Source organism: Eleginops maclovinus, chromosome 8, assembly GCF_036324505.1.
Source record: "Eleginops maclovinus isolate JMC-PN-2008 ecotype Puerto Natales chromosome 8, JC_Emac_rtc_rv5, whole genome shotgun sequence".
Taxonomy (NCBI): domain Eukaryota; kingdom Metazoa; phylum Chordata; class Actinopteri; order Perciformes; family Eleginopidae; genus Eleginops; species Eleginops maclovinus.
The window spans coordinates 9,396,829-9,505,902 of NC_086356.1; the positions used below are offsets into that span (position 1 = coordinate 9,396,829).

The 109,074-nt window shown below is 41.7% G+C and overlaps 6 protein-coding genes and 1 long non-coding RNA gene across 8 annotated transcripts; 1 reads left to right on the forward strand and 6 right to left on the reverse strand.

Moving 5' to 3' along the window:
- Positions 1-7,577: 7,577 nt before the first annotated feature.
- Positions 7,578-11,699, reverse strand: nrarpa (NOTCH regulated ankyrin repeat protein a). Its single transcript, XM_063889841.1, has 2 exons — positions 11,524-11,699; positions 7,578-11,342 (listed from the first exon to the last, which is right to left on the reverse strand). Exon 2 carries the CDS (start codon positions 10,860-10,862, stop codon positions 10,524-10,526), a length of 339 nt encoding a protein of 112 aa, XP_063745911.1. The 5' UTR covers positions 10,863-11,342; positions 11,524-11,699; the 3' UTR covers positions 7,578-10,523.
- Positions 11,700-17,911: 6,212 nt separating this feature from the next.
- On the reverse strand, positions 17,912-66,655 carry exd3 (exonuclease 3'-5' domain containing 3). 2 transcript variants are annotated; one of them, XM_063890340.1, is made up of 22 exons: positions 66,446-66,655; positions 64,128-64,184; positions 60,252-60,316; positions 59,226-59,387; positions 58,060-58,245; positions 57,920-57,973; positions 57,642-57,781; positions 56,701-56,807; positions 56,546-56,619; positions 55,685-55,723; positions 55,422-55,588; positions 55,073-55,220; positions 49,789-49,987; positions 49,594-49,703; positions 48,555-48,738; positions 48,257-48,411; positions 47,018-47,236; positions 46,386-46,439; positions 46,161-46,292; positions 19,471-19,537; positions 18,968-19,061; positions 17,912-18,771 (listed from the first exon to the last, which is right to left on the reverse strand). In XM_063890340.1, exons 2-22 carry the CDS (start codon positions 64,150-64,152, stop codon positions 18,756-18,758), a joined length of 2,397 nt encoding a protein of 798 aa, XP_063746410.1. In that variant the 5' UTR covers positions 64,153-64,184; positions 66,446-66,655; the 3' UTR covers positions 17,912-18,755. The 2 variants fall into 2 exon arrangements, with proteins under 2 accessions (XP_063746410.1, XP_063746409.1); XM_063890339.1 differs by having other exon boundaries at positions 17,912-19,061.
- A 4,751-nt stretch (positions 66,656-71,406) lies between these two features.
- LOC134868689 (uncharacterized) lies at positions 71,407-72,228 on the forward strand. The gene is made up of 3 exons (XR_010166307.1): positions 71,407-71,657; positions 71,857-71,959; positions 72,092-72,228. It is a non-coding gene; the product is annotated as an uncharacterized LOC134868689 (long non-coding RNA).
- Positions 72,229-73,980: 1,752 nt separating this feature from the next.
- Positions 73,981-79,107, reverse strand: LOC134868686 (protein AMBP-like). The gene is made up of 10 exons (XM_063889967.1): positions 78,882-79,107; positions 78,087-78,229; positions 77,151-77,227; positions 76,940-77,056; positions 76,676-76,777; positions 76,411-76,466; positions 75,674-75,758; positions 75,365-75,532; positions 74,586-74,759; positions 73,981-74,497 (listed from the first exon to the last, which is right to left on the reverse strand). The coding sequence occupies exons 1-10, from the start codon at positions 78,999-79,001 to the stop codon at positions 74,472-74,474; spliced, it is 1,068 nt and encodes a 355-aa protein (XP_063746037.1). The 5' UTR covers positions 79,002-79,107; the 3' UTR covers positions 73,981-74,471.
- Positions 79,108-81,487: 2,380 nt separating this feature from the next.
- Positions 81,488-83,841, reverse strand: LOC134868688 (protein AMBP-like). Its single transcript, XM_063889970.1, has 8 exons — positions 83,647-83,841; positions 83,371-83,516; positions 83,193-83,269; positions 82,429-82,548; positions 82,249-82,350; positions 82,099-82,148; positions 81,930-81,997; positions 81,488-81,766 (listed from the first exon to the last, which is right to left on the reverse strand). Exons 1-7 carry the CDS (start codon positions 83,764-83,766, stop codon positions 81,983-81,985), a joined length of 630 nt encoding a protein of 209 aa, XP_063746040.1. The 5' UTR covers positions 83,767-83,841; the 3' UTR covers positions 81,488-81,766; positions 81,930-81,982.
- Positions 83,842-84,885: 1,044 nt separating this feature from the next.
- Positions 84,886-88,321, reverse strand: ptgdsa (prostaglandin D2 synthase a). Its single transcript, XM_063889968.1, has 7 exons — positions 88,076-88,321; positions 87,412-87,551; positions 87,230-87,306; positions 85,824-85,934; positions 85,638-85,739; positions 85,382-85,410; positions 84,886-85,265 (listed from the first exon to the last, which is right to left on the reverse strand). The coding sequence occupies exons 1-6, from the start codon at positions 88,169-88,171 to the stop codon at positions 85,382-85,384; spliced, it is 555 nt and encodes a 184-aa protein (XP_063746038.1). The 5' UTR covers positions 88,172-88,321; the 3' UTR covers positions 84,886-85,265.
- Positions 88,322-89,879: 1,558 nt separating this feature from the next.
- slc27a4 (solute carrier family 27 member 4) lies at positions 89,880-108,796 on the reverse strand. Its single transcript, XM_063889966.1, has 14 exons — positions 108,420-108,796; positions 106,827-106,988; positions 104,146-104,356; positions 103,459-103,642; positions 101,763-101,921; positions 100,190-100,259; positions 99,924-100,015; positions 99,627-99,736; positions 99,168-99,377; positions 98,791-98,917; positions 98,438-98,575; positions 98,177-98,341; positions 94,746-94,892; positions 89,880-94,144 (listed from the first exon to the last, which is right to left on the reverse strand). The coding sequence occupies exons 2-14, from the start codon at positions 106,985-106,987 to the stop codon at positions 93,987-93,989; spliced, it is 1,932 nt and encodes a 643-aa protein (XP_063746036.1). The 5' UTR covers position 106,988; positions 108,420-108,796; the 3' UTR covers positions 89,880-93,986.
- Between the last annotated feature and the right edge of the window lie 278 nt (positions 108,797-109,074).

Here is a 109,074-nt window from a genome sequence, read left to right on the forward strand (position 1 = left end):
TAGTATTTTGGGTGAACTGTCCCTTTAAGACTCAGAAGCAACATCTTTCTGCCATGATTTGGGATGCTGTGCCTCCCCAGCCTCTAGCTGCACCACAGAAAGTCTTTGAAAAAGCCACTAGGATGCTATAACAGGTTTTGATTGTCATTTCTAACAGAGTCTGGATGTTCTGATGCCAGTGCATACTTTCTCTGTCCCCCTCCACTTGCTGTTTACCTACACCTGACCTAAATATAGAATGGGATATGCTCTTAATCACCCAGCTATAAAGAAACAATTCAGCCAATGCATATGGGGATTAATTTCCAAAGCCATTTAAGCCTCATTTTCTTCACTGTAATAGAAAAAATAGCTGTGCCAGCTGTGTCACAATATGTAACAACCTAATTCACTATAAGCCCTTTAACAAGAGGTATAATCGTAAACAGGCTGTCAGACAAAGGCAGCGGCTCTGATGGAGAACGTGCTGTCACAGAGTGCAGTATCACCAACAGTTTGTTGTCAGTGTTACACTGGGCCAGTTAAACTCCACCAAGCTCGTTAGCCTAGATCCAGCCCTGCGGCCAGCCTGCTCTTTGTGCATGCAGCACAGTGAATCATTGTGTAGGAGGATAAGCCATACAAGGTAATTGGTACACCCTATCATGCAACACATAGAGACAGCAGGAGTTAGGTGTGGGTTGATCTATCCATCCAAATGACACATGGCTAAAAGTACTTTGAGCATATAGTAAATAGGACAGTAATTAACAATGATTTCCTTTATGTATTTAAGCAAAGGTAGTTAATCTGTCCATCCAATCATTTTAATCGTGCCAACAAGTCTACCTGCTCACACAATCTTCCCTTGTTCGTCACTGGAGACTTCCACTAGCTGCTAACTAGACAGCTGTGAGTTTTAACAATAGACATGTTATCCGTTAACATTCGTGATGATATTATTTTGTTGGCGGAGTGGCTTTAGAGGGAGGCCTGAAGTGATGCACTGTAAGAGTTGCCAATTTGGGGATCAGATTATCATCTTTTGAAGCTCTCAGTGCTAGCTAAGTCTAGAGCTAAGACTAGCTCCATCTATGGATTTGTGTAGTACGAATGTCGGCCGTGGTGTTTGTGCAATAGGTCGCCAGTGTTAGTATGTTGTCTGAGTATGCATGTAGATGCAAACTGTGTACATGTACATCAGAGTAAGGAGAAGTACTCAGATCTTGTACTTAAGTAAAAGTAGAAGTACCAGAGTGTGGTAATACTCTGTTACAAGTAAAAGTCCTGCAATCAAAATGTTACTCAATTAAAAGTACCAAGGTATCAGCATCAAAATATACTTAAAGTATCAAAATAAAAGTACTCATTCTGCAGACAGTATAAAAAGGGTTGATTGTATTTCACATCATTAATCCAAATATGCAAAGTAAGTAAAGGTATTAAATAAACGTAGTAGAGTCAAAGTATACAATTTACCTCTGAATTGTAGTGGAAGTACAAAGTAGCATAACATGGAAATACTCAAGTAAAGTAAAAGTATCTCAAAATCGTACTTAAGTACAATAATTGAGTAAATGTTAAATGCAGCTAGTTTCTTTACACCACTGATGTACATGAGTGTGTGTGAATGTCTTTTATTGTGTGCTATGTATTATTTCTGATCGTTTTTATCCTTTGTGGAACTGCAGGACCAAGTTTATTTATCATTGTACTTTCATTGGAAAATAGTTTTTAACCTTGGTCATTTGGTTTGATTTGAAAACTTGCTGGTTTTGCAAATGCAACATATCCAGGCTTTATCTGGCCATTATGTTCTCCATTAATAATAAACATTCTGTCCATAACATTGCAGAATAGTCAGAAATGTCTATCTGTATATCAGCTTTTTTCTGACTGGATTGCAGCAGGCCAGTGTGTTGGAATGGCACGACATCACACACACACACACACACACACACACACACACACACACACACACACACACACACACACACACACACACACACACACACACACACACACACACACACACACACACACACACACACACACACACAAACAGAGGAACAAAGGGTGCATGCAGCAGGAGATAGAAGATGTGGTGTTGGTGTTGGTGTTGGTGTGTGTGTGTGTGTGTGTGTGTGTGTGTGTGTGTGTGTGTGTGTGTGTGTGTGTGTGTGTGTGTGTGTGTGTGTGTGTGTGTGTGTGTGTGTGTGTGTGTGTGCGTTTTACGGATGGGGGAAGGCCTGGTCTGGTGAGGGTGGGGTGGATGTAGAAGCTCCATATGGGCACCCCACCCCTTGTATCCCCTCCCTCCCCCTGCAAACAGGCAGATGTCAAATGGGACGTGCCTCCCTGATGGGGCAAAGGGTCACACTGCACAGGGGTAAATAACAGAACAGGAGGGACCGAGAGAGAAATGTCTTCCTGCCAACACAAACCCCACCCCCTCAACCCCTCCCAAAACACAGCGAAAGATGTGTACACACGCTACCAGAAAAAAGCTGCTGACACAAACATGCCAACACACAGCCATATGCATTGAATTATAACCAGTCAAATAAATGTATAAAAGAGATTATAAAGTCAGAACATTGTTCAAGTTGAGACACTTTCAAGTTTATGTTCATGCAGAATAGAAATAAAAATGTAAAAATAATATATGTGGATAACATGTATTTGACACCCATCTGAGCCTCAATATCACTATTAAAAACAAACAACCGTAACAAGTTAAATGCTCATTTTATTTTTATTGTATTATATGTTTTTTTTTGCACTGCCTATCTCATTGATATAGAGTGCATCTTTGGACAAGCATTAAAATAAGTTTGAGCCCTAAACGCACAGTATGTGGCGTTAATTCATATATAAAATACAAATGAATAAACATATCTCTCATTATAAAATGCACTGAAAGCAAAACAACATTTTTCAAAATCTTTCTTAAACAGTTGAAATGAACGTTAGAACTTTCATTATGTCAGCTTCTATTGCAGGGCCGTTGTAGTGTTAGACCTATTAATGGGTGAACCCAATAAAATGGTATTATAAGTATAAATAATTCTGTAGGTATTTAACCATTCTCTTTATCAAATTGGAGAAAATTTTTTAAGTAAAAACAATGGGTACAAAAAATGCAAAACAATGCTTTTGTTTCCTTTGTTTTAAAGTGAAACAGACAATATTTTAAGTGTAGTTAAACTTTTACAAAACACATTTAATATCTGTAGAGTTCATCACCGTTGCACAATGTTTTGTCTTATCTGTTCATTTTCCGACTACATTTCACCATTTCTGTCACAATTGCTGTCCTACAAAGTATCCTGTCATTGATTGGTGTGTGTGTGTGTGTGTGTGTGTGTGTGTGTGTGTGTGTGTGTGTGTGTGTGTGTGTGTGTGTGTGTGTGTGTGTGTGTGTGTGTGTGTGTGTGTGTGTGTGTGTGTGTGAGAATGATCAGTGTCTCTAATGTGTTTGTAGAAAGAAGGGAGATGCAACTCGACTCAAGGACAGGTGTCAGTTGTGTGTGTGTGTGTGTGTGTGTGTGTGTGTGTGTGTGTGGAGGTATGGTCTGCAGTTCTAAACAAAGCAGGGGAATGGTCACACACACACACACAAACACACACACACACACACACACACACACACACACACACACACACACACACACACACACACACACACACACACACACACACACACACACACACACACACACACACACACACACACACACACACACACACACACAGGCTGCTCTCTGTGTATTGAACCCTGAATGGTTACGCCCGCAGGGCAGGAGTAAGGTTACTTTACATACTGCACTTACAGCTCCCTTTACCACTGGGGTATAAAATGGATTTGAATGAGAAAGAGGGGAACAGAGGGGTGGAAGGAGGGGGGAGAGGGGTGAGGAGGGCCGGGGGACTCCCTTTGTGTAACAGGAGGCGAGCTGCTGCTCTGGCATGGCTATGGAGATGGAGGAGCGGGGTCACTCTCCCTGCTCTCCCTCCCTCTGTCCCTTCACTATAGGCTGGCTGCTCTGTCTCTCCTCCTCATCCCTCCCTCCCTCACCCCCTATCCATCCCTTCCTCCCTATTAGCATAGCAGCTGCCTGATACAGGGCATAGGGTGGGGAATGACCAGGTTGCTGTGTGCATATGTGTGTGTGAGGGTGTTTGTCGGAGGGAGGGATGTCAGGGGGGGATGAGGGGTGAGGGGGGTCCAGTCAATGGCGGTCCGTCTGGCTGGTGAATAGCAGCTAAAGCAGGCCCCCGCAAGCTAGACAAAGGAGCCGGGAGGGAGGAGGATGGGGTCGGGGTGTGTGAGGGAGATGGAAGGGGGAGGGAAGGGAGGAAGAATGAGCCAGTGAATGGAGCGCCTTGTCACCAGCGCTATGGAAAGAAGCACAGAATGAACTGGAAGAATGAAAGAAAAGTTCAAAAAGGAGCGGAGGGCAAGGAAAAGACCGGCCTGACCACCTGTCTCTCTCTCCCTGTGTCACTTTATTCCTTTTACTCCCCTTCTTACTCACAGGCAGACTTTAGGGGAGGGGGTGTTCACGGGGCGTGTTTAGCGACAGACATGTTTTTGGAGAGAAAGTGTTGTATCAGCAGGATTTCAAGCTCACTGTCATCCAGCAGCATCACTGACTGGTTTCACTGCACACATGGGACGGTACACATACCCTTTATTGGGGTTTAAATTGTGGTTGTGGGCCATTCTCTGAAATTAGTAGTGAGGACATGACTTGATACATTAGGCTTGAACTGCACAAGTTGTTTAAATGTGGCCCACATTTACCTCAGTTCATTATAAATGTACTGTTTTTGGATAACCCGTAGAGGTACGTTATAAACAAAGAGGTTTTCTTCAAAAATTCAAAGACCAAAGTGTGTCACAAATAAAGATTTCAATCATTTTGTATCACCTCTATTCAACAATAAAGAGAAAAACACATAACCTCTTAAGACGTATGCTTTTTCTACCTTCTCTCAGTCAGGTCACCTAGAGATGATGTTGTCAGAGCAAGAGACACCAAAGAGTTTTGGGTAAAGTACGAAAATTCCAATCGACCATACCAAGGCTGCTTTGTTTACATAGATATTTTCTGAGGAGTTGGTGGAGACCAAAACAGAGATTAAAGGAAAGAGGATTTAGGATTTGCATTATTTTGTACACAAACACCCGCATGTGAATGTTACCGTTGCTGGATCTGCAAATGGGCAAACTGTTTGCCAACAGGTTCACATTATCAATTTATCAGGTGAAAAATATGAAAGTGGTGTATTTTTTCCCTTTTGATTGCGCAACATATTCAATTAATGTAGGTATAATTTGGTTCTATTACCAGCAGTGGAGGATGACCCATATTTTGGTCAAAGTGATAATAATAATAATGATAAGAGCACACATTTTCCCGCCCTAATAGGTGCAACCAAACGTAGGTATGGGAAAAACTGTTCAACACTTGTACTAGTTCCTCTTTATTTAGCCGCAAGTTCCTGCAGCAAGTTCCTCATGCAGTATGTGTTCTCGTCCTAAATAAAAAACAAATTCAGAAGGGTCGTTTGTATTACATTATTACCCAATGAGACAGCTTTCATGTCAATGCGAAGGCCGTTTGAGGAAGTCAGGCACAGTCTCACAATTAGAGCTCGCCCCATTGTACAGGAGCCGTTAGAGAATGAGGAATCTAGTGTTGCGAAACCAATTAAACTGCATTTTACACATCACAAGATGGTCAGTTAAACTCACAGATCAAGTGTAACCCTTTAAATGAGGGGTGTAAGCATGGATATGAATATTTTATGAGACGCAGAACAATGGCCTTTTTAATGGAGATAGAAGATTATCACACAGACGCACTTGATTGCAGCTGCTGTAACATCGATGCAACAACAATATTTGATGCCATTTATGTATAAAATACAAAGACAGACAACATGAACAGGACTGTAACTGGATGCATATGCCTGTTCACTGTTTTAATAAAGTCATTTTAAAGCTGCTCTGTTAAGTCATCTGGATATTTCTCCATCTGATTTCTCTCACAGTCATGTCTGCAGAATTCCTCCCAAAATGCCTTGTGTTGTCTGGCTCACTAAAGCAGTCTGCTCCAGAGCAAGACGAGCAAGGAAAGCCAAAGCACATGAAGAACCTATTAGGGGGCCTAGCAGCCAGCAGCAGCCCTGGGAGGCCAGCCAACTCAGTGTGTGAACAATAGGGAACCCAGCTCAACAAAAACATCCTGCAGAAGTGAGAGACCGGGAGGGGAGAGAGGAAAGGACAAGCGGGTGAGCAGCAAGCCCCTTCGGACTGCCATGGCTGTGTCTGACTCTGATAAATCGAATGCATCAGAATATTTGAGGACAGTGATGGTTCAGCAGCAGCTCAGACAGCTGCTGCAATACTAAGAATACATGTTTTTGAATTCAAATTCAGCATCACACTGAAGTGAAACTCCCAAACCACAAATTGTTATTCAAAGAACATTGCTCAAACGTTTGCAGCTAACTGTAGGTCGACACCCTGCAAAGGTTTCAACATCAACAGGTTCGACATACAGCAAGATGTACTGTAGTGCCTCGTTTCCCACGACCCTCCCACAGTCGCGCAATTTCAGTCGCAAAGCAGCATTTCAATGGGGAAAACATGACTCAATAAGAGCTTTAAACTCAAATAGATAAGTGTTGAGACTCATAACCAATAGTGTCTTCTGCCTTTATAAGTGTCACATGTAGAGTATGGACTGAAGATGTTAATTAAAGGCTTCAGTTAAAAATCTTTTGTTTGTCATCGTGAGAATGCAAACACTAACACAGTGTTACTTGGCTCAGAATGAATCATTGTGTTCAACTTTTTTGACTCATGGCCAGTCAGATAAAGTGTGAGCGGTTTAACAGTTTAACCAAGGGTCATTTCACCATCACAAGTATATATTTTACAAGAAAAATCACAGAAATAGACATGAATGTTCATCTTTTACAGTTCAGAAAGTCTTTTTTAAGTAGAGGTACACTGCTTATGGGAAAGTTAGTGGTGTGAAAGATTATTTGAGGGAATGATTATAAACTGATGATTGAAAGACACATTCAAGTGTGTGCAAAAAGCAGGTTGTTAGCAGCGAGCTGAATTGCAGCGTAGAGCTTGGAAAGAGAGCACAAGAGAGGAGTGTGTGTTGGAAAGATTTTGAGTGTGTGGGGGTAACATAAAACCAGCTCTCCCACAACACACACAGGGGAGGGGACCCTTCTTTAAACTGAGCCTACCCACAATGCACCGGGCTCTTTTATCCTGGCAGTGAAAGGATGAGGCCAGATGAATGACAAAGGGAGAGAATGGGGATCTGGGTTGGGCCCGGCTTGGAAGACAGGGAGGGAGTAGAGGGAGTAGAACGAGAGAGAGAGAGAGAGAGAGAGAGAGAGAGAGAGAGAGAGAGAGAGAGAGAGAGAGAGAGAGAGGAGGATAGGGGTGTGTTTCCCAAACCAACCTTTTCTATGAAAAATGCAGGAGGGGGGAGGCGAGAGAAGGAAGGGCGGGGGGGAGCTTTTTACTTGGGAGATGAGGAAGAAATGTATGCATACACAGAGAGTTTGAGTTTAATGATTTCTTTACTGGCTTGTACACAAACGTACAAAAATAATACAGCACTCATCTCCACATGACGTCACGTCATCATCACAGTGTTACAAACGCTCAAAAAATAAAGAATACAAACAAAATCAAACATGATGGAACATCTGCATCACTCATGAAAAAAATCAGCCGTTCCCTCTCGCTTGAAATGAAGCAAGACCAGGAAACACAACTTGGTCCAAAGAAGTCATTACTTTTTTTTTCTGTTTAAAAAAAAAAGAATCATCTCACTCATGTACACCAACGGCGGCTGGCTCCTTACGTCATAAATGTTATGACCCTGGTAAGCCAAACAACCACACAACCGTGCAATTTTTAATCATGTTACAATGATCTTACCATCAAATGTATTATTCCCCTTTCAAAAAAAACAGGAAGACGGCACTTCAGAAAAGAAAGTGCCCCAAGATATCATCATCAGCGTCGATATATATATATCCATATGTATATATACATACACCCAATCAGAGATACACGCATCTTTGTTAAAAAAAACATCATGTTCTTTCCACAAAGTAACACATACATTAGGACATTATCACCTGGAGCATATATTTATACAATAGTATTTTGTTGTGTTTGTTTTTTTTCTATTCAGAAAAAAATTAAATGTTGACTAAAAAAAGCCAACTTTTTCAACAACAGTCATCAGTGCAATATTCAAAAAACAAAACAAAAAAACAAAAAGGAAAATAAAACATCAAGTTTAAGACAAGCGATGCATATTTAATTTGTTGCCTGATACCAATCTATACCATGATGAAGTGGATCTAGAATCGCTTCAGTTTACTTGTGGTTATTCCAGGTTTAAAATGGGAAGTTTGAACAACAGGAGAGCCCCTCATGAGAAGCACACAATCACACAAACACACTTAAAAAAAACACACTCTCTTTCAAAAGCTTCTCATGTGGTGAGCCGGTGCTGCTGTGACTTGAGCAGTAAAAAAAAGAAACAACACACATCAACATTTAAAAACAAAAAAAGAAACATACAAGCAGCATTGATACAAATGTTAGGGTGCCATGACTTTTAAAATGCAGCAGGCAAGTTGATGAAACCAATTTCCTTTTCTGTGACTTCCTGCAATAGTCATGTGGTGTTGTGTTTTTAAAGTCTTCATCTTCCAACAGTATTAGGGTCCTGCTCAGTAGTAGTAACTATTCCAAAGCCTTGGCTCCTGCAGTTACCCCGTACAAACACTGGGGGCGCACAAGGCTCCGCATATTTGTGCAATAAAACTCCCTGCATTTATAAGTCATGCGATACAATTCCATTTTTTTGTATGACTGGAAAAAAATAAAAACAGGCTGATGAAGACAGAAAGAGAGGAAAAAGTGGATGTTTATAGGGAAAACAATGGCAGTGTGTGAGAGACAGAGACTCCCTTGCAGAAACGATGCATTGCTTGACTAGAATTGGTTTGGTTGTAGTGTAAAATAAACTGTCCCGACTGAGGATGCAGGAATGGGGTCTTTGCATCTTCTGTTATGAAGTCCATATGTCTGTTAAAGGCTTAAAAAAAACATACTGGCAAGTGGATGATCACAGACAAATTGTGAATGTCTCCTCAGACTCCAAACAACGTGGCGAGAACAACTTGAGAATACTTTATAGTCGAGGTAGCTGGCAAAAGGCAACCAAACAAAGTCCTTTTAATGGGAGGAGGGGGGGAGAAAGTCCTCTTGAGGGTCAACAGGCTTTAACAGAGGGGGTTTCTGGGTGGGGGTGAGGGTTTGGGAGGGGGGGGGGGTGGCAGGTCTAACTCCACACGGGACAGTTTATACTACAAGTCTGAAGCAGCTTGAGTCACCCTAGATATTCTGACACTTTTTTTTAAAAGAAGAACCACAACATATTAAAAAAAAAAAAATGCATCTTCTTAATGTACCTTCATAAATAAAAAAAACCCAGCCTGCTTTCACAGTGATGACTAGGATGTTAATAAAATACTGAAAGGAGATTATAAAGTGATTTCCAAATGCGACTTTTTTTGATACAAAGCGAAAGCAGCGGTTTTTCTCTCTCTTAATAACACAATGACCAAAGGGTCGCAACTGGCCTGAAAAGTTGGACGCCAGCAAGATCTGCATGAAGAGCGCATTCAGCTACTGTCTCTTTTTTCTCTTAAAAAACAAACAAAAGTAAAGCTATTGTGTACAGTACTTCACAACAATGATGGAGTCCCTTGTTGTTACATGATTACACATCTGAAAGCGTGTTGGATAGCCATAATGCCGCTCTTTGAGTAAAAAAAATGTTACAGAAAACAGACCTCTGATAGCCAACAGAGGGCAACCCCTCTTCTCTTGTTCCTGTGTCTTCCCTTTCAGATATTCCAGCATGCAGCCATAGAGCATCAAGTGCCGTGTTTCATATAAAATAACTTAAAAGGGTTTTTACAAGTGAACAATGAGGAGCAACAGCCCCCCCACTCCCCACAAAGAAACTATTCAACTGTATAACCGGGGATGGGAGGTCATGGGTAGAAAAGAAACTGGGCCATCTGCACTCTGGAGTCCAAACACACACATGTGATACACACACTGGCTTCGTTTATAGTGGACGACAAGATCTAATATACACATTCAAGAGGAAAGCTTTAGTACCAACAAACTCACCGAAAACGGCGTTTTTTTTCTTTTGTTAAAAGATTCGTGTTGTAGCGCTGTGTGTGAAGCATGAGGTGCCACACTCAGGAGTGCAGAGAGGACCCCGTTTGGTTTACAATGAGGGAAGATTATTGTGCAGGTCTTTTTATTTCCTTTTTTAAATATAATTTGGCACAACTATGAAGATATTGGCAGTTCTTTTTTGCTTTTACAAGAGCCTGGCTTTCCCGTGTGTTGCAGTTTTATTTTCCACTTGTTGTTTTTTCTTGTTTTACCTGACAGCAGAGACATATCACCGGGCGCCAGAGGAGTACTTGGCCTTGGTGATGAGGTATAGCACAATGTCTTGGTGGCCCCCGAAGGCGGCGATGTGTAAAGCGCTCCACCCTTCCCTGTTGGCCAGCCGGATGTCTGCACCAAACTTCACCAGCAGTTTTACCAGCTCCAGGTTGCCGTCAATGACAGACTGGTGCAGGGCCGTCTGTCCTTCAGGCCCGAAGGAGTTGACGTTGAACTCGCAGTTTGTCATGTTCTGCAGTAAAGAGTGCAGCTCCTTGGTGTTGCCCTTCTTCACCGCCTCCTGGAAAACCCTCTGCGGCGCGGAGCAAGTCGAAACATCCGCCTGGCTCATGGTTGCAGATCGCTGGAGGGTGGGGAAACAGTAATCCTGCCCGGGCTCTAAAACTGATAATAATCGTCTTCTCCCTGTTGAGCGTCTCTGGTCTGGTGACAATGCCACAGCTAAACTGGATTACAACCAGTTATTAAGGCACTTGACTAAAGTACTAAAACGGGGGAAAAAGATCACCGTGTATATCCCAAAAAGGACAAGAAAGGAAATAACACACTTGGTGTGCAAAAATGTTAATATTGAGAAATCCTGAAATCCCTAAAACATAAGACGGGTGCGATCCAGGGCTCTAGACGTAGTTCCCCCTCCGTAGCAGCAGCAGGTAGCGTATAGCAGGGGATGGAGAAGAGACACCTCCGACTTCACTTTGGGAAATTGGAAGTATGGCCACTATCTCCACCGGCAAGTTTTCCTTGAACGCTCCGACCTGATTCCCGTCTGCACGTCCCGGCTGTGTCGCTGCTCATGTGGCCAGGGGGTCTGCGGAAGACAAGAAAAAAACATCCGAATGAGTCTCGATTGCAAGAGAGACCCCACATTCCGCCACATCCAAGAGTGCGAGGGGATACCTCCGTACGCACACGTTTACGCACAGTTATACTGCTTGATTGTTGCCACTAAATGACCAGTAGATGTGATCCGTTGCATATTTGTGACTTACCTCTGACTGATGGACGGGTCCGATTCGACGAAAATGATACAAATCCACCGTGGGGCCCGGTCTGTGTCCTCCGCGCGGTCCGTGTGAGTCTCTGCCCTGCGCTGTGCTCTGGGGGAATATTTTACGCGTCCTCTATTTGCATGACAATGCCATCCCGAAGAATCAACTGTGGAGGAATGGGCGGAAACGCAGGGAGGTTATAGGCTGCCGGCTCAGTAGGGGGAGGGATCGGGCCCCTGTGAATCTGCGGGGAGGAGGCGGAGTCTTCCGAGGAGGGAGCCAAACGTTGCTGCTGCAGAAATATTAAACAAGCCGCCCGCAGCAATGGTGAGCTCTATATCCGATCTCCTGTAGCAGACCCCAGGAAGCACTGAAAGCCAGAGGCATGAAACTGCCGGGGCTGTAAAATGCTGAGAGAGCGGGCACGTTGTAAAGGATCATCCGCTGGATTAACATCAACAGGAACTCCGCACAAAAAGTCAATCAAGCCTCTTCACGTCTCACTGACAGGGAGAACATGGGACATCATTTCATTCATGTGAAACAAAAGTCTGCTGACAATAAATAAAATAGCACATTTTGTTTAAATGAAAACGATTTTACTCAGTATTTGGTCACAGGTGAAAATGTAAGAACATGTCAGAATTAGAATTGGGATTATTATCAAGTATGTTTACACATACTTCATTCCCTTTTGAGACTGAGATAATATACAACTTCATAAAAGGAATAATTTATAGTTTCTGGACTACACATTGCATGAGTACGCATGGTTGATTAAGATGTTGTTGTTGTTGTTTTTTAAATAAGGGGTACTTGAACTCATTAACACCTTTTATGTTAAATTGGGCCAGAAAAGGGGCTGATAATGACATACTGTCCAGGGGTTTATGTCTTGCTATTACCTGGCCCAAACTTTCTGCAAGTTCACCGAGACAAATAACTCACTGTCAAAACATAACAGTATTTTTTTTGCACGAAATAAAAATGGGCACAACGCTGGACCCAGACTGTGCTCTTCTTCTGCGTAAATGCTATTTAAAACCCAGAGGCTATATGTGCAGTTAACGCTGAAATAAAGAGTTTTATTCTCCATATGGTTAAGGCTCAAGGGAGACATCAACAGTAGTATTTAACAGCGTATGTCTCAAGTGTGAAAGCATCTAAAACCTCAGAGAACCCCAAGACAGTGATTACCTCCGAACCAAATGGTAACGAGTATAATAGAAAGGGAAAAAAAACACTCCATCTTCAAACACACCCTGAGGAGGAGATTATATGTGGCTGTTTGAATCATAAACTGCGGATATATTCCAGTTGTTTTAGACTGTGGGACTTCGAATAACAAAAGCCCCTGCGCTACTTCCTTTTTGCAAGTGAAAGAGGTGACGCTGTGCGCAGATTGACACGCCGCTCAGCTTCCCCCACCACCGTGGGAACTGGGTGCCTGCCTGCCTGCGTGTGTGTGTGTGTGTGTGTGTGTGTGTGTGTGTGTGTGTGTGTGTGTGTGTGTGTGTGTGTGTGTGTGTGTGTGTGTGTGTGTGTGTGTTTGGGTGTGTGAAAGGCAGCCTGAAGGTGGTGATAGATATTGATAGATATACTCGGGGTTTGACAGAAAGTATACATGAGAAAGTCACAGTGCTGCATAAATGGGAGTAAAAGAATATGATGTAAAAAACCACAGCAGGTACATCTCAGCGTCCCCCGCGGCCGTTTGCTCCGTTGGGCGGCCCGTATAACTTATCTCATCTGTGCTAGAATTTATAAACCGCTCTGATGGTTTGGTGGCTTTCACACTGTCCTCGTTTTCCCACACTCTGAACTGTACATTTGGCGCACGTCTGTGGCCGCATCTGTCTACTAGTATATGCATATGTGCTTCAGCGTGAGAGACCTGCAACAGAGATCCCACGAATGAAGGTCACAGCCTGTTTTGTCAAATCTATAACACAAAAAGAAGGCTAAATATTAACGATAGCATTCGTACAGAAATATTTTAAATGTTGCCACTTTCATTTTTTCTAGAGCTGTCATGGGCTAAGGAAATTCTTAGTCCTGACACTCATACCATTTTGTTAACTAATCGATTAGTTGTCCATTAAGCATAATGAAAAAGCAGTTTACATATTGCGTTTTTAGCAGAGCAGACTTAAAGGTTGCAACCACTTATCAAATGTGTCTGTGATTTTCTCTTAATGACTAAAGGAGCACGTAAACAAACTGGATTGCTTGGGTCCATTAAAACAAGACCCCCTTGGGTGCATCATGGCCATGCACACAAACTGTTGACACGTTTGGTAAGGTGTAGTATACTGTACAATGAAAAAACAGAACAATTTACTTTAATTAAATGTATTGTGTCAAGAGATTTCACAGATCTGTATTAGGTTAGTTGAAAGCAATACAATTAAGTTTAAATAAAGAATATTTGGTTCAACTTAATATCATTGCTTTCAACTAACCTAATACAATTATCTGGAACCTGTTGAGATAATTAAAGTCAACGTTTCATTTTTTTCAGAGTACAAACTGTAAAGTCTTTTAAGGAAAATCTGTGACTTTAGGCTTTATAAATTAAATTAAATCAACTCGACTTTTACTAAGGTGATGCTAACATACCACATGCAGTACACTCGTCCAACTGTTGTTTTTCTGTTGGCCTGAGCTATCTTTAAACCAATGGAATTCAGTCAAACACCTGCCAGCAAACGGGACACGCATATTTTCTGTTTTATAATCCCAGTTGTTTATAGATTTGTTGAAATGTGGCCGTTGAGTTTAGCACATGACATGGACAATAGGCCAACAGTTTGTATGATTCATTTGTTTGAGATGCCTCTGCAGGTGACTGTATTTGAAGTTTTGTTCCACTGCAACAAGTGGCGCACAGCTGCAAATGCTCTAAAACAAAGACCGAGGCTCTGACTCATTGATAGAAATGTGGTGAATAACTAACTCAGACCCTTTACCGAAGGCTACACTAACAGATGTGTGTTTTCCTCTCTCCATGCTTCATATGACACATCATGGACCTACATGTGCACACCGGAGTTTAGTTCAAACATCTCAAAGTACATTAGGAAATGTTCAGAGGTTGTGGGTTATGGTTGTGTATTTAAATTTGGTATTTTAGCATCACTAAAAGTTTTTATTACATGTGTTGTATATACGTGTTTTTTTCTTCTTCGGGTTAGTGAATGGTGCAGAACATCTTCTGGAAAATTAGGAACATCTGTTGGCTATCAGAGCTTTGGCTGCACTGTGTCTGGACACTTGGAAAATATTTGCACAGACTGCAGGAGCCAAAAGTTTCTCTGACTGGATGAGTTTCTCCTCCAAACTCTGTGGCATTTGTTCTCCTCTCTTTGCCCCCCCACCGCTGCTCCTGAGTCTAATTTGTGCCTGGGAAGCAGCCAAGGACAGATACATTATGAGGCTGTTGTGCACTTTAAGCAGTGATGAAATACTTGTTTTACAATCTCAGATTTTTGTCTTTGACAGGTCTAATTATTACCAGAAATGTGTTAAGACTACTATTGAGTTTAAAGGGAGCAATGGAGCATTCCATGCGTGCGCAAAAGCGAAGTCATATTTTGCAATAAACGAAGTCCAAATAATCTTTTTTGTAACCTTTATCAAGGAGGTTTTGTGCAGTCAGAGCTGGTGGTGACACACGGATAATACAAGTCTATTCTGGTTCTATTATTGCAGCCGTATCTCTGTTCTATTGCTGTGTGTTGATAAACAAGTCGTGTTTTTTTTCCCATCGACATAGACGGAGCCCAGATTTGTGCAGTGTTCTAAACGGAGCGCCGGACAGACCGATCGGTGCGCTGCGCTGAGATTTGGCGCCGAGAGCCGGGGCAGCCGGGGCCAGACGAGACGGGAGGAGCCTGTTGAATGCAGGTCGCTGAAGAGGGGAGTCCGGATCGGAAAACTCACACACTGGGACGCACGGAGGAAAACCGTCAAGTAAAAATGTGGATTCTTGTTTTATCATTACGCCTTACATTCATGCCAGAACGCATGTTGAGAGAGAGAGAGAGGTGACGTTTTACCGGGAGAGGGAGGGCCTTCTGAATCCAATTCATTCCGGGCACCACGTGTCCTCAGAGCGTGGGAAAGAGGCGAGCTTTTCTTCCCAGCAAAGAAAGAGCAAGGATCAAATAACACGGTGCTGCAGCAGAAAGCTCGCGCTCTGCGCAGAGGCAGGGGCTGCGACCACCCGGACAAGGACGGGACAAGACACACAGAGAGTGGCTTATTTTGGGAGCTAGGGTGTCGACTTTACTTATTGAGCAATAAAAATACTTCAGGGTGGATTAATGTTACTGTCGTTATTATACAGTGTTCTTAAAAAAGAAAAAGAAAAGCGCAAGGCTACGTGCCAAGATTTTTGTATTCCTGGAAGCATGAAGAAATAGGTTATAAAACAAAATTAGGCGACTGGCTCAACCCCTATTTGCGGATGGAGACTTTTTTTGGTTTACCTTTAATAAACATTCAGGACAGTCTCCCCTCCAGATTTATCTCCGACGAATTATACTGGCAACGTCATGCATCCAGTTTATCAGCAAAATCTTCCACACCTGATTCATATATATAATAAAGTGCTGGAACTCTGTTCCCCCATCTAAATCTTTTTGGTATGGTAGCGCATTGTTACTACCAAAATTGTTGAAATGCCAAATATTACAAAAAAACAGGATTTTCTAAATGTGTTAAATATAACATTTAGGAATAACTTATAAACATATTATATTATGACTTGAGGTTACTAGGGTCAAAATTGGGTCGTTCTTTGTATTTGGTGTGAGAAAGTGATACCAAAGTTGCTGAAATGCCTTACAAACCTATAACTCACAGGAGGATAACCCTTTATATCTTTAAACAAAACATTTAAGATTAGCTCATAAACATGGCGTATCATTGCAGGATGGAATTGCTTGAGAACCTGAAGTCCTGTCTGAGACAGTAATCCACATGATCTCTTTTGTCCAGGACAGTTTCTGGTTAAGATATTAAATTTACCTCAACTTTGAGCAGTGAGTTCAGGCCCAGATCACCCAGCATGCACTGTAATACAGTATACTCACTTTTATAACATTACTTCTTGGAAACGACACTACTTATGTCCTTAAGAGATAACTGGATTATTTATGGTGTAACATCACTTACTGAATCAAAGGGTATGCAAGTGGAGGTCCTGACCTGCTGTTGAAACATGTGATGTTGAATAATGTCCTCTTCTTCCAAATAACTTTGGAAAGGAGGAACATTTGGTTATATAACACTTCATTCCAAAGCAATTTCTATTTCCACTGCTTGCTGGGACACAGATTGGGCTGCAGCTCAGCTCCGTGCAAACTGACAGCCTGTGAAGATACTGAAGATTTTTTATATTTCACAATTGTTGTTATTCAGATATGATAATCAGGTTACAGTGTGCGTGTATTCTGGAGAAATGCTTTCACCTTAAATGTCCCATGGAAATGTTATTCATTTCCCTGTGTTACTGTATCATCCTTAGGTCCAAATATCTGACCAGGCCTGTCACGATGTAGGACAATATATTCAATTGTACATTTAAGACCATTTTATGTAAAAATGTAATAAAAGCCTAAGAAATGCAACTAGATTCTTACCAAGAGCAATGACCTGTTCATTCTTAAGAATATTCAAACATTAAATATCCTGAATAAAGAGCCAAAACAATTCATATAATAAACTTGCAGATATGTAAAAAAAGTTATGCAGTGTCTAACAGTGAAGCAATGTTAAGCATGTACGCAAAAACAAAAGGTTATCAAGGTCATGTGTGTACACCAGCGATAAATGGTAGGTCGATAATGTAATTATTTTTGAACAGGGCTATCTGTGACTTCCTACTGCATCAAACACACTGAAAACACATTTGACTGACTCACAGTGTGACCTGTCTTTGGAAATCCCTGTGGCCTTTTTGATACGAGTTAAGCTATCAATTAAATAGAGTGCACATCTGGCTGTGGTTACATTTTATGAGTGTAAAAAGGTTTAACTCTCGACTAAACTCACACTATGCAGTTCAGCAGAAAACACCAGAACATCTTTAACTGCAGAATTTTCCACATTAGACCTGCAAAAAACTGTTTTGGGCAATCAGACTTTCTGCAATCTCACACAACGAACAGAGCAGAGGTAGAAAGGTATGAGAACACATGAAGGGATTGAGGCGGTGTGTGTGTGTTGGGTTACTCTGTGACCCGTGTGCTCTTCAGCCTGGGGGCAGGAAACCCCCACACTGTTAGTGTTACACCTGACAGACATCAGTGAAGCTCAGATGATCTCATCAATCTGTCTCCTGTTAGTCATTTACCATCTGTTCTCTCACAAAAACATCAAAAAATACCTTTATACCGTCTCCTCTCGGGTTAATAAGAGAAAAGAAAAGCTCTTTATTAACAAATAGTTAGCATCCAGCTAAATAAGTAAGAATGATACAGATGAATTTACAGGAAAATAAAAATGTACAGTATGACAATACTGCTAAAAAGGCCAGAGAACCGAGTCCTGTAATAACATATCTGCAGGTTTAAGAATCAGAAATAAAAAAAGGTTTAAAAAACAATCAAAACATAATATAGCGCTTTGTAGCTTTAAGATATCATTCCCAAATGAGGGAAAGCTCTAGAGGAACCAATAATCTCTATACTTCCTAAACCATAAATCACCATAAATAAACCCGAACAGTAAACAACTACAACAAAAGTCAGAACGCCAACGTAGCGTTACATGTCTTTGGTTCACTGAGTTTTAAACTCTTCCAAACGCAATAGGTTTAAAACCGTTGAAACTATACACATCATTTTTTGTTCGTATGACATACATTTTCATACCAGATGGTTTACAGTCGGCGGATTCAGGTGTAAAGAAAGAAATTAACCTACTTATCTTAGAGGAATAGTGGGTTTAGTGTTGACTAACTGTATCACCAAACTCTTATACAAATGGTTTGCTATTCAGCAGATTTTAGTGTCCCAGAGGACATTCAGTCTCTCTTATAAATGTACCAAGTCAATTCAAGTCAACAAATGGGAAAACTAATATATATGGGACAATGAAGTGGCATTTCATGGCAGCTAGGGTCTAAATGAGTCAAAATTGATTTGGATGTTTTTGAGGGTCCGTTGAAGTGCAGTAGCGCTACATCAGTCAGTGCTGCTGTGCCTCGGCACCAGTGTCCTCGTCCGTTATGTGCAAGATGTCCTGAAACATGGAGAGGACGCGGCCATAGTGAGTGCCTTCCCAGAACACCTTGCCACATCTGGTGCAGACATAGAAGAGCGGTATCCTCGGCACGAGGGCAGGGGGCACGGTGTGGAGCTGTACCGGTGCCCCCCCGGGAAAGGTCAGGGTGTCGGGGTCCAGCTCTGAGAGGGGCGCCCATTGACACTGAACATACCTGGGTATTTCAGGGGTCACACCGGGGGTCGGAAAGTCTTCCAGCTTCTCCTCTTCCTGCTGTTGTGTGTGGTCGGTGTCATCCTGCAGAAAGCCTAAAAACAGAATAAGGACTTTATTCTCAAAGAAGTCAGAAATAAGTTAGGGATACTGCTAGTGAGGTGAAAACTCATCCAATAGGCCGTTTTGGTTTCAGTCGCTAAGCAGATTTCTTGTAAAGTCGAAGACAGCCCTAAGGCATTAAGGGCTGCTTTTATCATTTGGAAATTAATCTGATGATTATTTTCTAGAATACTTTAATGGCTTGGGTCTATAAAATGTCAAAAAGCACTGAAAACTGAAGGAAAACAACAGATTTGAAAGCGTTTACCGCCATTTCTATATGCAAAAGTCTATTTATCCTTTATTTTCAAGCTTAACTTGAGGCAAAGTCTTAAGAAGTTATGTTCTGTAGATAGGTTATTTTTCTACTCAGTCTCCACCGGCCCGTGTGGTTGTACTGACCTTTCTCTTTCAGCATCCTGACCATGTCCCCCCTGGGCACCGCCGCGTACTGATCACTGTTACACGCCTGGACAAACAGATAAAAACAGTCCAGAGCAGCAAGGTTAAAAAAGGATTTTCAATCGTCAAAAGGTCTTGAAGATTTGAAGGAAAGAGAGAAAAATATGTTATACATCTTGCAGCCTGTTGACAGAGAGCAGTGATTTAAAATAAAGAAGAAAAGTAAAAGTGCAAACTCCGAACTTGGCCCTGGACAAGATTCTGACCCGGATGAAGGCCCTGGTACGAGTGGTGGTAAAAAGAAAGCAAATACAGTGAGCTCGAGGCAACACAACGAGAGCTATCTTTCGTTCGGATTTACTTTCACCGGGGATGAGACGACACCGAATCCATTATGCTTGGTGTGTGGAGAGAAGCTGTCCAACAGTGCCATGGTGCCAAGCAAGCTTAAACGCCATCTCCAAACTAAAAACCCGTCGCTTCTTAACAAGCCGATGGACTATTTTGTTCGCCTGCGTGAAAACACAGCAAAACAGGCAACTTTTAGGAGAAAAACCACAAAGGTAAATGAGAAAGCCCTCAAAGCTAATTACTTATTTGCTGAACTCGTAGCTAAATCAAAAAAGGCCCACACTGTGGCAGAGACATCAATAATACCTGCCTGCAAAGCCATAGTCAACAAGATGCTCGGCCCTGATGCGGTTAAAGACATAGCTAAAGTCCCGCTCTCAGATAACACAATTGCCAGACGTATTAATGACATGTCTACAGACATCGAAAGTCATGTTTTGGAAAAGATACGCATCAGTGAGAAATTTGCGTTGCAACTTGATGAGTCTACGGACATTAGTGGCCATGCTCAGCTGTTGGCTAATGTGCGTTTTGTGGAAGGAGATGCCATTAGAGAAAACTTCCTATTTTGCAAGACACTGCCAGAGAAAACGACAGGAGGACATTTTTCGGGTTCGCATCGGAATATCTTGACCAGGGAGGACTTACGTGGGAAAATTACACAAGTGTTTGCACTGATGGAGCTGCAGCCACGGTCGGGCGGACCAAAGGCTTCGTTAGCAGAGTGAAGGAAAGAAACCCTAATCTTATTACCTCGTTGCGAAGACTTTACCAGCAGAACTAGTTCCTGTGTTGGATGATGTTGTGCGCATAGTGAACTTTGTAAAGACACGACCTTTAAAAAGTTGTATATTTGCATCTTTGTGTGAGGAAATGGGAGTGGAGCATACAGCTCTATTGCAAGGTGCTGGCCCATGTGTATGAGCTGCGGGAGGAACTTAAGGTATTTCTGACAAACGAGAGGTCCGATTACTCCAATCTGTTTTCAAGTGATGAGTGGTGTGCAACGCTGGCAGATATATTTCATCATCTGAATAAACTAAACATCCAGATGCAAGGCCGAAATGAAAACCTGCTTACAAGCACAGGTAAAATAAAGGGATTCCCTTTAAAGATGCATCTCTGGCAACAACATGTGCAAAGTGCCAACCTTGAGATGTTCCCACTCACAGAGAAACGGCAAGATCACACTGCTGCACTGTGCGAGGTAATAGATAAACATTTGAAAACTCTTGAGGAGAAGTTGTCATTTTATTTCTCTTCAGCCTCCACTCAATGTCTCGACTGGGTTAGGGACCCATACAGCTCAGCATCAGTTGTTGGAAAGGACATGCCTTTACAGGAGCAGGAGGAACTAACTGAACTGAAACAAGATCGTGGGTTAAAGCTACGATTTGCTGATCTTCCTTTGGACAGTTTTTGGCTGACTGCTTCCAAGGAGTTCCCCATTCTGGCCAACAAAGCTGTTCTGCCATTGCTCCCATGTTCCACAACATATCTGTGTGAGCTGAGCTTTTCAAACCTGACTGCGATAAAAACAAAAACAGAAAGAGACTGAGAAATGTTGAGGAAGAGCTTCGTGTGTGTCCTGCCAGGATATCGGCTTTGTGTTCATCTAAACAGGCCCAGAGTGAGTGTAAATAAATTGAGAAACATTGTAATTGAATATACTGTATTAGGCTACAGAGTGTCATTTTGTAATATTTTTGGTTTGTGGTGTGCCACAAGATTTTTCCAATGTAAAAAGTGTTCCGTGGTTCAATAAAGGTTGAAAAACACTGACATAGAGAGTCAAATGAAATCTTGTTCACACAAACCCAGTGTTGGTCTGAAGGCCAAACTGTGTAAAAACTAAAAAGGCAAGTTGAAAATCCTGCTGACGGAGAAAGGCTGAAGTGATGATAAGATTACTCAAATAAGGAAAAACAGCGACCATCGTGAAACAATATTTCCTCATAAGCATTTAGAAAGACCAAAGTCAAAGAGCACATATTTATTCTCCTGTGTGATTTAAATACCAGACAAATGAAAAGTTGAACAGTATTTTCTCATTTAATTAAGCTCAAGCTGTAGACCGACTATGTTTACGTGCAGGCATACAAATACAGAGTAATCAGATTAAGTTTGAATTAACTGGAGTCTAGTTTGTTCAATTGCATTGACCAGTGGTAATGTGAGGTGTGATGTAACCAAAACATCAATCTTTAAATAATGTTCTCTTAAAGTAAATCAGATTTTCTGTCAGCATGTGCTTGTTGTTACCACTTTAGACAACATAATTGTGAATAATGATACAAATCAATTCAAAGACAATAACGTGGCTGTGCTCGGTTTTTGAAAATTCCAAAGATATTGACCACAGCACCTCCCTCTCCCAGATTTGGGTTCCTATTTACTGGAGTATATGGCGTCTTTTACGCTCCTCAGCCATATTGCAGCAATGTGTGTGAAGCTGTAAGTCTACTTTAGTAACGCTGTGTTAACTGTAGCCAGCAGGGTTCACCCGTCAGACCTTTGTTAGAAACCAGCTGTAGACGAGGGTCTTAAAACCATGTGTTGACCCATTCACACTGATGGTAAACAGACATGTTTCCTAAGTGGCAGCTTTTGGTGTGAAAGGGGCTAAGTGTTGGAGAAAGATCAGATCAGTGTGTGAGTGTGTGCGTTTACGCCTCAGTGGCGTTCACATGTCTGCGCTGTCCCGGCTCTGCGTGGTAAAGGGCTCTCTGGTGGTACATTAGTGACCTCTTGTTTGCCGGCCCCTAACGTGCACACACACACTCGTCTGTGAGCCGTCCTGACAGCACCTCGGTGCTAAAAGCCTTGTCAACACACCTGAGCTCCACCCAGCAAACAGCATTCCACTTAGAGGTGGGCTGTAAATCAAATGCCTCACAGAGTCAGATCCCAGAGCCAGTCTGTCTCTCTTTACCCAGAAAAAGTTTGACAAAAACTGCAAATCAGGAGCGCAGCACCCACTCAGCGCGACAGTGCGTCCTCTGCTGTGTGTGCAAACGCAGAGCGCTGTTTGCCTCTGTGGTGAGTGAGGTCAGCACGGGAGAAAGTGGCTAGACAGCGGAGGTGTGGGAAAAGCAGAGGTGTCATCTCCTGTCTTGTCTGTGGGAATGAAGCTCATCTCTCCCTGCGCACACTCTCTATTCTCCTCTTTGTATTCTGCCTTACACACACACACACACACACACACACACACAAATTCACCACACAGACAAAACACTTTACAATTCACACAGGCTATACCCCAGTGCGCAGAGACCTCATGCATACGAGCGCTCGCAGCGCATACACATGGCTCACACATAGGAAAACAGACCCAGCTATTTGCTCAGCTCAGAGTTTCCCAGAGTAGAGCAAGCCAGAACCTGCTCTGAACTCTCAAGGCTAAGCCACGGCCGGGCAGGCACACACGCACAGCCACTAACACACACGCAACTGGATGGAAGTCACTCTTTCTGTGATTATTCGAAACACAGCTAGTTATAGATGCAAAGATCCTACAGAGATCCACTAGACAAGGAAATAAAGATAATATGCATGAAAGAAATGACATTATTCAAATTCAGAAACTAATAATGACAACACACAACAAAGCGGGGGGGGAGAGGGCTTGAGTGACAAGTTTGATGATTTTAGACTTGAGTTGCCAAGATTACATGTGTTATACTTAAACTTGGACAGTATTGACTCGTGAATTTACGTGGATTCAAGCCTTTTGATTATAAAATCCTTGATCAGAGACAAAAGACTAAAATGTATGTCATTTGAAGAAGTGTGCCATAAATCCATTTATTTTCCTACATTTCGTTAATCAACTAAAGTTAGCACTTTTCATTCCTCACAAGTTTGCATCTTATTCCCAAGATCCACTTTGTTTGATGCAATCTGTCACCCACATGGCATGTCCTAGCGACAGAAAGCATTTGAGTGACAGCGTTGTCAAAGAGCATAGTTTTGCATGTTTGCACAGGCAAAATATCATGTTTATGATTATGAGAAAGCACGACATGTGGCTTCTGTCAGCTGGACGACTTGAAGTTCTGAATCATCCACAGTGCAGTTAAATGTGTTTCAAAACACAAGTCTTTCAGGTGCATTTCTTCCCCAACCACACATCACAAGCTCTCCCCTAGGGCAGTGAACGTACCAGTTGATGCTAATGTATTTTCCTCATAGTTTGACAGCAACTAATTCATTAATTTCAATACTGTCTTCATGTTAATGTTCTCACCAGGCTCTTCCTTGGAAGTCAAATAAAAACTTGTATTGCTATTTTTATTCTACACTAAAACATTTTAAGCCGTTGCTATATTGCCGCATTTCCGCATTTTTAAACTTTTTTTTTGCTTCTCTTTTGTTTTGTGTTTTTCAGGGAACCTCCTGCATTCTCACACTCGGTGTGGCTGTGCCGGAGAAAGAATGCTCCTTGCCGTGACAACAAAGGCTATCTAAGTGTGATACTGTGTTTCAAAGGATGGGAGGTGGTGGAAAAAACAAAGAAGAGAAAGGGGGATAGTGGAGAGGAGGTAGGAAAGAGAGAGAGAGGGGGGGGTGGGGTGGGGGAGTGGGACATTTTTCCCTAACGTTCTCAAACACACACACACTGGCTCTGTAGGCAGCTCCCATGGGAAAATCCGAGACCAATCTCACAAGGCGGTGCTTTTAGGGCAAATGTAGGTCACATGGTCACAGTAGCCAATTGGGCTCTAGTGATTTGTGAAATCACTAGTAAAATTGTGGTTAGTCAGGTAAGGGGCAGCGTGGGAACTGGAGAAGAACGAGAAGGGAGGAAGAACTGTCGTTTCCCTTTGAAAATGTTGTCTTTTCCTGTGTGAATTACAGGTCCAAGGGAAGGGTAAAAATACTTCTACTGTCCAAGGTTGCTCTGGTCTGAAACATATATACAGTATATAAAAAAACAGTTTCTTCTAGAAACTACAGACTCCTTTCCCGGGAAATAAAAACTACAGATATTCTTTGTTTTTTTCCGACCATCCCGTGTCTTGAAAAAAGATTCTGCCACATTTAGTTCCCTGACATTCTGTCAGGAAGACATTAATATTTATTGCCACTGTAAAATTATATAAGTCCATTTTAAGAGGGATGCCAAGCCTAACTGGAATAGGCAGCCTCATGCTACTGAAAAAGTGATGACTAAGGCTGTGGAAGCTTTGACATTATTCGTGCCTTTCCCACACAGTCCCAAGGTCGTGCTAGGTGACTTGGATTCCCTCCAACAGCGATCGACACTCTCACACATCTTTACTGACGGAGGCACACTGTGGAAAAGTGACCCGTTTTCATTTTATCTGGCTGAGCAGGAGGAAGGAGAAAGTGTGAAAAGAGTGGAAACATCTTGCCAGGTTTAGCACCCCTCCACTGAAAAAGCTGACATCAGTTCAGTGTTAATCATTAAATCAAGTTATCTTTGACGGAGAATAAAGCCGAGTACCAGTCGAACGTCTGCAATGTAATACTGCTGACCAAAGTAAAGACTTTATCTTGACTTATAAAACAGTTACTATAGTCATAAATATGTTGATTTCAAATCAGAAAATGCTTTCCTGCTAGGACACAAAAAAGAAGGTCTCTTACATTACATTTGCTACAAGTCACCAGAGTTTGAAATGCGCAAATATGGAAAAGTTTAACAACTGCTACCTCTCCAATAATGTTAGAAAAAACTTTACATGCAAATTGAAATGATAAAATGAGGATATACGGGTGAATTATTAATCAATTGTGATGGGCTGCATGTCCATATTATTTATCTGAATCAACTCAAAGTCTTTTGTGTAATAGACTTAAAGACAGGATTCCACAAAAACGTTTGTAATAAGTACACATTTTTACCACACAGTAGAATAAGATTTACACACATTTAAAGGAAGAACCAATCAGGACTCCAGCTGGGTTATTAACTGTAGATGAAAACTCTTCCAGTAAATACTGCATGCCAACACCTGGAGCAGGGGTCACTCTCCCGCTGCAGCAGGAGCGAGAGGGAAAACTGCGCTGACCTACTAAATGTACTTTCCCACAGTATCCTGAGGGTATCTGGCCAGTGTCTCTGTGCCGCGGTCTGAGGTAATTACCGGCTCTGTTAACTAACCATTACCACCTGACAGCAACCTGAACTTGGACCACAGTAGAGCCTGTCTGGGCTTGACATCACACACACCTTCCTGTGACTCACTTCACTCACACAACACACATACACACTCACACATACTTCGCATGCATGCAGAGGATGTAAAAACTCACCGGCGCACACCCTTCACTGACTCACGGTGCACCCACTCATTTCACCTGCAACCACATTATTTCCTTCCTGATTTTCCCAGGGATGCTTCTAGTTGATTTACATATGACTGATCGCCTGATGTTTGTTTTACTTTGTGCATACCTGCTCGGCTCCAGTGATAGTGTTCTGAAGACCGAGGTGCCTTGGTCACGCTGCTTTATTATTTCAACATTACTTAATTACACCTTGTGCTCCACTCACTCAATTGTCTGAGGGTTGAGGGGCTGTGACCCGACCTCCAACAGAAACTTATGTTTGATGATAATATCCATGAATACATTCCCTAACGTTTCTCTTTGAACAAGCAGGTTAAGAGCCAAATCTGCTTATTTCAATTTCTATTCAAGAATAACAATGTCTTTCTACCCAGCAGGAAGCTATTTATGCTATAATATCCTCTAACTCAAATAGTTACAACACGATATAAGGAACACTGTAGTTCAGAAAACTAAAACAGATTAAAAAGCTGGCTGAGGGGGGTCAAATTCTGAGAAAAAAATAATAAAAAGTTTCATATATGTGCAAGAACAAATCATCTTTAAAGCCAAAATCACTAAATAAGAAGAGAAAAGTGAATTAATTTTTTCCTTTTACTTATTTCTCATATCTATGTTCCAAAGACGCCAAAAAAACACACTACTTGTTTGGCTGTTGAATTATTTTTTTTTCACAGGATATTAGTTAACTCTGTAAACTGAGAACTGTTGTTGTCTTTATTTGAAAGTTGAAAACATGTAAAACAATATTCTAGTTGGCAGGTAATATTGTCCAATGTATTATATTGCTGTTTCATGCTTACCAGACCATTACCATTATACATTAAGAGCTGGAACATGTCATTAGAGGCAATACAAGATGACTTTATGTCCTCCAGAAAACAGAGAAACTATCTACTGTTACGCGTTGCTCCCTCAGTCTGATTAACTCTTGCTCAATCCCACTTCTCTCTCGTCAACCTTGTCTTCCACATTTTTTCTCACCCTCCACTTGGCCTCAACGTTTCTGCCTTTTATTCCTTCCCTCAGCCCCTCTTTATTGTAGCTCACTAAAAGGGGTAATGAAGAAGATCATAGTCCAGAGTCTAGCAGATAACAGCCTAGCCGTCACACAAATAGCACTAATGCTTTCCCTTGGCTTGGCAGTCAGTTCATTCTGTTTCTCACCCACTCAACCTTCAACCTCGACCTCTATCTCCCTCTCTCTCCCACTGAACCCATGTCTTCCCTCTTGTTCGGTGTCTTGCTTGAAGCTCCCTCTACCCCCTTCCAGTGTCCCCTTCAAATCTCTCTCTCTCTCTAGCTGTCTCTCACCTCTAACCTCCTTCTTTTCTCTCCATCTCCAAGTATTCTTTTTCTCTCTGTCTCCAGACGCCAGATAGCTGGGGCCGCTCTGAGCCAAACAGCGGAGGAAAGCAGTGCTCTGAAAAGGTCCGTTGACAAAGCTGCTCACCGGGCAGTGGGGTTTTGAAGAGGGATGAAAACAGCTAATCTCAAAAACAGAGAAAGATGGATTAAACCGCCAGCCAGCCTCTATTGATATGTAGCTTTTTGAGCATTATGGGTTAAAACAGCCAGACTAAACATTGAAGTCTGAGGGACAATGCGATAGGCGGCACATGACATTAAACACTTGCCCTACTGTGCTTTTCAATTGCACTAGTTCATTTCCATGTCAGTGTTGGGTTGGGTCCCAACTGAAAAATGGTCGGTGATTCAAAAGGTGGTGAAACAATTAGTCAAATATTGATTGGATAGAAACTCAACCCTAGGACTTGTAAAGTAGCTCCTAAATTGTGCGGATTATTGGTTAGCTACAGTCATTTCTGGCTCATAAATGGGGGAATGAGCTCCCCATTGACATCAGGACAGCAGAAACTCTGCATATGTTCTCTGTAAACTGAAAACGCATAAGTTTCGATGGCATTTCGGCAATTAAATTCTTGCAAAACAAAAACAAAAACCTTTAAAGAGTTAGCTTAGGCCTTGTAACAAATTCATGAGCACTTACAAGGGTATGACTTGCTTGAAGTGAATATATTTGCACTTTCTTTGTTGTTCGGAGTTTGATTCTCTGTGTTTATTGCACTTATTGTAAGTCACTTGGGATAAAAGCTTTCTGAAAAGTAGACATTTTCAGAAAGCAGCCAAAAGTATGTTTAAAAGTTTGGAGGGTTGGTACAAACAGTTTCATGACTTATGAATGTAACGCCTAAAATCTTTAATGGACACGGTAGTCTTTTTTGAAAACTACAAATCCATCATTGGTAGTATTTGTCAGGTTACGGATAGTAATTTACGTTTATAGATATTAAACGTCAGAATGAACGCCAATATAAAACAAACGTACTTTGTTGCAGACATTACACAAACAGCAGCCTGCGTGTCATCAGGACTTTCTCTTCATTCTGACAGAGTCTCCAGTAAGTGTTGCAACTGTAACAATAAACTTGAATTAAGCCCTCTGACCCAGAGGGATCAGATATAATCCTAGCTTATTTTCCTACAAGAAACAAAACAGTGCTATAAATTGTTCTCACAACCTAAAGAACAATGTTTAGCTGAGTATACCTCCCCATGCTCGTCTGCATAAGCTTGGGAAACTCTGGGATCCTTCTCCGGTGGGGTTTGTGAAGCTTTTACTGACAGCTGCGCCTCTCAAATATAAAACATTCATGCAGCTGATACGTTCATATTTGTCTTTTATAGCAGACATTGTCACCCGCGTATTTTGACCATGCAATGTGACGTTTAAACTCAACTGAATTATTATGCAAGTTCCAATTGGCTTCATTGAACCCATTTAACCCGACATGGTTACGACATGCTGATCTTTCCTCGACATGCGCTGACAGTTCTCAAACTGTCAGTCCACCCACACGCGGCAAACTGGAATTCCATCCAGTCAACCTGAATCCATCAACTTGAAATACATCTAGAACACACACACACACACACACACACACACACACACACACACACAGACAGACAGACAGACAGACAGACAGACAGACAGACAGACAGACAGACAGACAGACAGACAGACAGACAGACAGACAGACAGACAGACAGACACAACTGACTGACTGACTGACTGACTGACTGACTGACTGACTGACTGACTGACTGACAGATCCGTCATGGGAGAGCCAACGGCAGATTCCTTTGCTCAACGTTTATCGCTGTTGCCGCATATTTCACCCTGCAGCCCCCCCGGCTTTTTTTTTTCTCATGTCTTCCTGATGTAAAGGCATGCAGGGAATGTTATTGTAATGCAGAGTGATTCACCCAGGACTGTAAATATTGACAGTGGTGACCGTGGAGGCGGCCTCCAGCTCTGAGCGAATGAGAGGCTCTCACTTGGCGGTTTGACAGGAAAAGTGTCAGAAAATTCACTTTATATACCGGTGGACCTTCGAATGGGCTAATTCTGCAGCGAGAGGTATACACTGCTGGCCAGATTCCCTCGCGCCTAGGCTGGTTTCTTTTTTAATGTTTTTTATTTATACAGCTCCCAAGCAGGATCCAAATAAAGTGTATCGGGTGTCTGACTTTGTTGCAATGGGAAAGTGAGCAGACTAAGTGAAATCCTTTTCGGTGTGCAAAAAATGGGAACAACCCAAGCAGTATGGAGTTCATTTGAGTTTTTGCACCGGTCTTACTTAGAGCTGCCAGTTGTAATTCTCTCAGAATCACAAAAGCATTTACATGTGTTTCAGGTATTTATGACAGCAATGCTACGTCAGAGCTGTTAGACACGATAAGCAGACTGTTTTAATATGCTACTTTTTTCCAACTCTTCAACAAATCATTAAATTATAATGCTTCCTCATTAATTTACTAAATTGTTTCTCTCATTTTGCTTTTATCAAAACACCAAAAACTCTCTGAGAAAGTCTATTTAGCAACTGTACATTTATTTTTTCTAATTTTCTTTAGTTTCCATGTGGAAATTGAAATTACACAGGACTTTTAAACTGACATTGTAAAGTGTCTTTCATTGTTTTATTACGGGTCATTACGAATTTTAGGTACGCATGAAATTCCTAATAGGCGCCTATAACCGAGCACAACACATTAGTAACACTAAACCCAGTGCCTTCAATTTGGATCCATACCTCAGCTGAACAAAAATGGGTTCAAGAAGGAAACATAGGTCTTTGCACACAACAAAAAAGCTGGAGTAAATCTCTGAAGAAACGATTTTACAGGGACCGCAAATGACCAAATAGTCTGAGGGACAATGGGTGGAGATGCAGAGCGAGATAGCAACATCATTACTGCTCACACACACACACACACACACACACACACACACACACACACACACACACACACACACACACACACACACACACACACACACACACACACACACACACACACACACACACACACACACACACACACACACACACACACACACACACACACACACAGTGCAGTACGGGGGGGGGGGTGATAAAGGCAAAAAAAGAAAGAGAAAAGGGGCTTGGGGTTAAGTGGCAATAATGATGTAAAATAAGACATCAATGTGTGTGTGTGTGTGTGTGTATGGGTGTGTGTTCAACATCAAAGAGCCTGTGGAAGGCTTGTTCATGTCAACAGGAGACACGGGAGAGGAACCGGCATTAGAGGCACAGAGAGGTAGAGGGGGAGGTAAATGCAAAGAAGAGGGGGTGTGGGGGTAAAAAGGAAGCAGTACACGATGGGGAACAAAGGCTGAAGGGAGAGAGAGGACTGAGGTGGAGGAGGGTAAGGGGAGGGGTTAAGGAGAAGTGGGTCGGAGGTGAGAGGTTGGGGTAGTAGGGCAGCGGAGGGGAGGGGGCCCGCGGTAAAGGGGGTTCACCTCTAGTGTGAATGCAGTGAGGTAAATCCAAAAGAAAGAGGAGAGGGTTCCTGTCATACACCCACTTTAATCCCAACCTTCCATCCCCTCCCTCCGCTCCTCTGCCCGCTCCCCCCGCCTGCACCGCCGCTGCTCCCTCTCTGCGACCGGCCCCAGCAAATTCCCTAGGGCCAGGGGCAGTCCCCTTTCAGTCTCCAGTGACACAGTAATTAGAAGTGTGGGAACTGAATCCGTCCCTCTTTCTGAGCCCCGCACTCCCACCCGCACCCCTCCCTCCCTCCCTTGCTCCCTCCTTTCGCTGGCCCTCACCACCCCCCCTCCTTTCCAGGTCCCGACTCCTACCCATCTCCTCCACTTCCTTTGCCACCTCTTCTTTTTGCACCCCAACTTAGCTCTCAACCTGAGAAAGTATCATCCGCCCTCCGAAAGTAGTGTTGCATGAGGTTAGAAGGACATTGGGCGACTCATTTATAGTTATATTATGTTTGATATTTATAGTTTTCATTGTTGGTATATAGGTTGCTTATTTTTCTACATTAATCAATTAGTTGTTTGGTCAATAAAACGTCAGAAAATGTCGAGAATGTCAATCAGGGCACAACTAGACGTCCTTAAATGTCTTTTTTCTCCTCATAAAGGAGTGAAGAAACAGGAGAAAAATCACATTTAGGCAGCTGAATTCAACTTAAAATATATATAAATCTAACTGATTGATCAATAATAAAAATAGTAGCTGATTAACCTAATGCTTTATGACTAAATAATACATGAGTAATTGTAGCAGTCCTCCTTTAGATACAGTTGTGATTTTGAAGGACTGTATCACCTGCTGACTGATTCAATTAAATCTAATGAGAGCCCATATAATCCCCATGGGCCACCTGTGATGTCCATGGGAGCTAAACATCACACACACTCACACACATACACACACTCTCTACCCCATACCCTTCATTCACCCCCCACCTCACCCCGCCTCCTCTACAGCCACAGAGTCCCCTATCTCGTCGAACAGAGCAACGCTGTCCCCCCCGCTCTCTGTCAAGCCCACCACCACCCTGACCCCCACTCGCTATCTCCGCGGCGATAACCATGGGAACAGCAGCACTGTGGGAACGGGCCACCAGTTGACCAAAATAGACAGCAGGAAAATGGAGGGAAAGAAAGAAAGGGCTACATCCAAGGAGGCATGTGTGTGTTTGTGTGTGTGTGTGTGTATGTGTGTAGGAGGTCCATGGGATCATCCAGACAGACAGGTACCCAGCGCTCCAGTCACCTCTGGTTTCCCCAGGCAACCAAACGGACGCTGGGGAGCTTGAGTTGCTACATTAATTCATTTATGGATACGCAGCTTTGGTTTAAGGTGGTGGGACAAACCGAGCGCTTTCCTTCTCACACAAACACACACACACTCTTAACGTGCCTACAGTTACTAGATAGCAGTGTCCCACACAAAAACAGACTACACCCTAAACCACAAACACCCACACCCTAAAGCACACTAATACTACACCAACACACACCCAGTCACCCTCGCATCTCTCAAAGCACACGTGAAGCACAGGAAGTGTAAACGTTTACATCAGAAGGAGACAGATAACAGCAATGATGGGCGTTCAAACGCTATAAATAGTCGGGAAGGTTTGAACAAGATGACATTTGTAGACAATGAACATATTACAAATTAGGCACTAAAATACCCTTAATGGAAAATAAATCTCGACTGCGATAAGTCATAATGCTACATTAGCTTTTGCCTTTTACTTAAACACGGTCTCTCCACATTAACCATCATCTCGTTGCATTTTGTCTGCAATTGGTACTCTCATTTGAAAGCGCCACTTTCGTTCGGACTTAGGTTATTATAATTTCCTTATCTATATTTGAATAACAAGATTTTTTTAATGTTCATATACAAAAGCCGTGTTTGCTCTCCATGCATTCAAACAGCAGATAGGTATGTTTGGTGCAGAGCTGCCGGTCTCCAGAGACTACTCACAAGAATACATGCATGAACACACGCTTCTCAGACCTCCTGGCATGAGTTAAAAGTGGGCTGCAGTTCCTATGAGAAACATTAGACACTGGCTTTCCTTTGCCTGAATGAGGAGGAGGAGGAAATGGGGAAAAGACGCAAGTTGCGCATCATCATCATCTTTTTTCTTTTTAACCCTACTGCGGGTCGAATTTTCCATCCCATTTATATCCTGCATGTCTCTCAGAAGCCCAAGAAATGCTAACTTTTGCTTCTACTTTTATTTTTATCTCCCCCCAAAACGTTTATCTCCTGTTTTCTGAACCCTCTCTCTGGTCTTTTCTCTGATTTCTATCAATCCATTTACCCTATCTGTCCATCCACTGCCCCTCTATGCTCTTTCCGGCCTTTCCCAGGCCAAGCAGCTTGACATCCCCAGCCTTCTACCTCTTTCCTACCCGAGGGGGGAAGTTGGGGGTGTTGCCTGTGACCATTCCCACCCGCAAGGACTTTCACTTTAATCTGACTCTGGGTTACAGAGAAGAGAGAAGAAAGCCCAGAAAAAGTGTGTGTGTGTGTGTGTGTGTGTGTGTGTGTGTGTGTGTGTGTGTGTGTGTGTGTGTGTGTGTGTGTGTGTGTGTGTGTGTGTGTGTGTGTGTGTGTGTGTGTGTGTGTGTGTGTGTGTGTGTGTGCCTGCCAAGCCTGCAGCTCCCAAAGCAAACAGACGTCTAACCTCCCGATAGCATCACATCACGCAAACTACAGGCTTTGGGAAGAGCCACGGCGAGACTTAGTGCAAACTTTTTAGGGCCGAGTCGACCTCACATTCCCAAGACCTACACATGCACATACAGGCAGCACAACGCGAAGCAAACGCAGGTCAGAAATGTAAAGAATGTTCACAGAATGTACGGGCCTACACCCAGAACGTAAACTGTGAAAACACACGGTCGCAGTCGCACTGTTCAGACATCAGAGACGAGCGGGAAAACAGCGATATATCAGAGGCGCTTCAACTATGAAAAACAGCACATGCACAAGTACAGTGGATGAGTTTGCAAACCAGACTGTGTGGGGGGGTTACCATCTATCGTCTATGTCTCAATGAGGTTTAAGTTTAATTGCTGACAAAACCCATTCTCGGAAACTGCGCACACTAACACGCAGCGTGCACATACACAGTGGTGACGAAAAAAACAAACTCAGCCCATAATGGATGGAGTTATTGTTGTAAAGTGACGGAGGTAAGAGTTTCCCAGTTTTGTTGCTGGTTTTTAATGCATTAACATACATTTAAGGGACACCATCAGGCCGCTGGCTCATGTGGAGCAGGATCTAAGTTGCCTTTCAGAGTACAGGTCTTGCAAGAGGAACTGGAGGATCCTCCTTTTACTTCAACAGAATTCTTTACTTCAACAGAAATCTTTTTTTATCTTAATAGTTCCCTCGAAAAACAGCAGAGGGGAAGACACATACAACCAAATCATTACAATTCCCCCCCTACTGTGTGACTGTAAGAACACAGACAGCACACATTCTGCTTAGAGGTAGCAAAAAATGATGTCGTTAATAACCCAACATTAGAGAATCTCAGCAGGGAAGGATAACTGGCTTCCTAGATCTCCTTCAAGCCATACTGGATGTTGTTATTGTAAGCAAATACCTGCATGGAATGAGGTTTATTCAAGTTTTTTTAATACATTTTGATCAGAGCCGTCAACACGAGCCGACCGGTTTATAGATTGATCGAAAGATAACTGTCTATTTAGATAAATAATTATTATTAAATAAGCTTCCCGTGCAAAGAAATGACAGATAATGTTGTTTCAGCATCTCAGAGAGGACGATTTCCTGCTTTCTGTGAAACATTAAACTAAACATCTCTGGGTGTCTAATGTCTACCAGAGCTTATACTAGTGTCCTTAACTTGTGAAAAACATTGCCACCACACATCTAATCATAGACTTTCAGTTTTGCATTATAAAGCTGGGTGTTACAATGTATTGTGGTCATGTAGTTAAGCTAAAAGTGAAGCCTACGAACTACAAATTTGGTAAAATGACAACAGGGTAATAAGCAGTCTTGAATCCATCAGTAAACAGAACACTGGCTCCATGTTCGCTTGTTAAATTCTTTTTGCCTGCAGACAAACTGATGTAACCCTCTCGCTTTGCTAAAACCTACAATCAACTTATTCTCCCTCCTGGAAGTGGCAGTAATCAGCTCAGTGCAAAAGATAAATTGGATTTCTGCCAAAAAGACTTATCTGTAATATCACATGCGAGCCTTAGAAGCATGACTGCATGTGGAGGAGTTACCCAAGCTACTAAAGTGGGCCCATGTGCCACAGGGTTGCGGTAATAATGACCCCGAAACCTCTGTACCATTTCTCACCGGCAGGTATTAGCGCGGCTGACAAGAGTTCTCTATCATGGGAGTTGTGTGCAGCGCTGGCAGAATGAGTTCAGATGGTTTGCTGTGCAGCGCTGCACGTTGAGTGTGGGAGAATGATCTATGGTTCACTAAGCTGCAAAAGGCGAAGATCACATTTCACTATCGCAAGGGAAACCATTATACCATGACCACAGACACAAAGACAGTCATACCAGCAGTATCTGGGAGAGGAAAACACCATCGCTGGGGCTAGTTCTCACAACATGTTTCTTTCCTTTCACTGGTGGATCCAAACCAAATCGAATTTCTCCTAAACACAATTTTGACCTACTTTTGCAATTTATCTCATATAATCAAGGTCTCAGCATGCTCCAATTATGTTGTCAGCCTTACTTAGAAATGCACCCATTCTCAGGTTGTTCCCAGTGCACAACGATGCATATTTAACTGTTTCCTATCTGATTTCTGTGTGGTTCTGTTGTCATTCACTGACCCCAGCTCTGTTATTATACTGCAAAGAATTCTGCCTCCCTTAGGAGACCGTTTAGACGCAGAGGCCAATCACTCCCAGCAGCAGCGCAGTCTGGCTGTGCAGCTACTGAACTCTGCAAAACATGAGAAACTTCCTCTTTCCGTGTGCATGTTCGAGAGGAAGGCATCGGTAAGTGGTTCCCTCTCCCCGAGCGGCAGGGGAAAGTAGACCCTCTCGAGTGCCTCTCGGCTTCCCCACCTCCCCCATGAGCCAATAACGCAGTCAGACAGACACACACATTCATGCTCATGCTCACACGCGCGCCACACACACACACACACACACACAGTGTGGTTTCTCCTCTGGAGGGGAACATAAACAGGGCTGTCTGTCTGCGAGCGGAGAGCTAGTTCTCATGACATCACCACCCAGCAGGAATGCTCTGCCCCGTCAAAACCCCTCCACTGGCCAAGCAGCTCACACACACACACACACACACACACACACACATACACAAAAACACATGTTGAATGATTTATGCACGTCCACATTTTTCACAGGGAAATGTACCGCACATATAACATGCACGCAAATGGCATTTACAGCTATTTTTCTCTCCTCCGGATCTTTCTTACTTCCTTTCATACTTTGCAACTGTCTTTTAATTTGCTCGCTGCATGCAGGATACTTCGTCTTCTGCACGTCTTTCCTTATCTCTATGATCGCTTGTTTTGCTCGTTCTTCCCCATCATTTCTCAATTCTCATCCTCTCCATCTCTCTGATGTCCGCATTGTCAGACCACACACAGACCACAGAGACAGAGAACAGGCATGAGAGAGAACTGAGAAACACTAACCGCCTGAGCATGGAGAATAACACTACCTATGAGAAACTGTGTGTGTGTGTGTGTGTGTGTGTGTGTGTGTGTGTGTGTGTGTGTGTCTGTCTGTGTGGGTGTGGGTGACATGGGAAATTACGCACTACTTCATTGTATTGGTGTTTGGAGGAAAAGCCCTATTGAAGCTCTCCCTCCTTCCTTCTCACCTCTCTTCCTCCTCCCTTTTCCATCCCTCCATCACTTCCTGCCTTATCTTTCTCTTCCTAGCTAACCCCCCCCAGGTCTCACTTCTATTTTCTCCTTCTTATTCCACCTTCTTGCTTCTCTCTGCATCACAACCTGTCACTGCAATGTTTTCTTGCAATTTCTCTCCCCTCTCTTCCCTCCCCCCATCTCTGTTTCTCTCAGGCTTTTGGGGAAAGCAGGGGCAGGAAGCAGCTTGGCTCTCGGACAATGGAACACATCAAAAAGCAGCACCAGCCTCACCAACTTCTCACACACACACACACACACACACACACACACACACACACACACACACACACACACACACACACACACACACACACACACACACACACACACACACACACACACACACACACACACACACACACACACACACACACACACACACACACACACACACACACACACACACACACACACACACACACACACACACACACACAGCAAGACAAACAGGACATTCCAGCTGCCGGCTGCACCGGATTCCTCGCCTTGGCTAATCTGAAACGGAGGAGAGTGAGACTGCGAGTGGAACGGAGCAGGGAGGCAGGGTGAGAACACAGGGGTGAGGGAGAGCAGGGGAGATGGAGAGAGGGCCAGGCAAAGGGTGAGAGGTAGAAATAAATAAAGAGAGGGAGAGAGAGAAATGCCAGGGTGCAAAAAAGGGGGAAGGTGAAGCAGGCCTGAAAATGGATTGGTCCTCTTGTCCTCTAAGGTGTATGTTCATCATTTTATGAATTCAAATACTGATATACAAATTAGGGCAGCAACTACTAACTACCTTCATAATCAATTAATCTCACTAACATTTTTCCTCCAATAATCAATAATAGTTTAGTCTATGAAAAGGTAAAAGAATGGCAAATAATGGCTGTCGCTACTTCATAAGCCAAACTTCTTCATCAGATTTTGTTTGTTGACCAACATACACAAATATATTTATTCAATAAGGATGTACGACAAAAAAGTTGGACGTTTTCTCATTCGTGAGGCTGGAATCAGAGAAAAAGGTTTCACGATTTCTGCTTTCAAAACTGAAAACTAAAATCTATTATCATAACAGTTTAGCTTTAATGCATATCATATCATTCAGGTGAGCGGAAGATTGTATCTTTTGGAGTTCTTGGAGTGTATTTTTTCACCCTCTAATGCATTCAGCTGCTTAAAAGGATGTTGGACTTTGAGTCAAGAGATTCAAATGAGTGTTGAGTTTAAATGGTCATGCAAGCACATATGTTTTGACATGAATGCTGTGTATGTACTGAAAATAATCTACCTAATAGAAACCAAAGAGAGGAAAAACTGTGTTTAAATAAAGTGTGGAGAAAATGGGAGTGGAAGCCGAGTGAGAAATACTGTGGCCACATCTACAGTGCTGCAGTTACATTTAAAAAACAGCATACAAATTAATAAAAAGTGTAGGTTTCCGTACCATAAGGTTTGCATTACTCGTCTTTAAAGCAAACAAACAAGTAAAGGTTTTGTTAGAACATATGGGCCCGTTTTGACAAACATTTGATAAGCACCACGGCAACGGTTAGTTTCTCTGATCACATATTTTCTGTTTCAATACACGCACAGGTGCTCACCTATATCCAAGCCAATGTAAAAGCATGATTGAAGTCATACATGTTTCCTGCTCCTCTGATCAAATGATATTTAAACTAGGTGTTCCTAAATAACAAACACAAAAGAAAAGTATGTCAATGACAACACCTGTATTGTGTGAGCACTGAAAACACGCCGTCACAGGGAGAGCTGGAAGCCGCAGCGCTCTCGCTTCTTATCGACTTATCATCTTGTGAATGATTCCCAGATCTATAATTAAATGTCCTACAAAAACAACATACATACATTCACCTGCAACTCTAAGTGCTAAGTGAATCCTCAAGGTTCAGAGTAAAACCACACACAAATATGCACCCACACACACATGCAGATACGCATCATGCATGCACACGCAGATACAGGTGTCATTGCATTGCTATGCTTTCCTGGGGCCAAGTAGACTGTGGGAAAAAGAAGCAGGCATGATTTCTATTAAAGACCAGATACTCTGTGAGTGATGGCTCATCTTCTTCCGTACTTATCCGTGTGTGTGTGTGTGTGTGTGTGTGTGTGTGTGTGTGTGTGTGTGTGTGTGTGTGTGTGTGTGTGTGTGTGTGTGTGTGTGTGTGTGTGTGTGTGTGTGTGTGTGTGTGTGTGTGTGTGTGTAACTGCTATTGTGTCTGCTCAGACAGCCATGAGAATCAACTTGAAAAAGAGTCAGGGACACTAAAGAAGACACGTCTCACAGGTTACATGCAGCCCGTGGGAGTTTCACACCACTTAAAACTGCTTCTCACAATTGCAACATTTAACCACAGCAGCAGAGTAAGTGTATGTTGTAGCAATTTACTATAATTTATCTCAAAAGCAAGTTATCTTTACTTTGAGCTGAATAGGGATTTTAAATAGGCCTAATAGGCCTGTCACAATCATAACTTTATCGCCTGATGCTATTTTCTGAGCTAACTGCAATCATTTCGCATAATTATTGGCTTCCACAATCAAAATATTTAAAACCAATTTTTCAAATGTGGTAATAACTAGAATTTGAATTAGTTGCTTTTCCAAAAACATGGACACTGGCAATACACTTTTCTGCTGTTCTGCAAGTTCTTCCGTGTCAGCTCATAGGAGAACACATTTGTTGCATACGAAGCGAGACGGTGGCAGAGAGATGCCGAGAACATGTCCCTCTTGATTTATTGTCAGTAGTCTCCCGTGCGGGTGCTTCCCAAGCACTAGGGGAAGTTCTGCTAGTGTGGCTGCTTTCATCAAGCTTTTTTTATTTAGATAATTCAAATTAAAATGGAAACGCAGTGAATGCGAGTACAAGTGTAAGATGTGTGTGGTGGAGCGAGAGACAGTGATTGTTGATGTTCTCAGAGATAGGTAAAGTGCTGAGGATATAAAATCAAGCCTCCTACATTAATTTAGGGTCATTAAACACTTGTTATTACATTAGATTAGCCCAGAGCAGTTACAGAAAAAAGTAATTTAAAAAAAAGTCTGTGTGTAGCAAAGCAAACGGGTGAAACCTTGTTTATATGGTGCTTTTCCCAAGATCGCAATATTTGTACGACAATTAATGAACAGCTACAATTGACGAGTGTGACAGCACTAGATAAATGAGTTCTCCTGTGAGATGAACAGGTTAGAATTACTTTATTAGATCGATAAATAGAGAAGGTTAATGGATTTGCATTTATGTAGAGCTTTTCAACTCTTCCGATCTTTCCCAGCGCTTTGACACAACATGTCAGAATTTGTTCACAAACACATTCACTCTGAGGGAAAGCTAGTCATTTGGGGAAACTGTTAAATGGGGACTCGAGGAGCCAGGGTTACAATTGATGATCATTATGGTAATGACAGGTACAAACTGTGCAGTCATTGTTTTAATTATTTTTTGGTCAAGGATGATCATTATTCATCGCATTTCAGCTCAATTATATCCTGAGGAAATGATCTTACACCCTTGACTGCTTGTAACCTGACTTTAACTACATTATGATGATTAAATTGATTTTGCTGTATCATTACACTTTTATCAATACTGTGATACAGATTGCGATTTATTTAATATTAGTGCAAAACCAGTACACACTGCAATGTGTTTCACCGCAGTGACAGTCCCCCTTGCGAAGGACTTGTTTTCCAGATAATTGACTTGTTTATGAATTCCAGTGAAGCTCACAAGAAAGCTTTCATATTTTTGATGAGCTCGATGAGTTGACTTCTCATTCCTGTAAAGAAGTCATCTCCACAGAAATGTTACACCCCTGAGCAGCAAAGTAAAAGCTAAATATTTGTGGTCATGTCTCAAAGCGCGCTCATTCATGAACACACACGCTGCAGTGACACAACAATCACAATGGCCGTTTATGATTTGGCTCTCCTGCAGACAGACAGACAGATATACATGCTCATCTCTCACTCATAACTGCACCCACTAACCATCTCCATTCAGGGTGTGTGTGTGTGAGCAACACTTTATCCTGTGTGTGTGCATTCCCTTTTAGCACTTTCTCAAACCGTATGTGTGTAACAGGAGACACGAAGCCCCTCGCCACACACAGTGGGAAATATTTGGGATGGTTTCCCTCGGAATGTCTTGGCGTGCCGATGGAATGCCCCCCCTTCCCACTACTCCCTCCCCCCCCTCTCTTCTCCAGAGAGGGGAGAGAGAGTGGGAAAACGGCGGGCACATAAAACCTATTTTGTCACCACGACTAACAGTACAGACGGCACACAGATGCAGATGAGGCCACAGAGCTGTGTGTGAGCGAGGTGTGACTCCAAGCATATGTGTAGTTATCAACCAACGCTGTGAGCACTTAAAAATATAAGTATGAATTAAGTAAGGTGTGAAGATTCAAAATAATGTCTTCTGTTTTTCACTGCATTTTAACGCATACGTACATCCTGATACGGACTCAGACTTTATCAATCACACGCAGTTATGGAAGTATTGAGATGTTTTACTTTGGTAAAGTTAGTAATTCCACGACCCCGCATTTAAAGTGAAAGAACATTAAATATAGCATCAAAAAATGATCAAAGTATGAAAAGTTCTTGATATGGGAAAGGTATTTTCTATGACTGAATTAAATATCTATAACAGTTTATATGTTGTTTTTATTTAGTATAATGTTCAAAATCTGCCAAGTAACTTTTTACTCAAGTTATCAATTAAAACGTCATGATATAAATGTTTATATAAAATGATTAATATTTATTATATGCATTAAACTACAAAGGAAAGCAGCACATCCTTACACTTGAGAAGCGTATAGAATTAAATGAGATAAAAATAAATACCATTGAATTAAAACATTTGCTGTCAATTGAGCAATTTAATTGACTTTTTAAAAAAACGTATTCGTCACAAAACTAAAGCTGAAAGTAAGAATGTAAGCTGAAGTAAAATGTGCATTATTGCCTCTCTGAGATGTGAGGTTGAAGATGAACATGGCACACAATGGAAATAATCAGATGAAGATAAGACTTCACAGGTTCAAAATTCTACTAAAGTGACGTAAATGAGTACTTAGTTACTTTCCAACATGGCTCACATGCACAGATGTACACACTCGTACAGCTCTAGTGCAGGGTAACTTTAAACGTGTCTCAACCTCTCACATTCCTCCGTCTCTCAGCCCGCGGCCCTCTTTGTAGATCAAAGGACGGACAACAAGTCTTTCTATCGCCTCTCCCTTCTTCGACCCCTCCTCCTCCTTCAATGCCACCTTTCTCAGACACTCTCTCTTCCTCCCGCTCTTCCTCACTCAACAAACACTCATCTTGCTTGCACACACACACACACACACACACACACACACACACACACACACACACACACACACACACACACACACACACACACACACACACACACACACACACACACACACACACACACACACACACACACACACACACACACACACACACACACACACACACACACACACACGTCTGACTTCCTCACACAATCTCTCCGTAAATCTGTCTCAATGACTCCACGTTATTTTTGTCTTTCTTCTGAACTTCTTCTCATTTGCTTCCTTTTCTTAGTCTGCCCTTTACCATCACCTCTGTCCTCACTTCTCTTCCTCCCTCCCCCTTTTCCTCTCCCTAACCCCCCCCCCTCTCGTACCCCTCCCTCTCACGGTGTGGCGGTTCCTGTTGCTCTTGTTTTCACTTCCTCAGTAGTCTGGTGCGTGGGAACCAGCATTTCTGCTGCAATAGCGTCTAGGAGTGTGTGTGCATCTGTGAAAGAGTGTGTGTGTTTTAAGGTGCTGAGGTGACAGAGTGTGTATGATGGTGTGTGTGTGTGTGTGTGTGTGTGTGTGTGTGTGTGTGTGTGTGTGTGTGTGTGTGTGTGTGTGTGTGTGTGTGTGTGTGTGTGTGTGTTTTTGGCTGGCTAACTGTCTATCTCTCACGGATATCTCTGCTATCCCAACATGTCTATAAAAGGCCCGTAGGAGACATCTGATGGAACTGCACAGCTCAACGGAAGTGTGTGTGTGTGTGTGTGTGTGTGGGTTTTCAATGAAAGTATAGACGCAGCAGGCATTAGTGGTAGGGATAGGACAGAGCTGAATAAGGAAAGTGTAATGAACCAATAGCCAACTCCACCCTCATACCCAGCCCGGGGCAGGAATCCACACAGATGAAATGTAAGGAAGCTTAACACCGTGACACATGTCAACGTGACAGAGACATGTCAACGCTGTGAAACACATGACAGAATCCGGCTTTACTGAATGCAAAGGTGCCTTTAAAGTCAGCAAGATTCTTTCCTCGAAATACAGTGAATATGTTTTGCAAATAGGGATAATCTAAAAGGCAATCACAAATCCAAAGGGAGCAGAGCGTTGCTATGGTCATTGTTTGTTTTTTTAGGTATCTTTTATATCATTTAGGATTCTTTGACTGTTTCATTTACCTAAAGAGGAAGTTAAAAAAGCTGTTTGTCCTATTAAAATATATTTTTTTCTTTAAAAAATATAAGGTAACATGATGGTGTCAATTTCAGGCAAATTATTTTGGCCAGGGAACTCTGGGATTGGCTTTTTTTTTTTAAACTATCCCATGCATTCTTTTCAAGGTAGTTACAATTAATACTAATCAAATAAAACAAAGTAGAATAAGAACAGAAAAATACATTTTAAAATCTCAGCTGAGAGTCAGGTTCTCTAAGGGATTGAATCATTGTCCATTTTAACCGTTGCATCGTAAGCAAGTACAGGCAAGTATGCAGAGAGTGACACAGGAGGCCCATACTTGCCTGTACTTCCTTTCCTGTCTCTCTCTCCTTTTGGGGTCTCCTTAGTGGACACACATTCCTATGCCTCCAAAATCTGTGTTGGGTCTATTGATACACAGAAACAAACATTAACCCTTTCCCTGGACAGTCTTAACACACACAAGTCTGTGAGTTAATCTCCTCTGTCTTGTTTTTTTTTTTTACTTCTCCCTCCTCATGACATTGATCAGTGGTGTGTGTGCATGAGGGAGAAACACAGAGAGACAAAAGGGGGAGAAACTAACCCATCCATTGCTAATCAGAGAGCTTTACAATCAGATAACAAAGGGGTTAACTTCGCCTGGGTGGGCCACAGAGAGCAGCCCCCAGGGTGACACACACACACACACACACACACACACACACACACACACACACACACACACACAAATAGGAAGAGATAGCGCTGCTCGATTTTGCATAAATTTGAATCACAATTATTTTGGTCCTTCATTAATTGAAGTGGGCACGACCATCAACTCAGTAACTTGCTGACTTTGGAGACATTATCTTTTTAGGTCCAACATTTCAGAATCAATGGAGGCCCAAACTTTTTTTTACCCATCCCAAGGAAGGTGTAGAAGTTTACCCACCCACAAAACTTTTCTCTGAGTTGTTGTCTGAACTGGTGGGAACATCTGAGGCCCCGAGCTGTGACTGGAGCTGTTTAACACTCAAGTCACATTTGGCCTTCCTTTTGCCATAACATATCAAAGTGAGTCTGTCTTGAAGGGGCATCAGGAGCGACCAATAAATGGGAAAGGTAGGTGATGACCATTTGGCCACTGTGTGTGTGTGTGTGTGTGTGTGTGTGTGTGTGTGTGTGTGTGTGTGTGTGTGTGTGTGTGTGTGTGTGTGTGTGTGTCATCATCTTATTATCAAGACAGGAGGCAGCATCAAGGTGGTCCAGGTTTTTTTTACATCTTGGCCGTGAGACAAATGTACCCAGTGGTGTATCCTGACACATTTAAGGCCCCCTACCAGGAGCACGCCAGAACACCCAAGTTTAGAAACTGTCCTGCAGATAGCCCCCACCCCCTCAATCTCAACCTCCACTAGAGACACAAACACAAACACAGATTTCCCCTAACAGCCACCCATGGAGAAATCTACAGGTCAGGTACAACAATGATCGGTTGCCACAAACTAACTAACACACATCTTTACCCGGCGCCACAAACATGATCACATCGGATTACAATTATGCAGTGCACCTTTGTGTGTGTGTGTGTGTGTGTGTGTGTGTGTGTGTGTGTGTGTGTGTGTGTGTGTGTGTGTGTGTGTGTGTGTGTGTGTGTGTGTGGGGGGCAGTGTTTATGTTCTGTTTCTGAGGAAAGAAGATTATGACACTGAAAGGTTTTTATCCAGTTGAATTTGATCCAGTAAATATGTTTGTCAACAAACTTTTTTTCCATTAGCAAGACAAAGTGGTGATCGGACCGAGAGAATAAAATTTGACACATTCAATATTATTGATGGTTTAAAACCTAAATTAAGATGTTTTTCTTTGATTAAAATAAGTCTTAAATGCCCAGACTAGAAATATAGGTCTTCACACGGTCACCCAGACATCCTTCTCCTCTGACTCTCCCCCGGGACGCCTGAGGCATTTAAGGCCATATGGGACACGCTATCCCTTTCAGTTTCTCCTAGGTCAGCCCCGGGGTCTGAACATACCCAGAATACCTCAACGGCACACCTTCCACATGAAGGTGCAGCAGTTTAGCTTATTCTTTCAATAATGGTTGCCCTTAGTCACCATCACCGCAACAAAAATACAGCCTCATTAATACTCTCTTCTCCGAAATGTTACATTACTTCTATTTAATCTCCCACTTCTCCATTTCTTTTTATTATATGATTAAAGCTTCCCCTTTCTCTACTTCGGTTCTGTTTTATAACCACAGAAATATTGCCTGGGTTTTCATATTATTAGTTCTTCTTCCTGATATACAAACGCAAAAATGTTCCTCTTTCTCAAAGTAGAGCCGTGTAATGGCAGGAAGAAGTCCGTAGGATGCATGTTATGATAACTTGGTTACTTCCATATTTTAGGATGTATTCGATATGGTAAAAAAGGTCATACTTCTTGGGAATTTAAAATATAATTTTAGGAAAATAATTATGAATAGACCACTATATGCAATAAGTATATTAAAGGAACGTTTCGGTAACCCTCCCTGTAACATTCAAAATCATAGCACTGCGTTGGTGCAATCAGAATCTTCAGAGGTTAACCATCATTAAAATGTTCTAAACTATTTAAAATCAGTTGGGTTTTAAAGCATTTGCTAAATTCCTGAAACAGAAATGTAGTCCATGTTTTCCCTTTGTGCAAAACACTATCCACAGTTCATTTAGTGAATACCTTGAGAAACAGCGAAAGTTACCTGGCAGCGGCTGAAGATGTCGCTGGGCTTGAGCTGCACATTGAAGTGTCGGAGGACTCGGACGGCCTGGTCTCGGGCCTTTTCTGCACAGTCCAGGGACAGACAGCGACCCTCCCCTACCTGGGACCGCAGCTATGTGTGGAGGAAAAGAAAGTGTGTAAGCACACACACATACACAAGTTCATCCTGTAGATTTCAGATTTGTTGATATTAGAAAGAACTCACAGTTTGAAACGGTTGTCCACACGTGAGAATGAAACGGCCTTCAGCTTGTGCTAACTGACACACAACAAACACACATTAAAACATAAACAACAAATATGTACAGTCATTATATTCTTGGTTATCTTAAAGATGAAAAATGCTGGCTATAACAAATAATATTATAAATGTCTGTATTTATAATACCGTTTTTGTTGCAAACTATATGACATGGCAAAAACAATATGAAAAACGATATAAAATTGTCCAAAATGTACAAGGATTTATCCTCCCTTGCTTGCTGCGCATCAAGGGAGGAACGCACCTGTGTTTACAAGGCAGTCTAGAAGCAATTTAACAGCAACATAAATCCCATTTATACAAAAATATACTTATTTAATTTCACTAATCATTTTTTCAACTTTGATCTTGAGGTGGAAGATATCATAGAATATGAAAGCTTCATTTGAAAACCTCAAAATAATCTTTAAATTGACTAAAATAATAGTAGAAAAAATGTGGTACAGTTGTGTGTATGTGAAAGGTGTGTGTTAATGTGTGTGTGTGTGTGTGTGTGTGTGTGTGTGTGTGTGTGTGTGTGTGTGTGTGTGTGTGTGTGTGTGTTAATGTGTCTTCCACTGGGACGGCTGACTGACCTCTGCTGCCACTCTGTGATCATCAGTGTTCTCCAACATGATCACATCCACTCCCAGGCAGCGCAGGTACCTCCCGAGTCCCTGCAGCATGTTGTCACACACCACCCGCAAGTGCTGGGGGGGCAGAGGGGGGGTGTCTTCAGAGGGCTTCTCGCCACACATGAGGTCTTTCTCTGCGTCGGAGCGAGGGGGGCTGACCCTTTGAGCCCCCTGACATTCCTAAATGGACAGAGACAATAATGTGATACTTAGCTGATCCCCACGGGGGGATTTTCTTTTCACTTGCACGGCAGAGCAGGGAGGTCAAAGCACAGGGTGAGCTTTACAAATGCACCCCTGGAGCTGCGAGGAGCTGCTGAAGTGTCTCGGTCAAACACACATTGTCTCCCCATGCAGGTTAGATCCTCAAATCTAGGTTTTTCTCCAAGTGGGTTTGATCTAGTTCATGGCAGTTTGTGAAGTTAAACACACCTCAGAAATAACTCTGACTCTGGTGTGAGCTACTGTGTCTTTGAAGTATGGGCCTTAGAAGAGACTCCCTGCTCCGTTTGGGTTGCTCAAAGTGCAGAAACCACGACTCAGTTACTCAAGATGATCCACTTAAATTGGTGGAAATAATTTCATAAACAAACTTTATTTGAGTTTTTTAGTAAACTAGATCTGCCAACCACACAGAAGAAAGTGTGCATCTACTTAGGGTCCTGATTTATGGAAGGGGATGATGAGGTTTATAAACCCATTTTCTGAGCACCACAAGCCAAGTAACATCTAGTTCCATTACATTTCATGGAAAGCAGATTTCTCATATCTCAAATACTCTGCAACTCAGAAAAACACATCTAGAATAATAAATAGCTCTACTGTTAAATATTATTTTTTGATTGTGGGGTGACATGTCCCTTTATGTCGCATCTAAAATACTATTCTGATACAAGGCCCTTCTAAAGTTACTGTACCTGCTTGGTTGTTTATTCTGAACAAGTTGCACAGAACTGTGAAAGGACGACCATATTAGACTTATTCAGAGTCAAACATGAGCATGTCAGGGTCAGGAACATGTCAGGTAGCTAATGGATTCTTCCACAATCTCATTAATCAAATGTTCCTCTCTTGGTTTCAACCTTTTTTTAAGTCTAAATATTGAAGGATTCATTTGTGCTAACATCCAGGATCTCAAGGGATCTGGTATCAGTTGAAACATATCAAAAACAACTATTGCTGGTTGAAGTGACTCCTGACCTCTTTGCCATGGGACTGTTGCTCTTTCTTCTTCTTGTTACTGCTCTTCTCTGATTGGCTGGACACGATGCTGCACAGGTCAGGTGGAAGCCCAAAGTGATCCGGTTTGCTGGAGAGGATCGAGTACACCTCCAGCAAACAGTAGGCATCTGCCACTAAATGGAGGTTAAAAAAACACGGGAGAGGGGAGAGAGGTGGAGGGGGGAATTTATTGGTTTGCAGTTGGTCCGGGGATAATGGAACAATCAGCAGAGCTGCAACCATCTGTCTCATTGTCTCTGTGTGCATGATACCGTACCTGCATATCTAATTTGGCTGATGCGCAGTGGCCGTTTCTCCCAGTTGGACATCTGCTCTGTCTTGTCCAGGGGCTTTTTGAGGACCTGTTGTACCAGCAGACTGAGGCCTTTCTCTGCAGAGCCCTCTCCTACCAGCACCTCCTTGGGTCCATTCTGAATTCGGTTGATCTTTTGACGCTGGATCTGCGAAGTCATTCACAAATGCAGTTAGAGGTAAATGGTTAGGTACACAGTTAAAATGAATCCACTAAAGAACTGTTTCAATTCAAGCACATCTATTAATTACCTCGGCCAAGGTGATTTGTTTTCTGTCAGCGATATTATGAAATAACTTCTTTTTAGGAAACTTAGTGGAAGGGAGAAGCAAGGGCCATTACATTTTAGAGCTGATCTGTATAAGGAGGTGGATACACTGATTATGTGACACCAAGGTGAGACTCCAGGCAGTACCTCGTATTTAATGTCCTGTTACAACGTTGTCTTTCACTCAGACATTCCTTTCTCTGTGATTTTCAAAAACATTTCTTGATTCCTCCGGTCCTGCAGCATGCAGCGTACTCCAGCAGATGGTGAAGCGACCTCATGGGTAACAGACCCTTGTTGCCGTTTCCACATTCCTATCCACCTCAGAGACTTAGCTACATATGTATGTCAGGCAAACTTCTGGGCCACAGCTGCATGTACCTGAGTTATGACCACGCAATGAAACACAGAACCAAACGTGCTTTAGCCCGAGTTGAATGGAGAACAGTGGCAATGCCAACACTGGTGCTTGCGGAGCTGAACCAGGCGACTCAGTTTGTGACAGCTTTAAGTATCAAAACCCACGCCATACTTCTGTACGCCTACTGCTGGCAAACTTCTCTCCTGACTACCATCCTGACCCATTAATCTTGCCTGACCCCTTCTTATGCGCCCACCTTTGCTGTTTTGAATCACATAAAGTCAAACAACACAGAACAATGAATCTGCAAATTAATCTCTAGATTAATCACTTAATAAAATGTAAGAACATGTGAATATTTATGTGAATGTTACCTTTGGGTGTATTTTAAGAAGATCAAGCACCCCTTCCATCTCTAATGGCTCTACTAAAAGCTGCTGCCAAGTGGCCAAGAGACACTTGATATCTCCTGACATACCATAACCTGAGTAGGAAGAATGATAGAGGAAATTACAAACAGAAACGCCTCAGATTAATTTGATTTAACCTTACTAAAGTCTGTTTCTTACCCAGTTTGATGATGCTTCTCTCAGAGAACAAGCTCCTGATGAAACTAACAGTATCAGGGTGTTGACAGAATCCAGCCACACAGAGGTCTAGTAGAAAAACCTGATCCAAAGTGGCAAGCTGTATCAGCGCCACTTTCTGAATGGAGTTACAGCCAAAGGTGGGCTGCCACTCCATGTCAACTCCTACCACACCACCCTCCTGGAGAGAACATAAGTAAACAAAAGACAGGGGTGGTTAAGACAGCAGCAACACATTAAAATAACAGAAAAAGTAAAGGATATATAGCAGTAAAATGCAAAAGCATATGGAGAGGGAAAACTGTAGTGTCTGTAAAAGAGGTCCTGACGAATGTAGAGCAAATTAAGGGTTGGACATATTGTGGAGTTTTCACAAAGTTTTCCAAATATGGGCAAATATGTAATGTATGTTCGAGTGCTTGGTGAAATAAAACGTGTAAAAGACAGATCAGATTCCCGTGCTTGAGTAGGACACTGTTTCACCAGTAGAAAACCCCCTTTTGCGGGGGGAAGTATTAGATTAAAGTAGTTAATTTAATAAACCCGTACAGTAAACAACACTAAGCCAACCCCGCGACGGAGAAGCGGAGGTCGGACAGTGTCAACGACAACAAGCTAACGTGGTAGTGGAGCCCAGAAGGTGCTGATGCGGGGCTGGATACTCATCAAGGCGCTGCCGTCGCACTGAATGGTAATGTGGATTGTCCTGATGGAGTGCAAGGTACAGGCGCCCCGGCGGGGTCTCTCGAAGCGCCTCCACGGGGACATCCACCACAGTGGTCCATGAGCCCAACGTTTGTGCCCGGCCTCTCTAGCACACCACAGCAGCAGCGAGGAGCGCATGGTGTGCTACCGGATAGCGTCGAAGCGGGGCGGAGCAGATCTGCCATCTCTCAGGGGTCAACCGGGCCAAGGATTGCACTCGCACCCCTAAGCCTACCAAAATTCTCTGGAGACAGGAGGAGCTATTGGCGCTGGAAGAGTAACTGGGGGACCCTTCAGGCATTAGCACAACCCACAGGCTCCCCAGAGTGTAGGCTCTTTCACCTGCTGGACAGCATTGTTGACGCGGTGAAACGTGAACTCAGGTTACCTCAGTGCCGTTCTGCGGACGAGGTCTTCCGGGTTTTGGAGGACTGTTATGGAGACATATCGCAGACAGTGGACGATATCGTCCTGGAGCTACAAGGATTACCAGCTGTGCGCAGCAACCAACCGAGGGAGGCATTGCGGTTGATCCAGGCGGTGGAAAGGGCGCTGTTGGACCTTATAGACCTGGGTTGTGAGGACGCCATAAGAAACCAGTTGGTGATCCGGTCCCTTGAGAGTAAGTTGCCGGACAGTTTGATGGAAAGGTGGCTGGTGTACCGATGCGACGCGGCCAGCAACGTCAACCCCCGTAACCGCTTTGACAAACTGTGGCAGTTCCTGAGAGATCAGAAGACGGTTCTTGTGCAACTGGAGCAGTTACAGTCCACTAGACGAGTGAACGCTGCTAGAGCGGGTGAGCTGAGCCCCCGCGAGAAACCAAGGGAAAGGCCGGGGGACCAGTGGCAGGAGAGGCGTTCATTTACCAAGGCCACGGCAAGCAAGGCGAGAGGAGAATCGTCGCGAGATCCTTGTGTTATGTGTGGCGAGGAGGGACATACTGGACGTCTATACCACTGTAAGCCATTTAAGAAAGCCAACCCGTCAGAACGGAGGGCTCAAGTAAAAAGGACAAAAGCTTGCCCCAAATGCCTGGATCACCATGTGAGTGACGGTCCGTGCAATAAAACTTTTTGTGTCGCAAGGACGAATGCAAAAGGGGTGATGCCTCTCCAGATCATCATTTCTTTTTGTGCCTTAAATCACCAGCCAAAAGGGACACTGCCAGAGGAGAGACCAAGGGGGTAAAGAAAAGAGAGCTCCGTGGCCCGACTGAGGAACAAGAGGCTGTGTTTGCCAGTCTAGGTCTGACCCCGGAGCAGTTGGAGGCTGTTCAGAAGGCTTGCACGAATAAAGTGACTTCAACAGTATGTTCTGGCAAAGGTTTGGTGGAGGTGAGTGGACCAAAGGAGCACCCGGTCCTCATGATGTTGGTAGACGTCACGACCAGGAGGGGGGACTGGGTCGGAGCGCTAATCGATTTAGCTTCCAATACCAACTATATCAGTCACCAAGCGGCACAGAGACTTGGATTGAATGGTGAGCCAATCACACTGGTTGTGTATGGTGTGGGTGGTATGGAGGTGAGGGTAGAGACAATGAGGTACGTTGTGAGCATAAAAGCAGCCACAAAAAAGGGGACTTGGCGACTCCATGAGATGATCTGCTATGGTCTGGAGGAGATTGCTAGAATGGGCCAGGCAGTGGACTCGGAGTGCCTGGAGAGGTTCTTCCCAGGTGTTGTCAAACCGGGGAAGCTGATCCGCCCGGAGAAGGTTGAACTACTTATCAGCACCCGGGAAGGCCGCCTTGCCCCACAGTGGATGATGAGGTGCGGCGACTTGGTGTTGTGGGACGGTCCGCTCGGAAAGACAGTCAGTGGGGTGCACCCGGAACTCTTCGAGGACGTTGAGGTGACTGCACGCCGCTCGTCGACCCACTTTGCTTGCTCCATGAAAGCAGAGTCCAGGAGAGTGGAGGTTCTCCATAACTACTGCCCGGAGCAAGAGAGCAGCGTGAAAATCGGAACCACGGCTGCGTGCAATGCTGAGATCGTCAAGTGGCTGCAATGGGACAGCATTGGTACCGCCTGCGATCCTATGTGCGGAGGATGCCGTTGTGGAAAATGCGCTCCCTGGGGGGAAGGAGATGTCTCTCGCTGACGAGAGAGAGCTGGGGGTCATCAGGAGAGGGCTGACCTTCAAGTTAAGCGACGACCACAGCGACAAACCCCACTGGGACGCCAGATATCCCTGGAAGGAGGACCCCGCTACCCTGCCCAACAACCGAAAAGCTGTTGAGGCGGTGTTCTTGAAATCAGAGAAGCGCCTCGAGAGAGATCCGTTGTGGAGGGGGGCCTACGTGAAGCAAGTGCACGATATGGTTGCCAGGGGAACCACCTGACAGCACCCAATCCGCGCTCTGTCTCCACTCCGGTGAGACTTGTCTGGGACAGCAGCCAGGAATTCAGTGGTGTTAGTTTGAACGGTATCCTGCTGAAGGGTCCAGATGTCTTGAACCCCATCCGGGCGGTGCTGTTCCGTTTCCGGGAGGGAGAGCATGCGGCGATTGGAGACGTGACCAAAATGTACAACTCGGTGTGGTTGGAGGATCAAGAAGTACATGTCCATCGCTTCCTGTGGAGAGACTCAGGCAGATGAAATCGAGGACTACGCCGTTGTACGGGTAAACATGGGCGATAAGCCAGCCGGTTGTATCGCCCATGTATCGTTCCAGGACTTATGCCTCGCTGCTCAGACGGGTGTGACCTTCCCAAAGACGACACTCAACCGTCTGGTAGTGAGCAAGGACGATGCAACGGGCCTCTTGTTGTGCCACGGCCGGATACAGTCTGTTAATAAGGAGAGACCTGGGGTTCCAGTGCTCCCCTACAGGGAGCGGATCAGCACCCTCCTTGCCGAAGAAGCCCACCGTACTAACCATGAAGGCGTTGCCGGCACCCTACTTCGGATGAGGAAACGAGCCTGGGTGGTGCAAGGCCCTAGGGTCGCCCGCAGAGTAATTGACTCATGTATACATTGCCGGAAGCGCAGAGCAAAGCTATGCACTCAAGTGATGAGTGATCTCCCTTCTGTACGCACCGGGCCAGCAGCTCCTTTCGAGTACACAACGTTAGACCGGTTCGGCCCATACATAGTCAGGGACGTTGTAAGGCGGCGCACGAAGAAAAAGGTCTGGGGCGTGGTCTTTAGTTGTATGGCCTCGAGAGCGATTCACGCAGATTTGGTTGGAGACCTATCGACTGAGGGCTTCGTCCAGACGTATCAGCGATTCACCGCCCTAAGGGGCCATCCCAAGAAGGTCTGGTCCGACCAAGGGTACCAATTTCGTTGGGGTCGCATCGGAATGGAGCGGCGGAGGCCGCTGTCCGCGTATTGAAGAGATCATTGAGCAGTGTTGGTAAGGAAGGTGACTTGACCACTCTGGAGTTTCAAACCCTCCTATACCTGGCTGCCAATCTTTCTAACGAGAGGCCAATCGGTGCCAGAGCTATGGTTCAGGAGGAGTCTGTGGACGTTGTGACACCAAACTCGTTGCTGTTGGGTCGGATGGGGCCCATAGCTGACACCTTGGGTTTTGAATTCCATACCTATCAATTCAGTCGTTTACGAGCAGTCCAGGGTGGAGGTGGACAAGTTTTGGAAGCATTGGAGCCAGTTGGCACGACCTCAACTGTTCGTTCGGCAGAAGTGGCATGCCCCGGCCAGGAATGTCTCCGTTGGAGACCTGGTCTGGGTTGCGGACCAAAACGCCCTTCGGGGGCGGTTCAGGCTGGGTCGAGTCGAAGAGGCGTGTCCAGATGAGAAGGGTGTTGTCCGGAACGTCGAAGTGAGGACTTGTCATAGTCTTCCCATCGGCTTGTCTCAGGCAAGGGATGATAAGGAGCCGTGTCCTTCCGCCGTCCTGCGCAGGGACGTTAGGAGGCTGGTGGTGTTGCTGCCAGTGGAGGAGCAGGAGGGGGCTTCCCTTGCTCCCCCAAGTACCTAAGGGATGCTGAAACTGGACATTTGTATGTGTGTACTCAGACCAAAACTGTTTCTGTGATCATTTACATGCTATTTCTTTAAATTTCCACCTCAGGGATTTTGCATGTTCTGTGCATTATTTTTGTGTGCTAATAATAGTATTGTGGCCTACTTGGTCAATGACAAGTAGCCCAAGTGGAGGTGTGGAGTTTTCACAAAGTTTTCCAAATATGGGCAGATGTAGACCGGATGTGGTCCCATCTGCGCATGCGTTAACTTGCTGGTTGGTAGGATCAGTTTTTTGACTGGTGAAGCTGAGCTGTTGTTTAACTAGCATGTGTAATGTATGTTCGAGTGCTTGGTGAAATAAAACATGTAAAAGACAGATCGGATTCCCGTGCTTGAGTAGGACACTGTTTCACCAGTAGAAAACCCCCTTTTGCGGTGGGAAGTATTAGATTAAAGTAGTTAATTTAATAAAACCATACACATATTGTAAATGAGTCGGTTCTATTGTATCACCATGGTGTTTATATTTATTGTTAGTGTGTGCTGTATTTCTATGATATTGTGACATTTTGAAACCCAGAGAGATTTACATTAATGGTTAATTTATACTCTGTTCTCTGTACCTTCAGCAAAGTGTTTCTGCATCTCTGAAGAGCTTCAGGCGAGTCCACTAAATGAACCTTGTCTTTGGTAAGCGGCACCTGGTAGAACTTCTGACAGTGAGAATGGGACGGGATCCAGTCCTCCGTTTTTGCTGAACCCCCAATGTGTCTGAGAAGAGGCAACACGTGTGTGTTATTTAGGAGAAGGCACAAAGGAGTTTGGGAAAAAAGAATAGCACAACAGAAGCCGATGCAGAATCAGACAGAAAGACAGCAGAGTGAACGCAGTAGCTGGTCCTCTTTACTGACCTCCTTTGCACATTACCTGGCGCCTAATAGGATATGTTTATGCATATTTTGGCCAACTCACTTTAGATCAGGTGGTAGATCCTGCTGCATTTTCCAGACCCCAGAGGGCAGTCTGTTCCTGGGGATGTTGTATCTAAGGGCCCACTGAGCGGCTTTCTGAAGATTAGAGTACCTCACTAACAACTCCACCAATGATATCTGCAGCTCAAGGTCATCTGCCACAACGTACTGTATACACACATAACACACAAGCCGAGTTAAAATGTCATCACGTACAGTACAGTATATACATCTCTACACACTATCATATGCATAAACACCTACCTGCACATGGTCACTCCAGTTCTCCTCTGCCATGCTTTTCTAGAAAAAGACAAAAAAAGAGTACAAATAATAAATTGAATAGCCATAAGCATTATTTATTATTAATTAGTTAGTTACCAGGTAAGCTGACTCAAAAATTGCCGTGTCACTATTGTGGCGTTGAATAAAAACAACATTTCCAAACAAAATGGTTCTTCCCATCAGTTCACATCATGAGTGAATTAGGTATTTATCAGGGTTTGATCTCAGTGTAAGCTATTCCTCAGAAGGAACCTCTAATGCCGCCATCTGCTTATGTTTACAGAGTCCAATCTATTCTTGTGAATTCAAGAGAGATTCCACTGAGATCTGTTACCTGCTTTTTTTGGCAAAACATGCCGAATTACAAATGTATCAGTGGTTAAAGTTGGAAAATGTGAAAGTAAGACCAGAACATAATCTGAGAAGCAGAAATATTTTGTAGACACCAGGGGGATTTGAATGTTGTGGTATATTTCTCACAGCAGTTTATGAGCCAGCTAGGTTTCTCTTGACCCTTAGAGATTTAGAGATACTTCTGAGAAAGTCTTTCCTTTTTTTTACTCTCACACTCATTCACAATAAGCCAGTCCCCACTTGTCTTTCCCAAACATTTTGTCAATCCAGAGAATTCCTCCCTGAGGGACAAGAGGCTGATGGATCATGCACTGCTTTTACTTAGACCTTAGAAATACTTTTTTTTTTTAAATGCGTGTGCACAGTTTGTTAATTTAAGGAAACAAGACTAAACTTGCTCCTTCGTCTTTCTTTCTGTGCCTTTGTGTTCACCACAAATACTGAAGCAAAACTTTAATACACGTAAATCCCTGCTGCCTCACTTACCTCCACAAATGTTTTGTACATGAGGAAGCGTAGAGAGTCCAGCCTCCTCTTGCGCAGAGCATTGGGACACAGTCCTGAGTGACAAAGAGGAAAACACATTCATTTCTGCCTGAGGTGTATACACAAACTACACACATGTCCAGTCACACACACACCTTGGTCCATGTTGAACTTCTCCACGAGTCTGAAGACCTGTTTGGTGAGCATTTTGGGCTGGATCTGGCTCATGCACTGTTTGGTCAGAGAGAGGCGAGGGTAGCGCCTGAGGGAACACAACCAGGAGTTCATACAGCCGCACACGCATATCATTTTTAAGTCAATAATATTTGTTGTTTATCAATTTGATACTGCTTAACTTTGTACAGTATCACAATTCTCTTGTTTCATTTCATTGTTATTATTATTTTTTGTATTACTGTTTTACACGTTCGAAATAAATCAAATCAAATCAGACCTGGCTTCCTTCCACTGGCTTATTGATTTTGAAATGTTATTAATTACAAAGCTTTGAGATGTCTTACCTCATCTTATTGATCTGACTCCTTTATTGCCCTGTTTTTCACTATGATCTATTTTAGGACAACTTGTGTGTGTGTTGTTTGTACCTGAAAGCTGGTATACAAAAACAAAACAAAACAAGCTTTTTTTCACGGGAGCGCTACGGCCCTTTTCAAACGGTTGATCTTAGCAAACAGGTTGTGACTCAAGATGTGTGGGAAGATAAATAATGTCACACATTTAATGATTAAATGTCGGGCAATGTTTATATACAAGTGTATGGTCGGATTCCAGCTATTTTGCGATCTAGGCATTACTGCTTCGGTAACAATTTTATACTCTTGCCCTGAACACGTAAACCCCGACCCAAACACTTTTTCGGAGCCAAGAGCCGCTGCAGTTGAAACAAGAGTGGCATTTTAAATCACTTAAAAAGACCTTGTTCAATTGCTTTCATGTTATTTTATTAATGTTTAATACTTTCTGTTTATTATACTCTGTATTTTAAAATGTGTTCTGGATTTGAGTTTATTTCCCTCTCTAGGTGCAGTAAATGTGTTCCGTTTTAAAGTGAAAGCCCCTCACACGTGTCCCATACCTGCTAATCTTATCCACACTGAAGCAGGAGTGGCACCAGGAGTCCAGCAGAGTGACCAGCTGTTGTTCCAGATGTTTGTGGCCAGTGACGAAGGATTCTGCCAAGGGCAACTTATTCTGCAAGATCAGCGGTACACACATCTGCAGAGGAAGATCGTAGATTAGACATTTTTGAAGATTGTAGAGAGGCCATTTTAATAAATTCAGATTTGAGCATGTGTATGGTTTCCCTGCGTATGAATAAAGGTTATACAGTTATTTATAAGTGTTTTGTCTCACCTCCTCCATATTCAGATCGTTCTGTAACTTCAGCTTTACGCTTAGCCCTATTGCCTAAAATAATAGAATGTATAAAGCAATGTCAATTATATTTGGTCTGACTTTTAAAAGTTAAAGTTGACAGCAAAGGAGGGGCTCACCTCTTTGTAGCAACGAAGAGACATCAAATTCATAATGTACAGCACGAGTACGGCTGGGTCCAGGGAGTTCAGCCGGTAGATGTCTATGAGACCGTCTACAAAGCAGGCCTGGGTATCTATCAGTAAGTCCAGAGCCCGACGCTGAAGCTCCGATGCTTGCTGCTCTGACAGTGAGCTCAGGGTCACCTGATGGAGGGACACAAAATGAGGAATCAAAAAATATATGTAAAAGCAGTAGAAAAAAGAGAGCATCAAACTTTAAGCAGCAATCATTTCTGTTACAGAGCTTCAAAACAAAGTGAAGATACAACACTGGAGCTGTGTATTTATATGGAGTAAATCGTTATGTTATAGAGGACGTGAAAATCTGCATGTCCTCTATACAGTAAACTTAATATCCCCATTTCATGTCATGAATGGACAGATTATTTAACCTGTTGCGATCATGTTTGAAAAGGACAACAATTGTTTTTCTGTCAGGTTCTTTATTTGTACCCGTAGCTAGATTTAGTTTGCAGATAAAAAGGGATCCATCCTGACAAACTCTAAAAACAAACACACACAGCAGACACATCTCCAATAAAAGACTAATACAAGTACACCCTGCGCCGTCAAATCTGAAAACATTTAATAACATTTAAAAAAGAAGAGCACTAGTACAAACACTCAAAATTCATAAATAAATAAATAGTCCTATGATTTCTTAATTTGTGCAATCGCTGCTGGGATAAAGCTGTTTTTATACCGCTTGGTTCTACTCCTCGGGACAACTAAGGAAGGCCCAAAGGAAGAAGCTGTAAATGTGATTCAGGAAATCTGCTAAATAAGGAGTGAGCTACATTTTGTAGCTCTCAGAAATATAGGACTTCATGGCTAGAGTTAACACAATATTATGATAGAAATACTTGTCTATGTGCACATATTAAACAGTCTGATTAGATTAGATCTCCAGTCTAGAAAACATAGCAGTTTTTAGCATTCTGTTTCTTATATTCAGCTTAACACAAAAAATATATACTCTTTTTGTTACTTATAAAACAAGAAATAAGATACCTTTAACCGTCTGCACTAAACCACTAAAGGTGAAGTAGCTAACGCGTACAGAACTGCAGGACTAGAACTTTATTTCTTTAGTTTAGAAAAGTTGTTTGATGGAGATCGTCTACCTGAGGATGTTCCTTCATCCATGTCTGGAACTCCACGAGGACGTGAAGTCCGAGGGTCTGGCTGCGGCCCTTCTGTCTGACTGGATAGCCCTCCAGGATTGTTAGTAAACCCTCCAGAGGCTCAGACAGCTTTGAAAATCCCTGGAGGGCTTCCAAATGTAGCTGTGGGGGCAGAAAGGGGAGGAAGTGGTGTGAATTAAAATTTAAATGTGAGGGAGGATAAGGTAAATGTATAAAATGTTACACTTTAATCGTCCTTTTAATAACGTTTCTGGGTGGAACTTTAGAATCGGAGCTCTATGTGGACTCTTTACATTATAACCTCACAGTTTTTATTGAGAAATATACACAACTTCTGCAGTCTGTTGATCATGTTAAAGGGAATTTTCTTTATGTCTGTGCTAAACAGTTTTACTGATTTTTAAATAAATAAAAAGTCTTAAGAGTGGATTATTCAATGATGAACAAACTAGAAAAAATGAAAGAAATCTGCTTAACAAATCAAAGTTGTTGGTAACTAACGTGTGAATCTTTCTAGAGCCTGAGAAAACTAACTCCCCTCTTTTCGCAAAGCAGACCCAGAGACTTGTGACACATTCTAGGTCTGAGCTGAAGAATGCAAACTCTGGTATTAGAAACTTCCTACGCTAGAAAATAATATCTGTGTGAGAATGTCTTGCGCCGTGTCTTAATTTGCAAAACAGATGTCATCCACTCAATATCCTCCTCACACAGATCTCGAGTTCATTCAGTGCAACGCAAATTCCTTCCTTCCTACTGACAGACACTCTGGTTTCCTCATCAACACACACAAGCACACACACATGTAAACACACACATACAGACTAGTGAGATGAATATGTCCAAGCTCTCTCTCTCTCGCTCTCTTGTGTTCCTTCCCGTCAGAGTGCTTCCAGCAAACACACACAGACTCCATCTCTCTACCTTTGTGTGTACACACACACACACACACACACACACACATACACACACACGGAGCTGACACACTGTGAAAGTGACTCTCACCATCTGCAGATCACTCTGGTTCCATAGCATGAAGAGTTGGTCTCTCAGCATGATGGGGTCAAGACCTGAGGGATCACACACACACACATTGATGAGGTGGGGTTTCACTCTGACCTTTGACCTCCATCAACCTGTCAAAGCCCAGCCTATATAGTTTCTTTTTTTTTTTGGTTAACTATGTAAGGCACCTGAAGGCTTTCTATTCGGGTCTTATGGTCAGTAAAGAGTTCTGATTTGGGAAATACGTCTAATACGTTGAGAACTTCTTACTCAAAATTAAATTATTTCAGAAAGACAGACGTTATGCAACTGAGTCATTTTGGATACAATAAAAACCCATTCAATGTTTCCACGTATTTTACTTAGTAAACACAATTACCTGTTTGGACAAATGTTGTTTAGCAATCCTCCTAAACATGTTCCCTGGCTATCAATACAAAACATACGATTGTTATTTCATTTCCACTTTGGCATGAAAAATAACTTGCTTGCTTACCAAAACAAGCTAGCAATCAATTTTCTGACAATAAACTAACTGACTAATTGATTTATCGTTGCAGCTTCACTGTGCAAACACACAATGCTGTACTGGTGAAGTTCATTAAATCGAAACACCTTGTTTAGTGTCAAACATTAATCCTAGACGCAGGTAATGTGATATCCTGGAATTATTGTTAGTTAAAGTAGGCATAGTTGAGTAGCCATAACGTCAAATATTATTTGTTTTACAGGCATGGCAAAGCAGCCATAACATGGGATTAAAAGCCGAGGCTGGTTGGATGGCGGAGGAACCCGGCATTAGATCTGCATTCCAGCTGAATCTGCAGCCAAAATACTCCAGAGGAGATGGGGCACCTTTATGGAAGGACACAGTGGCTGTAACAGCGTAGAAAATAGAGGAGACGTAAGCATGTGTGCACGTTTGGTTCTATCTGCATGAAGGAGTGCTCCACTTAGAAAAAGCTCAAGCTCTCTGTCGCTCATGCTGTGTGGGCTTCATCAATACCTGCCCCCCCTCCCTCTTCCCAGGGCTAGTTTTCCTGTTCTCCTCTCTCTCCCTGCAGCAGCCTCTCTGGATTTTGTCTCGGATTTCCCCAGGAAAGGGCTATGCGGTGGTCATGGTGTAAAAAAATATAACCTTCCTGATGCATAGCCTGGGAAAGCAGGGCAGAAGGCCCCTCCCTCTCTGTGTTGGCCCCCTTTCTTTACTCGATCCCTCCTGACACTTTTTGTCTCTTTCATGTTGCCTCTTAAAGAACTTTACTTGCTTGAGAATCTTTTTTAAAATATATTTATCTTTGTTTTTCAATCATTTTGCTTTCCTGTGCTTCACCCACTTTATGTTAAAACCATGTGCGTTAAGTATCATTTGTTTCTAAGTTTACCACCTTTCCTTATACAGTTCTCTGTTCTTTGTCTCATATTTCACAGAGACTCCAAAAAGAATCTTCGCTTTGCCAAAAAACAAAACAAAATGTATTCACAGTTCTGCGTTTTTACAAAATTCCACTTCTCCATGTTCTCTATCTTAGTGGCATACGCTTTTTTCAAAATATACAGCCGTTTCCAATTTTTGTGAATGCATTTCCCACCAGCACAGGCTTTTAAGATGGACCTACACTTTATTATCTCTGCACGAGGCCACAGCTTTGACAGTATCATGATAGCATGCTGTGGAAGTCGGACAACAGTCAAGGAGACTGGGTATCTAAGTGAGGAATCCCTGCATCTCACATTTCTCATCTACTTCCCCCTTGGCGGGTGTATTCCCGCAACAGACCACATACTGCCTACTCAATGATCAAATAAGTATGATTTAACCAGAAGACCGGAACGATGAAGTACACTCAAGCAAGACAGACATCGGGACTGTCAGTAGTAGAAATTAGAAGTAGATAGTCAGTTAGTCAATAGTATACTGTCAGTTTGCATATATTATTAGGTGCTTTGGAAGCTCTGTGGAAGGTATTTTGGTGCACTGCAGTGCAGTAATTGGGCTAAGATGTGCAAAAACCCTGAAATGGTCCCCTGAGAGGTCCTTTAATTTCGAGCATTTCAATAGCGACAGAGATTCCTTTGCTGTTTTCTGTGCTTCTCGGCTGTTATACACCCCACTCCAGCCCATTCAACCCACTGACGACCATGCGTACATGCACAGGGACACACACAAACACAAACAGCACAGCCCACTTCACTTCAGCCTCACTGTTTGTGTGAGGAGAGGTGAGGAGAGCAGAGGAATGTGGAGCATGTAGCTCCTTTAGAGTCCCGGCTGCTGGATGAATGACAGAGCTGGAGGCTCCCCATTCATTGCTACATAATAATCTCCATCAACACGTATAAATACATGGACACACATACAGTACATGCACTCATTCACCTTTTTGTGAGGATTTATTCATTTGAAATATGAGAAAACAAATGCGGCATTTACAACTCTTGAATTGAGACTCAATTACAGCTGTAGAGAATTTGTTTTTTTAAACCTGAGAAGCTTCTATTGAGGTTTTCGAACAAAGCTTTGACTGTCAGTAGACATATTCAAACTAAATCTTAATTTTAAGAAAGGGATTCATCAGATGAAATGAAGTACTCTTGAGTTTTTCATGAAGACAATCTCTTGAATGATATAAATTGTCTTGTTTCCCATTGTGTGCAGCGAGCCAAAGAGAAAATAGTCTTCTAACCACGTATAAAATGTCTTATATGTATTTAAGCAGAATATATTGATAAATACAAAAATGTCAGAAACAAAACTACACATTGGCCACTTGAAAATATAAAAAATACCAGGTTTAAACAAAATTCAAAGCCAAGCAAAACAATCTACATTTGTATGTTGTAAGGCCTGCAGCATGAATGAAGCAATCCTATCCTCCAGCTCTTCAAAATACAATAAAAGTGACACATACATTTCAGTAAAATTTGACAGATTAAATCTACAAGCGGGCCTAACTGCCTGTTTCCAGGCAGCTGCCAAAATAAAGGAAACGCAAAGATCAAGTGTCTAAATGGGGCATTTGGTGTCACTACAGCCACCAGAACCGTTTCAGTGTGACTTGGCAGAGAGTGGGCTAACTCCACTGGAAGGATGCCATGACATTCTTCTACAAGTACTTCTCTCCTTTTGTATTTGGTTGTTGGAGCTAGAAAAACCTTTCAACAGGTGCTTTCACTGGAACTCCAAAATAAGGAGGGTACAAGCACTTGCAAAATGCAATACTTGTTAAAGCGTTGTTTGCATGTCAATTCCCTCTCCGGAATTAAGGACATCTTGGTTTCTATCCAAATGAAACATACCGACAGACAGTGAAAAAAGATTGATGATATCATTGTGCACCCTGTGGGCTCATTGTGTACAGAAAAACTAATGTTGCTAAGAAACAAATTGTAAACAAAGCTACTTAAAGACATCAGTCTTAGTACAAAGTGGCACCACATTTATCTTACACTATAAAAGAGAATAGATGTAGCTGAACAAGTGCTGTAAATGGGTGGTTGGGAATCAAAATGTAATTTATCAAAGGATCTGGGATTTTTGTTCATTATCAGTCCTTTTTTTTCTGTTTTGAGAATTATAATACAGTCCAAAGAAGGGAAAAATCTTGGTTTCAGTACAATAATCTGCTTATCAAACCAGACACTGCTAATATCAGAGTTACCTATTGTTTTGTTTTCTGAATTATATTCCTACAGATACATAGACAGTAAATATAACAGGAATACTCGTGCCGTAAAGCCATGTTATAAAAGATGACAGTAGGTTACCTTCTGTATATTCTGTATATACAGAGCCTTCCTTTACATTGTTCCTTCATGCGAGTGGTTTTGATGCTAAATAATGAAATACTGTGCGTGTAAGAAAGTGATACATACCCACTGTTTCTGCAGGAGTGTTCATTTCAGTCAAATAAATGGTGTACTGCTGTCACTCTGTTGAAGACATACGAAACAAAACTGTTTAAAAAAAACCCCACCACTATTACTCAAATCCATTTGCTTCATACTAGTGTTATTTGATTAGTTGTTTATGATTATTAATGTTTTTCGTGTTTTTTGACATTTTTTATACAGAAGAGAAGCCTGGCAATACCATGTTTTGTTATCTATACTCTGCAAAGTAGTTTTTCATGTGTGACACAACCATATGGTAAAGCAGTTTCACTAAGCCTGTAGGTCAAGATATGACATATACACGCCCCAGCCAAAAAAAAGTCACCACCTGGATTTAACTAAGCAAATAGGTAAGAGCCTCCCATTGGATAATTACTGCATGGGTGATTATGTTTCAGCTGGCAACAAGTTATTTAACCCTAACTGATGCAGTGAGTAGCTTCTCATTTGTTAAACAGTCATGTCGAAAGACATATCCTGTGGTCGTGGACAAGATGTTAATCTGTTTCAGAAGGGTCAAATTATTGGCATGCATCAAGCAGAGAAAACATCTAAGGAGATTGCTGAAACTACTAAAATCGGGTTAAGAACTGTCCAACACATTATTAAAAACTGGAAGGACAGTGGGGAAACATCTTCTTCCAGGAAGGAATGTGGTCGGAAAGAAATCTTGAATGATCGTGATCGGCGATCACTGAAGCGTTTGGTGAAATCAAATCGTAGAAAAACAACAGTAGAACTCACAGCTATGTTTAATAGTGAAAGTGAGAGCATTTCCTCACCCACAATGCGAAGGGAACTCAAGGGATGGGACTAAACAGCTGTGTAGCCGCAAGTAAACCACTTGTCAGTGAGGCTAATCGGAAAAAAAAGCTTCAATTTGCTAGGGAGCATAAAGATTGGGCTCTAGAGCAATAGAAGAAGGTCATGTGGTCTGATGAGTCCAGATTTACCCTGTTCCAGAGTGATGGGAGCATCAGGGTAAGAAGAGAGGCGGCTGAAGTGATGCACCCATCATGTGCCTACTGTACAAGCCTGTGGGGGCAGTGCTATGATCTGGGGTTGCTGCAGTTGGTCTGGTCTAGGTTCAGCAATGTTATGTGCCAAAAGATGAGGTCAGCTGACTACTTGTATATACTGAATGACCAGGTTATTCCATCAATGGATTTTTTCTTCCCTGATGGCACGGGCATGTTCCAAGATGACAATGCCAGGATCCATCGGGCTCAAATTGTGGAAGAGTGGTTCAGGCAGCATGAGACATCATTTTCCCACATGGATTGGCCACCAAAGAGTCCAGACCTGAACCCGATTGAGAATCTTTGGGATGTGCTGGAGAAGACTTTGCACAGTGGTCCTAATCTCCCGTCATCAATACAAGATCTTGGCGAAAAATTAATGCAACTCTGGACAGAAATAAATGTTGTGACATTGCAGAAGCTTGTGGAAACGATGCCACAGCGAATGCGTGCTGTAATCAAAGCTAAACGCAGTCCAACGAATATTAGTGTGACTTTCTTGGGCCAGGCAGTCTAGCTTAATGTAATGTTTTTGCCCTCAGTTTCGTTCAGCAACACTTTCCATTAGCTTGAATGATGTCACTTATACAAAAAAATTGGAATGAATCCAAAACTAAAACAAAGTTTGAGTGAAAATCCAACCAAGAAAAGGAGAAGAAAACTGTAGTGTTTATGAACCACTAAGATCATTCCTTCACACAGACCGAAACCTGTGGGAACAGCAGCCTGAGAATTGGCAAGATGCCAGCTGGCTATAAGACTTGATTTCAGGCTGAGGATGTTTTTTTAGGCCTGAAGTCTGGTTCTATCTCCCTGTCTGAATTCCTGCAGGCTTCAGAGGCTAGCTTTAGCTCGCAGCACTATCCGGGCAACAGCACGTTTTAAGGGGATGGTGGAGGATGAGAAAATTGCATCCTGAATGTTTTTATTATCTTCTATCTCCACCTACTGGTAATACAACACACCCAACTTTCTAAGTGCTTATTGTCATACTTTCTGTTAGCAAACATGAGCTTGTCTGGCACAGACAAATCAAGCACACCCTCTGATGACACCCGCACGTGCGGTAAAATAATTACCGCTCGAGCTAATTAAAGCTAACATAATGCTTGTGGTTTTGGACGACGTAGTTTTGTGTTTTAGCTCGTGACTCACTTTAGCCTAGCTAAAACTTCACTGTCATGTGGCTTCCCAGTACACAGTAAATTATATGTTTCAGACAAGCGGAATATATTTAATTACGCTAATATTAAGTTATAGTATTGATGCACAGGAACTCACCACGTTCTACTTTCTTTAAATCAGCTGTCGTCAGGTAGACGGTAGAGCTACCTTGCTAGTTTGTGAGGAACATTGGACCCAATGTGTTCAATGATTTCTTTGCCCTGAGCTCAATTCCAAGGCACACATTGGCATCACACTGTACACATAAAATGCAGACTTAATCGACGGTCTGAAGACTGTGACTTCTGCAACATGCCATAAATTTAACAGCATACCGAAATATCAAACATTTCTGATATTTCATTGCTGGAGTTGATCGGGAGATATAAACACACTTAATGTAAAGCTACCTGTAATTCAATACTTGGGAAATAAATTACCCTCTGGCTGTTCTTGCTCTACTGCTTGTTTTCAGTGAAAACTGTATTTGCATGCTGAAAGGACACTACTGCCATCCTCTGGTCAAGGAAAATATTTAGGTTTTTTCCACACAACCACACAAATTAAACAATTTTGATGACTAGTTTATTATTTGGTTTATAGAAGGATTAAAGATAGGCCTACAGATTTGTGTATCAGAACTCTAGAACTTTATAAAAAAATTACAGCCCCTCCCATCAATAATCTTAATCAAATGTCATTAATATCTATAAGCAAGGCCCATTTTTCTGCAAACCAAGTAGTTTTTCTTCATCCAATTGATTTGAAACTGCAGCAGTCTCCGACTGACTGTCAAAGGTGCTACCAGTGCTTATCACAGAACAGCAAAGCAAGGCAACTTAATTTATAAACCATATTTCACAATTAGAGTTATGAGTAGCTACTAAAACCTGTAAAGGAGTTAACATTTTAGCACTTCTAGTTCCCTTGTCTTGAGTGCTTTTGATTGGCTTTTTGGTTAGAGGCAAGATAATTAAACATTTGGTTCTACAACAAATTGTAAATACCCCACTCGTCAATGACTGAAGCTTCTATTAGCCTATAAAAATACATATTAACCACAACACAAAAACAACAAAAGCATCAAGAGAAGCCTAGCTTAGCAGCGGTTGCTACAGAGCAACATTCTATGTTTCTAGTACTTAAGATCATTCTGAGGTTTTAGAATTGCCTGAACATGAGGGAAAGGGAAATAATTCAGCCCAGGTTCACATTTCTGCTGGAGTTGAACAGAGTTGAAACACCCTGAACACAAATATCAAGAACGAGTTATTATACCTCCATAAAAGTGGACACTTGGAGAATTAAGGATGAGAGATCAGGAGGCTGAAAATATTGAAGGCTGCTGCCAGTCAGCAGCCATATTTGTAAAACCAGAAACCCCTAAAAAGGTCTCAAGAGAATCAGATTACAGCCAGATTGCAACAAAAGCAGATTGCAACAACTAAAGCTGTCCAGAAATTAATCAGGAAAGAGTTAACTGAAATGTCAGAACCTTTTCTAAATGATATGACAGCCTCTGAATGTGAGCTGCTGCAATATCAAATCTCCCTGGAAAGTAATATATTTTCGGATGAAATCGCCATGGTACTTGTTGAAGAGGTTAACAGTCTGGAAGAGAAAGCTGCTGCAAGCACCAGACCAACACTCAAAAAGACAAGTGAAACCAGACAGAATCTGTCCTTGGATGGAGTGGCCAACAAGACAAAGACTTTTTTTACAACGTGGTTTGCAAAACTGGCAATACATCACATCGCAGCACACTATAAGGCTCAATTCTTCCCAGAGTACCAAGCTAGAAGCAAGGATTCAATGCAGGCCTTCCTCTCTGATGTTAACTCTCTCCTTCTGGCAGAGAAGGGGGAAATTAGCTTGTGTTTCGCAGATTGCAGGATATTTCCAAAGGCAAAGTCTTGACAAAAGAACTCAGTGATCTCCTCTACAATCACACTACAGATGGGATGATTACTGAGATTGCTCCAGGAGTTGCGAGGATTCTGGTTTACCCGCCACATGATAAAATGTCCTGTGAAATACATGGCAAAAACTGATGCACTTCCAGGTACAGATGTGGCGGTGGTTGACTACGCAGGGTGACATCCACACTGACAGGGTCACACTGGCTTTTAAAGACACCATGTCAGTATCACCAACACCCAGAATTGCAGTATCTGAGAAGACAGGTGCAGGATCGGTGCAGGATGCAGCAGCACAGGCAGAGAACAACTCAAAGTCTGTCAGGAGACTTGTGGCGAATCTGGTTTCCCGCACTTTCAGAAAAGCAAAGATCAACAGCGATTTTGGAAACACAAAGACCACCACTGAGCTCCTGTTCAACCAAATATGGGCTGAAGTGGAGGGAACAGATTTCAAAATCACCTCAGACACTTTTAAACACCTCAACAGGCAGATATAGTCCTGGTTGCAATGTGTCTAGACAGACCAGATGTCGTACACTACATTGTCTCCACTTTCAAATACTGCCTGTTGAAACCACCAAAGAAAGGAAGCGCCATCTCAAGGTTCTGCTCTTCAGTGGGCAAAGACATCTCCAAGCACTGCACTCCAGCATTCAGAGTTCAGGTGAGAATTTTCTTTTGAAAAGCAGGGTGGAGACCAATAGCCTAAATGTTTGCCACCTTGGTGTTCAGCACACTATTTTATAACTAACTGTATGATCAATGTTCAATAAATGTGTTGCAATTTATATTTCTGCTTGGCTCTCTTGTTTTTTTCAGAGCTATAAATAAACTGACCAAAATGTTTTCTTTAAGGTATGGTGTTGAAAAAATAAAACCATCCGTATATTGAAAATTGCAGCTGTATATTTGTATTTACCAAATACCTGTTATAATATTTAAGTTACAGTCCTCCCTCATATGTTAGTATGCAGGTCGTTCAGCTAAGGTATGATTGCAAACCTTGGTTACATCACTCAATTACATTTTACCGAACCAATATCTAAGTCCTCTTCATCCAATGTTATGATTTCATTGGGAACATTCAATTGAAAAATAACACTCAAACAAAAAACATGTTTAAGAAGCTATAACTGGACAGTTTTAAGTGACATTTTCAATGAAAAATAATTCTACATTGATAGATGTATTAATGTCAGTCATCTTGCATTTAAAGTAAAATGTATACAATACATTGGTTAAAACAAATAATACCTTAAATTGAATTAAGGAGTTTTAGTTGTAAGAAGATATTCTTCCATTGGGGCACTACCAATTTTGTCATTACCTCCACATTTGTCATTTTACTGGATTTTCAGCCATATTAATTAACCCTAAAAAAAAAACAACTATATTTTTTAATGGTGATTTGCTTGATACAACTTTACTTTTTCTGAATTCATACGAGCAGCGTTCTTCATCTCCAGTTGGTCCGACTCAAAAATGAGTTAAAAATCTAAACATATCGCCTTTGGGAGCTCTTCTGTGAAAAGGATTGCCTAAGCATATTTTGTTCTTTTGTTTTATCTGGTGGATCATATTGGCAATGATGGCAGCCCTGCAATGCATCTTTGAGCTTCACATACATCTTTATTTTTGATTAAAAGGAGATATATGATAATGTGCAACCTTTCTGGGTGCCTCATCACAAACTGGGAGAAGAAAACATCAATTATGTTTAGTAACTCTCACTCCTCACCTTCAGTGTGACAGCTCTGCATACACTCTGTAGCTATAATTCACAAGGTTGTTCAGGTTGCCCCAACACCTTCCATAGATGAAGATTTCGCAGTTCATTGAGGAGGAGTTGTAGAAGTAATTTCTGAAGTACCCCAGACATGTTATCGGTCCACCAATCTGTGGGTCTTTTTTACAGTCCTCTACAAGAAGGGACAGATGCAGGAAGTAGCACAGAAAGAGGAAGACAACTATTAGTAAGGACTTGACTCTAACATCATGATCTCTGTTCTTTTATTTAGGTTGTCCAAATTGTCATTGCTCACTGCAACATATACCATGGTGAACAGATAAACAATTGAGTTGATCTGTTACCTGTAGCATTGAACTGAGGTGCATCATGCAGAGTTGCATTTAGGCCCTCCACAGTTGCGAGGACGCTCCACACCAGCAGCAGCAGCAGCAGCAGCAGCAGCAGCAGCAGCACAGAAACCAGAATCATTGCTTTCTCCATCTTAACAGTATGTTTCTTTGCCTGTGTTTAAAATGGCTGAATCAAAGGCAATACATCTTTCTTGTTGCCTCTCTGTTTGTTATATCCCCTTTTCCACCCACATAAGGCATTGATCTGTAACTTCTTTGTGCTGTGGTTCCCCGCGCATGTCCTTACTCTTTCAGCAAAGAGAAGTTCTGCCAACATTTGACTTGGCGGTAAACATGACTTTGGACTTACGAGTCAGACATACTGTAAGAGTAGCTATGATTTTGTGTTATTGTACCTCAATAGGGCTATCACAGTATCAAGTTTTCACTACATGATTATCATTGCCAAATACATTCACGGTAACAATATCATCGCGATAGCTGTTGAACATTTGGAGAAAGAAACTGCTCTCAGTTAAATTAGTTAACATGATATGGAAGCTATTGCAAATAGCCTAGTTGTTAAGGGTGAGACACGGTGGCCGACCCGTGCAAACACGCTTCAACGTCCCAAATCAATTCCATTAGGAGAAATATGCTGCAATTTCAAAAACGATGTAAATATAAAAACACAAATGATCAAAATAAATCCAAAGGAAGAAACATCCTCACTAACTTCATAACACATGCGCAGCATTTTGAAAACATTCGCAATTACAAAAGGATGCAAATAAAAAAGAAGCTCAAAACACAACAGAAACAGGGACACTAGCTAGCTTACTAGCTAACTTACAGCAGATCTGCAATAATATGGGAAGGAATCATGCAATGATATTGTTGAAGTAAGCCAAAACAACTGACAAATTTAGGTATGTTTCCGGTGACAGTGATTGTTAGCTAAGTGGTAGGCCTCAAAAACACATCTTCCCTGAAGGATTCTGTTGACATTAACAGTCAAATGATTCAATATTTGATGTCTGAAGTCCAGTGTCAGTGTGCTTAGTTGCTCAACCAGGCCCTTATATAAGAGGTTGCTGTATTTATTTGTTGCCATAGACATTAGTCACTGCACTGCCTGGGCTGAAATAAGAACTTATAAGGATAAGAATATAAGGGGCCTATACTTCCATCAATTCTAGCAGAGACAGCTGGATACAAAGACAAAAATGATGGAGAAGAAAATGATTTTGTTTTCTGTGCTTCTGCTGCTGCTGGGATGGACCATGACGCTCCAGGGTGCCTCTGAGTCAGAGAACGTTGATGAGGATGAGGTGACTGACTGAGTTCTTACTAAACATTATTTACTACCTCATGTTGGTCACATGTGTTTTTAAAGCTATTGTAAAGCTATTTTTTTTATATTAATGAACTGTAGTGTGAGGCAAAGGATATGATTATAACACAGTTTGTGCAGAACGTGGAATTTTGTGGAATATTTGTATAAAAGTTTTCAAATATCTTGTCTGTCAGGTGGAGAGTCCTGTGAATACCTCTGTGGCTCCTGCAGACACGGCGGTCATCAATTTGACCATACTATCAAATATGTCCAATAGAACCTTGTTCAATGCAACAGGTAAGAGATTAGTTTGCTAACCCTGGTACACTTGATGTGCAGTGATGATAACTGAGTGCTGAATGGAAGATTAGAGATCCTGAATCTGCTGTTAAAATTCTAACTAACATTGTCTTCCTCTTTCGCCTGCAGAGGACTGTAAAAAAGCACCAGAAACAGGTAGCTGTAAGGCATATATAAAAATGTTCTTCTACAACAGCTCCTCAATGACCTGTGAGACCTTCGTCTATGGTGGATGTATGGGCAACCTGAACAAATTTAAAGATCAGAAAGAGTGTATGAAGAGCTGTCACACTGAAGATGAGGAGGATTAATTATCCCATGTTGCTTTGAAACACACATATCAATTTAGACTACAGCTGACAAGTGTTGCTGATTGTCATTCAACATCCATAGACCCGAGCATTTGTTCTTCCATCTTTGAACAAGAAGTCGTTTTTTTTATCATAATTATGTTTAAGAAATTCTGCCCCAAACTGTTTATTTAAAAAAAAAACTGAAAAAATGGAATGTTATAATTAAAACAAGCGATTTCTGTGCGTGGTAACAGTCTGTCTCAGCTTATGGCCTGTCTGTAGCACGATAATAAAGTATACAATTTAACTTGTGCTGTGTTCTGTGTTTTAAGTATTTTCTTTTATTCAACCTGGATCAATAACAGCATTAAAATGATTCACAAAATAGTAATTGAATCAGTTAGCTATTTGGAGTTGCTATAAAGAACCAGTGTGGCAGCCTTACAAACGCAATAAAAACAAACAATAGGCTAAATAAAAGAAGGGTCTTACTTCATGAAACAAACTAAACAAAAAATATGTCCTACACAAGTAAGGCTACATACACTGCCTGGCCAAAAAAAAGGTCACACACTCTAATATTCGTTGGACCGCCTTTAGCTTTGATTACAGCACGCATTCGCTGTGGCATCGCTTCCACAAGCTTCTGCAATGTCACAGCATTTATTTCTGTCTTGCATTCATTTTTTGCCAAGATCTTGTATTGATGACGGGAGATTAGGACCACTGCGCAAAGTCTTCTCCAGCACATCCCAGAGATTCTCAATCGGGTTCAGGTCTGGACTCTTTGGTGGCCAATCTATGTGGAAAAAGATGATGTCTCATGCTGCCTGAACCACTCTTCCACAATTTGAGCCCAATGGATCCTGGCATTGTTATCTTGGAACATGCCTGTACCATCAGGGAAGAAAAAATCCATGATGGAGTAACCTGGTCATTCAGTATATTCAGTTAGTCAGCTGACCTCATTGTTTGGGCACATAACGTTGCTGAACCTAGACCAGACCAACTGCAGCAACCCCAGATCACAGCACTGCCCCCACAGGCTTGTGACCTTTTTTTTTGGCCGAGCAGTGTATGTTTGAACACATTAATAAACATCAATGTAAGGGAATCATACGTGAAAAGGTGAGTAAGGGTACACTTTCCTCAATCATGTGTGTGATGAATGGAGGCAGGAAGCAACTTCCTAACTGTGACTGCAACAAAACAAGAAAACATGAAGGAACTTTACTGTATACAGCAGAGCTACTGACAGTAAATAATATACTCATAACATATAATGTGAAAATAATCTAATATCAAACACAATGTACAGTATGAGACCATGTTATTTACTACTTCATCTGATTACAACACTACACATCAAATATTGATAGGGTTCAAATGAAAAGCATTATAATATTTATACTTTATACTATTAAAACTCTTAGAGAGAGCAGATGCAACATAATACACAACAGCAGATATACAGTACAGTACTTTCAGATCTGGATTAATAGGAGTAAGTACGTCTATAAAAAATAACTTTACAAATCCCTTACCGCGATATAGGGCTATATGAATACAACTAACTTGACTTGACTGTACCTTAAACTCTGTGTTTATCTGTCTGAAATAAGGAGCTGGGAAATAAGCACAGCCAGATTTGTATTTGATTTGTTCAAGAAGGAAAGAAGTGCTGGATCAGCAGTTAACAATAACAAACACGAAACAACAGACAAAGAGAGTCATTAATTGTTTTTATTAGTGGTCTGTTGCAACATGACTTCTACTGTTGAGGAGAAACTGATAACGGTGTTGGAATGGTGTTACGTAATTAAATGACAAAATAAGTGTGATTGTGATCAACACAGTTAGTTATATGTAATTCAATTATCGTTATGTAACAAATTGAAGTTACAAATGGGTAACAACCAAATGTCATATTTTCAGTAAAAAAAATGTTAACAAAGATATTGACAGTTATTGTGTTGTGTTGTGTAGTGTTAGTGTTGAATACTGTTCTTATATTTGTGAGAAAACTTTTCTTTTTTTGAATATAATAATTTGTGTCACTTGTTACAGTACGTTTCTAACAGGGTAACTATTAATCTGTAATCTACTACATTTCTAAATTGACTTTCCCAACACCTATAACTTCAGTTACACCATGAGAGATCCTTCTTTATTGGGATGCAGTTTCATGTTGCATCTCTTTATGATGAGCAGTTAGCTCAGTTTGCCTTTAGGAGCTCTCCCTCTGTAAAAGAAAAAAAAAACACATAAATATTACCTCATATCTTGGTGGATATTTGCTTTATTTTTGTGTGTGTCTAATAACCCCTCACCGTCATTGACCACCCCGCAGTACTCGCCACACTCGGCCTTGCTGTAGAACTTGTTGCCGTTGCCCTGGCAGTTGCCGTTTTTGTACAGCACGCACAGACCCACAGTGGAGTCGAAGACCCAGACGGGCGGTTGGGATGTGCAGGGCTGGACCGCCATCGGCAGACGACACACAGCTGGAGACAGAACAGTGTTCATGTTGTTATGCATATACAGGGTGGGGCTATGCAATTCAAACTACATGACTATTGGATATTTGAAGAAAACAAAAACTGCTTTCATTAAAATTCCTTTTTAACTTTGTTTATATATGGAAATTCGCCAATACCTATACATTGTGACAAGTGTATTTCAGGGTTTTCCGTTATCTTTTGAATTATTCACAGCTCAAATTGGAGCTTTGGGCAGTGTTAGTCATTTTAAATTTGGCCTAAAGATGGGAATCTCAACAAAGGGTTATGTCGCTAAGTGTTGATTGGTTTGGTAGTCATCCTCTCTGGGTAATGGCCATTTCAAATTTGAAGAAAAAGGTAATAAATACAAATAAATCTAAAATACATGCTTAACAGGCACTAGGACAAAAACGTTGATGCTGCATGTATTGTAAAATCCATTCAATAAGTAGACATTGTGTTTTGTATTTACAATCAGACTTAGTCAAAATAACATTATTTTAAGTCCTTCACAATAAAATAAAAAACACAAAAGACAACAAAACAACAATAGTAAACCCGATAGTGAGCTCAAACTTGAACCAGTATGTGTTTCATTCACTCCTAACCTTCAGTGCGACATCTCTGCAGACACTCTCTCTCGTTTTCAAAGTTGTTCTGGTTGCCCATACACCCTCCGTACTTGAAGAGTTCACAGCTCATTGAGGAGGAGTTGTAGTAGTAACGCTGGTGCAACCCGAAACAAGGTCCTGTATCGGGTGCTGCTTTACAGGACTCTACGTGAAGAAGTAAAGGGAGGAAATAGTTGCAACACCAGAATCAGGACCTCTTATCTTGCATTCAACACACATTCGGTTTCACGAATGTCCTTTGTTGTGCATTCACATCTTAGCATATTAGGGTTGAGCTGATCTTACCGCTTCCACTGAAAAGAGGTGTAACATCACCAGAACCCTCTTCCTCTGCTTGAACCAGAGAAGGCACCACGTCTCTCCTCCTCCTCTGCATCACAGCCACAGACACAAGTGTCATCACTTATCATGTTTATAGCTCACACATATGTCAGTACAGCTTTTTGTATTGTACTGCGAGGTATCTTAATGTATAAAACATGTATATTTGACTTCTTTCTTGATTTTACTTGCAACATTAATACATTTCTCTCGTGCATCATTTTATTGCACTTTTTTTCTTTGTAGGTTGCATTGCTGGAAGAGCCTAGGACTTGAAATTGACAACAACTTTTCTGTAGCCGTTGTAAATATGACAATAAAGTCTTTGAATCAATACACAATTAAAGCTGTGAAGACAACACTTTGAAACTCATTTGGACATCAACACAATTTAAAACTACATCGCAGCATTTCATTATAATAGTCAGTTATAGAGGACATGTAAAGTCACCACTATAAATGCACTGTCCAACTAATCTCCAATGATAGTGACAATGAGTGGTGTTATTTATTATATGTAGAAACTCCAAATACTGCAGAAAGGAATATAGAAGCTATTTTATTAAATAAAACCACAGTGGATTTAATGCACAAAAAAATAACAACTATATATAGCTATATAATAACAGTATTTCTTGAATTGACTTCAAATACATATATTATCCCATTTAGGTGAGATTAATTTAATGTATTTTTAGTACCTGAGTCTCAAGCTGAGCTGTCGCCGCTGCCACCACCTCTCCAGGAACACAGTCACCTGCAAACATTTTAAATAAAGACATTTAAAAAGACAACCATACACTTTATAGCCAAACAATGTCTTACTGTATTTTTAAATTGTGCCTTTTCTAGGATTATAAAGATCTGTTTGATGAGGAGCGATGGTCACACCTCTCTCCATGTATCTTCATAACATGTTTGAATGTCTCATATTAAACATTTGTAATGTGAAAATCTATATTTTACCTTTGTTCTGCTTTATTGTAATAGTGTCATCACTCATTCCCTGTTGTCTGACCAGTGTTTTAAAGTCATCCAGCACCGTGTCTCTTACCACCATAGATCGACCTAGAGAGGACAATAATTATAAAGAGAAATTAATAAACTAAAACTTCAAATAAGTGGGAAATCCTAGTTTAAATAATTGTATTGACTAGTTGACATATACATAGGATGCCGAAGTGAATAAATAAAAAAGATCCAGTGCGTGTATTGAGAGAGTCCACTTACTGTAAAGCTTAACGGAGGTGCTCTTAACCCCTGCTGACTTCTGTTTGCTCATTATCATTATTGCATACTCATTGTAGTTTGTGTGAACCACATATGCATCCACGTCTGCCCCCCACTCTGTTGAAAAGACAGGAAGCAATATTAAACCTGTTCCATGGACAAAATTATCAGGAAGCTGTATGACTGCGGGATTCAATGGAGGGAGACGAACTTGCAACATGGAAGGAGAATCGTCCTGGTGTGGTGGTCAACACATAATCAACAGCCATCTCCTTACATGTTCCCTGTCTGCAAATACACACACAAAAAAGACATTTAGATATAAACTGTCCCGCAACAGCTTCAGGTTGGCAGAAGATATATGATTGTTCTGTAGTAAACTGTAGGCTTTGTCATCTTTAAGTTGAATAAAGGTAGCAATACCCCAGTGTCGGAATTCCCTTTTGCAAGAAACAGAATTCGCCTCATAACCGATTCAAATACAGTTTAAACATTTAGTATGAAGGAAGGCACATTTTAGAATTATGTATATTCTATTATTTTATTCTTGTTTATGTACTTTTCATTATGATTTATTAGATCATATTTTGTATTATTAATCCTATCTATCTATACTGAGGGGTGGCAGTGGCTCAGTCTGTAGGGATTTGGCCTTGGGACAGAAGGTTGTTGGTTCACGTCCCAATAAGGACAACAACAACAAAAAACCGGTCTGGAGAGGTGCAGCTTGTGGATGTGTATTTGTACTGTGTCTTGGCAAATATATATATAATTGTACTTCTATAAAACAAATCTGAGTGGAAACTGAATTGAAAAACTAGGGTTCATCTTCTTCTTCTATTTGAGTAAAAAAGGTAATATTACCCCATGAAGAGTAACATTTTGTACTGGAGTGATGTTGTAACTAAACCGATGTCTGTGCATTATGATTTGAATCAAATATAAATGTATTTGTTAATGAAAAGGTCTTAGCTGATTATCTAGGATTAACCTTTTTGTTTAATATTTAAGGATAAAAATGTCTTGGGAGAGGCAACATTTAAAGAGTAAACATTGTCTTATAATTTTTCTGAAAACTGTTTTTGATTTTTCTCAATTTTCAGTGTATTAGTTTGTTTGTGTGTGTAAACATGTACTTCTTACAAACCTGAGTACCTTCCGAGTCACCATGAGTTTGTCTTGAGTGGTGCCTCTCTGCAGGACCAGTTTACCGATGGCTGAATCTCCCCCCCGACGTTGCATGTGGGGGCATGAACTTGCACTGGCAACATCGTGCCATGTTCCCAAAAACTATCAGGTAAAGGTTTCATAACGTTTTTACATTTTTCAAAATTAAACACATAAAAACCTCACATTGAAATTGGTACTGGTGTTTCAGCATACCAGATCAAGAAACTGAAACAAAAACGTTAACCCTAATGAAATGAACTTCACATGTACTATACTATATAAACAAAGATGCAACAAGATTTAAATATATAATAAAATAACTTGTTTTGCACTGCTTGGTCATTTCACTGAACACTCGATAGGGGCAGCAAAAAATAGATAATATGAAAAAACAAAAAAAATGTTACACAACAAAATCCCACTTTGCCTAGACAATGTTTTACTTTCTTATACTGTATGTACTAAATATGGTATTAATATACTACTTATGTGTACTTAATATCAATGTATTTATTGACACAATTGACACAAAAACACAATATAGGTTAATCTAAATTTCATGATTTTTAGTTCCTTTATATAAGGAGGTTCCACTGCCTGTGAGATTAAACATTTCATCCGTGAAATATTAAGTAAATGTTATAAACAGGCACAAAAGGGTGGAAAATAGATCACATGACGTACTGGATTTCTGACTTGAATACTGAATAATTAATTCCAAACTACAGAAAATGTTACATAAAAGAGTTCAAATAACATGCATTTAGCTCACCCGGGCCAGATCAAAGTTTTCCTGCGTAGGGTAAAGAGGATCTGGGAGTACAGGGACCCCCTGAAGGGTCCATGTCCAGGCCAGGAGCAGCAGGGAAACTGGAATCACAGCCTTATGCATCCTATCAGTGCTTCCAGCCACTCTTGTCTGAAAGGACTGATCCAAGTCACCAAATCTATGAGTGGGGTCATTGACCTGTGTGTTGTGTGCTCCCACCCACAGTAAAGTTAAGAACAAACAAGTAAAGAGGCAAAGTTCGGATCCTTGTCCCTCACTTCTGACCAGTCTTGGCAACAACAATAAATCAATATGTATCGAACAACCAATGAGTAATTATTTTTTATGCACAGTTTGCATTTGGAGCTCTGTCCGTCCAGAAGTGCATCAATCTTATATAACACGTTATTAACTATATTAAAATACAGCATATAAAGAAAAACAATAAGCATTTTAGTGACATTACATTTATTATATTTTCCCCCACACATTTCTACTGAGGGTGCACTTCTTGATTTCTCCCAAAGATTATTTCTCCCCTCTCTATAAGAAGGACAACTTCAGAGTTGCCTCCATAATTCGTTTAAACACCGGCCATCAAATATATCGATTTTTTGGAGTTCTTTGGAGTTAGACAGTTAACTTTAATGAGTAAGATCTAATATACAGTGGGGCAAAAAAGTATTTAGTCAGCCACCAATTGTGCAAGTTCTCCCATTTAAAAAGATGAGAGATGCCTGTAATTTTTATCATAGGTATACCTCAACTATGAGAGACAGAATGAGAAAAAAAAATCCAGGAAATCACATTGTAGGATTTTTAATGAATTAATTGGTAAATTCCTCGGTAAAATAAGTATTTGGTCACCTACAAACAAACAAGATTTCTGGCTCTCACAGACCTGTAACTTCTTCTTTAAGAGGCTCCTCTGTCCTCCACTCGTTACCAGCAGTGGCTCAGTCAGTAGGGGCTTGGACTGGGAATCGTAGGGTCGCCGGTTCAAGTCCCCGAACAGACTTGAAAATATGGAAGGTGGACTGCTACTTGGAGAGGTCCCAGTTCACCTCCTAGGCCCTGCTGTGGTGCCCTTGAGCAAGGCACCGGACACCTCCAATCCCCCCCTCCCCATTGCTCCCCGGGCGCTGCACAATAGCTGCCCACTGCTCCTAGTACTAGGATGGGTTAAATGCAGAGGACCAATTTCACTGTGTGTGCTCTGCTGTGTGCATGCATGTGACTAATAAAGAGGGTTTCATCCTCCGATTCTATTCTATCTACCTGTATTAATGGCACCTTTTTGAACTCGTTATCAGTATAAAAGACACCTGTCCACAACCTCAAACAGTCATACTCCAAACTCCACTATGGCCAATTCCAAAGAGCTGTCAAAGGACACCAGAGACAAAATTGTAGACCTGCACCAGGCTGGGAAAACTGAATGTGCAATAGGTAAGCAGCTTGGTGTGAAGAAATCAACTGTGGGAGCAATTATTAGAAAATGGAAGACATACAAGACCACTGCTAATCTCCCTCAATCTGGGGCTCCACGCAAGATCTCACCCCGTGGGGTCAAAATGATCACAAGAACGGTGAGCAAAAATCCCAGAACCACACGGGGGGACCTAGTGAATGACCTGCAGAGAGCTGGGACCAAAGTAACAGAGGCTACCATCAGTAACACACTACGCCGCCAGGGACCTAAATCCTGCAGTTCCAGACGTGTCCCCCTGCTTAAGCCAGTACATGTCCAGGCCCATCTGAAGTTTGCTAGAGGGCATTTGGATGATCCAGAAGGGGATTGGGAGAATGTCATATGGTCAGATGAAACCAAAATAGAACTTTTTGGTAAAAACTCAACTTGTCGCGTTTGGAGGAGAAAGAATGCAGAGTTGCATCCAAAGAACACCATACCTACTGTGAAGCATGGGGGTGGAAACATCATGCTTTGGGGCTGTTTTTCTGCAAAGGGACCAGGACGACTGATCCGTGTAAAGGAAAGAATGAATGGGGCCATGTATCGTGAGATTTTGAGTGAAAACCTCCTTCCATCAGCAAGGGCACTGAAGATGAAGCGTGGCTGGGTCTTTCAGCATGACAATGATCCCAAACACACCGCCAGGGCAACGAAGGAGTGGCTTCCTAAGAAGCATTTCAAGGTCCTGGAGTGGCCTAGCCAATCTCCAGATCTCAACCCCATAGAAAATCTTTGGAGGGAGTTGAAAGTCCGTGTTGCCCAGCGACAGCCCCAAAACATCACTGCTTTAGAGGAGATCTGCATGGAGGAATGGGCCAAAATACCAGCAACAGTGTGTGGAAACATTGTGAAGACTTACAGAAAACGTTTGACCTCTGTCATTGCCAACAAAGGGTATATAACAAAGTATTGAGATGAACTTTTGTTATTGACCAAATACTTATTTTCCACAATCATTTGAAAATAAATTCTTTAAAAATCAGACAATGTGATTTTCTGGATTTTCTTTTCTCATTCTGTCTCTCATAGTTGAGGTATACCTATGATGAAAATTACAGGCCTCTCTCATCTTTTTAAATGGGAGAACTTGCACAATTGGTGGCTGACTAAATACTTTTTTGCCCCACTGTATGTTGCTCTCAAGAATGCATTTTATTATTAACAGGTCAGGAAATGACATTTAAATTGCTACTGGTCCTTAAAAAGCAATGAAGCACCAACAAAAAAAGGTTCCTTAAAGGTTGGCTGGTGGAAATAAAGTTAGATTAATAAGATATACAATAACATAGTGACATAGTAACATTCTTACAGTGCGTGCTGTACCGATATGGAAGTTAGTACGATCAAAAAGCATACATATAGTCTTGTTTGTGTGATGACCCTCTTCTCCAGTTCTTTCACATGTCCAGTCAGCCTGTAACAGTAAACAGATGTGTCTGAATGGGTAAAATTTGGTATGCATACATTGGTTATTTCGGCCTGTGTGGTGATATGAAATAAAAATGGGGGATAAAAGCCTTATGTTGTTTATTTTTGACTGCCTTGATTTGTTTTTCTCTTGAGTCATTTGTCCTCACCTAGTCAAACATCAGCAGTGTCCTCCTCTTGGGCAGGAACCACAGGTGGCACTTTATTTATTTTCAACCTGTTTGGAACAAACGTCTCAACACAAGGTATCCAGAATATATAACAGATATGTGGTTTTTCCAAATTTGATTCCAGCACATGAGGCTGTAAAGCACGTACCTGGGGCTGAGTTATGACGGGATTTGTCTCCTGCTTCCCTGAACACTCGCCTGGGAATACAGCGAGAAAGACTTTCATTTGTTTCTGTGTGTCAAGAAACTTTAGGGTTTTAAGGAGGACCAGGTATGATCAGTAGTCCTTAATACGTTACTTTATTCTGATTCATGATGATAGCGTCATCACTCAGTCCATGTTCTCTGACCAGCCTCTTGAAGTATTCCAGCACAGCAGCACTCACACTCAAACTCCGACCTGATGGGGACATCACTGCCATTACCAAAACTGATCCCTTATTCAATAAAAAAAAATATATAGTAAATAGCAACTCACTATAAAGCTTGATTTTGGAGGTTTTAATTCCTGAAGGTTTCTCAGTGCTCAGTAGGAGCATCATTGCGTACTCATCATAGTTGGAGTGAACCACGAATGAATCAACGTCTGCTCCGAACCCTGCGGACGGAAAAGTGTTCAAATTACATTCACCACTGATTTAGTTTTCCATTAATAATAGCATATTAAGTGCAAAATATGTATTTTATGAAACAAAGATTGTTTAAATGAATAACAAGTGAGATTGGTGACGTCACAAAGAAGCTGAGGATCGTGGGAGTTAATTCACCATCACTGTCATTGTAGTCGGCTTCTCCTGGTTGGAATTTCTTCATTGTTTATGGTTCAGGGTGTTTTTATCGGAGCTGATGGAAATTTCAATGTGTGAGATCTTAACTTAAGATCCAAATGTCAGATGAAATAAATCCTCCACCCTGTCAAAATATATAGTAACACATCCATCTGAAGATTGTATGGTACAAACTTGACTTAAAACTGGATGAAAAGTACATTTATGATCCTGTACAGATGGAAACCAAAAATGAAACCAGGTTGAAGTGGATTGTTGTCATGATTCAAAATGACAGATTTGCTCCCTTTGAAAATTGTTGGAAAGATTTGGGATAGTGTAATTAAAAACTAGATAGAAATATACTTTTAGACCTACTACAACTTATTAACAAACTTAATAATGTGACGTGGGTAACATGAACAAAACAGCTTTAACAAAGGATGTGGAGAGGAAGGAAGCTAGAGATACATACTTGCAACATGATGGAAGAATCGTCCTGGAGTGTCTGTCAAACGATAATTTGTTGTCCTGTGCTTACACGTGCCATTCCTACATGCAGACACACACACACACACACACACAACAATGGCAGAGGTTACACACTAATACTACATCATACTTCAAACTACCAAAATGCTTGCAAGTCTCACCTAAATCTAGCAGACGTCATCGTGAAGTTCCCATCAGGAGCCACTTGTTGCAGATCAAGTGCAACAACGACGGGGTTCTCCCTCTTGTCCTGCATGTAGTAAGGACAGGTGGAAACCACCGCTAGCTCATACCACTTCCCCATGAACTGCAGGGGACAGAGACAAATGTAATGTAGAGCAAAGCATTGCACATGGCACAAAAGATGGAGAAGGAGGGAGGAAACATATTTTTTTGTAATATACCAATAAATAAAACCTGTATTTCAGTCCACTTACCCGACCAAGGTCAAAGTTTTCCTGTACGGGAATGAGAGCATCTTGGAGTACAGGTCCCGCCTGCAGGATCCAGGCCAACCCCAGGATGAGCAGAGACCCCAGACTCAAAGTTCCCTGCATCCTGTCAGCCCCTCAAACTGACTCACTGATTGTTTGGGTTTTTGAGAAATTGAGAAACTCAACACTACAAAAAAAAAAACCCACAAAACTAAAAGGGCAAAGTTCTGATTGTGTCTTTATCTTGGTAATGTGTGTGTTCAGTCGATATCATCAGCAGAAGATCACTGGACTTCAGAATTTAAGGCTAAAACAAACAACCAATCAATACAAGTCAGAACTTAAAGGCTTAGTTTAATTGTTGAAAGGGTTGTGTGAGGTACTTACCAGGTAAAGTGGAAAGAGAAAATCTAAATATTGTGTACACTTACACTAATATTGATTTGTAAGGTGTCTAAAATACGTTTTAATGCTGACCCACTTCATGGCAGTACATTGCTTTGCTTTTGTGCCAGAACTCCTGTCTGTTTCTAGAAACTGGGGGAGGGTCGATCACCATCTACTGTAGGTAATAAAGTTACTATGGATAAGGAACTCGAACAACCTTACTTTAAAATCTCTACTTTTCATTTAATATTGGATAATTACTAGTGAAAAATGTTATATGATGCAAGTCTCCGGTCTTGTATTTGAGTACAAGTACCAGACTGTAGGAATACTCTGTTATAATGCATTCAAAATGTTACCCAAGTAAAAGTACAAAATTAACTGTATCAGAATATACTTTAGTCATATTGGTCCATTTCAGAATAATACATATGAAATGTTTTGATTATAATTATTGATGCTTTAAAGTGTTATCAAAGCTGGTAAAGGTGCAGCTAGTTTTAGTGGCTTTGTATACTGCAGATGGAGAATTTACTTGAGGTGTAACTAAAGTCTGATTCAAGGGCTGATTATATTTCACATCATTAATCCCAATCTGTAAAGTGACTTAAGGTATTAAATAAATTGAGTGGAGTAAAAGTACACAATTTACCTCTGAATTGTTGTAGGGTAAGTGCACAGTAACATTTACATACTCAAGTATAGAACAAGTACCTATACACTTAGTTTACACCACTGATTGCACATTAGAGAGCTATGAGGTGTTTTACACAGAAGAAAGTGTTGTGGAGCTATGCATCTGCCCCCTAGTGTTCACATGTAGATAACACACACACACGCACGCACGCACGCACGCACACACAATGTATTTTATGTCAGCTCTGTGAAAACATCACAATTTCTTATATTCAGAGGGATAACAGAATTGAATTCAATAAATCTCCCTAATCATAGTACACGCTAAAGGTTTGGAAATACAAACAACACACATTTGTTTTTGTTTGTTTAAATAGCCTTGAGGTTAATATTCTTTATTCAATGTCAGCGCAGTAGTATGAAAATAATGTGAAACACTAAATAAAAGAGCATGATGTATACATTGCATTGGAAATGTCTGCTAATTATCATCTTTTCAGCCATTTTAAAGATGTTTGCTGAGATAGAGCTGCAACACTTCATGGTAAATGCTGCAAGAGTAACGAACAACGAGGTGGAGCAGCATCATCTCAGGGAACCTACAGGGAGAAACAAAAGCTCATTTACACAGAAGATTTGTTGTGCAGGAACCATTCAAAAACCTGTTGTACAACAAGGTTTATCCAATTATTTTTTGTTTTATTAAACAACTCACCTAACCAGATCTTGATGACGGGCAATTTTCTGTTGGCAAGAAAACATTTATGGTCATTAAATTCTGGCCTTATATTTGTTTGCTTGTGAATAAACTGTATTAATATATGTGTATGTGTGTGTGAAAAAAAGAAAAAGTGTGTGTGTGTGTGTGTGTGTGTGTGTGTGTGTGTGTGTGTGTGTGTGTGTGTGTGTGTGTGTGTGTGTGTGTGTGTGTGTGTGTGTGTGTGTGTGTGTGTGTGTTCCCCATACTTTACCTGCTGGAGGTGGAATCAGAATAGACTCTCTGGGGAAATGCTGGGACAAGGCCAAGGCTTTAAACTTCTGAATGACATCGACTCTGGCTGTTTGAGCGCGACCTGCAACCAGAGACACATAGAGATGGTGTTGACTGCAGCTCACATGTGATGTAAATAACGAGTATGTCTGTGTGTGTGTCTCACCGTAAAGCGCCACCTGCGTGTACTCTCTGTTAAACACCTTGTTTTTGAGAACCAGAGCATATTCACTGTAGTTCGTGTCAACCACTGTGATGTCCTTCACGATGTTATGGCCTGAAAGTAAACACAGCACAGGTGAGGTGAGGGACAAATGCTGTCACCTGTCATATACTGAAATTAACCTTAACCTAAGAAGTATGAGGATGAATGGAAATCCATGAAAGTGACATTATAATGCTATAGCAAAAATAATTAGTCAAATCTGTAATCTGTATAAATAAAGACTATAAAGAACCTACAATTTGGATGACTTAAGTATTAAGTATTGGGCATTGTATAAGGGACATCCAAAAAAGTGTGTGTATTTATGTTAGATACGGATATGTGTACTGTATCAAACCATATTACAATAATAATGCAAACTATTCTTTACAAAGTCAAACATTTTCTTTTCGCACTATACAGTTTAGGCCCAAAAATAAAAAAGGGAATACAAAGAAACAAACAAACAAACAAACAAACAAACAAACAAACAAACAAACAAACAAACAAAAAGATCCATACAAGGTGCATGAGTGCATCACAAACACAGAACTACATTAATACAAAAAACTAAAAAACACGTATATACTTCCTGCACCCTATATTATATATTCTTTAGAGCCACATTTTTAGAAATAGTGGTGGGGGGAAACCACTACGGCATTGGCCGCCCCCCTCAAACAATACATACATATACTGTATAAATACATAACGCTTTCTTTGACAGCTAGTGCAGTAACTATGCTATGCTGCTGCAAAGCAGGAGCAGCAATTGCTTTTCTATTCAATATCAAACGTGTTGCAGGTCCAAATTTCACCACAGAAATACACGAAAAAAGTGTGAACGGTCCTCGAGATTATACATGTTCTCTTGAACAAACAAACAAAGTTCTCAAAGTGTATAATTCTTTGTGCACGCTTTTTTCAGAACATTTTAAACAAATTATCCTAATGGAATGTGGTGGGGACAAAATTGGCTATTTTTCAAAAGTGGTGGGGACTTGTCCCCATCGTCCACAGTATAAATGATGCCTATGTTCATCCTTGAGCTCCCTCTCTTACAACAGGCTATCCAAATAAACCTAATGCTGATTTTGCTGCACACAGCTTCACTGCTGCCTACTTCCGTAAAATACATATATAGCTAAATTAAAATGCACATTGACTGAAGTAATAGTCCCATGCCTTGAGTTGGCACTTCAGCTTTTATCCACGTGATTGTTTGAGTTTGTTTGCCCGTACTGGTTTAAGATTAAACTTTGTTCTAATGCTGCCAAATATTGACACTGTAACTAAAAGCTACATCGATCAAAGATCTTCCTAAAAATGTGTGATCTACAGAACGGGAAGATGAGTCAGAGACTTACGTGAGCTGAAGTAGCTGAACTGTCCAGCTAGATTGGTCTTCTCATAGCTGTACACTTTAATCACACAACCTAAAGGTCTGAGGCACACAGAGGAAACACAATGCGTCAGGTTTTCTTCTTAAACAAGACCCCATGTAACCCTCTCTTCTTTGACAAGCATTTACATTTGAATACAGACTCACGTGAGCTCCCACATGGTGAGGTTAACGTTGCCATTTGGCAGCGCCGTGACAACGCCCATGGAGGCCCTCAGTTTGCTTCTGAAGGGGACAAAACTGGGAGAATCATAGGCCAGGCCCAACCGATACCATCTCCCTGCAAACTAAACACAAACAGGCACACAAGACTAGGTGTTAGATTTAAAGATGTGACTTTTACTACTAAATAATATCCTATCTCACAACACACACTATGACACCAAACATGGGCATGAGGGAAACTACATTCTATATGTCACATGTACCATTTTCCAGCTGTTATTCATAATCAATTTTTTCACTTTGTATATATTTAGGTTATTTTAGCATGAAAGACCTGAGTAGGAAAACAAGTGAGCTTCATTTGTAAATGTTAAAACACTTCCTCTAGCCACAGCATTGATTGTGGTTGGTTTGTTTTTGGTCACCAACTGGGTAGCCGTTCTCAAACTTTGACACACATATGGACATGTTCTCACTCTCAAAAAGCTCACTCTTTCTTGTGCAAACACACACAGAACACAGCGTTCCCTCGCCAATGGAGTGACTTGATAAACAATAAATAATCAGAGCGGACACTTTATCATAACATCTAACTGGTTCAAACATGGTAATACTTAAAACAAACATGAGAAGTGTGATCTCTTACCCTCTGCAGGTTGAAATCTTTTTGTGGCTTCACATCTGCGTCCACCATCATCACGCACAACGTCACCATGACAACAGCGAGTACAGTGGTCCTCATGGCTGCCTCGAGAAAAGAGAGGTGGCTGAAAGGTTGATAGAGGGTATCTGACCTGAGCCTAAAGTGAACTGTCGTGAAGCAGTCAGAAGACAGGTACAGAGTGGCAGAGCCTGTGGCAATGTTTGTTTTTCTGCTCGATCCACCCACCTGCATGTCAGCCAATCATCGCCGCGGGGGAACAGTGGCCAAGTGTTGAAGATGTATGGCTCCAAAAAAAGCCAGACTTCACTTCCCTAAAGGTGCAGCAGTATATCATGCTTGTGGTTTGTGAACATCAACTGAGGCTCATGTGCTTCCCACACAAGCACAGACACACTGCTTACACAAGACTTTGTCCCACAAGAAGAAGAAGGTCAGAGTAAGTCCTGCATTAAAGGCCTGGTGGAAGATCCCTTCAAATTCTTTACTTTAGTAAAGTAGAAAAATCACAACATACAACATTTAAAGTAAAGGTTCTGCATTGGGAGTTTGTTAACTTCAAAATATAAAAGTAATAGTAAAGTGTGATTCAAGTATTAAAAGTAATGGCTCTGGTTAATGCATTAATGTTAAATCTTTGTCTTAGTGTCTAGTAGATTTCTAATAAATGCAGTAAAGAAAGGCAGAAAAATAAATGCGTTTATACTTACAGGAATACTTCATTCCAAAATATAATATCGTTATATCAATTACTCAAAATACAAAAATAAAAATCATTACACCTATACATGTTCAGCGAATTACAACTTGATAAATAACACTTGGACTATCTGTTGGTGAGCGTCGGTTAATGGATGTTTTTCTGTTAAACTGGCTCCATTGACCTCCATACATAAAACATGTTGTATCTAGATTCTTCTTCTTGTGAAAGCTTTGCAAAAACAAGCTTTCTTCAAGTACCTTAGGTAACACAGGCTGAGTAAAGGATATACAAATGAAGTATCACTTAAAGTTCACCAGTGTTCCCACACCTGTCAAGAGCAATTCGGTCTCATCTCTTGGCTTGAAGTGTAATAATTGCATATAAAAACAGGACAAGTTTGCGCAACTAAAGTATGAAGTGCTAATGACAACATGTCACGACGGGAAACCAGTCATACCTCTCTGTAATAAAAGTCATCAGGTTCATTTTGAAACTCCTTTATAAGTTTCAGTTTCAGGTTGATTCATTCTGCTATTTCTGGGTGTGTTGTCCCAAAATGCACAGATGAGTAACGATTAATGAAAGAAAATATCATTTACTAAAATAAGTAACGCTCAACTCTATAAAATAACATATCTAATACGTGATCTTGTATTTTCTGAGGTTAGCTTAAGTTAATGTAATACACGTTTTATTATAGTTTGCAGGAATCTCTGACGCACCTGCATAAGAAATATTTGTTAAATCTTTAACTATGAAAGTACACTTTTGAGATATCTCTTATTTCCTGATTTGATACAATAAACACGTGTATAATACTGAAAATTACAGAGAATATTCATGTTGTTAAAAACAAATCCGGCCAGTCATACTTTTTGTTTACTGCCTGGAAGTTACTTTACAGGAAACTGGCCGAGGATGACCCAGAGTGAACTGCTATAACCTGACGTTTGGTACAGTGAACACAGCATTTTTAGAGTTAAAAGTTAATGTTGAAACGGTTGTAAATTGTCATAACATGTCTGGATTAGTTATACACAGCATCTGAACGATCTGAATAAATAGTTACAACAATCGGAGCCTAAGTGAACAATTTAAATATTTTTTATTAATAATGATTTTTCATTTGCAGCACTTGCTTTTATCTCGCTTTCTTTAAATTCATGTTGTATACAGCAAGCCTTCAGTGGACAAGAGGACATCAGTGTGTGTGTGTCTCGCACACACAGTACACCTCACAGACCTCCACTACACACTCTGCACAAGCTGCCGGCTGTGCAACGAGAAAACAAAATAGAATAATAATAATAAAAAAAACCTTTCACACACATAGGCAGACGTGTTCAAACTTGTTTCCTTCTCTAGCAACGCTTGATGTTCCTGAGGACCACGACAGGGAAAAACAGAACAAACAGGAAGTTCAAGCGTGAGAAAATGTTGATCAGAGGCATGAGGGGCAGAGAAATGCTTTTAAAAACAATTATTCAGCCAGGGATTTCTGCTGGATCGCCGTTTTTGTCTGGTGTGTTATGATACCTATCAGTCAAAGAGGGCAGGTAATACATTGATTTAATTTGTCAAAAAATTATGTATCTGAAGACCTGTCATGTCTCTGATGAAAATCTGTTCAGGATGAAGTGATTTGGTGAAGAAAACGTCCCACATTAAAGAATAAATTAAAATGATGGCATGGAAACTTGTATGCGTTTTTCTGAGAAAGGACACAGCGGCCCCCTGTGGTCTCACATCGTCAATACATGATATATATTAAATGATCTACTTTTCAAATAAATTTTAGCTGTGAAAACTCAATTTCATATATTTCTACACCAGTTGAAACACCTGCCATTCGATTGTCTTCTCATGCATGAATCCCGCCAATCCAATCACAAAAGCTTTGATTTTACGCAAAGAAAACAAAAGCAAACACATATAGCAGTGAAACAATCAAAGTATAATTAACAGTTCCTTAATAATAAAAATAATAATTTTAACTCCTTTAAAAAAAATAAAGAAGACGTGGAAAATGGAAACATCTTATTCAGAGTGCTCTGCCGTGGGTCAGCCACACGCATCATAACAGCCAAACTGTGTTTCCATGGATACGTAAATCACACTTTACTTTACAACATCATCGTCATTGGTCGCTCATTCGCCTTTTCAGACATTCATGAAAGAACATTTCACACTCATCATTAAAGAATAAATACAAGTGAGAGGGGGACTCTTTGCACCACAGAGGAAGCAGGAATGAGTCTCAATTTGTCAGACAGCTTTGTTGGAGTTTCCCCTCCAAACAGGGAAATTATAGGTCAGAACGACTTCTACGACGAACCGTCACAGTCAACAGTGTAAGTGCAAAGTATAAAGGAAGCAGAGCTGTTTGAACGTATCGAGAATCAACCTGCAGGAGCCAAATGAGCCTAAGCGATGCAGGAAATCAACTCGTGAATAATAGGTCAGCTACACCATGGCAGCCTGGCTGTACTGTGGACAGGAGTTGGGATGTGGTGCAAGAGTAAGACAACAAGTCACAGGGTAATGGCAGACTATGCTTAACACACAAAAGATACATGAGAAAAGTTTTGAGTGTGTAGTTGGAGCTTTTATGTTATCAGACCAAGCCAAGAATTCATCAAAAAAATCCTCCATCAAACTCCACCCAGGAAATATCTGAAATAGCGACCATTGTCTGACAGGATCGCAGCAAGACAATGCATACATGGTGGAGAACGGAGGACTGGTGTCTGACAGAGACAGCCGAGGATCTAACAGGAGGTGCCAGCTTGAAGAGAAGGGGTGAAAGATCACGGGAAAAGAGAGGGAAGAGGTTAGAGATCGATGAATAAAGAGGATTGGGGCGGTGGGCAGACACATGATAGGCTTAGAATTAAAGGTGCAAAGCAAAAGGAAACTTGGATGGGCAGCATACCAAAAAAGATGGCAGGATGCAGGCGACAGTGGTTGGACTGCCCTGGATTTTCAAAATAATGTGCTCCCGTGATTTAGGCCTGCTCTCTGAAGCTACTAAGACAGGGAACTTCAAGACAGATAAATGAGAAGATAGTAGATAGAAGCTGAATGAGACGAGCAGGGATGCATGATAAATGTCGGGCCGATAAATGACTGGGAGATAATAGAAATAAATGATATTGTGTATTCTTCCTATACCTAAATTAGTTCATTTGCTTATGTTTAAATACGTTGACTTGTGTGTTTCGACATTCATTTATTTAGAATTCTTAAGCAAAACGTTTTTAGGCTTTATGTTCTATTAAAGTCAAGTTTAGAAAGACCTCAACCTCGTGCACGTAAGGATTAGTAGTTTAGGTTTCGTTAGACACGGTTTAATATGACATTTTCTTTGCCCTTTACACCTTTCTAAGCCTTAACTTTCAAAATACAAAAATGTGAAATCATAGATTATTTTATCGGCCTTAAATAGCAGGAAAGAAATCCATATCGTGCATCCCCAGGAATTAGTCCAGCAAGGGGAGAAAGATGAGAATGTGTGTGGGCCAGGGCCTGTGAATCTGGGAGGTGAACTCACAGTAAGGCACAGTGCTCTGCTTGTGTGGTTGATGATGCTCATTCATGCTGCTACAACCTCTGATGACAGCTACTGCAAACAACATTGACGACGAAGCACATTCCCCCCTCTTCTACCGTTCCATTTAAAATGCACTCTCCACCGTGACAAAGTCCCCCCCCCCCACTTCCACGTTCATATCTTTGGATCTTTCGGCTCTCTTGAATGTGGCAAAACATCCCTCTTAGCACCGGAACAAAGTTGAAAACACAAGTCCTCGCTGATCAGGCGATTTGGTGCTTCTCTATCTTCAGTCAAGTCCTCTTCATGTTTTCAGAAGAACACACACACACAGACACACAGACACACCGTCATTAGTCTACCTTTAGGACCAAACCTGCACAATACAGCCGCACAAACACACTGCATGTAGGCTCAGCAGGGTTGAATCATCACTTTGTTTTCCAGCAGCTGATATAAAATGCACTCTGCAGCTTCATTTTTGAGGAGTCCAACAGTTACTGACACACGGATTTGGATAAACGTAAAGCAAAACAATACCTGATATATCTGCACTATAACACAAAGAGAAAGCTCTTTCATCGACATAAATTACTAAAGATCATATTCTCTTAAATATGTAAACAACCACTACAACTTAAATATATTTGGTGTGATGCAGACGTATTTAAATACAAAGCTTTGTTTTATATCAGCTCTCCTGTGGTGCGGCTGATTATTGCACTGCAAACGCTGGAGTCCTATTGCACTTCAGTGGCTCTTTCAGCTTCAACCACTGGTCTGATTTAACTTCTGTAACTGTAGGTTACATGTCAAAAGCTTTTCCAATCAAATTGTTGTTCCTTTAATCTCAAGCTCTACAGTACGATGGCCCGGGGGAAAAACCTTCATAACCTCAGATAGAGGAAAGCTGATTTTTAAAAAATCACACAGGTTTGTCACTGCTGGCTGATTGTGCACGTGAAGTCGACGGTAGTGTCTCCAGTCTCTCACAAAACATCAAACAGAGAGACAGTTTAGGTACTCATAGGTCCCTCTGCTTTCCCCCACACACACACACACACACACTTTCTGTCCAGGCTCCTTCTCAGCATCCTCAAAGTCTGTTGATATCTGTGGTTTAAAAGTATTTTGCATTCAGAATGCCAGGCAGCCTGCGCTCCGTTTGTCCCCCAGCATCACATGGTGGTTTGACGGACCGGGATGAAGAGGCGTGTCTGTTAGAAAAGGGTGTGGATAGGGATCGTGTGGCTCTGAAGAGACGTTTCAAGTTACCAAAGAGACCTGGTTCCTGGGTTTGTGCCTCTCTCTGTTTTTGCTGAGGTAGCGAGAGGAGTTGCCGGGGACGGATGGAGTAATGCTGCGTGTGTGGCGTGCACAAGTCTGATCTTAGAGACTTTAAAGAGCAAAGTGATTTGCGGGAATACGTGTGTGTGTGTGTGTGTGTGTGTGTAAATGTGTTGGCATTTGAGTACGGGTGCAAGGAGTGAGTATGGCTGTTAATTTAAATGTTTTGTATTATGGGGACAAGGTCCTGCATTCTGCTATGCTGGTCACAAAATATCATCTTTTCTGTATCTGTGTGAGTGTGTGTGTGTGTGTGTGTGTCTGTTCATGTGTAGATGTAGTTGTCAGCTTGCTCATCACAATTTCTTTTCCCCTGACAGTATGGAGCGGTGAAGTTCCTCGTCCAGCTGTACATAGCAACCTCTCCTGGAATCCAGGAAGTACAGTCTGTCTGACACCATGGTGGGGTCGAAGCTGTCCCGACGCAGGTCTGTCTTCTGAAACTTAAACGTTCCTGAGAAAGAGACGGAGAGATTAGAAAGATAGTTCATTCATAAGATGCCTCAGAACTGCTATACTTCACTGTTTCACTGCTTTAAAGACAAACGTAAAAATGCACCACTATTCTATGAAACATTTGCTCTCAAAAAGCAATACTTACACGTTTTAATTTAAATGTATTCTTTAAAATAGCAATGTACCTATGCCCATATTTAAAAGCTACAATTATTATAACATTTATAATTCTGTTGATTTACTTTTGAACTATTTTGATAAGATTTTAATCGTTGAAGAACATTTTCAAGCCTAACAGTTTATAGTTAGTGTTTCCTTTCTTTGGGGGATTTCTGGTCTGACTAGTAGAAGACCTCTGTCCGGACATTGCAGTCCGACTCCTTAATGGAGCAGTTTAACTCATTTCAATAACATTTCCAAATATTGGCTGACCTAGTTTCCAGTTTTATTAAAAAGTAGAATAAAGGTTTGAGGTATATCTTCCAAAACCTTTGAAACCAGCCTTTTTGAAATTGCACAGAGATGAAACCAGTCGCTTCTGAAAATGTCATTTGTTTTCTTTTCTTTTTATAGAAACTGCAGTTAAAAGGGCATTTTACCTGTCTTGTCAACCTCTGGCAGGAGGCGAAGGAACACAGGTCTGGCATACGGAGGGAGAGCCTTGTCCATGTCCTTCACAAACTTCTCCAGGTCAGTGGAGTGAGATGGATCAGCGATGGCAGCCATTCCAGCCTTTCCCTCTGCTCCTGTGCACACAGACAGGGGGAGAGGATTAGCTCTGTGAGGTTCAAGGTCACACAGATGCTTGTGTTTGTGCAACCAGGAAGTAAAGCCTGGGCATAACCCTCCTCATGACTTCACACAGGATTGTATTGTGTGAAGTCATTGTGAAAAAATGAGAGTTTTGGCGATATGTAATTGTCTAGCTTGGCTTTTGTCAAAAACTGATTTGAATGATCTATTCATTATTCTTATTTATAAAAAAATAACTAAAAAGGGTCATTTACAGAGATATGCATAATTGAAATATACTCTTTAAACATATCACACAAGAGAACAGCAGCATTTGATTTAACTTTTTAAGTAATATGCATATTTTCATTGGAGACGAAAAATGATGTCCTGTAGAAACATGGTTTGAAAAAAAAAAATAATAATTTGATGAAAAATGTGATTTTGATGAGGTTACAGGCCCAAATCTTTACGTAGGCATGTCGATCAGTATCAAAGATAAAAGAGTCACCCAATACTATGTAACAAAAAAGGTTTTGTGGCTGAGGAGCGGGTGTGTAGAAATATATAGAGCGAAACTATTACTACTGACTACTTTCATGCATTTTGATTTCAGGATGAAATAGACCATACTATTATTTGCAATGAGTTAGGAAAACTGGAGAGAAACAGATCATTGATTATAGAATTGCCAGGAGTTGTGTAGGGTGTTATAGTCTTGTTCTGATTGTTCTGTCATCACAAGGGCTCCAACGCCAGAAATATGTGGTCTGGACTAAAAACAATAACAGACTACAAAAGGACAACGAGTGGTGCTGAGGAAGTGTCTGCATCTCTCCCAGATGAACTGAACACATTTTATGCACGCTTTGAGAAGCCCCCGGCTGTGGAGGCACAAAAGGCCCAGGATCCCTGCTCACTGGTTTTAACCAGTGCAGATGTGTGTAGATCTCTGAAAAGGATCAACGCACACAGGGCTCCGGGACCTGATGGCATCCCTGGCCGTGCTCTCAAGGTGTGTGCAGTTCAGCTGGCAGATGTGTTCACAGACATTTTCAATAGGTCACTGCTCCAGTCTGTAGTCCCCACATGTTTTAAAGAGTCCATCATTGTCCCTGTCCCCAAAAAGACAAAACCCATCTGCCTCAATGACTACCGCCCAGTTGCACTCACCTCCATCATCATGAAGTGCTTTGAGCGGTTAGTCAAAACTTTTATCACCTCCTCCCTCCCTGACTCACTGGACCCCCTGCAGTTTGCCTACAGAGCAAACAGGTCCACGGATGATGCCATCTCCCTCACCCTCCACACTGCCCTCTCCCACCTGGACCAGAGGAACACTTATGTGAGAATGCTGTTCATTGACTACAGTTCAGCATTCAACACCATTGTGCCCTCCAAGCTCATCATTAAGCTCAGGGACCTTGGGCTCAACAGCGCCCTCTGTGACTGGATCATGAGCTTCCTGACGGGCAGATCCCAGGCAGTGCGGATGGGGAACATCACATCCTCCACCTTGACCCTCAACACCGGAGCCCCTCAGGGTTGTGTGCTCAGCCCTCTCCTCTACTCCCTGTTCACGCACGACTGCGTGGCCACACACAGCTCCAACACCATCATCAAGTTTGCTGACGACACGACCGTCATCGGCCTGATCACAGACGGCGACGAGACGGCGTACAGAGAGGAGGTCAGAGCCCTGACATCTTGGTGCCAGGACAACAACCTCCATCTCAACGTCAGCAAAACAAAGGAGCTGATTGTGGACTACAGGAAGAGGCAGAGAGAGGCACACACACCCATCACCATCGACGGGACTCCTGTGGAGAGAGTCAGCAGCTTCAGGTTCCTCGGGGTAAACATCAGTGAGGACCTGACATGGACACATCACACCAGGGTCATATCCAAGACGGCTCGACAGCGGCTCTTCTTCCTCCGCAGGCTGCGGAAGTTCAACATGGACTCCAGGATACTCTGCAACTTCTACAGGTGCACCATCGAGAGTATCCTGACTGGCTGCATCACCGCCTGGTATGGCAGTTGCACCGCCCTCAACCGTAAGACTCTACAGAGGGTGGTGAAAACTGCTCAGCACATCACCAGGACGGAGCTGCCATCCATGGAGGACCTCTACACCCAGCGGTGTAGGAAGAAGGCCGGTAGGATATTAAAGGACCCCCATCACCCCAGCAACAATCTGTTCTGTCTGCTGCCGTCTGGCAGACGGTACCGCAGCATCCGGACCAAGACCACCAGACTCAGAGACAGTTTTATACCACAGGCTATAAGACTACTGAACTCCTGAGCTGTGTGAATGTCTACTCACATCTGTTTATAGTACACACATACATATATATTATACACATCTGCCATACATATCTGTTTATAGTACACATATCTATATATTGTACATATCTGCCATATACATCTGCTATACATAATATATGCATCTGTCCATACCTCCTCATTCAACAGTGTAAAGTATTTAAATACTTTCAATGTATTCCACATATGTATATATTTCACATCCTCAAATCTTTATTGTTAATATTGTAAATATTCTTCTCTCTTTTTGCACTACTTTATTTATCTTTTGCACCATGCATGTTGAGTTGTTGGAGGAGCACGCGACATAAGATTTTCATTGCCAACATATACGCTGTATCTGCTGTGCATATGACCAATAAAACCTTGAAACCTTGAAACCTTGAATTTTATGGTTATGGGAGATAAGTTGTAATCGCATTGCATTCTCACTACAGTATGTAGAATCTGTTTTGTGGACACCAGGGAGAACAGCTGTGGCAATGCTGTAGCTAATGTGGCTCCTAATAACCTAAAACAGTAATGTTCTTGTTGAACATCTGTTTGTGTGTAAGTGTATACCCTTGCTAATCGACATGCATGCCTAACTATCTGCCCTTGTGGTTTAATGCATTAAAAAAATAATATCCAATCTAATCACTGTGGCTGAGAAGTGGCATCTGTATTTCGCTCTTCCACAGCCTCAACCACAGCTCAGCTTCATGTGTGTATCGACATTACAAAACTGTATGGTGACCAAATAAATCAAGAGTAAGCCAAGACCATGCAGCTGTGATAGTAAACACAGCATGGTGCTTGTGAAATATCTGGTCGGTATATTCCTTTACAAATTGCAGTGACCTATTTATTGGGCCCACGCATGCACAGCTCCAGACCAACATTTAAAAAAATATATTTCTTTCTTTCTTCAGAAACATATTGAGGAAATCTCATAAAGAATACATAATAAAGCATGTATGAATACGGATATTACCTGGTACTTCCACGCCATACACAACTACATCTTTCATGTCTAGCAGCCTGCTGAGAGTCCCCTCCACCTCTGTTGTTGAGACGTTCTCTCCTTTCCAGCGGAAAGTGTCTCCTGTGCGATCTTTGAAGAACATGGAGCCGTAGTCGTCCATGATAAGCACATCACCTGTTAAGAAGAGGACAACAGATTGTATTAATTTAGTCAGTCAGCATGGGATAAAAGTAAAAGCTTGATGTGCGTGAGTGTGTGTGTGTGACTGACCTGAGAGATAAGCACTGTCCCCCTTCTTGAAAACACTTTGAGCAATCTTCTTGCTGGTTGCTGATTGGTTGACGTAACCATCAAACCTCCGGAGAGGGTCATTCTGGATGATCCGGCCCACTAGCTGCCCAGGTTCACCTGTAGGGAGAGGCAGAGGAGGACAAGATAATTTAAGAATGGGAAACTGGCAATTATTATGCCATATGAAATGACCATCGTCAAAAATGAAGCCAAGTCAGGTGGTAAGAAAATAAAGTGATACTTTGTCAGTATAGAGTGTATGAAATCTGATAGACTCAAATATATGACATTTGTATATTAAAGCTTTCCAAGTGTCTATAGAGTATCCCTACCGGGTTTACAGGGAATACAGACGCCATCAGGTCCCCTAATGAGCTCCATTGTCTCCTCGTCTACCCTCACCAGTCTGATGGGGTAGATGAAGGGCAGAATGCGACTGTTGAAGCCACACGCTCCGACCTAGAGCACAGACAAAAAAGTATCAACAAACCAGACCAGCTTGAACCGGAAAGCTGCAGTGCAATGTTAACAAATAGATATCAATAAATGCTTAACATGAAGAGGATTTCAGAGCAGAGCAGATAAGAAAAGCCTCTGAACACACTGTGAACATCTCAGGTGGAAGAAGAAGAGAGTGGGTGACGGTAATGGAAATATTTTGCTACAGCTACAATACAAAGATAACCTTTATTTGTTTCTTTGTTCCTACCTTGTTGTCAAAGTTTCCCAGGCTGCAGTTGCACTCTGTTGCTCCGTAGAACTCTGCGATCTGGGGGATATTAAAGCGGTTCATGAACTCCTCCCATATGGACTGGCGCAGGCCGTTGCCGAGTGCCATGCGCACCCGATGCTGTTTCTCCATGTCCCGGACTGGCTGGTTCAGCAGGTATCGGCAGATTTCACCAATGTACTGCACAATCTGTGGATCACAAAGGGATGGAGTTCATTGATGAGATAGAGAAGAGAGAAGAACCACTGATTTAATACCAAGCTAACAATAAATAAAAGTGGATTCTGAAGGAATAACCGGAGAATATCATTCAATCTTGACACCATTTTTTAAAGAAATCCACAGGAAATACATTTTATTAGCCCCACTGTGAGATTGTGGTGCGCTATCTTGCCTATTAAATATGAGATAGGGAATTGTAATCCACAAAATACTTACGGTGCAGTTGTACTTGGCACAATCGTCCCAGAAACGTGAGGCGGAGAACTTCTTTCTGATGACTACCGTCATGCCATGGATTATACACTGGCCCACTCCCACAATGTTACCTGTGGACAAGGGAATATTTTATGCTAGCTTTTACACAGAAAACCTCAGAAGAATAAAAGAACACTGATGGGCCAATCCACAAAATGCTTAAACTGCACAAATAAGACCAAAAGCAACTTGAGAAAACATCAAGGTGACACATTTGCAGATCCTAATATTAACTTTGATCATAAACAGTCTTCTTACCTGCAGAGTGGTAGAGTGGAAGGCAATCATAGAGCACATCATCTGAAGTCATCCTAAAGCCATAATAAACCAAAGCTGCCATGCGGTAGTACCTGAAAAGCAGGTGAGGAAGGGCAAGGGAAGAAAGGGAAATAAGTTGAAACAAAGCCAACATGTGTCTTCGAACAATTTTTATACTATGAAAAAACATGAAGTGACACGGATCAACAAAAAGAGCAGCTGCAGTCCCTGTGTGTCTGTCTGTGAGCTGCATGGTTCCTTCCTACCTGCTGTGCACGACAATAGCAGCTTTAGGCATCCCAGTGGTTCCCGACGTGTAGATGTAGAACAGGCGATCTTAAACAAAGAGGGGGAGAATGAGATAAAACGCCAACAACCAAATGTCCTTTAACTAGTTCTGGCAAGGGCTTGATGGTGAGTAAAAATGAAAAGGTACAGCACCAACGTATAGATGCAGATTCATGCAGAATCCAATTTTACCTCAGGGGAAGCATTGCAATGTGAAAGCAAAGGAGCCACGTGGTAACAGAGCAAAACTCCTGCATCCATATCTATACAAATTGGCAATATATCCAATAAGGACTGCACTAGAATAGGTGCACTTAGTAGAGGGCAGATCTCCACCAAGTGTGTCTCCCTCTCCGAAACAAATAGGGGTTGAATTTCAATCAATGGTCCCTCCCAGCCCCTTACAGTCAAATGCCTCAAAAAGATTATTTATTTTAGATGTATTTATCTTGTATTGTGTCTATCTTTAGTGGATTTGAACACAATGGGTATGGATTCAATTAGCAAAAGCTTAGGTTCAATTAGAAAACAAGTAAGACTTTTTTTTTTAGACTAGCCTAAAGCTAAAAATGTATTAACATACAATAAAGATCATAAAAACCAGGGGAGGTTGTTTGTCATACAATCATGAATGAACACAACTAGGCTGATGGGCGCAGTAGTGTGTGAGGTCATCTGTGAACAGACAGATGTACAGGATAAAATGCACGATCCTCCCTTCACCTGGTTAAAGTAATAAACTCAGAAGAATACCATGTCAGCTAGAAAACTGTTTTATGGTGGCTATGTACAGCCTCAATTCACGTACAATCTTCAAACCCTTTCACGGAGTGGGTTTCTTGGCATAAGCAAATCAGCTCCGTGGGTGAACATGAGGTGAGAGCACGAACAAAGGTTACAGGTTTTGCTGCAACTGCTTGTTTGTCCGTTGTGATAAAATGTAGTCAATGCTTAGGAGCTAAAGAGAGTGAGCAGGTGGGACTCGATTCATGGAGTAAGAGTTCACAAATCTGCTCAGTGGATAGAAGGATAAGACGCTAAACAACGAGGACAAAAACAATAAGAAAACTATAAACTCATATACAGTATCCTGCCACATCAGGGTTTTTCTAAATCAGGATTTTTACAAATAGAATGGCTACGTGTTCCATTTCTTCTCCCATTAACCACCTTAGACACTAAGTGCGTAGCGAGTGAATAATTCCGGGTAAAGATAACTTCTCTTATTAGTTCATCTGCAACCTAACACTGACATTGTATCTCTAATAAACCGTCTTAATGAAAAAGGGAAAGTGTGCAAGAGTTTCATTTTCAGTATGATTGATTCCTCATTCGTTTGATCTGACTGTGAGCAATTGCTTGGCCACAGAAGTATTACTCTTCACTTATCAACTGTCTCTCTGTGCTGCCGTACATTTATGTGTTGAGTAGATCAGAGTAGGGAGAGGTTTCCTTACTGATGACCAGGACATCTAAACTAATACCATTTAAAATGACTCCCAGAAGCATTAGAAAATGTTTTAATAATTTTAACGATGCTGGGAAACTCACCTGTGAAGCAGCGTTGCGGCCGGCTTGGCAGGTGAGAGGGAGCGGCGTCCAGCAGCGGCTCCAGGCACTCGGTTCCCTGCGGGACACGTTTGGGGTCCCAGTCTCCTGAGCAGAACAACTGCACCTTCTTTCCCATTAAACTGTGGACCTCAGACACCGCTATAAGAACAAGAGCAACCAATTAGAGTTTGTTGTGTTATTTCACAAGCCTAATTGAACAGGACTTCATGTGGTACGAACTGGAGAAACCTGGAGAAATTAGCTTAATGGAAAGAGAGGAAAGATTGGGTGGTAGCAGACAAGGAACAGGGGACAGATTAGGTTAAAATAACGTGGGTTGCCAGGTGCAAGGTGGGGGAGAGAGAAAGAAAAAAGAAATACTTTGACATAAAGAGAGACAAAAAAGGTCTGCGTATGACTGAGCAAAGCAGAACACATTAGGGACAGATACCATAATTTCCCCTGAAAAAAAGACTGTGTGTCTTGATTTAAAAAGGCTCGTGTCATGCTGGCTCAGTACTGCAGCTCTGTAGCAAAGAGGCTGCGTTTTCAATTACTTAAAAAAGCATAAAAGAACATGAAAAGTCCAGGATCCAAACACTGATCAATCAAACCCAGGGTGAACAGCTCAAAACTCATTCACTCTTATAGCTGTTGAGATCAGGGCTTTTCAGATTGGGCAGGGACCCAAAAGGAGAGTCGAGGGGAGATTGAAATAGATCCCTAATTTATGTTTGACTATTCAACTGAGCTGCTGCAATGTAATGCAATCACATTCCAAGTCTAAGGAATACAAGCCATGTTTAATAATACACTGCAGGCTAGAAGATCAGTATGCATGAATATTAGAAGAATGCCTTATGGGAATACATTGAACATGTAAATTAAACTACTAGCAGGAATGTATATAGATTGAATGTTTGTCTTTATTCCCCAAATGTTTGATAAAAATAGGTTTTCTCTTTTTAATGCCTGGCACTTCTGCTCTTTTGCAGACTTAGACACGAGAGCTGGCAAAATGTAATGTTTGGATATTCATAAATCATCCCAAAACACACATGTGATTATGCAATTGTTGATTTAAATGTTACATCTAATGTGTTTCTCTATTACTAAACACATCACTTATCAAAGGTCAAGCCCATAACTGAGTGGGAGGAAAGCCGAGGTATTTAATTATTATACGGGCTGTAATTATTATTCAGTTGAAACAAGGGATTTGTTAACAGAATCGCTAATGTAGGCGAGTCACCAGAGCTGGTTTAACATCAGCTTTGTCTTTGTTGCAGTTTTTCCCAATATACAACTGGTTTTAGCGTATTATATATATTTATTTCTGACTGCTGTAGACCTTGTACACTGCGGCAGATAATGGAGACATTTCTTCTCCACTTCCCTCTTCATTACCTCTCCTTCTTCTTTCCATCCATCAGCCATTTAAAGCCCCATTGACTGATACTGAAGAGACACCTCCTCTGAAACCCATCTATCTTTTATGACCTCTGCTTTATCCCAGCACCACTCACCTCTCTCATCACAGCGGAAACAAAAGAGCACTCAGCAGCAGAAGTCAGTGCTGTGCACATTGTAAGCCCCCTGAGACAAACTTCAGATTTTGGCTATCAAATTGGAAATGTAACAACTAAAACAAATCAATTCTGCTTCTCTTATCTCTACACAACCCCTCTGATCTTACCATCATTCAGCTCCGAGCCATACACCACAGCTTTGGCATTGGAGATGGTGACACAGTGGACTAAGGCCTCCAGTCTCAGGTTGAAGTTGATAAGAGCGGCCTCCACTCCGATCTTAGCCATGCCCAGCCAGAGGCCAACGTACTGGGACCTGTTCTCCATGAAAAGGGCCACCACGTCGCCATCCTGAAGAGAGAAACAACAGAAACAGATTGCTAACAACAGATTGACAAAAGTGTATTTCTATTTTACATGAGTCTCTTTAACAGTCATGCGTTCTCTTGGAAGTTTGAAAATTAAGGCAAATTTTGAAAGGATTTTCAACTTGGACACTAAACGTCAAACACTGTTCTTTCTAGGGGACATTCTGACTCTCAATGTACTGTACGTCAACTAAAAGTGCTTGTTTTTTCCACTGACAGGCTCAGATTGTCTCCCCACTTTAGCAATTACATTGAAGCCTGTTTTGAGGCTGTAGCACTCACTCAAATCTAGACCAATTTAATAAAATGTTGTCCCATTAGGCAAAAGAAAACATGGGAAAAGAGAGGTCGATATCCAGGTCGAAAAACAACAAAATAAACCGCAGTAAAGCAGACTATCTCTGACCCTATTTGTAAGTGTATACCTCCGTTTGTGGTTTTTATTTCACACATTGTTTCTGGTGTATATTGTTGTGCAGGACTTACCCTGAAGCCCCGTTCCAGCAGCAGGTTGGCCACTCTGTTTGAGTATTCGTCCAACTGTCTGAAGGTCCACTTCTCCCCGGTCCCCTCGAAGATCAGAGCTGTTTTGTCCCCGTGGCGTTGCACAGTTTCAGCAAAGATCTTGGGAATGGTGTTTTTCTCTTTGAGGTGACGTCTGACATTCATCTTCACCTTCAATAGCACAATGGCCGCACTGAAGGAGCAAGAGGAAATATTGGTATTATTATTACTAGTAGTGCAGCGGGGTAAAAAAAAACTCTTCCTGGTGTAATCAAAAACACCTTATACATTCATTTGTGATAGCCTCAACATTTTCAAAAACAGTGTACAGTATAATGCAAACATTGAACACGCAAATATATACGGTCTTCCACAAAAAGGATAAAGTTAACTTAATGTTCACTGCTACAGCCACAGCACTTATCTCAATAAGTGTCTGATTTGTAAGCTGTTTTACTAAGTAATAAGGGTAAGCCATAATATTAATTGACATTTTAAAATGATAGTGTACCATTATATGTGATTTTGCAGTAGAACTACGATTGTCATTGACAATATACCTTGATATTAAAAGCTGAACACTTTAAAGCTCGGCTACATTTCTAGTTAAATGACTAAGGTCATATTTGACCTAAACTGTGCCAAATTTATGACATGAAGCATAAAACATCACATCACAGATTAGTGGCTGGGTAGGTGCACAGGGCAAAGTCTGTGCAGATAGAAGATCTCACTTGATAATTTAAATTTATGGTGCAGAGGTAGAGATAGTGTGCATTCTGCTGAGCAGTGTGTAATTTCAGAAATATCATAAAAGTATAATAAGGGAAATTATTCCATGACTAGATCATGGCAGTGACGATTATATTGGCCTCCTGTTGATCCAGATAAACATAACATTGCAACCAAGGAGCTGCGTGAACTTTACTCTGTGCTATTCATTTCTTTCTCTAGATAACCTTCATAGAGTTTATTTCTCTGATAGTCTACAGATGTGTATCTTTCACAGCAAACTTACGGATTAATTTTCTTGGATGTTTATATTTATCTATTTTTTACCCTTTAAAAAAAATGTATTTTCAAATTGTGTGCAATGCCTTTTTTTTTTAACATGCTGCTGTATCGAAAATATGTCCCAATTGGGGATCAATGAAGCATATCTTATCTTATCTTATACTTTCCTATTGTAACTTAGGTGACTTTTTTAAAGAGCAGTAATAAATAGCATGTTATTTAAAGGGATACTGGAATTTCAAAACGAGGAGTGAAAGATTATATTGGCAACCAACTGCACAGCACCATTATAATTAAAAAACACTTCTCTACAATGCTGTCCACAATTAATTCTAGCTAACACAAATGTTGTACCACTAAACCACCGAGGAAAATTGACTGCTCGGTAAAGAAACAGAAATGTGAAGACTAAAGGTGAGTTAACAAAGGCAGTAAGACCATTCTGTTTCCATAGGGCGACAAAGTCGAGAAGTCTAAATGTATTGAAAAAAGGCTATATGTTACCACTTTTCAAAAACATGTTAATAAAGGTATTTGATTTTACACCTGCTGCAACACAATAGAAGTGCAAGCCTGCATTCTAACAGCAGCCGGCAGTCTAACAGCATCCTAAATTCAAATAAACTAAAACAATAAACATAAGGGTAATGACTCAACTCTCGTGCAGTACAGCCCCACTAAGCCTTGTCACAATACACAAAAAAAACAAGAAGCTGTGAGTCACTTTGAAAAGGGCAAGCGTTTAGAGCGTCAGGTATTCTGAAGTTTTAACCTTGGCGCTTTATCCATTATCAACACCTATACAAATAACTACAAAATGATCAGACCTAAGTTTTTTTGTTATCCGAGCAGGTGCACATAATTAGGTAGCTGAAGCACAGTTAATGAGAGGTAGAAGAATAAGTAAAAACATGCTCTCTAAAACATAGCCACGGAAACTGAGATTTCTATCTCTCTAACCAATAAGAGGCCATATTTACACCAAACAGGTCACAGAAGCGCTACTTATGTTTGGTCGCTTTGGTTAAAAGGTCAACGTGAGGTCATAAACGTTTTACAATTTCCTGTTTTAGCATTACTGGTGCTATAGGGGGGAGAAAAGGAAGTTAATCACAAACCAATTACCATGGTAACCCCAAACTGTAAATATTGGCTGTAGGTAAGACAAATAAAAGAAGTGCTTTTCCTTCCTTATCTCTATTGTCCTATGTTGGAAATATTTCAGGCTACCTGCCATGTTGGGTTTTGAAACGTGTACAACAGGAACATGCAGTCCATCACAAAAACTGGCTATTACAACCTGGCCTAAGGGGAAAGAGGCCTCATTGCCTCATTGTCTTGAGTCCTTAAAAGTTACTTTTAAAAAGATGTCAGGCTACATATTTGCATCGCTTAACATGTGAGAACACTTACTTGCACATGACCCACCTGTAGATAGAATTGCTTTTACAGTATCAAGCTAAAATGTGTCCAAACATATCACTATTGCCATACTTAAATGAACTGCACAATGCAAAAGGACCTTCATATTTACATGATTTATTTTAATGGCTTTTACCAAGGGAATAATTCTTCATTTTGAATTTCAGTTGTAGGCATGGTTAAACACTAGAAGCATGCCAACACATACACAACACCCCCATGCTTACTGTAAGTCTCTGCCAATTGTTTTGGCAAAAACGTGCAGGAAGCTCCATCCTCCGCTTCCCAGGTAGAAGATCAGGATGGCCGGGAGAACCTGGTACCAAGGCAAGCCCACCAGCAGTCTCAATACGAACAGCAGGGCTGTGGAACACGATAGACGCATCATCCTGGAAGAATGCACACACACACACACACACATTTAAATACATGAAGATAATAGCTTCACACAACAACAACTGATCACAAACATTTTAGACCAAACAGTTTAGTAGGAGTAAGGTTACATGCGGTTAAAGTAAGCAAAGACAACGGATGTTGAACATCTTCAAGCCAACCACTTAAGAATGTAATCTACTATAACGCTGTTTACACACCCCGCGCCCATCCAATATACTGACTCAGCTCTGGCACACTGCGGGGCTTTGCAGTAAAGGAGGAAGAGGTTACCCATATTTAAGTGTATGTTGTCTGTAAGTGGTCATAAACATCAGACATTTTTTGAAGAATAACACTGAGAAAATGTTTGAGCTTTATTTTCCTGTGCAGTTGAATAAAACCCAAGGCTAAAAAGACCTTGGGAAAGCCCTAACTCAAAGCAAATGTTCCGTAGTGGCAGCTGAGAGCAGCAGAGAATAGCATGTTGACATTGGTGTCCAGTGCCACCTGATAGCTAGGAAGATGATCCTAAAGCAGTAAACGATAGGTTGACATGACTGCTTCTTATTTATTCATTAGTCTATCTAGAGAAAAACACTGCAGGGATGCTATTTCACAACAACTGGGCCTTTTTTTTTAAGACATCTGTTTTCTGGCAGCCGTTTTTCAAGAGTCAAGACGCTGACTGTATATTTATTGATATTTCTCCCTGCATGTGGCTGTAATGTGATGATGGCAATAGGATAGCAATCCAATAGGCCAGCTGCTGCAAACACATTCGTTCCGTGACAAATACAGATAGCCTGAATGTCGAACATAATGGGATTTGTCACACGTCAAGGGGAAAATAATGCATCAAAGGTGCAGGAGCCACTTCACAGTCGGAAAAAAGCTTCATCATCATCTGCTGCTGTTACACCCGGAAATTAAAAAAGCGCGTAGCATCATATTGCGGTAGTGGACGGGGAAATGATAGCGAGGCTCAGCCCACCGTTACTTAGACTACGCCTCGGCTAACAGGGCCATGTGCGCTTTCAGAAAGGGCCTTCAATAGGTTCCATGTTGGACGATGTTTAAGATGCTAGCCTGATGTAGGTAATCATGGTAACAGGCGCGCCTGGGAAGCTGGATGCGCAGCTCATAGCGCGCATCGGTTTAAGCGGATGGACAGTGTGACAGCAGTCTCTTTTAGGAAGGAGAGGCATGCTGAATATGCAGTCCTCGTTCACATAAATTACCTTTCATGGACCGAGAGCTGCCTGTTATTAAAGCCGCCTCTCGAGTCCCGTCAATGGGTCGATCGCCCACAAGGTTGACAGAGGACAATAGCCGGGCTCTTTCCCTTTCTCTAGCAGATAATCGTCATCCGAGGAGTTGAACCTCGCGGGGGAGCTGCTCGGGACGTGGCCCCTGAGATGGTCGGATTTATTTTGCGTACATACCTTGCACTCCTCTATCACAGCATGAAATCCCAAACGTGAAACTCGTTGTGTGCGATTCCCTCCTGATCGGCTTACAGGCCAGCCTGGTCGCCCTGTCCGCTGCTCACCGCCGCTCGCTTGGCTTGACAGAGGCTCAGAGAGACGCACGCAGAGACAGACACACGCACCGGGATCCCCTCCTGTTGTAATACACAACGAGCTGCTGCTCTCCTCTCCCCCGGTGGGCCGGGAGTCAAATACTCCTGACTGCGAGTGTCGACTTTGACCCCACGATCATCATCCGTTCATTGTCACAATCATTGATATCATTTCTTGGTTCATTGTAGCCGTTAAGCTCGCTAGCAAGCGTAATTCAAATGACCTTATAATTTTCTTAGCTGCACCCGCCCACCGCCGTCAGCGTCCCATCAGTGCATCAGGAATAAGCGCTGACGGACGGGAGCCTGGGCCAATAGATGATGGCGATTCTTCACACGTCCCATCCGGAGGGGGCGGGGTTTGCGGCACTGGTGAGGAGGAAATGCGGCGCGGCCCTGCTTGCTTTCCGACAGAAAGCGAGGCCAGTTAGTAAAGCGGTTTTCACCCGGTAGTGACAACGGGACCCTGATGCGGAACAGTGTAAATTGAGCCCTGCCTCTGCCTGCAGAGTTCGCCT

Excerpts from the sequence above, each read along its gene's own strand:
- nrarpa (XM_063889841.1), bottom strand. The coding sequence starts at position 10,862 with ATGAGCCAGGCGGATGTTTCGACTTGCTCCGCGCCGCAGAGGGTTTTC.
- exd3 (XM_063890339.1), bottom strand. The coding sequence starts at position 64,152 with ATGAACACTCCTGCAGAAACAGTGG. Across the intron at positions 47,237-48,256 it reads AACAGTCCCATGGCAAAGAG|GAATGTCAGGGGGCTCAAAG; the intron begins GTCAGGAGTCAC and ends CTGTCCATTTAG. Across the intron at positions 19,538-46,160 it reads ACATCTTCAGCCGCTGCCAG|GCGTGTAACAGTGATCAGTA; the intron begins GTAACTTTCGCT and ends CTGTTTGTCCAG.
- LOC134868686 (XM_063889967.1), bottom strand. The coding sequence starts at position 79,001 with ATGCATAAGGCTGTGATTCCAGTTTCCCTGCTGCTCCTGGCCTGGACA. Across the intron at positions 77,228-78,086 it reads GTGACTCGGAAGGTACTCAG|ACAGGGAACATGTAAGGAGA; the intron begins GTTTGTAAGAAG and ends GTGTATTTGCAG. Across the intron at positions 76,467-76,675 it reads TACAATAAAGCAGAACAAAG|GTGACTGTGTTCCTGGAGAG; the intron begins GTAAAATATAGA and ends AAATGTTTGCAG.
- LOC134868688 (XM_063889970.1), bottom strand. The coding sequence starts at position 83,766 with ATGCAGGGAACTTTGAGTCTGGGGTCTCTGCTCATCCTGGGGTTGGCC. Across the intron at positions 83,270-83,370 it reads ATGACGTCTGCTAGATTTAG|GAATGGCACGTGTAAGCACA; the intron begins GTGAGACTTGCA and ends GTCTGCATGTAG. Across the intron at positions 82,351-82,428 it reads CTCCAAAATCAAGCTTTATA|GTCGGAGTTTGAGTGTGAGT; the intron begins GTGAGTTGCTAT and ends TGTCCCCATCAG.
- ptgdsa (XM_063889968.1), bottom strand. The coding sequence starts at position 88,171 with ATGAGGACCACTGTACTCGCTGTTGTCATGGTGACGTTGTGCGTGATG. Across the intron at positions 87,307-87,411 it reads CTCACCATGTGGGAGCTCAC|ACCTTTAGGTTGTGTGATTA; the intron begins GTGAGTCTGTAT and ends TGTGTGCCTCAG. Across the intron at positions 85,411-85,637 it reads TCTGATTCCACCTCCAGCAG|AAAATTGCCCGTCATCAAGA; the intron begins GTAAAGTATGGG and ends TCTTGCCAACAG.
- slc27a4 (XM_063889966.1), bottom strand. The coding sequence starts at position 106,987 with ATGATGCGTCTATCGTGTTCCACAGCCCTGCTGTTCGTATTGAGACTG. Across the intron at positions 99,737-99,923 it reads TCCACTCTACCACTCTGCAG|GTAACATTGTGGGAGTGGGC; the intron begins GTAAGAAGACTG and ends CCTTGTCCACAG. Across the intron at positions 98,918-99,167 it reads TGGGAAACTTTGACAACAAG|GTCGGAGCGTGTGGCTTCAA; the intron begins GTAGGAACAAAG and ends TCTGTGCTCTAG.